Below are 143,757 nucleotides of genomic sequence, written 5' to 3' on the forward strand. Positions count from 1 at the left end.
GTAGATGCCCTGTCCTCAAAATCACTTGTTTTTTTTACCTAACATTTGAGAATAATTTTATGTAACATGGTATAAATGTGAAACGTAAAATGTTACGTAATCATGTCACATTTTATTTATTACAATAATCAGTATCATGTGACATAAATAATAAGTAAATTAATTATTAATATTAATTTAATTAAATAAAAAATTAATTAAACATAATAATAAAATAAAAATTATTTAATTTTTAAAAGTAATTTTAAAATATTAAACCTATTTCTTTATTTGTGTTTTTTTTCTTTTTTAGCTCATCTACCAATGATAATTTTTCTACGTTGCATATCTACACGTACAGCTAATCTAATGCCTATATATTGAATTCTTAAACTTGATTTAATTTAAAAATATTAAATCTAGTTCTTTATTTGCAATTTTTTTTTCTTTTTTAGTTCATCTACCAATGACAAATTCTCTACGTCGCATATCTACCCGTACAGCTAATCTAATACCTATTTATTGAATTCTTAAATTTGATTTTCTAAATTTCTAAAAGTTGGTGGAGTTAGTTATTTATTATCATTATTATTATTCTGAAATTGGGGGAAAGGGTCCGAATCCTAAAGCAAGGAGATGGTGAGAGCTAAATGCTTGAGTGCTTGAGTGCTGCTTATCTATTATTATTATTATTTTAAAATTAAAAAATAAAAAATTTTATTTTATTTAAAAAAATTATGTATTAATTAATGAGTAAAATATTTTAATGTTAATTATTATTATTATTATTTAGGAGACAATGGGCTGAAATTTAGCATATATATAATTAATGACAAAGACCCAATTTTCTACTTGGATTTGTTACATAATTTATAACATTTTCATTAAAAAAGTTATTATTATTCCATAAATGCTTAGGAAAAAGGAATTAGTATTTTTCTTCTTTGTAAAACTTGCTGGTAAGAATGCAATAGATGGTGAATGGAGTAGGGAGCTTTGGTCCACTGACTTGTGAAAGACTAATCAATTGAGGTCAAATCTAAGGACCACTCAAGCCATCACTTGCACCTTTACTTGCTATTGACTCTTAGTCTTTTACCATTTGAAAATATTCTCCTAATATTAGAAAATTCAGGGGTTTTAGGTTTAAATGTAGGATAAAATTCAGCCAAGAGGGGACATGCAGCTAGAAAGATTAAATGTGGGGTGGTTCGTGCTGATGGTATTTGGACCGGTCCTATGGTGTGGATCCGGCACTGGTAAGGAGGGAAGAAAGGGAAAGCTATGGACGCGGTGGAGACAGGGACAGAGCGAGAGAGATCGGAAGCCGATCTAGCCCTTCCCCCCGCTGGATCGACGGTGGCGGGAGCTAATCTAGCGCAAGACGCCGTCGCGAAGCTGGGAGGGCCAGATTTGGTCCCAACCCATCGTGGCCAGGCTCTTGGTCGGTCGTGAGAGTAGAAGGTGAAGAAAAGAATATAGTAAATTGTTTTTATTATAAAATTAATTTTAGATATTAAGTATAATGAATTAATTTAACGTAAATGAAAATAAAAAAAACATTGACAAAAAGGGGGGAAAGAAGAAAAATAAAAAAAAAATTAAGAAATGAAAAAATTGTAGGAAAATGGAAAAAAAATTAGAGTTTTTTCTTTGGTTTAGAGTTACTTTGTGGACTTTATTCATATTTTACTATTATAAATATTTTAATATTTTATTTTCAACAATTTATTCAATTTAATTATTATCAATTTTAATGTATAAATTTTAAAATTTAGTATTTATCTATAACACTCTCGCTATGTCGTCATTAATATTAATTTTATTTCTTAATCATATTCAATAAAAACTTCTCACATTAGCATTAATATATAATTACAGAATTATTTTATTTAAAATCATGTTGTAATATACCTTATTATAAAAATAGATAAGCCTAATCCATACTTAAATAAATCTAATAGAATAGCTTTTAAAAAATAAAATTACCCTAGAATATATATAAAAAATTAATATTTTAAAATTAAAAAAAAATTAATTTTACTTATAAAATTTGCCCCCACATCGTCAAGATCGAATTCTAAATTAGACAAAATAAAAGTTATGAAATGTAAAAAAAAAATTCGACTCCAATTTTAGAAATATTGTCCATCAAGATTCTTGAAAAAGAAAAGGAAAGGAACATTTCTTTAATAAAGACTAACGACATGAAGAATATGGTGGCTTAGATCATGTACATCCATGTTTATTCCTACCTTTTTCTATGAGCAACCAATTTACAACTGTGCAATAAATAGTAAAAAAGGGTTTTTTTATTGTAAAAAATAAGAAAAATAAATAAAGGTACATCTAATTCTTTGACCCAGTTTGCAAGAAAAGAAGTCCATGCTGCCCAACCATCTACATTCTTTTCCCATTATTTTCCCTCATTTATTAAAGAAAATAATTAATAAATAAAATATTAGTTGTCTTTTTAAAAAAGTATTTATTGTCACTTGTCTGAATTTAAACTCAATCTAGTATGATCTTAAGCTTTAAAAATAGGGTGTAAATAAACCTATAAATTACAAACATATATTTTAAATTCAAAAAGCATATATTCATATTTCTATACTTAAGATTTATCTCACTTTTTATTGATACAAGATCCATAACACTATGGCAAAGTTTAACATTCGAAAAAGAAAAATAAACAGTATGAGATATTTATTATTTGTAATTATTTTTGGACTTGGTTGGAATTGAATCATGTCAAATTCAATAAAGAATTGAGCAACGTTTTGCATTATAAAAATTAAGAATGAACAAGAGATGTACCAAAAATAAAAGGAATCTTTTTTTGTCTATCTATAAAAAGAAATACGGGAGATTTTTTAAAATGATTTTAATGTCCTTTATTTCTATTTTTCATCCATTGAAATAAAATATATATATTTTTTAATAAAAACAAATACCTAAAGTTTTGACATGATGGATGGTTGGATAAGTACCAACAGCATTTCTGTCAATATTTTTGTCTCACTTGATATAACAAAAATTTATTAGATAAATTCAAGTATAAATTTAACGATTTACGAAAATATAAATTATTTATAAATAAGTGAATTAATAAATTTTTATCATATTGGGTAAGAAAAAAAAATAGTTGTAACATGTGGAGTTACTCTTTCGTTCTCATAATAAAAGGCATACCATTTTTTTTCAGTTTTTGTTTGGTAAAATATTTTTAATGAATTTTTGTAAAAAAATTATAAATTGCAGTTTGCATTTAATCGAGGACTTGATCATCATTTTTGGAAAAGCTCAAGGGCGTATATGTAAAATCGGACACGTTTCTCACCTTCGCACGCTCTGTTTGGTTTCAGTTGAGTTTCGCACTTCGCACTTTCGCAGGCAAAGACGAAGAAGTCAAAACCACAAAACGCCAAAAGGTGCCCACGTCAGCACTACGGCACGTGCTCGACGCACATGCGAACGACCTCACTTTGGTGGAATGTCCTAGATAAACACGTGAAAATTTCTCGCACGTGCCATCGGTCGTTTTTACAATAATCCAACTTGTACACTCCAAAACAGCGCGTGAGAAAATATCTAGGGCTAACGTGGCGCATCTCAAGCGGCATCTTCCGAGCCCGTCGGCAGCAAAAATGCTGATTCCTTAAATTTTTTTATTTTAATTTTTTACCCTTATATTTTATAATTCTTTTTTAAAGTAAGGTTTAGAATGACAATAGTACCCTCTACATTTCCCAAAAATATATTATATAGTGTCAAATTAAAAATAGTTAAAATATGATTTTTAAAAAGGAAAATTGCTTCTAGAAGAGACAATAATATTAATTATAATTTTTTTTAATGAATATCACCTTTAATCAATTCTAATAGGCACAAGTAACAGGTATGATAATATATACTTTGTAATTGGGTATTTTTATTATTAGATTCGATCAAATAAAATTAAAATATTTTATAATCGAGTTTGAATAATAAAATTATTATTCATGATAGGTTTGAGTGTCTAAAAAACAATGAAGACTTTGCATATACATTTATTTTTAAAAAATTATTCCTAAAAAAAATCTTACACTTTAGAATGGTATTTATGTAATTTTAATTTTGACAAAGGGTATTTATATAAATTCAATACAACAGGAGCTGTCAGAAAAATAATGTGCGCTTCCCCAAGTTTCCAGTCTCCACTGTCCCAATAAGTCAAAGTTTATTACTTCAACTTTTTAGAAAGAGAAGTTCATTAAGGGAAGTTATGGCATTTCTATAGTGTGTAAGTGACAAGATTCAATGTTTCGTGGAACGCCACCACCATTACAATATAATGTCACTGCACCCTTTCAGCCGTTGATATTGGTGATAAGTGTAAGTCAAAGACTGTAAATGATTAAAGTCACAAAACGAGTTTTTTTTTTTTTGTTTTACATTTTTTCCTATTGAGCCACGATTTATCATTTGATTTGTACTTTTTACCAATTTTACCCGTTCTCTTTAGATTTACCCTCCCCTTTTAATTATTTTTTTGAGTTCATATTTTTAATTTTAAAAATATATTTATTAAATAAAAAAAAATTTTGTCTAAAACTCGTCTCAATCTTTTACTGATATAGAAACACAATTGTACAATATTCTTGTTGCACTGATTTGTTCGCTTATAAAAAACAATGACTCACTATAGTCCAGACCTACCTCGACCTTGATGTATCTTACACAAGAGAAAGTTAAATAAATTTTAATATCATTTTGTTACAAATTTATATTTTCAATTCAAAATATTTGTCGATTAAATTAAGAAAAACCCTCACTTATAAATCTAATATCCATCACATCTATTACTAATATAAAATTCTCATCGTAAAGATGATTTGCTGAATGAAAAAAATACAAAAGAAAAATGCAATATCAAAGTTAATATAGTAAAAAACAATCTACCTTTGTAAAATTAGTCTTTAACCTATTTCTCACCAACTCTTTACTTTAATTTGAAGTAAAATTGATATTATACTAACTCTAACAATTTGACACTTAAAACCAAACTTATCCCTTTTTTATTTCTTTAAGTTTTCATTTATGGTTTATTATTTTACATAATCAAGATAAAAATTCAAATGACATTGAGATTTAATGGATTCTCATATGTCTTAAAAATTATAATGATTTGACAAACATATTCGTTTAATTTAATATTTTAATTCAAAAACTTTAAATTCGAAATAAACAAAATAATATTTATAAAATTCGAGAATTATCTCTCATCATGTAACCCGAAAAAATACCATAAATAAACAAACAAAAACTTTCCTCAATTTATAATAATCTACGTTTGCTTTCCTTGTAATGATTGTTTCAGAGCAAGTTCAACAATAATATCAGTTCCACTGGTGTGGTGTAATTATTTTATCACCAAATGTATCATCACCGTATGGCTCATCTCCATGGATTATTTATTTAGAGTACTCAATATAGTATTTGATTCTGCAGAGCTGCAGGCCAGGGAAAGTGTGGAATGCAGCACGATAAAGGAAAAAAAAATAATTATTATTTAATTAAAAAAAGAAGAAGAAGAAAAAACCAGTTATCCAGTAGATTGTTGCCATGGAGTGTAGCAATTATATCATATATCAGCTGCAATGGCAGCTCTGGCAAGTCTCTGCTAGTATACTATGTGTGTGTTTTCAAGTACTGACCAGTACTGTTGTGGGGTTTCTGGAGTTATTAATTTTTGGATTCATGAAATTAATTAATGCACCCGAAGTTTAAAATAAAGTGAGAAATGGGGAAGAGATATGATATGACAAATGGGTACTTATTTTGCATTCAAAAAATAATTAATGAATTTTGGAGGGTAAATGGTACTTATTTACACTGCAATAAATTTTTTATTTTTAAATTTTTAAGTATACTTTTTTTTTCACAATTAATATTAATATTAAAAATGTAATTTTTGTTAGTGTATGTAATCTTTATAACTTCATTTTTTTTATAATACTGTTAAAATTTTATATAATATAAAATTAATTTATAAACAAGTCATTAAGATCAAATTAATGTTACCATTTTCCTATCATCATTCTGGAGAGATTTCAACCTTAGCTTTTAGTGGGTTGTTGGCATAAATTTAAGGAATGTGCCCAATTTCTCATATGAATTATTTTAAGATTTGAATTTACAATTTCGAGTCATGTTACTTGTCTTGATATTTGTATCTTTTAAATATTTATATATATATATATGAATGCGCACATGTAGTAATTGAATAAATTCAGATGTGTGTACGAGTGTATCAATTCATTGATAAATCAAGTAATTCATAAATGAGATATTACAATCAAATCACATCGAGTAGGGAAGAAAATGTCCAAACAAAAACGATCAGACAAATGGTATGTCTTCAATTTTTATTAAAGAATCTTCTCCCTGTTGACTACTTGACTTACCTAAAGCAAATAAGTCAGCAGTCTACCACTTTCTTCAGCTTTAGTCCTTTTGAAGTCTTTGCCCAATTTCTCATATGAATTTATTTTAAGAATTGAGCTTCAAATTTTGAGTCAAGCTATTTTTATCTTAAATATTTATAATCCCTAACATAAACACTTAATTATCGGATAAATTTAGATGTGTGAACGTATTAATTTTTTGATATATCATCTGATATATAAAAGAGATATTACAATCAAATCAATGTAATACGTTTATTTAAAAAAAAAAAGAGTTAAATTCGAATATCCGTTTTTAATGTAAAAAGAAAAATCCAAAGACTTTTTAAGGAAAAAGTCATTATGGTTTGTCTTGTATTAACATAGATAGACAAAGAATTAGAGGAGTTTTAGGCCATAAGTTGTGTTTTAATATTGTTATTGGTTCTTTCTAAGCTGGTCGGTGCTCAGTAACCAAAGAATAAAACTCATGCCTCTGTTTTCTTTTATGGGAGTCTGTATTTTCTAGATATGGACCTTGTTGCAGAGGCCCATCAGTGAATAATAAGGCCCAATAATTGTGGAGCGCCTTAGAAAGTTCAAAGGTAGAGATAGAAACATATCGAATAATAGAATATTACAAAAAGAAATCACAAAAATGTAAAACTATATAACAAGAAAACAAAATGACAAAGATAGTGCATTGGGTTATATTTAATAAAATAAAATATAAAATTAATTTATTTTTTAAAACCAATTACGAAAACAAAACCTTAATTTAAAACTCTTCAAAACAAATAAAAAATTAAATATCGAGACGAATATAATAATATATGAAATTATATATGCATTCAGTCAATATTTCTATTTCTATCTCTTCTTTATGAATTTCAAATTATTAATCTTGATTGTTAATACGATGCTAATGTCTACTTTTCAAAAAAAAAAAAAAAACGATATAGATGTCAAAATTCCTTTTTCTTTATTCTAATAGTTAGACTACAAAATTAGGGTGCCTATCTTCATCCTTGATTTAGATTCATGCAATTAAAACTTTCTTCTTTTTTTAGCAAAGACAAGAAGATAAAAGGGTTAAATTAAATTATAGCAATATTTAATTTTCACAAATCATGCCAAATATATATTTTTTATTTTCAAAGCAAAAGCTGACATGAAATATATATATATTTAAAAAAAATCTAAGCTTGGAGTATGGCATGATGGTTTTGGCCCATACCAAAGGCCATCATTTTCAATCCTTCACTTTGCAAAGTTGTCAACATGGTAGGTCCTTCTTGCTTCTTTGTTTTTATGTTTGCCAGTTGATCACTCTATGCTTCTTCTCTATATGCATAATGCCCTAGCTCTTTTTTTGTATCCTCTCTAGCCCCATGCAGACTTTATCTTTTGTCCTTTGAAGCTTTTCCTACCCCAATTTTCTTTACATTTTAAATGCATAATTGTCATAGAAAAGGTAGAATAATTAAATTAAATTAAGTTAATAGAAGTCCTTAATTTCGTTCTTTGAAAGAAAAAAAAAACAAAATTCACATGTCTTAAAACATAATATATACATCTATCTTAATCATCCAACCCATCAATTCATTCTAAAAAAACGTTTAAATACATATACTTACAATTTTATATTCAAAATAACAATTAGGTTAAATTTTTAACTTTGTTTAATAAAGTCGAAAAGATTTTTCGAAAAGGGTTTTTAGATTGTTTTTTTGTTTGAAATGAAAAAAATCTTTTACGAATGTAAAATATTTTACAGGTTAATTAAAAAAGTATAAAATATTTTTTATTCTATTGCAAACCCTCAAGACCTTTACCAGAAGCAAAAATGAAGTGTAAAAATTGTTGTATACAACCATCCAAAGGAGATTTTATTCGCCCACTGATTTTCCACTCAGCCATAAGTCTGTCTTTCTGTTTTTCCCGTGGGCCTTTTGTGTGATGGTCCAGTTTCCACATGTCTCATGGTTCGGACCCATTGGACAGGGGCGGTCTCCATATATGGTTTCTCTCCAAACCAAGGGTGTAAAAACCGACCTAAACATGATGGACCCATGTGGGAGCACGTGGGGTCCTGGCCTGCACTTTCGTCTCTACCCTAATCAGAATAGTTTGGTGTGGACTGCCTGTCACCATATTCATTCTCAAACAAAATTGTACCAAAAGGGTAAGCACTGGAAAGGAGACGGAATGTGAAGTTGTATAGGTTCAAAAGGTTATTTTTGAGCTAGTTTAATTTAAACCTAATTATTTAATAAATTATTTGAATTTTATAAATACTTGATTAGATTTTTGAATTATTATGTAAACCCGTACTCGAATATCTCAAACATTACTTATTAAATACCCGTACTTGTTAAATATTCATTTCAAATTATTTTTATGTATATTATTAATAAAAGTATAATTAATATATTAAAGTTTGTTCATAAAAGTAAATTGAAGTTCAAAATCATATTTAAAACAATTAATAAATATTAATATGTATTACATTAATTTAAAAAATTATAAATAAAAAATAATATATAAAACTAAAATTTAATATTAAAAATTATTATTTATATTCAAATTTGAATAATAGGTATCTTAAAATCATTGTCCGAATCAGTGACGGACCTAAATCCGTTTATAAGATACCTATTAACATCCCTGTACAAAAGTGAGATGAGATTACATGAAATATAGATTATACATAGATCATTGACTTGAAACTTGAACAATTTTGGAATATGTAGGTTCTAATTATTTCATCAATTATTGTTAAGAACTGTGGTCCACTGACTTTAGGAGAGAGACAGAGAGAGTCATGGATTAATTAAAAACTCTTATCCAGTAAAAAGAAAGTAAATGATTGGAGTATTTGTTAATCCTCCTCCATCATGTTCATTAGATTCAATTAAAAGCTCTCCACCTTTTTCATTTATTTTAATGGATTTTAAGTCCAAAAGATTGAATTTCCAGCACCAAACCCATGTGCACATCTTACTGTTTTTGGTGAAATAGCATAGAAACAGCACACAACAAAATAAAAGACAAAAATATCAATACAAGGCCGACAATGGATGTCTTTTAATCGAATACCTTACCTTATATTTGAGTTTAAAACGAATTCATATAGTAAATTTGTATTAATGCATTTAACTTTGATTAATTAGCATGACACAAAGGTACTTAAAAAATTAATTAAACTCAAAACTATTCATACTACATCACAACTAATCACAATCAGTGATTAAATTTAAAAATTTAATAAAGAGAAAAATATAAATTCCTCTGTTCTAAAAGTAAATTGCATGGGCCATGAGAACAACCAATGACAAGTACTAGTATTTACCAAAAGGGAAAAAGGCTCGACCTCAACTGGTCCATCACTTGCATGCTTTAGAATATTCTAAAGCTGCTCATAACTCATGAATGATAAGTCATAACCTCAGTATTAATACTAGTACTTTTTTTACTTGTAGGATTCTTGAAAACAAAGAACAGAAATCAGTAAATTTTGCTTTGCATCTTTCCCAATCCTTATAATTTGTTGCTACATTTTGATAACAGCAAATTCACCTTTTTCTTTATCCCCAATGTTCAAAAGATTGGAACTTTGCAAAAAAAAAAAAAAAAAACAACTTGGAACAAGCCCCATGTGCAGCCTTACCTGTTGGGGTGAATTGTCTGAGAGAAACAAAACCAAAACCAAAAATGAAAAAGAAAAGCAACTGCAAAGCATTCATCTGAATCTGATCAACAGACAAACAAGCACACAAAAGCAAAAAAATAAAAAAAGTACCAAAACAAAATAGAAATTTGCATGGCTTAATTGGTTTCCTGTCTATTTTTACACCTCATGACAACCAGCCACAATCATTGGAGATTGTGAATATTAATTGTTATACATGTCAACACCGCTCTCTACTTTTTAGGATTCTTTGGGAAACTCAGGAGATATTTTGGGATCTGTATATCTTGAGTTTTGTTTCTTGCTGCTGTTAGCTTGGCTTAGTTTGTTCTTAATACTCTCATGTTTTAGAATTCTGTGGATTAAGTTACTTAAGCAAACTTCAAAGTAACTGTTTTTTAGTGGTTGTTGTTGCTGCTGAGTTTTCTTTTGTTTTTTTTATCTAATTTTGTACTTTCATTTTGTCATTTGACTTGTCCGTTTCTCTTTCGCTCTCTCTTGTTTCACTTCAAATTTACATTTTTACTAAACCCCATTTTCTAGGATTTCCAAAAGGTTCCATCTTTGAAAACCCAGAGCTTGTTTTAGTTACTTCTTGATTGGTTACAGTTTACTCAACCCCATGTTCTAGGATTCACCAAAAATTCCTTCATTGAAAACCCGTAAGTGTTTTTGGATTTGTGATTCTGGGTTTTGCTTGTTTTGTGAATTCTTGATTGGTTTATTAATGGGTCAGTCAAGGTTCATTGTTTTTTCCATTTTGGTTTTCTTTTGCTGTACTCGTTTTTGTTCTTCTTTTGGAGATCAAAATTTGGATAAAATTACTGAGTTACCTGGACAGCCAAAGAATGTTGAATTTAATCAGTATTCAGGATATGTGACAGTAAATGAACAAGCTGGAAGGGCTTTATTTTACTGGTTGATTGAGTTACCAGTGAGCCGTAGTCCTGAGACAAGACCACTTGTTCTGTGGCTTAATGGAGGACCTGGTTGCTCTTCTCTTGCTTATGGTGCAGCTGAAGAGATTGGTCCTTTTCATATTAGACCTGATGGAAGGACCCTTTACTTGAATCGTTATGCTTGGAACAACTGTAAGTCTTCTATGATCTATTATTTTTGTTGTTCTTCTATTTATCTTCTGTCTGAATTTCATTTAAGATTGTTTACTTTGAATTGTCGTTAGTGGCAAATATGCTATTCCTTGAATCTCCAGCTGGTGTTGGTTTTTCATACTCAAACACGACATCAGATTTATACACTGCCGGTGACAGGAGAACTGGTAACTTATTTGTTTGTATCTGGATAATTTGTATTGATGATTTAGTTGGTTCTGCCTAATGTTTTGCTTTAGCTTCTAGAATCTACATAGTTGATTTTGATATCTTGAAATGATTTTGGGATCTGTGTGTTGTATAATTGCAGCTGAAGATGCATATGCTTTCTTAGTTAATTGGTTTGAAAGGTTTCCACAGTACAAGCATAGAGATTTCTACATTGCTGGAGAAAGTTATGCAGGTGTGACTTCAATCGCGATTTTGGCTGTTATATTTTACATGATTTGTAGTTGGAGCCTGAAGGTTAAATTACAGGACTATAATTTTGGTAAATTACTTTCAGGTCATTATGTTCCTCAATTGTCTCAAATTGTTTATGAAAGAAACAGAGGGGTTCAGAATCCTGTTATCAATTTCAAGGGATTTTTGGTGAGAATGTGTTATTGATGAGAAATTTTTTTATGATATGGTTGGAATTTCAATTATTAATCGTAATTAACTTTCATATTATGGGCAAATGCCTTCTATTTTATTCTGTCATTATATTAGGTTGGAAATGCTGTTACTGATGACTACCATGATTTTGTTGGCACATTTGAGTACTGGTGGACTCATGGTTTGATATCTGATTCAACCTATAGAAGTCTGCGAGTTGCCTGTGACTTGGGATCCTCTACACATCCATCCTTGCAATGCATGAGTGCTCTCAGAGTTGCTGAAGTGGAACAAGGAAACATTGATCCATATAGCATCTTCACACAGCCTTGCAAGGATACTGCAACTCTAAAACGGAACATGAGGGGTCATTATGTAAGTTTTCATTCCTATGAACTCAATAATGGGGCTTTTCCGGTGATCTCAATTATGAATCTTTGCATCTTTCTAGCAATGTTGTTTACCTGTAACCGGATCTATTTGAAACTTATCTTCACATTCAGTCTTGTTTCTTCTAATTTCTGTAAGGAGTTTTTGTCACTAGTTTGAATAGAGTTTGAATGACACTTTATCCTGGGAAGGATGAGTGTTGGACTGAAAGAAGCACATCTTTCCTGCCCATAAATTCAGAGTCATCCAGTAATATGATCATAATAAAATGCAGTTAAGCTGAATTATGCGCATATAAAGCAGGTTATGTATGCTGCATGTGATCTTTATACATAATATGTGATTCATTCTAGAAACAAACACATTTAAGTAGAATTTGTATCTTTCTGAAAATTATGAGAGCTTCCATACTATGACTGGTTTTCTAGTGAAACTTGGCATTGAATCTGTGGGCTCATCTTAGATACTTAATGCAGTTGTTGAATTTTAAGCCTAAAGCTGCAGAAGGGGGTGGTCCCTGAGTGACATTCGCTGTTCAATGATGTTACAACCTGGGAGCGTTGGTTCTTCTGTACTCACCTTCTACACTTAGCGTTTCTTTCCTCCTATTTTTCCCTTTCTCCTTAGCATGCTTGTGGCCCGCCTAATCAATACAAAAATTATAGAGGGTTGTCAGTATGCAACATTTAGTTGACTAAAGGTTCTATTGACAGTTGTGGACCACCTAGTTCTCTCCTGTTAAAGTTGGTGAACTCAATAAAGAGATAAAGATAAAAAAAGGCACATGTATTCACATTTACATATAATAGCCATGGGATGCAGTAAAAGGTGATTGGCAGTGGTGATAAGACAACTGCATATCTATTTATTTGGTTGTTGTACCTTCAAATATTTTAGGTACCAGTGCTGTTGTCTTCTATTAACTAGGTGCTTTTTGCTAAAACTTTTGGTACATTTCGACAAAACTTCAACCGAGCTTGACATTCCAATATAATGCGTCTACCTAATGTTTTATGTATGTAGTATCAAAGGCATTCAATTTAGGTCTAAATAATTAATGCGGATATTTGAACTCCTTGAATTTTCATTAAACTTTTTTCTTTGTTTTGTTTTCCTCTTTGCTAAATTTTTGTCTATCCCAACTATCTTCTGTATTACCTTGGTAATTGGAATTTAATGGGATACGAATCTTTCCTAAGCTGATTTTTGACATGAATGCAACGGCTGGATGAAAGTTGCTTTGAATTACTGTGTGAATATGATGTCCTCATGACATCCTTAGACAATGCTTAATCTCATCTTGTACTTACCAAACTGTTCGAGTGGAGTTCTTTGCCCCTTTTTTCCTTTCCTGCTCCCCCAATTGACCTTGTCTTCTACCTAAATGCAGCCATGGATGTCAAGAGCTTATGATCCATGCACTGAGAGGTATTCTAAAGTGTACTTTAATCTCCCGGAAGTCCAGAAAGCTCTTCATGCAAATGTAACTGGGATTTCCTATCCATGGCAAACATGCAGGTGGGTAATTGATTTGTATATTTTGGATAATTGCTTTTAGATATCTTCGAGTAGTGTTGGTTTAAAAAATCTTTGTTTTACAGTGATCTTGTTGGAAACTACTGGGCAGATGCTCCTCTCTCTATGCTTCCTATATACAAAGAACTAATTGCTGCTGGTTTTAGGATATGGGTATACAGGTAAGTTTCTCTCTTTCTTTTTCCTTTGTCTCCACAAAAAAGAATTTGTGTTTCCCGAAAAGTTGATATTTTTGTTGCAGAAGTAGTCAGTGAGACTTTTTCTGTCATTGGGAATTTATTTTAGCATAATTAAGAATTTTATGACTTGCAAATGTCAAAGAATCTACTTTTGCATCTTTTGTTTTCCTCTTATTGTTTTTTGGTCTGCCACCCTCTTTAAAATCTCATGAGGTGCTAACATAAGTACATAACTGAATTTGACAAAAGCCTTAGTGAAAACTTTACAGTTGTCAATCAAAGAGTTAATTATCCTTTATCCATGCTATGGTTAGACTCCTTTGTAAATTTGCCACATCATGCTCCTCAAGTGGACTCTATTACTCTAGGATGTAAGCCCATTGATGTTCCCACCTTTCTCTGTTTGACTAGTTGTTGGGCATGCCTTTAGAATAAACCTGCCTTCTGATATTGTGAGAGTTATGAGGCGGTAAGGCCCAAAGATGGTCATGTTTTGTCCTGGAAATTGTTCGACCTTTCACATGTGGATGTAGGGTACCTTTGCTAAGGTTCCCTGGTCACAACTCTCAATAAAGTTCATCCTTTGATTTGTTTGTTGTACTTTTTAAGGTTTAGATATCTGGTCTGGGTTCTTCTCTGTACCTTCCTTTGGTGGTTTGATTGTTTATGCTACTTTTTGACTTCATGATTGTAACTTGTATCTCAGATTTCAATTCTCTATAAGATCTGGAGGCTTAAGTTTTGATGGGTGTAACCTTTTAATATGAACTTGGAAAGTGGAAATGAAACTTACTGTCATTCTTCTGGTCTATTCTCCATGTAACAAAAGAAGGCAGTTTGCTCTTATAATGTAACTTCTTTATTAAGTTAAGAAGTGAAATTTTGTAGGTAATAAAGTTAGGAATTTTTTTTAGATAATGGTTTAATTAGAAAAATATTGTGCTCTAGCACAAAGAATTGCTTCTGCTCCACACACATTCCCTGTTAGTCGAAGATACACTTATATAAAGTTGATGTTAATGCTAAATGTATGATAAACTTTAATTTCTGATGACAAAATCAATTGTCTTGAAGTGTTACTTTCTGAATTATTGGTAAGGGTTTCAAAGGCTTTAAGTGGCCAAATTCATTTTAGTGAAATGAGTTTCTAGTGGTGATGGCTTGAACAGCTTACCATATCCATCTAGGATTAAAGGCTGGTTATTATTTTTCTACAAGGGATTTTGCAGCCATGTATTAATATTACATATTTTTTTGGCAAAATGCATGTAAATATGATGTCCGATTGAAATCTTTCTCCAGTGGAGACACTGATGCAGTGGTTCCTGTGACTGCAACTCGATACTCCATCGACGCTCTGAAGCTACCTACTGTTACCAATTGGTACCCGTGGTATGACAATGGGAAGGTTAGTACTGATAATGTGATACAGTTTTTGGAACTTGTTTCTGTTGAGATAGGTTACTTAAAATTTTGATTTTGTGGATTAGTGGATGATACTATCAGATACAGCCATTGCATATTCTTCTGCTAAAGCTCAAAAATAGGTTAAAAAAGAACTAAGATCGTTTTAATCCTCTTGCAACATGACTGTATCATCGTGCTTTCCGTTACAAGGCCTTCATAGATGCTTATCTCACCAGATTTCGCATTTCCTGATACAGGTTGGTGGGTGGAGCCAAGCATACAGAGGGCTGACATTTGTAACAGTAACTGGAGCAGGTCACGAGGTTCCACTCCATCGTCCCCGTCAAGCGTTTATCCTTTTCAGATCATTTTTGGAGAACAAGCCAATGCCTAGTTAAAACTCCTCTTAGTACTACTATTCATTTCCCTCGATGAATAGGCCGAATTTTTTTTTTTATAGAATCATTCATACACAGGGCCATGAAACAAGTCGCAAAAAGAGACGCATTCTTCTCGTGTGCCCCTCCATTCTTGCCTACTCTGTTCCTTTTCCTGGATACGTCGAAGTGAAAAGGAAAGTGCAGAGAGATTTGGAGTTTGAATTTAGAATACAAACTTTGCCAAAATTGTAGAATATTTGTATGAATTCTATTCTTTATAGGACTTAAAATAATGAAACCGAAAATGTTGATCAAAGCCAGTTGTGATTACCCTGTATGGTAGAACTGTAATTATTTTGGAATGAGATATATTCTTCCTATAATTAATAAAAATGTTCATGCTCTTTGCTTTTATCACCAGAAAGATCATCAAACTCTTCTACCCTATGAACCTTTTTGTGGGTAGTTTGGCTGTCCTGTTGTTGTTGCTGAGCAAACCAACCAAAAACCCTGTTGGGTTGATGTCCTGATGAGACATATTAAAGTATAGGTTTGGTTGGGTAGTTGATATTCATATAGGTTTTAGGTCAATCTTCCCTTTCCCACACTTTGAGAATCCAAGTTCTTGTTTTAGGTCAATCAATGCCTCCTTTTTTTTTAGTTGGATGCCTTTTGTATTTTAATTGAAAGTCAAGTAGTTTGTTATTTTAGGAAATATGTGTTTCTCAAGAACTATATTTTTTTTTCCTTTTGAAAGGTTCAAAGATCTAATTTTTAATTTGTATAATTCGTAGTTGGAGTTGAAGGGATTGGTTTAATTTTTATTTAAAATGGTTAGGACTTAAAAGTGAATCTCTCTATGAAAAAATTCATGGAATTTCCTTTGAAGATGATCAGATAAAAATTTATTTTTTTAAGCTATGAGAGGAAGTAGGTTTCGATTTATATATTTAATTTAAAAAACACTTATCAAGTAAAGAAAAAAACTTTATTTATAAGTCTTAGACTCGTCTCATTTTTTTTGATATGAGTGTCGTATTATTCTACCTCATTAACTCGTCAAAAAATTTTACTCTATTATGAAATGCTTGTTGTATTGACTCTTGATCTACAAAAGAAAAACACTCACTTCAATTTTAATTTATCTCGAATTTAATATTTTTTACGAGAATTTCACGTCAACGAAAAAATTAGATAAATTTTGATACCATTTGCACTGAAATTTTTTAAGTCAAAAATTACACTGAATATTTAATTTAATTTAATAATATATATATCATATTAAAAATTTATTTTAAAAAATTAAAAAAAAAAAACTTGATTCCGTGGGCAACAAGTTTCCGACATACGAGGCGTTCGATGGGGCGGGAGAGCGGATCCCAATCGTCTGATCCAAGAAATTGTACTTTATTGGTAAGCGAAAAAAAAAATAGAAGAAAATCACGAGGTCCAAAAATTTGTAGTAAATCCAACGGTGGATTTTCTCTGGTTTGAACGGTGGATATTAAGACCACATGGACCGAATTAGAATCGTGATCTGCTTATTTAGAAACTGCATCGGCGCCGTCAATGGAAAGTCAAAACAAACTTTTGTCAAACCAACTGGCGGCAGAGCTTGAATCTTTGATACAGCTCGATTTGATCTTCTCGTCTTTGCAATTTTTACACGCAATTAATTTCTTTTTAAAATATCGGAACATTTTAAAGTGTAGACACAGCATGGCTGGAATAAGGCCTTAAGGATTTATTTATTTATTTGCTTAAGGAGAAATTTATGCTGTTCATATTATATTTCAAAGTATTGCATCGTCATCATGTTTAATTAATTTCATAAAAAATCAAAATAATTCATTTATTTATATAACAATATCTAATGCAACCCATATCAATTATAAATTAAAATTTCAATACGTCATTTCGTTCTCCAAAATATAATTTTTTTATTTAAATCTTATATTTTTATTAAAGGAATCATCTTAATTTAATAAAAATGTAATGTAATTAATACTCAACAACATTATCTTTATATATTCTACCTTGAATTAAAAGTAAAACTCAATTTTATGATTTTAATATTTTATATTAGTAAGAAATGAGATAAATCTCGAATTTATAAATAAAGGTTTTGTTCTACTCAATATTGCTTTTCAATCGCTTTCGATCATTGTAGGAACTAACCATAACCATCCAAACGGGTAGAAATCATTGATCTTTTGGGTGTTGAAATGGTTCAACAAAATGTGAAAAGGCTATCAAGGAGAAATCGTGTGTGGTTCAACAAAAGGAAAATAATATATATATATATATATATATATATATATATATTTTGCCTAAAAGAAGTCAAGACACTAAGATTAATGGACTTTTTTGGGGTGGTGATCCAATACATTAAAATAATTCCCATATAAAAGTTCCCCATGCACGTTTTAACAACTAATTTTGACTCCCAAAACACTTAGACAAAAAGGAAAATCAAAGCTTCAACTAGTTTAATCTAAAAGTCAGTGAAAACAAGTTTAACAAACCAATCGAGACACTTAATTTAAGAGTCCCAAACTCCAAAGTCTGGACCTCACATTTCCAAAGCATTTTGTTGCTGAATGATGAGAGATCATTACATCAACAATTCTTCTTCTTCTTCTTCTTTGCTCCATGTTTTGGTCATTGGTACCCTTCTTCTTCTATCCACAGTTTCTTCGGCCTCGGCTGCAGGTGGTAATCACCGGAAAGAGCAGGAGAGAGATAGGATAGTCAAGCTACCAGGGCAGCCACCAAAGGTCAACTTCTCTCAATACTCTGGCTACATAACTGTTGACCCAAAGGCGGGCCGAGCCCTGTTCTATTGGTTGATCAAGGCCCCTTTTAAGAGTCAGCCTGCATCTAAGCCGTTGGTTTTATGGCTCAATGGTGGGCCTGGCTGTTCATCTGTGGCTTATGGGGCCTCCGAGGAAGTGGGTCCCTTTCGTGTACGATCCGATGGGAAAACTCTTCGTCTGAATCCCTACGCTTGGAATCAAGGTATACAACACAACGTAATTCAAAGTCATAACATATGTTATTGCACATCTCATGTTTATATACTCTTAAAGTCAACTTGTATTATTTTTTGCAGAGGCGAATTTGCTCTTCCTTGATTCACCGGCCGGTGTCGGATTCTCGTATTCGAATACTTCGTCCGACATATACACAGTTGGTGACAAGAGGACAGGTATAATGTAATTATACGTTAAAAAGACCAAGGCATGCAGCTAGCAAGAGTCATGCAATAACACAAAATTGTCAAAGATTTAGTTAGCCTAACCCTAACTAACTCTTTCATTGTTACAGCTGAAGATGCTTACACATTTCTCATCAAATGGTTAGAGAGGTTCCCTAATTACAAGCACAGGCCCTTCTACATTGCTGGAGAAAGCTATGCAGGTTCTTCCACCAATCCCCATTTCGAGTTAATTAATCTTGCATTAATCTGTTAATTAATACCTAATAAACTTTGGGTTACTCTTTGATCTTGTCAACTTTCAGGCCATTACATTCCTGAGCTATCCCAACTCATCGTCCGCCGCAACAAAGGAGTCAAGAATCCCGTCCTTAACTTCAAAGGTTTTCTGGTAAGTCAATATTATGGATATGGCAAGACTTACCCCATGAGCATTTTTAATTGGTTTATTAGTTATTACTATGATAATCTTTAATTTAGTAATTTTTTTTAAATTTTTAATACATTCTTGTTTATGTTTTTAATTTAATTATGAATTTGGATCAGTTGGGAAATCCGCTCCTCGATGATTATTACGACAATATGGGAACTCATGAGTATTGGTGGAACCATGGTTTGATATCTGATTCTACGTACAATGACCTGAAAAAGTCATGTCTAAATGACACATTCTTATTCCCAAGAGATGGATGTAACAATGCTCTAAATAGTGCCTATGGGGAAATTGGAGACATCAATCTTTACAACATCTACAGCCCTCCTTGCAATGGGATTGCCACTCTTAAGCATAATCTAGGTCAAATACCATTGGTAAAGCTCTTTTTCTATTCTCACTTTCATGTTCATGTCCATGTGAATTTCACATGGACCGTACTTCATTTCTCAGTTATTAGAACGTGCATGCTATGAATTAATCATCTCCAAAGGAACATGATGGCAAATAGTTGCCTTATTCTTACTAAGATGACCAAAAGGTCTCATGTATTTCAGCCATGGAGATTCAGAGGTAATGATGAATGCGTAGTAATGTATACGAAAAAATACATGAATAATCGAAGGGTGCAGAAGGCTCTTCATGCAAATCTTACTCGCCTTCCTTATCGCTGGGCTACTTGCAGGTTTATTTCATCTTCATTTATTATTTTTTTCCTCTCAATTTCTTCAACTTATCTTCCCCAGTTCACTAAGGAGGCTAAGCTAGATTTTTCTTTGGCATATATATGTATTTGCAGTTCTATCATTAGGGGAAACTGGACTGATTCTCCAAAATCCATGCTTCCTATCATCAAAGAACTTATTGCAGCTGGCATTAGAATCTGGATATTCAGGTAATGTTCCTTCTTATAATTCCTTGTGTTAATTAAGTTTACCAAAGGAAAACCAATGGCTGGAGGGTAATCACAGATATTATATATATGTTTGAACAGTGGAGATACAGATGCTGTTTTGCCTCTGACTGCAACCAGATATTCCATTAAAGCACTTAAGCTGCAGACCAACATCAGCTGGTATGCTTGGATTGATGATCAAGCAGAGGTACTTAGCCATTTTTTTTTCCCACTTGGAATAATAAAAGGAAAAAAATAGGATTCTACAATAATTAACTTTTAACAAGTTTTGCTAATGAAAATGGATTTGGGTGAAATATCATGATCAGGTTGGTGGGTGGACAGAAGTATACAATGGTCTAACCTATGTGACAGTGAGGGGTGCAGGGCATGAAGTTCCTTTGACACAGCCTAAACGTGGCTTGGTACTGTTTAGGTACTTCCTGAGGAATCTGCGCCTGCCGGCTTCTCTTTCCGATTAGCTAGGATTAATTTGTTCTTATGATCCTGCTGATCATCAGAGATTTATTTACAAATAGCTAGCATTAACAGAAAATTACTGCAAAAAAAGGAAAGAAAAAGAATTCTGGGTTTAATTAATTATAGTGATTTAATTGTTGTATTACAAATTATATTATTTATACTTGCCAATTAATTTGTTGTGTTATATAGTGATAAATTGAATAAAGGCAATTAGATGTATTTATGTTCCTTGTAATCTTTCTTTATTGTTTTAAATTCAAAGTTGAAGCTTACTTTTCCACATTGTTATGTTTATAATTCATATTATGTGCCTTGATGTATTTTTCAAATTATATATCTATCAATAGCAATGTCAAACTAAGTGTGCTCTAGATATAAATTACAAATACTTGGACACATATATATGTTGAACAATGAACACGTATGGTGTTTATTTTACTACATACTTTTTTTTAAAAAAATCACATAATACTTAATTTTTTTTAATTATTCATAAAAAATCAAATAAGTTTGTATTCTTTTGTTATATTCATTTATATTTTTATATTTTTATTTTGAGTCAAACAGGTCATCATGATTTTTTTGAAAAAAATTCACATAATAATTAAATTTTTTTAAAATTATTTATAAAAATTTAAATAAGTCTTTATTATTTTATTACATTCATTCATATATATTTTTAATTTGAGTTAGATAAGTTATTATGATTAATTGTTAATTAATTATCATTAATCAAAATATTACTTATTATTTTATGCTATTAGTGTTGATGTGACATATTGTCATGGTCACATGACATTGCTCACTGTCCATATTAATGCCACGTTAGCACCGCATGTGTATAAAATGACAAATATTATTTTGATTAATGATAATTAATTAACTATTTATCATAAAAATATACTTGATTCAAAATAAAAATAAAAATTTAATTGAATATAATAAAAAAATAACAATTTATTAAAAATTTTAAAATATTATTATAAAAAAATTATATTTCTCCTGTTGTAATGCCATGTAAGCAAAAACAAAATAAAAAATAAAGAATCATTACTGATTAAAAAGTTGTTAATTAGGTTTGCTATCATTGTTGAATAAGTAGCAAAGAATATGGAATGAAGGAAAACTAAGGTGGAATCCTGTTCTGGTATAAGAAACTATTGTCAAGTCTAGTGGAGCCGTAAAGAGAATGAGAAACAAGCCACTAAATATTCTATCTCCACCCAAAAGATGGAAAACGACGAGTCTCATGGCTTTGAAAAGAAGCAAAAATGGGGTCCATTCGTTTTCAAAAAGTAACTTCTCACTCAAACTATAACTTTTTGCAATTTGCCAAAATGCCTGTTCTTTTGTTCCATTCATGAAGGCTTTATCTCAATGGACAATCAGATTATTAGTTTCCAAAGGTTCCAGTCACCCATTTTTATATGTGGATTTTATCCAACTTTAATCTTATATTTATTTATTAGTTTAATTGGTTTCTTGTAATGGGTTTTGTGTCTGCATATTATATTTATTTTTTCTCAATGTAAATTAGTCGAGGTCCGGCTCAACTCAACACAGTTAAGTTCTTAAATATATACCAATTAATGAATTAAATATTAAAATATATTATTTATTAAATATAATAATATTCTTGAACCAATCTAAAACCAATAAATAATGTCTAGTCTCGAATAAGTCCGTCTTGGAAAAGCTTATTACTAACTTGTCAAGTGATAATTAATATTTACATAAAGAAAATCAGAACAGGAGTGAAAATAGACTCACTCTTCATCATCAATAATTTCTACTAATAAATATAATTTCATAAAAGAAAAAAAAAAAAAGGAAGAAATTGTACCTATTACTAGTATTCTACTATTTATTCCTTGCTTGCCTTGTGCATTGCATAGTCAATTGATGCTTCTGGATAGAGCAGCAGTTGTTTCTGATTTGGATTTTGGTGATGCCTTTAGAATCTTGTGGTACTCAAGAGAAGAGGATTTTTAAGAATAAACTTTTCCATATGCCTTTCTGATCGAGTCTTAATGGGTTTCAAGAGAATTTCCCTCTCGAAGTCATATATATATATATATATATATGGATTAGATTGATTCCCAAAATTTGAAGTTATGAGATAAGAATAGTCCATCTTATCAACCGCCCTTATCTTAGGATAGATATTAGCAATGAATAAGTGTTGTCTAAGTTTAAAACTATATGTGTAGGGAATATTGTTAACAATAAATCACACATAGTTTAAATATGAATAAGATGTTGTGAGTCTTTAATTTTAAATTATATGTCTCGTAATAAAATTTACATGATATCACATTTTATCGTGTTTAATTGAATTTCTTGATAAACTTGTTATGCATACATGAAATATCAATTATGAAATTTGGCATTATATAACAAAATTTTAAACAAAAATTTTACGGTGTTAAAATTTTAAAATAAAAACATATTTTATATCTAGATCAATAAAAAAAAAATCACATATAAAAAAAATATTTAACATGACGCAACACTTACTGTTTATATCTACAATCAAGAGAAATTAATTATAAATATAAAATTACAAAAAAATACAAAACACGCATAAACAAACACTAAATCCAAACATCGAAATAATCTAATTTCATACACATTAGTGTCCAAACCCATAGAACATCCTCTATCTTATGTAACCCAGTGTATTTCCTACTACTCTTCACATTCTTGTAGCCTTGTGAAATACTCACAAAGAATCCATCTCTCACATAGAGACTACATCTCCATATCAATATATTTATAGAGTCCTACTATTTGGTTCTAAAAAATTCATATCCATTAAGTATATTCATCCTTTAATAAGCTTAATCACTAAGTAATTCACAACCAATAAAGTTTCACCGATATGCAACCTCACTTTCAATTCAAAATTTGAGTTAAATATCTCATTCGTACTATTAACTTCTTCATTTGGTAGGCTAGATTATGCATGATGTATATAGTTGCAAATTATAAAAGATTAATTTAGCTTGTGGTCTGGGGCTGCATGTCCCACATATACTCCCTTTTCAGTGTATTGAGAGGGCAGCCTTTAGACGGTATAAAGTGTAGATAAAGTTCCTTAATCACTAAGAAGTATAGATTAGTGATTTTCAGCAGACATGGAAATAAAGTTTGTGATTATACCCTCCTCATACAGGGAAAAGCAAATATACACATACATAAGAGAGAGAGAGAGAGAGAGAGAGAGAGAGAGAGAGAGAGCAAAGGGGATTAACATTTTGAATTCTTGGAAGGCTTTTTAGCAGCTTAAACAAAAAAAAAAAAGGAAAAGCAAAGCTGTGCATGTCACCAATAAAAAAAGAAGAGAAAGTAGAACAAGACACCATGTAACAAGAAAAGAAGCAAAAAACCAAAAGAAAGATAAAGATGCCAATAAGTAGAGCAGAAGAGAGCAGCACGTCCAGTGGTGCAGAATAGAAGGCTAAAGAGCCTCCCCACAAAGAAAAAAATTGGGTGAAACTATCAAACAATTAGAAGATGTATAGGTTTAGCAACACAGTCATAGGTTTCTTGAACCTTTTCACACTGTTAGCATCGATACCGATCATCGGAGCAGGTTTATGGATGGCAAAGAGTAGCACGACCTGTGAAAGTTTCCTTCAAACCCCACTCCTTGTATTAGGCTTTGTCATATTGATAATATCTTTGGCAGGTTTTATTGGAGCTTGTTTCAATGTGGTGTGGGCACTCTGGGTTTATTTGCTTGTCATGTTGTTTATCATTGCAACCTTGATGGGCTTGACTATATTTGGATTTGTGGTTACTAGCCGAGGGCGTGGCCAGGAAGTTCCTGGTAGGGTTTACAGGGAGTATAGGTTGGAAGATTATTCACCCTGGTTGAGAAACAGGATTAAGGATCCCAGGTACTGGAATACCATTAGAAGTTGTTTGTTGAATTCCAGGACTTGTGCTAAAGTTGCCTTTTGGACTCCTCTTGATTATCTTAACAAAGACATGACCCCAGTCCAGGTAAGAATATCTACCATTTTTTTTTTGAATTTTCATCCTTCAAGAAAGAAAAAATCTTTTCTGGTTTGTGGTAGACTGGTATTATGGTTCTTCTGATTTCAGTTTTGGGTGTTTCTTTTCCTTGTTATAACTAAATAAGTTTGTTTTCAAATCTCAAACAGTGAAAGTGACTCCCAGAGATTTCATTGAGAATCTTGCTTTACTAATATAAAGCTGCTTACTATATCAAATTAATTAATATTTTTGGATGCAGTCTGGTTGCTGCAAGCCACCAACATCATGCGACTACAACATGGTGACAATGGTGGCCCAAAACCCAGATTGCTACAGGTGGAACAATGCTCCAACCATGCTCTGCTATGAGTGTGATTCATGCAAAGCTGGGGTGCTTGAATCTGTGAGGAGGGATTGGCACAAACTCTCAGTTCTAAACATTGTGATGGTTCTGCTGTTGATTGGGATTTACTCAATAGGGTGCTGTGCTTTCCAAAACACTAAGAGGGCTGAAACTGATTACCCTTATGGCCAAAACCGGATGTCCAAAGTTAGACCAAGATGGGACTACTACTGGTAAGTCAATCAATCATCCAAATTAATTACTGAAATATTACTAGTATTATTATTTTTTTTTGAATTTCTTTTATTTATTTTTGAAAGAAAATTAAAGAAAACAAAGGGTGAATATTATTGTTAAGTCAATTTTATGTATGATCAGTTGTGTAGCAATTAATCTGTCATATTTTTCTTTTCTTATAACAATTCTTTTATGGGGTTCACCAAATTTATTTGACAAATTGAAATTAGAAGAATATTAACTTAGGGTAGGGCCTAGTTGGGCCTGGTAGAATTAACCTGAACATGGGTCCATTTCAGTCCAAAAGGAAAGGGGCCCACTTAGAAGTAGGTCCCATAAATATTTGACCAATGGCCCACAGTTCTTAATTGTTAATTTTTTTAATTGAAAAAAGAGAAATTTAAATCTTGTTTTTTTTTTATCAAAAATCAGACATTAATTAATAAATTAAATATTTTATTAATTATTATTTTTTTTTGTAATTTTTAATTTTTTTATGACAGGTGGAGATGGTGGCGTGACAAAAGAGAGCAGCTTTATTAGCAGGTTTTTGTCTTTCTTTTTGCTTTTATCTTCCCCAAAACTTTCTTGGTGTCAATGTTCTAATGGCTCTGTAAAGATGGGACAGTTCAGTTATTTTTCTTTTGTATGGCATTGCAACTTTTCTTGACAGAGTTTCCATGGTTGCTTTTTTTTTTTTTTTTTTTCTTTCTATGTAAAAAGATGGGTTTAGTTGAACTTTTCTTTTCTCAATTTTTGAAGGAAGGGTGCAATTTAACTTTAATTTCAAAGATCATGCAAGTATCTTTCCTTCTTTCAGTTTGTATTTCCTTTTGACATTAGTGTAAGTTATAAAGTGCCTATCAATATGAAAATCATGACATCACATTAAAAAATACAAAATATTTTATTTCTCTAAAATTTTTTATTTTCTTTGTTTCTTATATTTTTGTTTTTGCGACATTTTAAATTTAAATTTTATTTTAAAATTTAAACTGCACGAGATTTGATTAAAGTTCGACATATGAAAAAAGTATGTGCCAGAATATATGTACCTTATTACCTAGTGGGTACATGCTTAGTTGTATTTTCAACCCTTTAAATCTTGGAGGTGAGATAGTTTTAAAGCTTGGCTTTGTTAGTATAAATTACTTAATAATGTTTGTGGATATTCAGGTAAAAGTCTTAAATTTGAGTTATAAATTTACTTAATAAATAAATCAGACTATTAATTAACTCCTAAAATAATAAATGCATTAAGGAATAAACCTAAAACTTTAATTAAGGATTGACTCAAGTCACCGACCTCTTATTATAAGGTTGATAATTTAATTAATTAATCAATATTATGATAGGATTGATATGACAATTAATCTCATCGTCCTTTTATTATAAGGAAATGTGATACATAAGGTACTTTTTTATTGACAAACCAAGAAGTGTATTATTCTCCTGTTCCAACTAGAACTATATAATTAAAAATTCCAATACCAAAAACTTAAGCTAATATATACATTTTTTTTACAATTTAATTTTTCTATATTTCTTTCTTTTGGAATTTTAAATTAATTCAATAAAAGGGAATGCATGCTACCACTCTCACTTTTGGGCTAATTAATTTTCTATTTAATGCCTCTTGGAGATGAGAATTTTTTCGTTGAAAAATTTTGTAAAAAATTAGTAGATTTAGTTTTTGTCAATAATTGATAGGAATTCGTTGAAATTTTTCAACAAATTTTTTTCAATGAAATTTTTTTCATTGGTAAATTTTGTCAAAAAATAATAAATTTAGTTCCCATAGGTAATTCGTTGAAATTTTTCAATGAAATTTGTTTGATGGAATTTTTTTCATTGGAATAAGTAAAGATTCTTTTGAAATTTTTTCCGTTGAAATAAGCATTACAGAGAGTAGTTAAGTGAGGCTCCCAAAAATTTTAAAATATTTTATTTATTATATATATATTTTTTAATCAAGGGTGGACGATAGTATATTTATTAGGAGCGTGACCCTTCCAAAATTTTTAATATTTTAATTATTATATATTTTTTAATTCTTTTTAAAATAATTTATATTTACTAATTAATATAAATAAAAAACAATAAAATGATGATATAAATCATAATCAATTTTATCTTAATTCTTAGATTTCTTTACATCTATTTCTCTTTCCTTTTTCTTTCTTTCTCTTCTTTTTTCTCTTTCTCCTATTTTTTCTTTTTAATTTTTTTGAAAAACATTCGATGAAATTCCATTACTTAATAGATGTGTATAAAAGCTACTTCGTTTTAGTAGTATGCAGCAAAAACATATAAGACATGTCTCTAATATGGGATAAGTTGCATATAATGAAACAGAACACATTTAAAACTTAACAGTCTACCAACAAGAACAATCAAAGTTTAGAGCCATTTCCTTCTGAAACACAGGACTAATGCACAATTTCCATACAAAGCTCTATGATTTACAAAAAATCTCAGCAAGCATTGGGTGTCATCCTTACTGGATAGATCTCAATCTAACTATACATCAATATTGAAAAGAAAATTAATCTGGTGGATTTTCTTTGACTTGAAGGTTACTCATATAGAATTAGTGCTGCCAAGATCATGATTGTCCAAATATTTGGACAACTGGGTTCTATAAGAATCCTGAAAAATCTGAGGCTGAGGGGAAATTTTGGGAAAACCAGAGAAAACGATTAAAAAAAAAATCTTCCAAAAACAAAAAATAGATCCAACGACAACAATCAAAAATAAAAAATCCCTAAGTATTCTAGCAGCAGACGACCCTAGCCACAATAAAAAAAAAATCAAACATCACAACAAACATAACAAAAAAAAAAAAAGAAAGATTTCTAGTCAGATCTGAAAAATGAGTGAGAGGTGGGTTTAAGTGTAAAGGAAAAAGTTGATTTTTTTTGGGTAGGAGGAAAATCGGAAGGGAGAACGGCGACAAGGGAGGCTTACCGGTGGAAAGTTGAAGAAGGAAGAAGGAGAGAAAGGAAGAGAGGAGATCTGCCGAGCGAGAGAGAAAGAGAAAAAAGAAAGTCGAAGGAGAGAGGAAGATAGGAGATCTGCCGGCCAAAGGCAAAGTTGAAGAGAGAAAGAACGAAAGAAGGAAAAAAGAAGAAAAAGAAAAAAAAATTAGGGAGAGGATAGAGAGAGTGACGACTAGAGAGAGAAAAATAGAGCCAAAAATAAAAGAGGAAGGAGAAAATAAAGTTTAAATCTAGGGCTTGAGGGCAAAAAACGGTGTCGTTTTGTGTTGTCTCTGGGTGGTTGAATTAGCACCAAACGGTGCGTTGTAGGAGAAAGAGCTGGTGGTTTGTGCGAATTTGCTGGTTGTGGATCAAAGCTTACCAGGCCCACTATATTTTCTTACCACCAGGCCCGTCTATTAGGCCACCTAAAGGCTTTGCTACATCTTGGGCCAAAAAAGAGCCCACACAATGTAAGGCCTCTCTTCTTTTTTTGGGTTATTTATTTTTTTGATTTGGTTTTGATTAAGTATATTGTGAAGTGGCTAGTTTAGTGTATTGGAAAATATTTTAGCTAAAATATGTGAATGGTTTAAATAAGATGAAATAAAATGTTTAGAAAAAATATTTAAATTTGGGAAGGAATATTAAAAAAAAAAAAAACATTTGAATTAGAAAAAATAAAAAAATGGTAATGGTTATAATAGTAAGATCTTTATATACATGTGTCCATTTAGTGTTAGAAAATCAAAATAAACAAAAAATAAATAAATAAATAAATAATAAAAATGATAACTGAATGAGAAGAATAAGATAAAACAAAAAGAAAGAAAGAAATATTTATATTATAAATATATTTAGATACTTGTAAATATAATATATATATATATATATATATATATATATAAATCTATGATTATTTGAGTGATTTCACCTAAAAAGGGCAAAAAGTTGCCTATTTCGGGTGGGTTATTTAGGTACGGAGTTCGATACAGATTTTCATAGAAGTGTTGGGATAAATCTAAACTCTAAACTTCGATACCCGTTAAGTCAAATAATCGTTGTTAAAATATAATAAATAAAAAAAATACATGATGTAAATATAATTGTTATAAAAAAATAATGAAATGATTATTTGAGTGAGTTCACCTAAAAAGGGTAAATAGTTGCCTCTTTCAGGTGGGTTACTTAGGTGTGGAGTTTGAGACGGATTTTCATCAAAACGTCAGGATAAATTCGAACTCTATACTTCAATACCCATTAATTTAAATAATTTTTATTAAATAATAATAATAATATACATTAAAAAAATAAATAATAAAAATAAAAATAATAAAATATGTAAATAAGGCAATAAATCACCCTAAACTATTAAACAGATTATTGCATAAATTACGAACCAATTAAATTAATAAGCGCGGTCATGTAGACGTCATCCTTTTATACTGTCATAACATGTCACATTTTATCTTGTTAATAGGGCGAGAATTTCGATGATGGGATTTCCTCGAAGAGGTTGTAGAGACAAGTTCTTCCTGAGATATCCCTAGGTGAGGAAAATTTCGAGATTTCACTAAAGTGTTGGGATGGTTTACGAATGGTTTTCCAATAACGATTGTCGACCTCATTGTTTAAAATTGAACAAATCATAACATCATTTTACAATTGCATCACGTGCATCCGTAAAACCGAATAAAAGATTCAATCAGAAAACATAATAAATGATTAATTAATAAAAAGATTTAAAGAAACATAGAAATAGAATCAAGGTAAGCTACGATAGGGTAACTTAAGATTAAATGGTACCGTTCGTAGAACGGACGTCATTGAGGTGCTAACCTTTCTTCGTGCGTAACTGCACTCTCAAACCTATTTATGAAAAACGTAGATCAGTTCTCGTTCTGTCGACAGACCTAAAATTAATTTAAGACTTTGTCGATTAGAATCAGGTTAATAGGTGGCCAAGCACACCTAAATAAAAAAGATTGGTGGCGACTCCAAGATATTTTATTTTCGTTCACGTCTAGCGGTCGGGTTTTCGGACCTGGCACGTTACGACACCAGCAACATAAGGCATAAATACGAATCTGTAGACACCTAAAATAAACAAATAAATAAATAATTTTAAATTATAATAAAAGGAAACAAAATAATAATAATAATAAAAAAAAGAGAAGAAGGTATGGCTGGGCGTACGCCCAGCCATCCCTTCCCCAACCACCACACATGATGGGGTTCTGGCCACCAACTCCCTGGTGCCAAAACCCCATTACCGGGTTGTCCAAAAAATTGGACAACCCAGCCTTTTAAGGACCACCTGCAAAACAAAAAAGGGGATCAGAAAAAAAAATCTTCCAGAAGCTACCTAGCCACAAGCAGGAAAAAGAAAAACACAAAAAAAAAAAGAGCAAAGAAAAAAAGAAGAGGAGAAGAGTGCGACGCCCCAGCAAAGAGAAAGAAGAGAAAGAGAAGGAGAAAGAAGAGAAAGAGAAGAAGGGGGGAGCGGCTAGGAGAGAAAGAAAGAAAGAAAGAGAAAGAAAGAAGAAAGAGAAAAGAAAAAGAAAGAGAGAAGAAAGGGGGAGCGACTGGGAGAGAAAGAAAGAGAAAAAGAGAAAGAAAGAAGAAATAGAAAAGAAAAAGAAAGAGAGAAGAAAGGGGGAACGGCTGGGAGAGAAAGAAAGAGAAAGAAAGAAAGAGAGAGAGAAAGAAAAAAAAAAGAAAAGAAAAAAGAAAAAAATGGAGAAAGTTTCAAACGGCATTGGGCTTTCTTTTTAAGGAAGAGATATTTTTTTTTTGGGCTTTCAACAGCTCAATTAATTGAAAAGCTTGGTGGGCTGTACACAAATTGTTTGGGTTATTGTTAGAATCCAAATCAGGTAAAAATTTAATCTTTTTTTTATGAATGCATTATGAATTATGTTACTTGGGTTTGGTCCAATTTATTTAATTGAATATGTAATTAGATGGCATAAAATTAAGCTAAATTATTTAGTATAGTGTCTTAAGATTTACTTTAGATAATATTTTAAAGTATAGTATTAATAATAAAAAAAAAAGAGAGAGGTTTAAATAGAAGGAAATATTTATAGTATAAATATATTAGATACTTGTAAGTATAATGAAATATAATTATTATAAAATTACAATGATTATTTTGAGTGACCCGATGATGAAATTTCACTTAAAAAAGGGCAAAGAGTTGCTTTTTTTGTGTGGATTTCTTAGGTGCGGAGTTCAAAAGGATTTTCACCGAAGCGTCGGGATGAATCCAACTTCAGCACTCCAATACTCATTAACTCAAATAATCATTGCTAAAATAATAATATATATTAAGAAAAATAAATCTACATAATATTACATTTAAATCTAGGTTAGTGTAGTTAGTTAATTAGCAAATAAATATCATTAAATAAAATTAAGTTAACCATTAATTTAATTAATTATTTATTCGACAAGTTATATAATCAAGTTAAATGTTAATCAACAATGTTAGTTAAAAGATACGGATCTAAATAAAAAATAGAAAAAAAACAAAAAATAAAAAAATAATAAATAATAAATAATCCAAAATTTTTTAAACACATAATTGGGTGAATTATAAATCACCTAAATCAATAAACGCGTGCATGTAGATATCATCATTTTATCCTGTCATAGCATATCATATTTACCTTGCAAATGGCGCGAGAATCCCGAGGATGGGATTTCCCCGAGGAGCTTGTAGAGACGAGTTCCTCCAGGGATATCTCTAGGTGAGAAAAATATCGAGACTTCACCAAAGCGTTGGGATGGTCTTCGAATAATTTTCTAATAAAAGATTACCGACTCCATCATTTAAAATAAACAAGTCATGACATCATTTTACGCTTGCATCATGTGCATACGTAAAGCCAAATAAAAAACTCAGTCTGTCAATTTAATAAAAGTTTAATTAATAAAGTAGGGATTAAATTAAGAAAAGGCTATATTAAGATAACTTAAGATTAAATGGTACCGTTCGTGGAACGGGCGCCACGGAGGTGCTAACCCTTCTCCGTGCGTAACCGCACTCCCGAACCCATCTCTAAAAATGTAGACCAGTTCTCGTTCTTTCGACGGGCCTAAAATTAATTTAGGACTTCGTCGATTAGAATCGGGTTAATAGGTGACCAATCACACCTTAGATAAAAAAGATTGGTGGCGACTCCTAAAGAGATTTAATTTTTGCCCGCGTCTGGTGGACGGGTTCCCGGACCCGCAGGTCACAACAGATGGCGACTCCACTGAGGATACTCGAGAGTTAAGCCGTTAATTAATCATAAGTTATCTTAAGCCTTAAGTAATTTGTTGTTTTCCCTAGCCTCGATTTTGCATATTTTTGTTTAATGCATTCAGTTATTTTGCTATTATTACTTCACTGTTTTTAATAATTGTGGGAAATTTAGGATAAGGGGAGTGTGAAATTATTGGTCCGAGGTCAGTATATCCCTTCTCACACACTACACATCTTGCATTCATGCATAAGCCTTCCACCCGGGCTTTGTCCTTAATTAGGAGGGGGTTAAGTAGCTACGCTCTCGTGAGGTGATAACCTCCGCATGGGCTAGTGAAGACTCCCACTCAAATCGAACCTAGTCCGTTTGAAGCCTGTAATGGGTGAGGACCGGGGTGCCTTACTAGTCCGTGTGGACGACAGTGAGGAGCGATTTGAGAACCTTTAGCTCCATTTTCAACCCAAACTTAGCATGTAGAATACCGAGAGTCGCCTTTGCTTAGGTAGAGCTTCACCCGTGAGAATATACCTTTTGACTAGGTACACATGAAGGAATTTTCATAATCCTCTTGTTCTAAGTTCTTCTCCGCAAAGTAATAAAGGTATCATATCATTAATTATTTTTATTCATCTTTTTTAATTAGAATAGGTTTTGGAATTCCTATTTACTGTACTAACTTGAACTTTTTGCATATGCATGTTTGCATCATAATTTTGCATATAGGAAAAGTATGTCATTTGACAACCATTGACGAAGTAGATGCAAAAGATGACTCCTGAATTGCAACAAGAAACAATAGCTTATGCACTGAATTACTTTGTTGAGGGGTGTTATGTGACAAATACTTTTAGTACATGATCATTTATATGTGCATAAATCCTCATTTCATGACAATAAGTATTTTCACCTGTAAATAAAGATAAGGGGTTCATATTTTTCATTCATACATGCATCTAATTCACGTTTATGATTACAATAAGGTTCCAAAAATAGCTCGACCACCTAAGCCAAGTGACCAACGTGTTCATAATACGCGTCGACGAGCAAGGATCATGGAAGAAGAATAAAGTGAGCGAATGGATAGAATGGAGAGAGCTCAAGAAGAAATGAGAGAACAGTTAGCAAAGATGATGGAATTGATAACAAGCTTAAGTAAAGGAAAAAGGGTTGCAGAAGAGTCAGCTCCGTCAGAAAACCCACCAGCACAAGACAGTGGAAACCAAAGGGATGATCCACCCTATCCCCAAGGGTTCACTCCACCACATGCCCAAACCTCTCAAAGGGTCCACCCTCAAGTGATGCCATCTGTTTATTACAATGCACCACCTCCGATGGGCCATCAACCGACTCATGGGCAATTTGGGTCATATCCTGGGATAAACCCTGCTGAAATTGAGAAAGGACTCGTCACAAACGGGAGAAAATGAAAAAGATCAGAAGAAGTACGATATGTTGGAAGAACGTCTTCGTGCTATTGAAGGAGTTGATAGGTTTGGTACCATGGACGCAACCGAGCTATGCTTAGTGCCAGATGTATTGATCCTTGCCAAGTTCAAGGTTTCAGAATTTGAAAAATATGACGGAACAAAGTGTCCCATGGCACATATTACCATGTATTGTCGGAAGATGGCTGCACAGTCACACGATGATAAGTTACTGATCCATTTTTTCCAAGATAGCTTGACTAGGTCAGCTGCTCGGTGGTACGTACAGCTAGATCGAAACCGTATTAAGACTTGAAAAGACTTAGCAAGGGCCTTCATAGCTCAATACAAGCATGTGACTGAATTAGCCCCTGATCGGTTGTCATTGCAGACTATGGAAAAGAAGCAAAGTGAGAACTTTAAGGAATATGCCCAAAGGTGGAGAGATACAGCAACGCAAGTTCAACCACCTCTCACTGATAAGGAGATGATTGTTTTGTTCATAAACACACTCCGAGCTCCATTCTATGAGCGCTTGATCGGCAATGCCACAAAAAACTTTGCAGATTTGGTCTTATCGGGAGAAATAATAGAAGGAGCTATCAAAAGTGGCAAAATTGAAGGGCATGAAGTTGCCAGCTCAAAGAGAGGGAATACGCCCAAGAAAAAAGAAGGGGATGTGCAAGCAGTCGTTCACGACAGCCAACAAGCCCACAACTTTAACCCGTATTACCCGTACCCCCCATACCAACCCTTCTATCCGAACATAGGCAACATCACACAAAACCCATATGTATACCAACTTGCCCAGCAACCAACATTTCAAACCAATGTTCTTCCACAAACTCCACCACCAAGACCGGTAGCTTCAACCAATAATCCTGGTCATGATCAAAGAGGACCTAGAACTATCCTAGAAAAACCAAAGTTTGATCCTATTCTAGTCCCTTACACTACATTGTTGCCACAACTCATAGAAAATCGACTCCTTGCTCGAACCCCTTTAGAACCACTCCGACCACCTTTCTCGAAATGGTATGACCCGAATGCACATTGTGATTACCATTTTGGAATTCAAGGGCACTCTATCGAGAATTGTACTGCTTTAAAACATAAGGTCCAAGCGCTCATTAAAGCAAGACTTTTAAATTTTGCCAAAAAAGACAATTCAAATGTTGATGGGAATCCCTTGCCTAACCATGGAGGTCCGACAGTGAATGCAATACATGAAGGGATGATTCGAAGGGTGAAAAAAATGTCGATGAGATTCGAACACCGATGGATAGAGTGTTTGAGGCGTTGTCCAAAATAAAAGCCATCACTCCAGAACCGATATAGATAAAAGAAGTAGGACATGATCTCACCCTTTCTTGCAAATTCCATATGAGGGTTGTTGGACATTCCATTCAAAATTGTGATGGCTTTCGTCTTAAGTTGCAAGAGTTGATGGATTTGTCAGAAATCGAGTTTTATGAAGAAAGTGAGGAGGAAGAATTTTGGAAAAAGACAATTCCCTTTTTGTATGAAACCTTTCGATTCGTGGGGTGCAAGGCATCAGACGAGGTCAATCAGGTTCCACGGATGTTTGGTGAGCTATCAATCCATATGATCAAAGATGAAGAACCTAACGAGAAGGTCCCTGTGGTGTATCCAGTACTACCAGGAGAAGAGCTAAGCAATTGGATAGCCACAGAATTGCCCATCATCTTTAAGTCTTCAGAAATGTAATGAACAATTTTATCTAAATGCCTATGCCCAAGGGTGTTAAGAGTAATTTCTTGCTTAAGTAGGGTTTTCTGTTACCTTCATCATTTAAATAAATGACAATGCATAATGTGCTTCATAATTCATCAACCTTTTTGCATGTTTCCTTTCATCCATTCTTTTAGCCAATAAATACTCGCCCATACACGCGTCCAACTTTACCTGTTTGCAGGTCTTTAAATAATGAACACGAAGACAATCTAGACAACGATTTGAATATCGATTTTGAGATGATTCCGAACGTTGATGAATTGAAAAATGAAGAGGAGGTGGATGACTATGGCTTACCCCCTGATTTGTCGAGAATGCTGGAACAGGAGGAAAAAGAGATTTTACCTCATCAGGAACTCACAGAAATGATTAACCTCCGAAATGGGGAAGAGAAGAAAGAGGTTAAGATTGGCACCTCGCTGTTATCCGATGAACGGCAGAAGCTAGAAGAATTGCTCCGTGAATATGTGGACGTGTTTGCTTGGTCATATTAGGACATGCCAAGTCTTAATACTGACATGGTTGTTCACAAATTACCTTTGGAACCAGATTGCAAGCCTATTAAACAGAAGTTGAGAAGGATGAAGCCAGAAATGTTGCTGAAGATTAAAGAGGAATTAAAAAAGCAATTTGATGCTGGATTTTTAGAGGTGGCTAAGTACCCTGAATGAGTGGCTAATATAGTTTCAGTTTCTAAGAAGGATGGAAAAGTTCGAATGTGCGTCGATTATAGGGATTTGAACAGAGCGAGTCCGAAGGATAGCTTCCCTTTGCCGCATATTGATACTCTTGTGGACAACACAGCAAAACATGCTTTGTTCTCATTTATGGATGGCTTTTCTGGTTACAATCAGATTAATATGGCACCCGAAGATATGGAAAAAACAACGTTCGTAACCATGTGGGGAACATTTTGTTACAAAGTAATGCCATTTGGATTGAAGAATGTAGGCGCCACTTACCAAAGGGCAATGGTAGCTTTGTTCCACGATATGATGCATAAAGGGATAGAGGTATATGTGGATGACATGATTGCAAAATCTCATACAGAAAGGGATCATACTGTTAATCTCAAGAAACTGTTCGAGAGATTGCGAAAGTTTCAGCTCAAGTTGAATCTTGCAAAATGCACTTTCGGTGTAACTTCTGGGAAATTGTTGGGGTTTATAGTAAGTGAAAAAGGAATTGAAGTGGACCCGAATAAAATACGAGCTATTCAAGAGCTACCACCTCCCAAAACGCAAAAAGAAGTGAGAGGATTTTTAGAGAGGTTGAATTACATTGCTCGATTTATATCCTAGCTCACCTGCAAATGCGATCTAATTTTCAAGCTGCTTCGAAAACGAGACCCAGGAGAGTGGAATGAAGAATGTCAAATAGCCTTTGATAAAATCAAAGAATATCTCACAAATCCACCGGTGTTGGTGCCACCGATGGTTGAAAAACCTTTTATTTTGTATTTGACTGTGAACAAGAATTCTATGGGATGTGTATTGGGACAACATGACGAAACTGGGAAGAAAGAACAGGCTATATATTACCTGAGCAAGAAATTCATGGAGTATGAGTCTAAATATTCTGCGCTCGAAAAGATGTGTTGTGCGCTAGCATGGACCGCCCAGAGGCTCCGACAGTATATGTTGTATCACACAACATGGTTGGTGGCGAAATTAGATCCCATCAAGTATATTTTTGAAAAACCCTGCCTATCCGGAAGAATAGCTCGATGGCAAGTGCTATTGTCTGAGTATGACATTGTCTATGTGTCCCAAAAATCAATCAAAGGGAGCGCCATCGCTGATTTCCTTGCAGATCGAGCTAATGAAGATTATGAATCTGTAAGTTTCGATTTTCCAGATGAAGATTTGATGGCCGTTTTGCATGTAGAAGAGGTTGGTCCCAATGAACTTAATCCATGGAAGGTGTATTTTGATGGAGCATCCAATGCTTTGGGGCACGGAATTAGGGCAGTGTTGATTTCTCCGAATGGAAAGTACTATCCAGCCACAGCGATATTGAATTTCAATTGTACTAACAATATGGCGGAGTATGAGGCGTTGGTAATGGGATTACAAGCAGCAATTGAGAGGAAGGCTGACGCGATAGATGTTTACGAAGATTCGACTTTAGTGATATGTCAAATGAGAGACGAATGGGAAACTAGAGATTCTAAACTAGTTCCATATAAAAAGCTGGTTACAGAATTAAGCAAACAGTTCAAAGAAATCAGCTTCAACCATTTGCCTCGAGAAGAGAATCAGATTGCTGATGCTTTGGCCACCCTCGTAGCGATGTTCAAAATAAAAGAGGCGGCTGATGTACGCCCTTTTGATTTAGAAGTCCGTGAAGTCTCCGCACACTGCTTGAATGTTGAAGAAGAGGTTGATGGTAAGCCGTGGTATCATGATATCATGCAATACATCAAGCACCAAGCATATTTTGAGAATGTCACGGATAATGACAAGCGAACTCTTAGAAGATTAGCAATTCCTTACCGGAGAAGTGCTCTACAAAAGGAGTCGAGATCAAGTACTCTTGAGATGTGTAGATGTTGCAGAAGCCAACAAAATAATGAAAGAAGTCCACGAAGGAACTTGTGGAGCTCATGCTAATGGACATATGTTGGCTAGACAAATTATGAGAGCTGGTTACTATTGGTTGACATTGGAATCAGACTGCATAAACTTTGCTCGAAAATGCCACAAGTGTCAAGTATACGCTGATAGAATCCATGCTCCACCAGCCCCATTGCACGTTTTCACGGCACCTTGGCCATTTTTAATGTGGGGAATGGATGTGATTGGACTTATTACGCCAAAAGCCTCTAATGGACATCGATTCATATTAGTGGCCATTGATTATTTCACGAAATGGGTAGAAGCAGCTTCCTATGCTAATGTGACACAAAAGGTGGTGTGCAAGTTCATCCAAAAGAAGATCATATGTCGGTATGGGCTTTCAGAAAGGATCATTACGGATAACACAAGCAATTTGAATGGTGCGATGGTGAAGGATGTTTGCGTTAAATTCAAGATCAAGCATCATAACTCGACAACTTACTGTCCGAAGATGAACGGAGCGGTAGAGGCAGCCAACAAAAACATCAAAAAGATTGTCGAAAAGATGACTGAAGTTTATAAAGACTGGCATGAGAAACTTCCTCTTGCCTTACATGCATATCGAACTTCTGTGCGTACCTCCACCGGGGTAACTCCGTACTCATTAGTATACGGTGCAGAAGCAGTTCTACCTGTTGAAGTAGAAATCTCATCATTGAGGGTGTTGATGGAAACAGAATTGGAAGATGCTGAGTGGGTCTGCTCCCGCTATGAACAGTTGAATCTGATTGAGGAGAAAATGCTTGCGGCTCTTTGTCATGGTTAGATGTACCAACGAAGGATGATGCGAGCATACGAGAAAAAAGTTCATCCCAGGTAGTTCCGAGAAAGAGAGTTGGTTCTCAAGAGAATACTCCCTAATCAAACTGATTTTCGAGAAAAGTGGATGCCGAATTGGGAAGGGCCATACGTGGTAAAGAAGGCTTTTTCAGGAGGAGCTTTGATTTTGGCTGACATGGATGTGGGAGATCTGCCTAATCCGATAAATGCGGATGCGTTGAAGAAGTACTATGCTTAAAAAAAAAAAACGGAATAGGTTAGTTCTGAAAACCCGAAAAAGGCAGCTCGTACCTAAAGGAGGAGGTTAATGCTGAAAACCCGAAAAGGGCAGCGTGAGGCCGAAAAGCGAGAAGTTAGAATGGAATTTGAGGATGACAGCCTAAAGGGAACACAAGATTGAGGTAGAAATACACTATGAATGGAGTTCCACAATTTCGCAAAGTAGGGGAAGCTAGGAAATCTGCAACCTACAGATTTGCTCAAGGCATCAATCAAGGATAATTCTTGAAGTCGAATATCAGATTGTTTTCTCTTTGTGGTCTGAGTGTTCATTACTTAAAGATCTAATTTTTGCCCTGTAAATTCTTTTTGCCTTGAATTATTTGGTTTCTCGTATATGAAATTCTCCTTCGCCTCTTTATTTTAACCATTTCGTTATTTACCATCCCATGATTCACATAGTGATTGTCATAGAAATGAATGATGATTGGTAAAAGAAATAAACTAATTAAGCAAGAAATTACACTCATTGTTCAGCAAAAGACTTAATGTTGAAAAAAGGAAATGGCAGAGCCTTGAACCTAAGGCAAAGTCAGATGTCAAAAGAGAGGGTACTTAGGGAAAATCTGGAGTTACCTAAGTTCTCCAGGAGAAAAGAAAACAGACAAAGAAGATCGAAAGTTGCAGTGAAAAATCAGATGAAGCGAGAAGGTCTTGGAACCTTAATGAATCATAAACATGAAAATCATTCTATCATGTCAATCATGCATACATGTCTAGCCATGCACTCGACAAGAATCAAAATTAATTCATGTCCCAAGCTTTGAAGGTCGAAATTCACTCGACCTAAAATGTTGAGATTGTAAAACTTTAATGGAAGGATTTGAGTCTTTTCATTTCATGTTAATCCAATTAAGTTAGTATTAAGGAAATTTTTAAGTCGAACCTGTTCTAATATAGGTCGAGCCTAGATTAAGTCTAGGAATTTTAGTTTTGTTTAAATCGAACCTGTTATGAGATAGGTCGAGCCTGAATTAAGTTTAGAAATTTTAATTTTTAAATCGAACCTGTTGTGAGATAGGTCGAGCCTATATTAAGTCTAGGAATTTTAATTTTATTTAAGTCGAACCTGTTGTGAGACAAGTCGAGCCTAGATGAAGTCTAGAAATTTTAATTTTGTTTAAATCGAACCTGTTGTGAGACAGATCGAGCCTAAATTAAGTCTAAGAATTTTAATTTTGTTTAAATCGAACCTATTGGGAGACAGGTCGAGCCTAGATTAAGTCTAGAAATTTTAATTTTGTTTAAATTGAACTTGTTGTGAGATAGGTCGAGCCTAGATTAAGTCTAGTAATGTTAATTTTGTTTAAATCGAACCTGTTGTGAGATAGGTTGAGTCTAAATTAAATCGAAAAATTTTAATTGAATTTGTTCTAATATGGGTTGAGCCTAGATTAAGTTTAGAAATTTCAATTTTGTTTAAATCAAACCTGTTGTGAGATAGGTTGAGCCAAGATTAAGTCTAAGAATTTTAATCGAATTTGTTCTAACATGGGTCAAGCCCAGATCAAGTCTAGAAATCTCATTTTTGTTTAAATTGAACTTATTTTGAGATAAGTCGAGCCTAGATCGAATTGATTAAATCAACAGGTTTCGAGATAAGCCAAATGTGGTGTCTACGTCTTTGCACTATCCTTGATTCTCAAGAATGTACAAAGAGGGGCAACTGTAGACACCTAAAATAAATAAATAAATAAATAATTTTAAATTATAATAAAAGGAAACAAAATAATAATAATAATAAAAAAAAAAAGAGAAGAAGGGATGGCTGGGCGTACGCCCAGCCATCCCTTCCCCAACCACCACACATGATGGGGTTCTGGCCACCAACTCCCTGGTGCCAGAACCCCATTACCGGGTTGTCCAAAAAATTGGACAACCCAGCCTTTTAAGGACCACCTGCAAAACAAAAAAGGGGGATCAGAAAAAAAAAAAATCTTCCAGAAGCTACCTAGCCACAAGCAGGAAAAAGAAAAACACAAAAAAAAAAGAGAGCAAAGAAAAAAAGAAGAAGAGAGAGAGAGAAGAGGAGAAGAGTGCGACGCCCCGACAAAGAGAAAGAAGAGAAAGAGAATGAGAAAGAAGAGAAAGAGAAGAAGGGGGGAGCGGCTAGGAGAGAAAGAAAGAAAGAAAGAGAAAGAAAGAAGAAAGAGAAAAAAAAAAGAAAGAGAGAAGAAAGGGGGAGCGGCTGGGAGAGAAAGAAAGAGAAAAAGAGAAAGAAAGAAGAAAGAGAAAAGAAAAAGAAAGAGAGAAGAAAGGGGGAGTGGCTAGGAGAGAAAGAAAGAGAGAGAGAAAGAAAGAAAAAAGAAAAGAAAAAAGAAAAAAATGGAGAAAGGTTCAAACGGCATTGGGCTTTCTTTTTAAGGAAGAGAGATTTTTTTTTTGGGCTTTCAACAGCTCAATTAATTGAAAAGCTTGGTGGGCTGTACACAAATTGTTTGGGTTATTGTTAGAATCCAAATCAGGTAAAAATTTAATCTTTTTTTTATGAATGCATTATGAATTATGTTACTTGGGTTTGGTCCAATTTATTTAATTGAATATGTAATTAGATGGCATAAAATTAAGCTAAATTATTTAGTATAGTGTCTTAAGATTTACTTTAGATAATATTTTAAAGTATAGTATTAATAATAAAAAAAAAGATAGAGGTTTAAATAGAAGGAAATATTTATAGTATAAATATATTAGATACTTGTAAGTATAATGAAATATAATTATTATAAAATTACAATGATTATTTTGAGTGACCCGATGATGAAATTTCACTTAAAAAAGGGCAAAGAGTTGCTTTTTTTTTTTTGTGAATTTCTTAGGTGTGGAGTTCAAAAGGATTTTCACCGGAGCGTCGGGATGAATCCAACTTCAGCACTCCAATACTCATTAACTCAAATAATCATTGCTAAAATAATAATATATATTAAGAAAAATAAATCTACATAATATTACATTTAAATCTAGGTTAGTGTAGTTAGTTAATTAGCAAATAAATATCATTAAATAAAATTAAGTTAACCATTAATTTAATTAATTATTTATTCAACAAGTTATATAATCAAGTTAAATGTTAATCAACAATGTTAGTTAAAAGATACGGATCTAAATAAAAAATAGAAAAAAATAAAAAAATAAAAAAAAATAAAAAATAATAAATAATCCAAAATTTTTTAAACACATAATTGGGTGAATTATAAATCACATAAATCAATAAACGCGTGCATGTAGATATCATCATTTTATCCTGTCATAGCATGTCATATTTACCTTGCAAATGGCGCGAGAATCCCGAGGATGGGATTTCCCGGAGGAGCTTGTAGAGACGAGTTCCTCCAGGGATATCTATAGGTGAGGAAAATTTTGAGACTTCACCAAAGCGTTGGGATGGTCTTCGAATAATTTTCTAATAAAAGATTACCGACTCCATCATTTAAAATAAACAAGTCATGACATCATTTTACGCTTGCATCATGTGCATACGTAAAGCCAAATAAAAAACTCAGTCTGTCAATTTAAAAAAAGTTTAATTAATAAAGTATGGATTAAATTAAGAAAATGCTATATTAAGATAACTTAAGATTAAATGGTACCGTTCGTGGAACGGGCGCCACGGAGGTGCTAACCCTTCTCCGTGCGTAACCGCACTCTCGAACCCATCTCTAAAAATGTAGATCAGTTCTCGTTCTTTCGACGGGCCTAAAATTAATTTAGAACTTCGTCGATTAGAATCGGGTTAATAGGTGACCAATCACACCTTAGATAAAAAAGATTGGTGGCGACTCCTAAAGAGATTTAATTTTCGCCCGCGTCTGGCCGATGGGTTCCCAGATCCGCACGTCACGACAGAATCTTGATAGGTTGCACATGTTGTGAAGCTGGAGCCAACAAGTCTTGTGTTTTTATTTTTACTTCACTCTCTTTTTTGTAACTCATCACTGAAACAAAAAGTATTTATCCAAAAATGACGTATTTATCCAAACAAAAAGTATGTGCCAGAATATATGTACCTTATTACCTAGTGGGTACATGCTTAGTTGTATTTTCAACCCTTTAAATCTTGGAGGTGAGATAGTTTTAAAGCTTGGCTTTATTAGTATAAATTACTTAATAATGTTTGTGGATATTCAGGTAAAAGTCTTAAATTTGAGTTATAAATTTACTTAATAAATAAATCAGACTATTAATTAACTCCTAAAATAATAAATGCATTAAGGAATAAACCTAAAACTTTAATTAAGGATTAACTCAAGTCACCGACCTCTTATTATAAGGTTGATAATTTAATTAATTAATCAATATTATGATAGGATTGATATGACAATTAATCTCATCTTCCTTTTATTATAAGGAAATGTGATACATAAGGTACTTTTTTATTGACAAACCAAGAAGTGTATTATTCTCCTGTTCCAACTAGAACTATATAATTAAAAATTCCAATACCAAAAACTTAAGCTAATATATACATTTTTTTTACAATTTAATTTTTCTATATTTCTTTCTTTTGGAATTTTAAATTAATTCAATAAAAGGGAATGCATGCTACCACTCTCACTTTTGGGCTAATTAATTTTCTATTTAATGCTTCTTGGAGATGAGAATTTTTTTGTTGAAAAATTTTGTAAAACAATAGTAAATTTAGTTTTTGTCAATAATTGATAGGAATTCGTTGAAATTTTTCAACAAAATTTTTTCAATGAAATTTTTTTCATTGGTAAATTTTGTCAAAAAATAATAAATTTAGTTCCCATAGGTAATTCGTTGAAATTTTTCAATGAAATTTGTTTGATGGAATTTTTTTCATTGGAATAAGTAAAGATTCTTTTGTAATTTTTTCCGTTGAAATAAGCATTACAGAGAGTAGTTAAGTAAGGCTCCCAAAAATTTTAAAATGTTTTATTTATTATATATATATTTTAATCAAGGGTGGACGATAGTATATTTATTAGGAGCGTGACCCTTCCAAAATTTTTAATATTTTAATTATTATATATATTTTTAATTCTTTTTAAAATAATTTATATTTACTAATTAATATAAATAAAAAACAATAAAATGATGATATAAATCATAATCAATTTTATCTTAATTCTTAGATTTCTTTACATCTGTTTCTCTTTCCTTTTGCTTTCTTTCTCTTCTTTTTCTCTTTCTCCTATTGTTTCTTTTTAATTTTTTTGAAAAACATTCGATGAAATTCCATTACTTAATAGATGTGTATAAAAGTATGTCTCTAAAATGGGATAAGTTGCATATAATAGAACACATTTAAAATTTAACAGTCTACCAACAAGAGCAACCAAAGTTTAGAGCCATTTCCTTTTGAAACATAGGACTAATGCACAATTTCCATACAAAGCTCTCTGATTTACAAAAAATCTCAGCAAGCATTGGGTGTCTTCCTTATTGGATAGATCTCAATCTAACTATACATCAATATTGAAAAGAAAATTAATCTGGTGGATTTTCTTTGACTTGAAGGTTGCTCATCTAGAATTAGTGCTGCCAAGATCATGATTGTCCAAATATTTGGATAACTGGGTTCTATAAGAACCCTGAAAAATTTGAGGCTGAGGGGAGAGTTTGGCAAAACCAGAGACAACGATTCAAAAAAAAATCTTCCAAAAACAAAAAACAGATCCAACAGCAACAAACAAAAATAAAAAATCCCTAAGTATTCTAGCAGCAGACGACCCTAGCCACAATAAAAAAAAAAAGAAAAATCAAACACCGCAACAAACATAACAAAAAAAAAAGAAAGAGAATTCTAGTCAGATCTGAAAAACGAGTGAGAGGTGGGTTTAAGTGTAAAGGAAAGAGTTGATTTTTTTTGGGTAGGAGGAGAATCGGAAGGGAGAACGGCGACAAGGGAGGCTTACCGGTGGAAAGTTGAAGAAGGAAGAAGGAGAGAAAGGAAGAGAGGAGATCTATCGAGTGAGAGAGAAAGAGAAAAGAGAAAGTCGAAGGAGAGAGAAAGAGAGGAGATCTGCCGGCCAAAGGGAAAGTTGAAGAGAGAAAGAACGAAAGAAGGAAAAAAGAAGAAAAAGAAAAAAAAATATTAGGGAGAGGATAGAGAGAGTGACGACTAGAGAGAGAAAAAGAGAGCCAAAAATGAAAGAGGAAGGAGAAAATAAGGTTTAAATCTAGGGCTTGAGGGCCAAAAACAGTGTCGTTTTGTGTTGTCTCTAGGTGGTTGAATTAGCACCAAACGGTGCATTGCAGGAGAAAGAGCTGGTGGTTTGTGGGAATTTGCTGGTTGTGGATCAAAGCTTACCAGGCCCACTATATTTTCTTACCACCAGGCCCGTCTATTAGGGCACCTAAAGGCTTTGCTACATCTTGGGCCAAAAAAGAGCCCACACAAGGTAAGGCCTCTCTTTTTTTTTTCGGGTTATTTATTTTTTTGATTTGGTTTTGATTAAGTATATTGTGAAGTGGCTAGTTTAGTGTATTGGAAAATATTTTAGCTAAAATATGTGAATGGTTTAAATAAGATGAAATAAAATGTTTAGAAAAAATATTTAAATTTGGGAAGGAATATTAAAAAAAAAAAACATTTGAATTAGAAAAAATAAAAAAATGGTAATGGTTATAATAGTAAGATCTTTATATACATGTGTCCATTTAGTGTTAGAAAATCAAAATAAACAATAAATAAATAAATAATAAAAATGATAAGTGAATGAGAAGAATAAGATAAAACAAAAAGAAAGAAAGAAATATTTATATTATAAATATATTTAGATACTTGTAAATATAATATATATATATATATATATATATATAAATCTATGATACAAATATAAAATTATAAGAAAAATGAAATGATTATTTGAGTGATTTCACTTAAAAAGGGCAAAGAGTTGCCTCTTTCTAGTGGGTTATTTAGGTACGGAGTTTGAGACAGATTTTCACAAAAGTGTCGGGATAAATCTGAACTCTAAACTTCGATACCCGTTAAGTCAAATAATCGTTGTTAAAATATAATAAATAAAAAAATACATGATGTAAATATAATTATTATAAAAAAATAATGAAATGATTATTTGAGTGAGTTCACCTAAAAAGGGTAAATAGTTGCCTCTTTCAGGTGGGTTACTTAGACGTGGAGTTTGAGACGGATTTTCACCGAAGCGTCAGGATAAATTCGAACTCTATACTTCAATACCCATTAATTTAAATAATTTTTATTAAATAATAATAATAATAATATACATTAAAAAAATAAATAATAATAATAAAAATAAAAATAATAAATATGTAAATAAGGTAATAAATCACCCTAAACTATTAAACATATTATTGCATAAATTACGAACCAATTAAATTAATAAGCGCGGTCATGTAGACGTCATCTTTTTATACTGTCATAACATGTCACATTTTATCTTGTTAATAGGGCGAGAATTTCGATGATGGGATTTCCTCGAAGAGCTTGTAGAGACAAGTTCTTCATGAGATATCCCTAGGTGAGGAAAATTTCGAAATTTCACCAAAATGTTGGGATGGTTTACGAATGATTTTTCAATAAACGATTGTCGACCTCATTGTTTAAAATTGAACAAATCATAATATCATTTTACGATTGCATCACGTGCATATGTAAAATCGAATAAAAAATTCAATCAGAAAACATAATAAATGATTAATTAATAAAAAGATTTAAGGAAACATAGAAATAGAGTCAAGGTAAGCTACGATAGGGTAACTTAAGATTAAATGGTACTGTTCGTAGAACGGACGTCATTGAGGTGCTAACCTTTCTTCGTGCGTAACTGCACTCTCGAACCTATTTATGAAAAACGTAGATCAATTCTCGTTCTATCGACAGACCTAAAATTAATTTAAAACTTTGTCGATTAGAATCAGGTTAATAGGTGACAAAACACACCTAAATAAAAAAGATTGGTGGCGACTCCAAGATATTTTATTTTCGTTTACGTATAGCGGTCGAGTTTTCGAACCCGGCACGTTACGACACTAGCAACATAAGGCATAAATACGAATCTTGATAGGTTGCACATGTTATGAAGCTGGAGCGAACAAGTCTTGTGTTTTTATTTTTACTTCACTCTCTTTTTTGTAACTCATTACTGAAACATAGTTCATTCTTCAAGCATCGAACACAATTTTTTTAAAAGATTATTGTAAATTTTTTTCTTGTTTCTTTTAATTTACATATTATATAAAATTATTATTTATTATGAATCTCTTGATTGTTGATTAAGTTCAATATATTAATATTAAAAATTTTCAATCCATAATCTTCTTTATCTTTGGTTCCTAATAAAAATTGATTAACTTTGTTTATGAGAATAAGACTTTTTTGTAACGAGATATTTATGATAGTTTGGATATATATATATATATGGGTTTCTTTCGATGAAAAGCAAAGAAATTAGATTTTCCTCTAATTAATTCACTTTTAATAGATAAGGACAATTGTTAGATAAATAAATTGATTGAAAATGACAAAATTTATTCGTGTTTGGACTTTTTCAACATCTCGAAGGGGAATTCAATAGTGTTAGTTTAGGTAATTTGCTTTTGGAGAAAGTAATACCTTTGAAACTTATTTTTTATGGTATTAATTAATGTTAGCTTTGTTAAACAGCTGAACAATTCATCTGGTATGTGGGACCATGCACAGTTGCCACATGTATATTTGTTGGCGAACTAATAAATGCTCTTCAAATTTAACCATAAATAAATTTAATTATTTGAAAAATCTTTTTTACAAGTCTAATGTTCAGTATCAGTCACATTCTACTCTATTCAATTATGCTAGGCTCTAGTTACATTAATTCTTCTACCTATACAGGAACCCACCTTGGTCCAGTGCTTTGACCCCACATCAATCATTCGGCTAATTCTTCCGCCTATAGAGGAACCCGCATTGGTTCGCTACTTCAACCTTACATCAATCTTTGGAGTAGATTATAAATTACATTATGAACCTACAAGATATGTTTATCAAGTAAAAGATCTATTCTTAATATTTTGATAGGTATGTAATAAAATATAATTAAAAAAAGATAACAACAATTGACCAAAATATTCCCAATTATTTTTTTAATAATTTAGAACAATTAGAAAAATCAGCAAGCCGACATGTGTTTTGTTTTCAGATGGTGTAACGAGTGGACCGAACTCATATGACGAGTGCAGGTCTTGTTCCAATTGGTCTTGTTTGGCTGCAAGGCATTTTTTGGTCGAGGGCAAAAGGGAAGAAAGGGATAGCATAAGAAAATAAGACAAAGTAAAGAACAAAACAAAACAAAAGAGTGACAAATTAATGAAATCATGTTGTTTGTTTTGCAGGAAAGAAGAGGAAAGGAAAATGAAAAACAAAAATATTTTATTGTTTCTCTTCTCCCTTTTTTTCCCCTTTCTAAGAACTCATTTTCTCATATTTGTAAAATTAAGGAAAATATTAATTAAACTCATCCTCCAATACTTTTATATAAAAGATTTACAACAAAAATATATAATTAAAAATATCATATTGATGTACATGAATCCATGTGTTTTCAGTTCTATCAATTAATTTATCCATCTTTGGAGATTAATTGACCCTTTTTGCTTCTAGTTGAAAGAAGTGAAATGGCACATGAATTTGACCCTTTTGTTAAGGCAATGGGTGGTGATCATAACCCAACGGCTTGGCTTGCTTCTTAAATTTTGTTATAAACTCACAGTTGACATTGTGGGGTTCATTTCAACTACCATGCATGACTCAATCAATAGCAAGCAAAACCCAGTTTGAAGACTTGGTGGGGGCAACAACCCTAGAAAAGTGGGCAAGAAATTAATTGGGAACATGACTCTTAAAGGCAAAATTAAATGGAAATATTGCAATCAAAGTTTGCATTTGATATGTCCACAAAGAGGTCATCTTTTAAAACGTTTAGGTTAAAATATTCTCATTCTTCTAACTTTTAGTCATAATTTCATACGGATTCATTAATTTTTAAAATGAACAATTACCCCAAAAGTATAAACATTATTAACAAAAAAAATATAAAAAAACTAAAATACTTTTTTTTCTTTCTCCCATTTTTTTTTCTCAAACAATGTGATTGACCGGCGACACTTCCATTTGCCAACTGATCACGCCACGACTGGTGCTCCCCAAAGGAAAGGAGCACCAATCAAGTGCTCCGCAAGGGAGAGGAGCACACTTGAATTTTTTTTTGCAAAAAAAGTTATATAATAATAATTTTTAAAATTAATAAATGATAAAATTATCTTTTTAATATTATCACGTTATCAAACTAATGAAAATACTAATAATTGACTAATGGTTGAGTTTGTATGTTATTTTTTTGAAACGAAGTATTCATCTCGAAAATGAATGGATTTCTTTGAAATTTCAATTAAAATATAAAAAAATCTAGATATTTTATGCAAACTCTTATTACTTTATCCATTTCTTGAAGCCATGTTGACACATCTCCCTTATTAATGCAACCAAGCCACTTGCAAAAAGGCTTCCATTAGATATTTTCTTTCTCAAAATGAACACAGATTGAGATTATTTTGTCTTTCATTTGTAATTAGATGGACCATATTATCATCTTCAACACCATCCAACTTGATCAAGTGTATGGGGGGGATCAAGTCAGCTTTGCTGTTCAAGATTGACTTGGTAGAGAAGGGTTATGTGGTTTTCGCTTTCAAGGTAAAGGGTTATCACAAATTCGAGATTATCATTTAAATCTTGTAAAAATAAATAATTTTTAGTGATAAAAATCAAATAAAAATCGATCTTATTTGAAATCAAAATTGAGTATGATGTTCTGAATTGATTTGTTGGTTTGAGAATAACTATCAAGTGAGAATGCCTTACTTTTGTGTTGACCCACAAAAGAAATTGTGGGTTTCAATCTTCTAGTTTAGTTCACTTTTAACTTTTAAATTAATTAAAACAGCCCCAAATTCAGAATGTTTCATCAATTTTATATGGTTTCAAGCATATTAAATTATATTTTAATCTTATACCACTATATGCTCTCTATTATTGGATTCATATTAACACAAAGAAAAAAAAAAGGCCAAGCCTACACATTGAAATTTATAGATGAAAAATCTGAATTGTCAAAAGAGAAAATAAGGTTTGAAATTAGTTATTACTTGTGAAGTCTAGATATATGGAAAGTTCTAAAACAAGTTCAAGTTTCTATATCCAAGAAGGACTAATCCCATCATTTTTAAGCAAAACTCCAATTGAAATGATCAAGATTGGACTGCACATTGATTTTTTGGGTGCTAAGAATAGCCACAGGAATAGTTTTTGGTTCTTAAAATTTTGAAGAGTAAAAATAAAAGTCCTTTATAATTAGTTACGAATAAATACGTCAACATCAAAGGACATTAAATACAATGACATTTTGAATTATGAGAATTATATATATATTTTAAAATGTGATCAACAATTGTCATTTTCAATTCCTCAAATTAAATATTTTTTTTTCTTTGTTTACTATTCCTTACCTGCTTCAAGAAGATTTCATAATTATTACGTATATGAACCGGTGTATCTACCGCGTAACCGCGTAACAAGAGCCAAAAGAACATCTATAGCTCTCGAAATTAATTTTTGTTTAAACAAATGATGGAATGTTTGGATTACTAAATTAAGTAGTGATTAGTCCTTTGATTAGGGGTAAGACTGTTCTATCAAAGAAACAAGAGGTTTTTGGATTTGGGTTATTTATATATAATTTTAGTGATGATTCATGAACATGTATCCTCTTGTCAGCTTGCTTGAAAGAATAGTTCAAAGTATACTCCCCTAGAGAATATATACATATATATTTATATAGAATTAAGGGGGGAAATTCAATTGGTTTATACTTGCTAAACAATTAAGGAAATTATATGGTCAAGAATAGGGAGGTGACAACCAGGCAGAAACATGACAGCGAAGGTGATACCTTCAGATTCTTTGATGTGTCCATGTAAAAATTTTAGGATATAGGCCATAATCAGGCTAGACTTCAAATAGGGGAGGCAACACAGATTCCTTGAAGACTTAATTGCATCCATTAGGGGTTTTTTTTTTTTAATGTTAGAACAATATTCTTTAAAAAGGTAAATTATTTTCATTAAATTTACTTGTGAATATATTTTTTAAAAAATATTAATCAATTAATAATGAATTACTTTAGTCAGAAATGAAAGTTTCGTAAATGAGAGAGATTACGGTATTATTTAACCCAACTTTTGATTTGAATGAATTAAATTAAAAAAAAAGGGCATTGAATGAGCCTTAGAAATAAATGAAAGGGCATAATGTATCAAATATTTATTAAATTTCTTTTAAGGTTCCATATATTTTCTGTTGTAATCGCCATAAAACAAAGTGTTATTAATGATATGTACCCAAAAAAGAGTGTAGTTAAGGAGGAGATAATTAATAATTTTATATCTACTTATGTTTGTGTATACATTGTGGTATAAATTAATTAAGGATACAGATATATTGAATTATTTTTATTTATTTCTTTATCCTCATATCGTTAGGCTCTCTATGTCATCTCAGGTTCTTGTTTGACCTTTTAAAGATTGGAGTAAGGTTGTTTAATTTTATAAACCAATAATGCTGATTTTAATCAATAAAGAAATAGATTCCCCAATAATATTAAAATCCATGCTTTTATTTGGTATAATAATATTCTAATCCCTTTGATAAGTACCAATAATGAACAATTGACTGACATAACTTTATCGGGGTTTTCTTTAAAAAAAGATTATGAAATTCTAATTCCATTGACTTCATATATAAATATATATCGTGAAATATGTTCATGTTGATAATTCTTGATCGAATATTATGTATGACCATTTTTGATGCATCTAAAATATATTTTTGATGTCTCACATTGATAAAAACTCATTAATTAATTACATGATATCCCTCAAAATTATTGGAATGATTAAATTTTAATATAGATAAACAAATATTATGGGCAAAAAAGAATTAGGTAGTGCCGGTCAAGCCAGAAAGGAGACGTAGTGGAATAGGCATCGTAAGCAACAAAAAACCCACAAGGAAAAACAATAGACAAGGTTTTGTTTTATAGGGGTTTACGTGTAGGACTAGGGTAAAGTCTAGACTCCAAGACCCCTTGTAATAATGACTTGTACATGCGTTAAGCTACCCTTTTAGTATTTACTCCTTCAATCTTGGAGATGGGTTTTTTCTTTGTTTTTTTTAAATTAATTTTGACAAAATTTATATGTTAATTGATATGAAGTAATTGTTTTCTATAATTTTTTTTTAAAAATAAGCTATGTTAATATTCAGAAAAGATGATATGAACGAAATCAATTCAATATTAAACTAAATATTCGGATACAAAATAAAAATTCCATTCTAATTTTTTTATGTTGAAACAATAATTTATCCTAAAATATTTGAAGAAAAATATGTAAATTATAACCTTAATTCTTCTGTTTTTCCTGTTATGAGTTTCTGGTCAATCCGGCGGGGCCATGGCAAAACCGCGCCGGGGGGGGGGGGAGATCTTCAGTCCACGGGCACTCACTCTTTGAAATAGTCAAAGTCTTCTTTTATTTGTAATGGTTCTATGACTTCCTCTACAATGAGATACACGCTTTTTCATTCAAAGAAAATCAACTATAAATAAGCATTTCATTAATAAACTTCTCATCAACTGTCAAACAAAATATAATAAAACTTCTTATCAGCTTGGTCCTATACCTTTGTCCTGATCTCATAATCATCATCATCTTTTCTTGCTGGCTTTCCTTTGTTAGTTATAACACTTGGGTTTGGAGCAAAGTTCTGTGAACGTTTTTCCTTTTTGTTGTTGTTGAATAGAATTTTAAGTAAGTTCGTATAGTTGCAGAAGCTTGCAGCAATACATCAATGGCTGAAACTTCTAATAAAGCACGTTCGTTGGAGTATACACCGACATGGGCAGTTGCTGTGGTGTGTTTTGTGTTGGTTGTTATTTCGATCATCATTGAACATGCCATTCACATGGTAGGGAAGGTTAGTGTTTTGAAGTGTTTAGCTCTATTCTAAATTTGGACTTTTGTCTGCTCAGAATATGAAAGAAAAAAATGATTTACTGTTTCTTATAGTTCAAGGCTTTGTTTGAATCCAGTTGAGTCCAAGGAAGGTTGAGTTCCTGCAATCAGAGTTGCACTTGCCACCATAGTTTTCTGTGCAAAACTTGGTGTTTCAGACCTTGAATCAAAGGCATAGCCTAGTTAATTCTCACACGTGTTCTGAAAGAAGAGGTCTTCAAGTAAAAAAAAAGAAAAGAGCACCCTTTGTTGGATTGAGTTTACTTTAAGAAAGATAATTAAGAGTTATTGCAATAATATGGAGATATGAAGAAAACTAAATTGGAGCTCTGTTCATGAGGAACTTATCCTTTCTCTTGGAATAGTACTAAATGGTTCATTTTGAATGATGATTTTCATAGTTTTTGTTGGTTGTACATGACATTCGTGCACCCTTTTCCACAGTGGTTGAAGAAGAAGCACAAGCCAGCTCTTTATGAAGCACTTGAGAAGGTTAAAGCAGGTAACGGACTGATACTGGTATAGTCTTGTTAGTTTTGAATTGAAAGAAGCTGTCATCAGACACTAACAAAATTTCATTTCCTTTTTGAAGAGCTTATGCTCATGGGATTTATATCCTTGCTCCTGACAGTAGCGCAAGGTACCATATCCGGTTTTTGTATACCAGAAAGCATAGCAAACACTTGGCATCCCTGTGGTAAGAAGGCTGAGACTAAAAAAGATTCTGAAAAAGATTCTGAAAGCACTGGCAGAAAACTTCTTGAATTCTCAGACGTCAGTACTGTTGCTCGGCGCAGTCTTGCATCAAAAGAAGACACTTGTCCTGAGGCAAGATTACCACTTCTTTCCTGTCATCACTTTTATTCCATACATAGTTGACAGTTTACTTTGGTAATAGAAGGAAGGCAGATGGATGTAAATTGTTCATCGAGGAAACAAGTTTCCTCATTTAGTTGAATTAATTAAGGAGACTGGAATCTAATTGACTGAGAAACTAAACTTTTATTGCAGGGAAAAGTTGCATTTGTATCGACCTATGGTATTCACCAGCTCCATATATTCATCTTTGTGTTAGCAATTTCCCATATCCTCTACTGCATAATAACCTATGCTTTGGGAAGAACCAAGGTATTTACAAAAAGAAATGCAATCTCTCTGCCATTTTCCAGTCTTTCTTCTGCCTGTTTTTCCCTTCTTAACTGATTGCTTGGACTGCAGATGAGGAAATGGAAGGCCTGGGAGAAAGAGACAAGGACAGTTGAATATCAATACTACAATGGTATGTTATCCAAATTGAAATCAATAAGAGCGGTCTAATAATTAGATTGATATTACTGGTAAATTTCCTGGAAGAGCTACCTCTCCCTCTCCAGGGTCCCATACTCGATAATGATTTAGTTAATCTGCCATTACAAGAAAGATTGCATAAGACAAACTTTTGTTGGTCAAAAGTCAAATAAATCTATGATCATCTACAACTGTTTGAGTCAATCAAATCATTTCTTTGTGGAGATTTACATAAAAGTAGACCTGGACCCTGTATATTAGCCACAGTATTTTAGTATCTGTAAGGGAAGTTTCTTTCACACTATATAATCATCAAAACAAGCCAGTTTTTCTTTTTGTTTATTATGATACAAGAGTGGAGAAGCATGTCTCCAAACTAGATCTCTAGCCAGAGCCCCATTTATCTAATGACTTCAGCTAAGCCTAGGTGGTCCTATTAATCATAGCTATTTGTTTATTTATTTAATTTTATAAATGCTCTATAACTGAGTTGACTTTTCTAATGCAGATCCAGAGAGGTTCAGGTTTGCAAGGGACACCTCATTTGGGCGCAGACATATGAACTTTTGGAGCCGCTCAACCTTATCCCTTTGGATTGTAAGTAGCCAGATGAAAATTATTAACATTAAAACCACCATTGAGGCACCTGGGTATCTGGTTCAATGGTTAATGCATGATCTTCATGCTCAAAGACATGATATCCGAATCAAAACTACCATTGAGAAAGCAAAATATCTTATCAGGAATAAGTATATAGTATTATCTATGGTATTCTTGAGATATTAAGTTTGGATATGACTCTCCTAAGTGAAACTTTTTAACTGTCACTCTTCTCTTGTGATCATTAGTCACTTTAAGCAAATTTTAATGGTTCTCTGTTTTTTCACTTTTCCTATCAGGTGTGCTTCTTTAGACAATTCTTTGGGTCGGTTACAAAGGTCGATTACCTGACACTGAGGCATGGGTTTATCACGGTAAGCTTAAGGCATGGAATTTTACATATGCCAATATTTGTGCCATCTACTCACAGACAGGTTTCTTAGTTCCTGTTGCTAATTGGAAGTTCAATGTACTGTATGCTTTCAGGCACATCTGGCACCTGGAAATGAAACAAAATTTGATTTTCAGAAATACATCAAGAGATCATTAGAAGAAGATTTCAAAGTGGTAGTTGGGATCAGGTTAGTGCTCTCAAGCATGTAAATCAACATTTCTTCAGTTTATTAGTTACATTAGCTTACTAACTTAATGTTGCATTGGTTTGCAGTCCAATCATATGGTTCATTGCTGTCTTGTTCCTGCTTGCCTATACACATGGTAAGGACTTAATGATTAAATTTAAAGTTCAGAACAAGACAAAACCAATTCTAACAAGAATTTTCCTTTTCCATGTTAACTTGGATGGGAGACAAGGGCTACATAACTTCCACAATTGTTGGACCTTAACTCCCTATCTGCTGATACTTTGCCGCAATAGGAATCTGTTAATACTAATATATGAACATAGTTATGGATCCTTTTAGTGTTTGCCGACTAATGAATATGTAGCTCTTTATGGACAGGATGGTACTCTTATTTGTGGCTACCCTTTCTCCCCTTAGTTGTAAGTACAATTCCATATTTGATATGGTACATCTTTTATAGAGGATGTAGCTAGAAATAGGATCTCATACCCTCAATTGGGACTTTGCAGATAATTCTAATGGTTGGAACCAAGCTACAGGTGATCATAACTAAACTGGGACTGAGGATTCAAGATAGAGGTGATGTGGTCAAGGGTGCACCTGTGGTTCAACCAGGCGATGACCTCTTCTGGTTTGGACGCCCACGCTTCCTTCTTTTCCTCATCCACTTAGTCCTCTTTACGGTAATTTTCCTTCATATTTTTCTATTCATGGATTCCTTTAGTCTACCAACATCTAAGCATCATCATCATTGTGCTAATGCTCATGTATGTTGATTCCCCATTTCCTCTGCAGAATGCATTTCAACTAGCCTTCTTTGTGTGGAGCACGGTAAGCAAATTCTACAAGTTCAATCCTTCCTGTGACTGTTTGATCAGCTTATCTAATAAGTACTTTTCCATCTTTTTCAGTATGAATTTACCATAAAGTCTTGCTACCATGAGCACCTTGAAGATATCATCATTAGAGTATCAATGGGGTGAGTTCATAAACATTCAAGCATTGGCAGAATCTTTTTGACAAACATTATAACTAAAGATTACAGATTTGACAAAGTGAAAAGCTTGCTGATAAAATGCAAAATTTGCAACTTTTCCAGGGTCATTATACAGTTTCTTTGCAGTTACGTGACTCTCCCACTCTATGCTTTGGTGACTCAGGTGAGATATCAATCTCTTATTCTGATCTATATGCCATTAACTAGATGGATATTAAGCTGAAAATTAAGCAAATAAATCAAAGACGCTATATGTAATTTGTCTGGTTTGTTTGTTTACAGATGGGAACTAACATGAGACCAACAATCTTTAACGATAGAGTAGCAGCTGCACTCAAAAGCTGGCACCACACAGCAAAGAAACACACTAAACATAGCAGGCATTCTGAGAACACAACACCATTTTCAAGCAGGCCAGCAACCCCAACTCATGGGATGTCTCCTGTTCATCTTCTGCATAATCATCCCCGAAGTGTCGAAAGCTACCACACATCTCCTAGGAATTCCAACCTTGAGAATGATCAGTGGGATCTCGACTCCCCTCGCCGCCGTGCAATCAATGATTCTGTGCATGATAGACAGCTAGAAATGAGGGAAGTAGACAGGACAGTTCAAGAGTACCCTAGCTCCTCTTCACATATGCCTCAGCCACCCCAGACACTTCGAACACAACATGAAATTGACATCAGTTCATCAGATTTCTCATTTGCTAAAAGATGATCGAACTCATTCCAGATTCAGGTCGGACTAAAAGGGACAATGCTGCTAACATTTGTCGTGTACATTTCTTGGCACATGCCATACACTGATTTCAGTCTGCATGGAAACCAAAGGGCAATGGAGATTGGACACATGGAAATTAACCAAAGGCACAGAGAGAGAGAGAGAGATTGGACTACTTTTTCCTTGTTGATACTTGCTAAGTTTTTTTTATTCTTTATAGCATCTTCTACTTGCTGTACTTTACAGTTTTGAATAACACTTTATCCAGCTTTACAATTTTTTATTTTCCTTTTTTTTTTTGTTCTTGAAATAAGCAAGTAACTTTATCAAGCCATAATACTTCAAAAATTTCTTAAACTATTCAATTATTCTTTTATTGTATTTCATTGCTATGACTATTTAATTTTAAGACTGGATTCAGTAATTTTTTTAAGTGATATCATAATTAAAGTAATAATAATAATTAAAAAAATAAATAAATTCATTAACATAATTAATTATATAAAACTCTTATTGTATGAGAAAAAGATATACAATTAATTAAATAAAAACAATTTAACATGATTAATATATAACATTCTCCTATCTATGTTAATTGTTTATTAATAAAAAGTTTTAAAATTTAAATTTTTATTATGTTTAAATATTTTAATTAATTAAAATATATAAAAGAAAAAGTTGCCCGTCACTTTTATTGTAAGTATGATTATTTATATATATATATATATATATATATATATATATATATATATGTATGTATATATAAAAGGAGGATTAGGATGGAAGCAAAGTGTAAAAAAAAAAAATTGAAAATTTGGTTGAGTTGCCATTAATCATTGAACAGTCAATGCTGGCCACAATCCATTATTCTTTGTTTAACAAAAAAAAAATAATGATTGATTGATTGATTGGATGCTTATCCTTTTTGTAAATATGTGTGGTTTTTATATGAGATTCCCTTTCTTTCTTTATCTTTTTCAAAAATCAAACTATTTATCATAAAAAAAGAAGAAAAATAATCATGCTATTATTTGTGGAAAATTGCTTTTAATTTATGCTGTACCCACTTGTAATGTAGGGTCCTTGTTTACCAATATGTTTTATTTTGAGGTGGAAATAAATTGGTTTAATTAAAAGAAATATTAGTATATACTAAAACAAATTTTGATCTTTATTTATTTATTTTTGATAGGAAAATTTTACTTTATTTTAAAGAATTTATCTGATGGGTTATCTGCATGATAATTTAAAAAACATCGAATTTAAATCCAAAAATATTTTCCAAAAAAGCCCAAAATAAACAAAAATTTTAATATCTACTAAAAAATATTATAAATGGGAGTTTTCAATTAAGCAATATGTAGTTAATCACTATCAGGCAAAGAAATGATGAAAATGTCCTTTTTTCAAAAGTTTAATTTTTATTAGACCAAATTATTCAAAAATGTACTTTTTTTTTAATTTTATTCTATTCAATTTTGTATTATATTTTACACATAACCTTTTTATTTTTTAATTTGATGTAAATAATATCTTTTGCTTATTATATTATTATTATTATTATTATTATTATTATTATTATTATTTAATTTCAAGCATCTTCATCACCCTTTCTCTTTCATAACAAAATATTATTGTAATAATAATGAAAAAAAATAAATAATTAAAATAACAGTAAAAAATCTTAAATTAAAAGACTATTTGTATTTTAATATTATCAATATTAAATAAACAACCGTCGTGGCTGCATTATACTCGTTCAGATAATAATAACAAAAAAAAAAACAAAATAAAAAAAATATTTAAAGAAATCTTTAAAACGGCTCTCGATTCATCGATTAATCATTTCATTTAAAAATAATAAAAACTGATTGATTAATTTTCATTTGAAATTCCAGCGTTCAACTCTGACCGTTGATATCGTCGATTCTCTTTTTCAATCTTTCTTTTGATCGTCGCGATGGAAGACCGGCCCAATCGAACGGTGGACAATTCGTCGACCTCGCCGCAGCAGCATCAGAGCCATGCAGCAGCCGCTTCATCTAAGCAACCCGTTACCGCTCCCGACGCCGTCGACACCACTTCCGTTACTCAGAGGTAAAAGGAGAGAATTGCCTTTTCTGTTGGTTCCCGCGAAAATTTGAGATAAAAGATAAGAAAGGAAAGAGATTTTTTTTTTCCTTGGAAGTTTCTTGGCGTTTCTTTTTGATTCTGTTGAAAATCTTGGAAATGAAAGAAAATCTTTTCCTGTTTGGTTCTCGGAAAAAAAGTTTTTCCTTGAATTTTCTGTCTTCGTTTCCCGGGAAAATTAGTTTTTGTTTTCTTTTTCTTTTTTCCTTTTCTATTTGGGTCAAGTTTGATATTTAACTTAGTAAAAAGTTGCTTATGTTTGGTCCGTTGGTTTACTTTAACTTAACATAGTTTAGTTGAAAGGTGTGTGTGTTTTGTTCAAGTATAATATCAGGCTTTGAAACAATAAAATTTTGAAAATTCTCATATATTTCATTATTTTGGAATTTGTTTGGTTGCTCAGAAAATTATGGAAATGATAAGGAAATGAATAAGAATTTTATGCTACATACTTTTATGAATAATTTTTTAAAATTGAAATTTGAATTGAATTCAAGGATTATTTTGACATGGCATTTGTTGGAATAAATTTTTTGCAGGCTGCAAAAGGAGCTGATGGCTCTCATGGTATGTGAATCCTTTTTACTGTTCTAATTTTGGAAACCTCATTTCTTTATTTGATGTTTTGTTTGGTTTTATCTTTGTTTTATTGGATGAAGTATCATTGTGAAAACAAGGCTTGCTAGAGTTTTATCAATAGTGATTCTTTATGTGTCAGCATTGTTATCAAACCTTGATTAAGTGATTTTAATGATAATATCCATTTTGAAGGGTCTGAGGTATGTTTAAATGGTCTATAGAAGGAATTAGGCACCTAGTTTTAAGGAATGGCAGCTTACCTGCTGATTGTTGTTATGTTTTCATAGTATTGGATCTTCTTTTTCCCTTTTCCCTCATTGGCAATTAGGGGAACGGATGCGACTTCGTCTATGGAGGAGATGTTTGGTTACCAATTAGGCTATGCCTTGGCCACAGTATAATTTCTCATCTTAAATTTAAGTCTAAAGTGGAGCTGGTGGTATAATATGTCATGTAAACACTGAGAGTTTCATGTATGCTTCATCAAGTGTATATGGCATAGATCTCCTGAAAATAAATCTAACTTGAAATGGAGATTTTAGACTAAAGCACGAATTAGCTCTTGAACTATCTCAAATTTTTCAGAAAAGCGTTTATTCTTTTATTGTACCCAAGTAAGGCCTTATTCTATGATTTTTACCAAAATAAGCTCTTTTGTTCACAAACAGATGTCACGTTATATATGTGATCTTGACGGTTGTTAAGCTCATGGCCAGTTGACATCCTTCACACTCATGTAATAGTTTATGTGGCTTTTCTAATATGGCGAAATTGGCTGACTAGAATGACTGTCTTAGGAGGGAAGTTTTTCCCATTTAGCCAATTTCTTCATGTAAGGAAAGTCAAGTCAGCATCCATGTGTGCAGAAGATGTCAGGTAGCCATGGGCCTAATAGCTGTTGAGGTCATTTGATAAATTTAAACATATTTTCGTCAACATAAGGGTTCATTTAGGACAAATCATAATATAAGGGCTTATTTAGGTACAATAAGAAAAGGGGGCTTATTTAGGTAAACTAAGAAAGTTCAAGAGCTTATTTAGTATTTTAGCCAAGATTTTAATGTGACATCAGATATGGTTTTGACTTTTTAGGTTACAGAAGGTTGATGGACTTGAGTGCATGCAGACGTGCACACACATCCACATTTGTTTGAGCACATTTATATTCACAAGCCTGCAAAAACATTTACTTTAATAAGAGAAAAGAAAAGATATGGAGTCAAACGACTCAAGGGAGAAACTGATCAAACTTCAAGGTAGTAGCATGCAGATTCCTGCATGTGGGAAAAACCTTTTAGAGCACTGCTTCATGGAATATCTGATATTGTTTTCTGCTGCAGATGACTGAAGGAGATCTTGGAGTGTCGGCTTTTCCTGAAGGTGAAAGCATTTTTGCATGGATTGGCACAATTGAGGGTGGAAAGGGAACTATGTATGAGGGTTTATCGTACAAAATTTCTATGCGCTTCCCATTGGACTATCCTTTCAAACCACCACAAGTAAAGTTCGAGACAATGTGTTTCCATCCCAATGTCGACCAGTTTGGCAATATTTGCCTTGACATTCTTCAGGTATCAATTTACTTGGTATATAGCTTCCAAGAAAACTCCTGTGCTGCTGAAGATCTTAATGATAAGATAAAAAGAAAAAAGGATTCTTTGATCCATTTTCTTTGAAGTGTGGACGTACCTAGTGAAATTGGTTGGATGTTTTAAGTTAATTATATCTAACCTTGAAGGACCTAGGATAGTTGATGTTAGAGTTTGCTTTGTAGCACTTTCTGGTTCCAATATCTGGATAGTTGAGAAGAGGGTTGCTCTTAAGACTGATCTGAAAATTCTTCATGTTTACAATTGCTGGAATTGCTAGAAATTTCTATATTCCCTCGCTTTGCCTGCTACCTCTTCTAGTTGCATTCTTATATACTTGCATAGTGGAATTGCAGTTCCAGTCTCTGTTTACCAAATTTTTCACGATACTCATAAATCCTTCCTTCATATTATTACAGGATAAGTGGTCTTCTGCTTATGATTGTAGGACCATTCTTTTGTCTGTTCAAAGTCTACTAGGAGGTCTGCTTGCTCTTCTCTACATGTTTGATCTATGAAACAGATAATTTCTTTGTCATTCTGATTGCTTAAGAAATTTCATCCATGCAGAGCCAAACCCTGAGAGTCCTCTCAACACCTATGCTGCAGCATTATTGAACAATGAGGAAGGTATGAACAAAAATTAGCTTTTCGAACTAACACTTCCGTTTTGATGTTCTTTCCGGTTTAAATGCATCCAGATCACTGCACCTTTTCTTTAGGTTGATGAGTTATGTGGCTTAAGCATTACTAAGCTCAGAAATATATAATACCCTTTTTTACTGCTCTGCATGTTCCATCGATGACTGAACTAGCATATCTCCATCTAAACATTTGTCGAGATATTCTAGGTAATCAAAAGAGCATTGCCTTCTCGATTTTTGTTGGAATCTTTTGCCACGGTTTTGCAGTACTAGAGTTTGCAAATTATGGTGTTTCAAATTTAAATTTCAGTGCAGCCAACAACTTTTGATATGGAATAGAACTTAATTGTATCAGATTCACCATGATATTTTCTTTTCTTTCTTCAGATTACAGGAAAATGGTCCAAGAACAGTACTTTGGTGAAAAAACATCAGAGAGCTGATATGCAGAGAGTCCATCTTTGATTCCATATCAGCATGTCTGTTTTTTCTGACAGAATTTCTCGACAAAGCTTCAAAGGAAGAGCAATATGATTCAGAATTTAATAGCAGTGGCATCAATCAATGTACATTCAATCAGTAACCCAACTTGGAATTTATATCATGTTACACAAGAAACACACGGAATTTGCATGAATCTGTCTTTCCATAAATATGTTTGTGACATCACTCTTGTAATTGCAAGCAAAATAAAGTCTATAGAGGAGGTAAATTTCTTGAGTCAGACTAAAAAGGGGTGTTCATATTCTTCTTGGTAACATATTGTATCAGTCTACCTCAATAAATCATTGTGGACTTTAACCAAATGAAGAATTAAGAGTTGAGGGTTTTTATTCTTTTTTGTTTTTGTCTTTCCCTTCTTTGGGCACCTTCCTCTAACTATGATAGATGCATGGGATACATATTTCTCAAATTACATGAGTATGAAAGTCACCTTCCAAATGTATAGAAATGTTGCTGGTAATATGACACTTCTGTTTGTAGACATGGGGCTTTTTCTGTTCATGTATGAGCACATTATATCACAGGAAAGAGAGGAAAGACTGAAAAGAAGAAATGGCATTCGAAGCCAAGTTTGTTCAGAAATAAGTCATAAATCTCCATGAATATGTACAAAAAATGGGGTTTAAAGAGAAAAATAAACCATAAATGTACCAAAGGTAACTTGAATCATTCTTCCTTTGAACCATCAGCAAGAGCAGGTGCCTTGCATATGGGGCAGGCATTTTTCACTGCCAACCATCTTTTGATGCAGAGAAGGTGGTAATCATGTCCGCAGCGCATCATCCCAATTCCATCACCGTTCTTGTACTCCTCCTGCAGGTTTAACAAGAAAAGAGCACAAGCTAAAATTCCCCAGTTGGAAAAAGTTTCAAATGAGATGGAATATATCAAAAGGGACAAACAGGACTTCCAAACCTCAAATCCTAAGAAATTACTAACAACTAGACGGGATATCCAAGGTCATGTATTTTCACCTTTTCTCTTCATCACGAAAATCTTGAGAACCTCTCAGATATTGGCAGGATTTAAATCCCCATAAAGAAATCTTTCGTCTTCTGGGGCTATAACATTTTGAAGACTGGGAAAAACCATTCCAATCAGATGTTCCAAAATAACTAACCATTAAAAAAGGGTTTCATTTTGACCTCATAAAATTCTTGTTTTCCGAGCTTGTTCCTTAGTTGGACGAAGCTCAAGCCTAAACCATAAGACAAGGCCTGTTTCCTTCGCAAAGCCAAGTCTAGGTGATCTATAAGCTTGTGAACATTGAGTTCACTTGATTTATAGTATTAGGATAATAAATGTATATAGGGCTTGCTTAACGCTCGGATACAAATATTCCATTGGAAAAAGAATGCTTGGATAAAAATTAATCAGGCAGAGCAAACTGCTTCTTACGAGGCAGATGGCACAGGTTGCTTCATGCTGGTTCTTATATGAAGAGTATATAGTCTCTTTCAAGCAGTTTGACATTACATCTTCAGACAATCCTGTGTTGACATTCCCTATTCTTTCTCCGAGGGCAAGCAGTTCCTATAAACAGAAAATAACTGGAAGTTTATACGAGCTCGTACAGATATATGAGAAGAAGGGGGTAAATAGAAATAAACAGCAACCTCATAACTCATGTTGTCAACATCTAGTCTCATATCCCTGTACTGATCAAAGGAATTTCTGGAGCCATATAAAAATGAGCGATCCTCTTGAGCCTGCAAAAAATGCAACAGCAATACATGATCAATGAGAAGTAAGATGATAAAAGCTATAAATTCTATTCATATCGTAATAACAACCAAAGCACAGAATAGGACAGGACTAGAGTGCTACAAGCTTATATAACAGGTCCAGAAATCAGATATAGCTCAAGAGATTAAATGATGTGGTGCAGGAATCATATCCTTAAAGTAATCTGTCTTTTCACCTGTTTTCTATTTACATGAAGTGAATCCATACAATATATGCTTATCAGCATATCTTAATAATTTGGCATGTATAATATTATGTGCTTTATCAGTACGGCTAACTCCATAACAGAGACCAAAGGCTCACACTTCCACATCATTAATGGTAATAATTTACAAAAGTAATGATGCCAAAAGAGGAAATGCACCAGAATGAAATGCAAGAAATGTACAGGCAGAAAAGTAAAATACCCTACTTGCAAAATATAAAAAGCTTGAAGCACCAGCAGCAGTATAAACAGGGATATTCTATGAGCTTATCAGGACCAAGATAAACCAAAAATGACAATTACACACCTCAGATCCCATTCTATCATGTGCATTCTCTGCATTTTGGAAAGATTGGAATCTCTCAGCTGCTATCCTTGACCTTGTGTCTCTACGGTTACGCCAACTTCTGGCAGAAAATGTCCTAGAATATCTGGAAGGATAAGTTTCTGTGAGAGACGGAAGACTATTTTCTGTGGGAGCTGTTTCTTGAGGCCACCAAGAAGACCTTAGACCCACACCTTGAGGCCACTGAGAAGACCTTAGATCCACACCATATGAAGGAACTGCACTTTGTGAATAATTACTATGGATCCCCATAGCAGCCTGGTCATGCAGAATAGGAAAATATTGGGCTGATGAAACAGGATCTCTGCCTGAAACAGAGTCATGGCTGTGTCCACCAATTCCTGCAGTACTTTCTCCAACAAAGTTTTGATTTGTCTCGTATCTTAAGCCAGTGTTTCCTACAATTGTATCAAACAATTTTATTAGAAATAGTTCAATGAATAAGAAAAAGAAGTAATGTATCTTCAACTAACCTGATATTGCAAACCCTCCCTGTGTTGGATAAGAAATGCCAATATTATTTTGATTGTAATTAGTTGCACCAGCACATAAGGAAGTAAGATTCACTCTACCAGAATCACTTGACTGATGAGCAGTTGGCCAATAATGGTGTGAAGAATAGCTTGATGGATGTATTTGTCGTTGGTTGTGCTCCAAATCATTTCTAGGTCGGCTTCTCACATTCCTCGGAGGATTTTCATTGCCATTTGAGAGGTTGCCTCCCCTATAATGTGATAAACCAACAGTACCAGAAGGGTAATTTGGATAGTCTGTAGCTTGTTTATCTGGATGAAATTCAGATGAGTTAGATGAACTTCCTGCACTATAGTATCTGCTTGTGCCACCTCTCTCACAGCTTAAAGAAATTCGGCTTTTTCTTTTAAATAGTCCTCTTCCGATATTCATTCCACAATCAAGTAAACCATCCCCAACTTCACAAACAGCAAAACTGTCATGGTGAATTGAATAGCTATGGCTGGTATCATTCACTGGGGTTGAATATAAGCTTCCAACTCCAGGGAAGTGCGGGAAGGAGTCATAAGATGGGCAGGAATGAGGAGCATGAACTTGTGAATCTCCCAGTCGGAGATTTGATGAATAATGCTCAAGTGGCCTACTTGCTATGTACTGTGGAATGGCAGAGTATGGTGTACTTCTAGGAACATTTTCCATGGGATAAACAAATGAACCATTTTCAGGAGCAATAGCCCTTCCTGCCCACAATATTCAGAAGAAACAGACACTATTATGCCCAAGTAACACACACTATATTGTCCATCGAAGGTAGCATTGTTGGTGAAACCTTGGTTGCATTTTTAGAACCAATTAACAGTTTTGGCTGGTAGAAATCAATTTTACATTGCCAAGAAGATTAACAAGAGAAAAAGTGAACTGGCCTATTGAGTTTATTTAAAATCTACAATTTAATATATAGTGTCTCCAATATGAGAATTTATTTACAAAACAAATTTTAGCATAAAATTCATTTCCAAATGAAGCTGAAATAAATTCCATCCTCATTCGTTTCCCAACATAGCCTAAAAGAAGAAATGTTGAAGCTTCAACAAAGGATTGTATTGAACTAAATCTCACATCAAACTTCACATTATCCCAATAATTGAGAGAAGCTAACACCCTACACAGCAAATTTCCAGTTGTTTCTAGATTTTCCGATCTGTATAATCAATGTGCATCACTCAATAAAATAAAATACTAGGAAAAGAGCATCTGATGAGTGGGATGGCAATGTAAAATCATCCAGAATACCTCTATGCATATAGGGCTGTTCAGCTGTTATACTATTTTGATTATGATTCTGGTCTATCTTGAACAATGGCACTGCACTTGTTAACTGTCTATGTTCCATACCCTCTGCACATCAGATGATCCAGAGTCTAGAATCAGAAGTGTAAAAGGACACCAACCTGCATTTACATGGGACAGGAGGTAGCTGAAAAGTTCAAATGCTTATCAACCATGAAATAGACCATAAATTGGTGAACAGATGTATACATAAACCCAAAGACACACAGAGGCATTATATATGAGTATTCATATACATGAGTATTATACTTGACAAAACAAATTCTAATTTTAAGTATTAAGGAAGCCATATTAATATGTTCACGCTAGTTAGTACAAATACATGGAAACAGAAAGAAAAAGGATGAGACCTCACAGGATCAGAGCTTAAAGTTCAAGCATTGATGAAGACATATTACATCTCAGATGTACATACATAGGAAAAAAAAAAAAAAACAAAATGATGTGATCTCATGACAAAGAGTAAAAAATAAATAACACACCTTGGAATGAGCTTCTTGAAAGATCTCAAAATCAGCCAAAAGAACTCGAAAAACAATAGGTAAAACATGGTGCATATGCATGGAGATGCAAGCAACAGAAGTTGTAAATATGGATTACCGATGAGAAGCAGAAATGGAAGAAATTGGATAGCAAATGAAGTTCAAAATATCTAATACAAGCACGCTCAAAAAAATAAAAGATCATTGGTAATCTTTGCAAGCATCTTGAACATATTATTTTGATTCAGATGCATATATGGTAACAAGTACTGCAGAATAAGCTGTAATCTCAAAAGAGAGAACAGTAGTGGCAGTATCAGGTCAAGATTGACTTAAGATAAAGGAGGTAGCAATTTGAGACAAAGAGATCGAGCTACAGAAAATGTCATATTGCACTAAACAAGTGGCAAGAAAAAACAAGACATTCATAAGGTTATGAGAAAATGAGATGGTAATTTTGATTAAGGAAGTGCAAAGATGGACATGCTAAAAAAATAATGTTTGTGATAACAGATTGAGTTCTAAAATTATATAGAGCTTCAGATGGAAACCACCAACAGCTTCCTACACCCATAACCAACATTATCAACCAAAATTTCTAAGTTCTATACATGATTTCTCTTGAATAAGAGAGATTTAACAATAAGAAATGCAAACAACAAAGCAGAAATTCCTTGTCAAGGGCAAAATACTCTATGAAATCAATATTGTGGCAAAAAGGAAGACAAAGTTCTATTTTCAATTAGAAAATTACAAAAGCCAAGCTCCCATCAAAAGGAAGAGAATTAGAAAAGCAGATTATGCCAAATGAGACTTTGATTTTTTTTTCTTTTTGTAGGAAATGAGACTTCGATTCTGTCTCTTATAAATGCAGATTATAAGTACTGCTAGCAAGGACCAAATTTCCTCTTTTTATGGCAGCATATTAACCTGTTCCGTGAGTTCAGAACCTTTATGCTTCAAGAAGTAGGCTTCATCTGAAACGATAAGTCTAATTGACTTCCATGAACAACTTAGTATGTCCGAACTCCATGTATCATTAAATTTATCAAAGCCTATCTACACTCTACATCATACAACATATATCTCAAATTTTTTTAAAGACAGAAACATATTATACTATAAAATGTTTCAATAAAATGTTTCTACCCATTTAAAGTAACCTCTAAGTTATGCTGCAGCAACGAAAAATGTCTTCCTAAGGAAGAAAGATAACAGCCCAACCTGAAAAGTTACATTAATAAGGAAAGCTGAGGATGAGAGCCTTAAGTGACGGATTCAAATCAAGACAAACATTGAGAGAAGAAAAAGTAAACATTGGTTATCACTGTCTGCATATACAAGAGAAAACATCAAGCCCATTTAAATTTGAAAAATCCATAAACCTAAAATGATAAAACAAAAGTTGCCATTGTCAATTCAGCAATCTATTACCCCACAATAAGTCACTACAAGCAACTACATCTATACTTTGAAAACTTTGATCTCAATACAGAATATAAACCACCAAATATACTTATATACTATTCTACACCAGTAACATCACCCTAGTTACAAGGTTGTCCCAAACATTTAAAACAAAAATTCAGATACGCCATAGGGGAATGACTCCTTTCTAAAATTATATCTGATTTTACACCTGTTGAAGCCATCACATGTTAAAGGGGGTCATGAAAGGAAAATACTGCAGCTTGTAAAACATAATGTCTATGTAACTGCTTGAGATTGGGCACTTCAGGCAAAATTGAGCCTAAAAAAATTCCAGATCAATTCTCAAAGCAACTCTAGACAGCACATGAATGGACTTCATAACCATCACAATGATACTTTCAGGGGTAATGAGCCATAACCAATGGACACCAAAAAAATTTGTCATGCAGTCACAGAGAGTGAGACTGGCATCATATGTCTAAACCATCCACAACCCAATGATTTACCACCGCACACAACTTTTGGTGAACGCTTAAAAAGAATGCAGGTAACTCGATGTTGCTCTTTCCATGTACTTATGTGATGCAAAAGAAAATTTAAAAATATTGGTAATTATCAACTCTATTACATTCTCATCATCCTCCTTACAACAATCATCATCACAATCACAGCAAAACACTCAGCAGTTATCTACATAGTACAGTTCCTCTAGTTGGCACTTCGCAACTGCTTGAAAAAAGTTTCAACAAATTGTTAGATTGCAATATGTGCTTCTTTCATTACTACTGCCCAGACACATGATGGTAGACAATAAGGAAGTTGATCATCTTAGAAGAAGTAGATAGTTTTAATAAAATGGGAGGTGTGAGAATATTGGAAAATATCAGATGACAAGAGGTATAAAGGAGCTAGCAGAAGCAAATCCAATAATTCATGCAACTGACTAAGATTCTGTCCATCTATTTATTTGACTGCACCCAACAATGGAATTCCTAATTCTCTGCAGCAGCACTTCCTGGTACTCCAACTCTAAAGAACTCAACTGCAAAAGAAAATGATCAACACAAGATATCCCACCATCAGAATACCTCTTGAGGGAAGACAGTCCACCTATGCCACTAAGGGCCCAAAATAAAATACTACAATATATGACATACCACACCAGTAATGGATATTCCAAAATAAAAAGAATATTATGCCAAAGCTTTCTTGCTTTTTCAAGACTTCATTCTAGAGTGCTTACAATATCCTATAGTTCTAAGTTCCAATGCCACATCATCCTTGAAATGATCAGCACAATTACATAATACATGGCTGTGAAGATCCCCAAGCTTAGATTAAATAACATATGTTGACATTTCCAGTATGAAAAACTGCACAACAAAGGTTTCAAACTTCTAGGAGCACAACCACTTCCTTCCCCAGTATAAAACTGATTTCTAACAAAATATACCAGCTGTATGGGCACAAAGAATCTTGATATGAAGATAGAAAGCTCAAAAAGGAAAATTCTTTCTTCTGTTGCTCAATGTGACCAAAAAGTGCCTGCAATGCAACATGTACACTTTAGATAAATGCTAATAACATAGAAAATTACCAAGCTTTCAACCAAATCTTGGTGATCCTTTTGATGGCTAGCAACAAACTACTAACCAGAAGCATTAAAAAAATAGGAACACGTACCTTTAACGAGTTTTTTTTTTTTCTTTTTTTTTTTTTGTTAAAAGAGAACATTTATTAGAGGCCTTCTTGCAACAGAATGAATGAAGAATCTGATAGAAAGTCAATGGAGTAGGCACAGAAAGTTGTTGGAAACGAGAAGTGCTAACCAAACATTTATCTGATCTGAGGAATGTTTGACAAAATACATGTTTCAAAGAAAGATGGGGAGAGAGTTATTTAATAACTAGTGGATTTGCTTGCATGAAAACAAATACTTTCAACTGGAACATTTCTTGTAAATGTCCAAATATTGCTGCCAGCAATTATCCCTTAAATACCCTCTGACACCCAAAAATAGCCCAAGGTTTCCAGAAGTTCTATTTGTCCACAAATGAAAATGAAGAAGACTGAAACACAGATAACTAAAAGGAGTAAAAACTTACTGGTAAATAAATTGCTAACATGGACAGAACTTAAAGAGAAGAACCCATCTCACTCTTCAAGAGAAGAAAGAGGCACAGAGAAAGTGAGAGACAATCAAATTAAGCTTCAAACTAACACTCTTAACTGTCATTTCCTCAGCAGAACATGTGAATAACAACCTTCACCAAGAGAATAACATTAGATTAACATGAGAATATCATCCTTCATCATCTTAGCAGAAAATGAGAAAAACAAACTTCAGCATGTCATGTCCTATCTCCTTTGAGAAAATGTTGATGCACTACCCAATTAGATTCTTACAAAAGGAGGTCACCATCACCAATGACATTTCTAAGCCTCTTGATGTTCAATGGCAAAGCCTTTGAAAAGGCAAGGTTCAATAAGTGTCTACTAGTCCAATATTTTCAAAAGCTTGGGGGTTTTTTTTTTTTTTTCTTTCTACGGTCATTGAAATACATCTAATGGCTTCAATGTCATGGTTGCATCTTCTCATGGTACAGTTTTTCTCCATCAATCAAGTCTTTTGCATCTAAGCACATCTGAAACTAGTTTAGATTGTTTTCTTTGTAGCACTACCTTCTTCTTTAGCAATCTGGATGTGAAACTTGTTAAACTTACAGCATATATATATGAGATCCTACAAATCTCTCCAATTCTATCTCACTGAAATCTTTAAGTGTTCATTCATAACCATGCAATAGTCCTCCATCAAATATAACTTTAGTTGCTTTCTTGATACAAGTACTTTCTTTTCTTTGTACACTAGTTAATCAACCTAAGATCTTAGTACTTTATTCTGTTTGTCATTCTGTGAAGTTGTAATCAAAATGAACTTGACAGCTTCAAGAGTAGATTTATATATATATATATATATATATTTGCAAAAGAATTACAATATATAACTAGATTGAAAAGATTTTAAAGCTTATTTGGAGTTCTGTTGTGGCTTCACTTTAAGCCTGAATTAATTATTTCCACCTACAGTACACCAACCCAAAAATAAATAATAATAAAAGAAAAATTTTCTACCCTAACACTAATATATAGTTGGTACATATATATATATATATATATTTGCTAATTAAAGCTTATTTGGAGTTCTGTTGTGGCTTCACTTTAAGCCTGAATTAATTATTTCTACCTACAGTACACCAACCCAAAAATAAATAATAATAAAAGAAAAATTTTCTACCCTAACACTAATATATAGTTGGTACACACTAATTTTCTGCAATTAACAGCATATACTCTAATACTTAATTGTTGCAGCAACTCAATGTTTGCGCATTTAAATTGCTAGGTTTAATCTAACAAAAATACAGATTATGGAAAAGAGAGGCTTTTATTAGGCAAATAATACAAGTACAAAATGAGATAAGGGGAATTCTTCTAAAAGGAAATACATAGCATCATGTACAACACAAGAAGAGGTGCCAAAACGGCAAATACAAACGTGCTAATCAAGCTGATAGAGCATGTAAGTTTTCAATGAAATTATCAAGAACTAATCATTTAAGAGGAGGGGGGCTAGGGGAGGAGAAATCAGTTGTGAATTGGGTTTTCTTATTATATTATTAAAGTTGCAGCTCAAGGCTCTCCAAGATCCGACCCATCAACATGTAGTTTATCTCCGAAGCCCTTAGGACCAGATATTAAAAACAGCAACTCCCTTTCTACCCTAAATCCCATAGCCTCTACCCTTGCATCTCAAAGCCCCAATATAAAGCTAGAGTTCCACTTCTGAAGAATTATCAAAACCTGCACACCTAAAGAAAGCAAAGCAAATGGAAACTGTTTCCTCTCTCCAAACAAACAGCCAATTTCAACAAGACCTGGTTAGCCAGAAAAAAAAAACCCGACAAACAACCATAGTAAGATATTAGCGAGCTACCATACTGCATATTGCCATATATACCATACCATTACCTTCATTGCAACAGTTTAACACATTGCTTCCGAAGGTACGCCCCGACAATTAAAATTTAAGACTCGAACTTGGAGTTATCAAGTTTATATTGAGCGTACCTCTCCCATTACATAGTTCAAAGACCCCATGAGTCTCCATATGTTAAAGAACAATTTAACACATCCCTTTCACATTAATGCCATAAAATTGTCCAAAATTGTTTTTAATACCCTCCAGTAACCAGTTATCTTTTGATTCATTCGACCACAAACGATAAACAAATTTTCACCTTAAAAACCAGTCCAGTCCCATTGCTTTTCCTCACTATAATTATTGTTTGTATAAAAGCGCATTTCTGTCACAAATACAAAGAATCATAAACTAATACTACAATATTTCATTTCCAAGAAATATCTCGCCAAATAAAAATTTAAAAAAAATCCCACAATTAAAAATAATTTCCTAGAAATTTTTCGCCAAATGACATAATCTAGTACATAATACAACTGTAGTTACAGATACATATCACCCGAGTTAACAAATTAAATAGAACAATATGACAATTATTCAAAATTAAGATAATTATTTCCAAGAGAATTCAAACAGAAAAGAGACATTTTCATCGCCGAAATCAAGCATCAAAAAGATACTAACAAAAAACATTTATCGATTACGATTAAATTGATCGGATGATGATTGATCAAGGAAACGGAAAAGTTTTCACCCGATAGATTACCTTGACCGTTCGATTCAACGTTGACTGGGAGAATGTTCAACCGATCATCAGGTGGCCAAAGAACGCGGAAACCAAAAAATAAAAGTTTCTGACAAAAATGAAATTACAAGCGGCTTTTCAGGGACTCTTCTCTTTTCTTTTATATACTAAAAGAAAATTCAAAAAAATTAAAAACTTTATGAAAAAGAGGAGTAATCGAGTGCGACTCGAGTTCTGAGACCAGTTGGTAGGATCAAAAAATCAGCGAAGAAGGGTACATCTGGAAAGTCAATAGAAGCCACGTCTCCTTTCTATTGACGTGGCGATTACGAAGAAGAGTAAAATTTGGTGCGCGTGAAACTGCTAGTAGATAATCTTTAACTTTTTTTTTCTAGCCCTTTTTGGTGTTGGGCTACTTTCACCTTTAAACATCGCTTGCGAGACACGTCTCCTTTTTTTTTTAAATAAATTTTATTTATAAAAATTTAATTTTTATAAAATATTAAAATTTTGACTTAATATTAAAAATTCTTAAATTATTTAAAAAAATTTTAACAAACTTTTTTACTTTTATTACATTCAATCAATTTTTATATTTTTATTTTAAATTAAATAAACTCTTATATTTTTATTTTAAATCAAATAAATTCTTATAATTAATAATTATCTTAATTAAAATATCATTTATCATTATACATCATTATATTCAATCAAACTTTTATACTTTTATTTTAATTCAAATAAATTTTTATATTTTTATTTTAAATTAAATAAATTTTTACAAATTAATTATTATTTTAATAAAAATATTATTTATCATTTTATATCATATGACATAATATATTAACATATTCAAATTGATAATGATATGATACACTAACATATCATAATTGATAATAATAAAATATATTAATTTAATATTATAATATAATTATATAATATTTTTTACTTTTCACGCCATTTCATATCAATATCATATGTATATAAAATAATAAATAATATTTTAATTAATAATAATTAATCAATCATTAATAATAAAAATTTATCTAAAACTTAATTAAATATAATAAAAATTTAAAAATTTATTTAAATTTTTTTAAAAATTTAAAACTTATTCGACCATTATGTCTAAAATTTTTTATTTTTCAAAAGAAAATTTATGAATCACAACATGAGAAAATATGTTTTTTGTAAAGTATTTTATTAATCTTTTAAGTCTTACTTTAATTGGTATTAAATTAAATTGCTCATAAATTTATTAATCTTATTTTTGATAAGGTAATAAAAATTATCAACGTTGGATCACCACATATAACAATGAACCATGTCAAGTAAAGATTACAAAAGAGAGAGAACTGTACATAAGGTGGCCCTTTAGGCTGTCCAACCTGTTGGTGAGGAGAGTAAAGGACAATAGCAAAAATTAGAGCTTTGTACAAACAAAGAAAGGGTCCCCAATGTGGGGAAAGTGCATTGACAATGGTAATAAAACTATATTACACAAAGCAAGCATGCTAAAGAGCCTAAATAAGAACAAAAAAATAAAATAAAATTAAGATGAATTTTGCCTCTATTTTTAATGTAAGGGTAACAATATAATCTAGGATTTCTTCCCATTTCTACTCTATATATATGGTGCAAGAGCACAGATGGACCATTTCATTGTGCAGAAAACAAAACCAAAAAAGAAAAATTAAAGGAAAAATGAAGAGAAATTTGTGTACTATGAGAATCATAATCCACAGAAGAATATATAACAAAACTGTCAACCAGAGTCCACAAAGAGATACTTCTCCAGAGATGGCATAACCTCCATAGTTGTCAATGATGCTGGAGTTTCTGAGCAATCAAACATTATCAGCGCCTTCTTTTTGTGAGTCTTCTGAATTCCGTGCAACACCCAACGTCTCAGCTGCCAATCTCTCCTCTAGTGCTCTAGCCCCTCTTTCTCTGCAAGGTTTACAGAGAGGTCAGAAACCAAAATTTTCTTTTCTCAAAGGAATTGCCCTTGTTTTGTTACAATAAAACAAAATCATTACTATCTTAACCATAGCGATCTCATGCAAAAGCTACCTTCTCCTAGTTGCCTCAATGGGGTCAGAACCAGGTAATGGTGCACCTCCCAAGGTATAACCTTGAGCATCTGTGGAAGCTTCAGACTTTCCACAAAGCATCCGGTGAAATATTGATGCAATGGGATCGATGATTGGTCTGTACCACATTAGAGGGAAATACTTGAGAGAAAGAGAGAGCTTAGAATGAACTTGTCATTTCATGAGCTAAAAGGAAAACAAACAATACCTGAGAAAATCAGGAAAGAACGTAGAGAATGAAAAATCTTCACTTGGATCACCCCTAAGCTTGGCTTCTGGTTTTCTCTGCAGGAATCTGAGGTAAATCCAGCCCATATATGTTCCAAATATCAAAGTTGGAAGATATGTTGCTGACTCTGGGGTGAAGAAACTTATGACAATGGATAGCAACAGCATAAGTGATGGCAGCCACTGCATAGCACAGGAAGCATCATCAAAGAGTGAGAAGGGGCAGATTCCAAACTAAAAAAAGTTTTATCACATGGTGCTCACGATATCAATGTTTACCTTTACTTTTATTTTCAATAAAGACAGCTCTTGGTCAGGTACAATTTGCTTCATGCCAACCAAAAAGCCTGCCAGCACCCCATGGAAGCCAGAAAGAGGCATGTAACTAGCACAAAGACCAAAAGAGAATCAGCATATCAAGGTTGAGAGTCATAAAAATTGTACACATGATGGGAAAAATAATTAGGTTAACTTTAGCACAATATATTTTCATCAACTTTGAGATAATTACATCATTTTCCTACCAATCAGTCAGTGAAAAAGGGGGGGGGGGGGAGAGGAAGAGGGCTACAATTTCATAAATTTGTTCTCTTTTACTTCTCCAATATCTGATTGAGAAGAATGGTAGAAAAAAGAACAAACAGAAGAGGGAAGGGCATAAGGAGAAGAAGCAATAAAAAATAAATGCTTCTTAAACACATAAGGAGATAATAGTACTCACAGGTAATTTTCCTGCCTTGTTATGTAGTACAAGGCAATAGCAGTGATGAAAACACAAACAGAGGTTAGAAAGTTAATTACAAAGATGAACTTCAAGAACTCCTTAGAACCCCATACAGGCTCAAGCAACTTCCCCATGAAAAGAAGACCAAGAGTGCTGACAACCACCTGCAGAAATCAGTAGCCATCAGTACAACTATGTGATCAAAACAATAAAAATTAGGCAAAAGAAAGAGTAAACTAAAATATGTTCCTACCCCATGTACTGATTGCTCAATGTAACCAGCAGTTATGAGATTCCAACCAAAAGGAATTGTCCTGCAAATAAGTTTCATGTGGGACAAAAAAGAATCAAGTCATTGACATAATGCTTGCAAACCAAAGCACTTCTCTCTCGCATCTTAAGGAAAAAAGGTATTCCAACATATCTGAATCTAATGCCAGCAACAGATAAAGATATAGAAATTACAGGTGCACGCTTTATCATGTGTGCTAAAAACCATACCATAACAGGCCTGCAAATAAGTTTCATGTGGGACCAAAAAGAATCAAGTCACCGAAATAACGCTTGCAAACCAAAGCACTTCTCTCTCGCAACTTAATGAAAAAAGGTATTTCAACATATCTGAATCTAATATCAGCAACAGATAAAGATATAGAAATTACAGGTGCACGCTTTATCATGTGTGCTAAAAACCATACCATAACAGACAACTTGTATACTATCTCATAGTCATAGTATGTGTTCCAGCAGGCAATTTATGTAACATTTTGCTTCCTGTTTCAATATTTATACATTAACATCAAACAGAATGGATTACAACCAGATCACTGATCTCAAAAAACACCCATTCTTTTGACAGGATCTGATTATATTGATTTTCGCAACTCATCCAAAAACACAGTTAGAGCTTTAATCCCTGAACCAATAACAGGTAAGACACAGGTTTGTAAGCTGATATCCATCTTCAAGTTTCAAAATGTAGATCTAAAATCTAAATAAACCTCAAAACCATTCCCCTGGTCCAGTGTAAAACATAAAAAATTCAACCAACCAAACAGTAAGCAGCCATGTGCAGGAAGGTGGTAAACATAATGATTTCTAAAAGCTTGTTTGAAGCACTGGAATGCAGATCTAGGTATCTTAATATTGAAATCGTAAGTCATTCTCCAGCAACATGTATAAGCAACAAATATTATACTCAACTCGAAACAACTCGCCAAAATAAGCAAGCAAATTCAAGAAATCTAAACATAATAGTTTAATTTAAGTTCCTAAACCCAGATCTAAGCATTCAAATAAACAAAATCTAAGTCACTCCCTTTGAATATGTTGAACAGCAATATATATTCCAATTAACTAGAAAAAAAGCCATCAAATGATCAAAAGATAACCAGCCAAGTTCAAGAAAATCCTAACACTATTCCAGAATCCAGATCTAAACATCCAAATAATAAATCTCAAGTCACTCAACCGAGCATGTAAAGACATCAACTGTTTAATTAAACTAGAACCAACCCATCAGTAAATAAACACCCAATCCCCCCCCCACCTGTCAAAAAAAAAAAAAGAAGAAAATTCTAATGCTATGATTTAGAATTTGTTCAATTAAGAATGAAAATTGGACCAAAATCCAACATGGGTCTTTCACTGAAAGGGCAACCAAAAATTTCTAGCATTGAAATTGAAAAATATTAACATGAAATTGAAGAAAACAAATGAAAAAGGGAAAAATGGGAAAACGAACCTGGCGGGAATAAGAGCAAGGTAAGCAACAGAAGAAGGAAGAAGCTGAACCAGAATGTGGCCACCGATTAGAATCACTGCTAGTCCCTTACATAGCTTTGTGAACCCACTGAATATTCCTCCCTATAAATTTTAAATTCAAAAAGAATTATAAAAAAAAAGCAAATAAATAAGAATTTTGAATATATTTCTTTTATGGAATGGAAATTTGGTGAAGATAAGATTACCGGAGAGCTCATGGTGGAGAGAGTGAACTGTGGCGGTTGATTTTATTCCGATGAACGGCGGAATGATCTAAACAAAATATGGAAGTGTAAGTACGAATGAGAAATTTTATCTTCTGGGTTTTTTTTATGGTGAGAAATTCTGGGGGTTTTTCTTTCCTTTTTTTAATGTTTTGGATCGGAGTGACGGAGGAAGTAAGGAAATGAAAAGCGCGTGATTGGGAATAGCGGAGAGGAGACTGGAGAGGTATGTTATTATACTGACACTCGCAAAAAATGTAGAGTACGACAGTATTTAATCTTTTATTTCCCATACATTTATGTTTTATTTTTCTGAAAAGAAAAAATAATGATTAAAATATTTTATTTCTAAATTCCAACTTTAACACTCATATCATTTATTTATTATTTATGTTCTTTGATGGGATATTTTCTCATTCTTTAACTTAGTTGAGAAAGAAACTTTAATTCGAAATTATATCAATTTTGTATCTCTAAAAGAGGTTTAATGTAAGTAAATTTTAATATCATTTGTCACAAATTTATATTTTGAATTCAAAAAAATATATTTATTTGATTATAAAAAATTTTATTTATAAATTCAAAAATTGAAATGAAATCCGTAACACAAACATTTTTAAAACTTAAAATAATTAAAAAATATTAAAAAGATGAAATTTTAACTCAGGATTTTCTTAATAAAAATAAAATACAACCGATAAGTTAACGTCGGAACTACTTATTTAAAATGATTAGTAAGTTAAAAATAATTAAAAAACAATTAATGTTGGTTCATATTTGGAAAGTATGATCAATGTTTATGCTCAATCAATATCAAAAAATGAAACCATAAGCCCTCAACTTATAAATGATGATTGCAAATTTTGCAATTGTCCCATGCAACAAACACATATTTGATACTAATTTTTCAATCACAATTCACACCCCACTTGCCCCACATACCAAAATCAAACCCAAAAATTTTGACAACGATGCTATGGAAGCATGTTTTTTACTATCCTTGTAAGTTCAAATCAGAAGGGGAATCATGCTATAGCGGAGATGCATTAAGGAAAACACAAATTCAATTGTGTAGTTTTTCGGGTTCTTTCATTCTGAGGACAAAACCTAGTTGAGAAATGAAAGCTTCTTGCCTGCCAATTTCAATGAGATAAGCTTGAATTTTTTAATGCACAAAACAAAGGGATATGTAGGTTAACCCCTGAATTTAATGTGTATATATATTATAAGAAACTAAATCTTGTAATTCGAAACTATGTATATAATTGCAAAGATAAATGAAGTATACAATATATATAAAATTAATCTTATTTAGAGTTTAACTTTAATTAGTTAATAATATTATATTAAATCTTTTAAGATGAACATTCAATTTAAAATTACTTGATAATACATAAAATAATTATTATTATATTTATGTATCCAAGACCCGCCAAGACACCTGACATGTAAAAACCATGCACCTAACACGTAACAACTCATCACAAAGAGACATCAACGAGAGGCAATGCAAGGTAAGAAATCTTGTATTCCAAAACTGTGTGTCAGGCAGTCTAACTCTAATTAGTTAATAGTATTGTAATCTAATTAACTAGCCTACTAATAGAATTATATTACAAGTGTATCTCTGAATTTATACAATGAACTTAACAATATGTATATATAAAAAATATATATTCTATTGAATGATGATGTTAAATTCTTTGGCTACTCACTGTAGAAAAAATATTCTAGTAATTCTTAGGGTTTTGGTACATTAGTTTATATAATACATAAAAATATATGTAAAGACCTTTATATCCTAAACATATACACATACTACAAATATATTCTAACAATTCCATGTAGAATCTAATTCTTTTGCCAAAATCGTTACTGGTAAGCTTGAAAATGTACAGTTACCTCTGAATATGGTAAACATGGCTGCAAGAATGCTGGCGACAGAGTGTTGAAATCTCTCCTTCGTATGTCTTTCAAGGCTTGAAACAGTGAATTTATCTGCATGTTGCATATTTGGCAAATTGGCAATGTCAATACAAGGTGGCTTTATTTCCATAGATATACCGAGGAAGATTACTCATTCGAGAAATGCCATATAATCCAACTCCGAAGAATAGTCATGACCATGTTAGCTTCACTCTCCCAAAGATCAGCTCCAGTTGTTGCTTTGAAGAATATTTTTGTGGAAAAAGTATAGGCTCTCTGCAGGATTCAACTAAAGGTTCATGTGCTCATTGCAAATCGTTTGGGAGCAAATGGCAATGTGCCCAGGTGGGCTTCAGACAAAGAGATTAAAAGCCGATGAAAAGCCAGGGCTGACGCAGCAATGAACATTACAAATGAAGTCCAGTAAAACCTTAGCATCAACGCAGGTTCCTTTCTTGCAGAGTTTAGGATCTTGAAGAAGATCACCTTCAGTCGTCTATCCTTCAAAAGGGACTGGTAGTCGTAGGTGGGTGTAAATAGTCTGGAAGATGGACCTAGCTCTCTATTCTCAGGCCCACCGGCCAGCCTTAAGTGGTAACTATACTGGCTAGCTGGCACAATTTGCCCAAGAGATTCAAACATCCATTGGCATAGGATATCGGCAATGATTCTGCAAAGTTGGAAACGGAAAACCTTTGCTTCTTTAGAAACCACAGCTCGGACTAATGAAGCTCCATCCTGCTCATCAGAAGGCAAACTGAGTTTCAAATACAAAATACAACATTTGAAAAAAGGATTGATATTGCTAAGTGAAAGTCATTGCATCTTGGACTAGGTCGCCATGCAAGAGATCTAGTCCAAATTCATCAGTCCCCAACTTCCCCAACAAAAATGTACTGGAAAATCCCAGCTAACATAAGGCACGACATATTGACTAAAAGCTGATGGCACCCTGAATTCAAAAAAATTCAAATAATGTGCATTTCAGGGGCAACTAAGTTGCCATCAACCATCCCATGAACGGGAGGTAATCTGGAAAGAAGAAAGGAATCAAGTTGAACAGCACTCACTGCAGTCATTATAAGTCTTCTAAGCACCACACCATCTTTGGAAGGCAAAAGCCTCAGCAACAGATATGCAACGTCAAATACTCCATTAGTTCCATTTGGTAAATTATCTATGGAAGTTTCACCACTTGATGCTACCACCCACTGTAAAGTCTTTCTGCAGAAAATGTTGGAATTAGAGCCTAAATTTAAACACCAAATGACACTACACTAAAAGCTATCCGGAAAAATAAAAAACCATTTCATTTGAATGCCTGTCCTGAAAGCACAAAAAAAAAAGCTACAAATAAAGCTATCAGAAAAAAAGAAAAGGTTTAATTAGAATGCCTGTCCTGAGAGCACACAGTAAAGAGCAGGCATGGCTTGTCCAAATGCATTTTCATAAACCTTTAAAGGATAAGAAAACTACCATCTTTTCCTCTATTTCTCGAAACTAGACTGTATGCTTTTCATATTCATTAAATAAATGGTAAGTCCATTTCACTGTCATTGTGTGTCCTCTTTATTCATATGGACCTAGATTTCTCAATCTACAAGTCTTCCATTCTTTTCTTTTACCCGTATAGGTTTAAGAATCTGCAATGGAAAAGATCTCTGAACATGCATGACTTCAAAGTAAAAGTATTTAAATTCTTAATGAAGACTCTTCCTTCCCCCTTCTGATTTCTTTTCAAATTGTTTTTGTACAGCACACTCCTCTAAACACACGTGAATTTCAAATTAAAAAGCTTAAAACTTATATAAGATGAAATAATCACTTTCAAAAGCTTAAGAGAACAACTTATACGGTAATGGAAAATGATGGAGGTCCCAGTCACGGACAGAATCTTCCAAAATATTGGGTCATGGCATCATTAATGATATGAATATAAGATGGTAAACCATAACAGTTCAACATACCTTGTTGCACCTACTCTCAGGAAAAGTGCCATCCTCTCCCAACGAAATTCCTTCTTTTTGTTCAAAACCACCTGAATTGGAAAAATTCAAATCGATAAAACAACAAAAAAATTACAAAATCAACTTAGGAATCTCCCTATGTCACCTGGAGCTACCAACAAAAAATATAGTTCAGTACCCTATATATAGAAGTGACCACTACTACAAAGTCCCAAGAACTACATGGTGCATTTCACACTGTTGGTAATAAATAACCAACTAGTGTTTAACCTTCTGGAAATTTAAATTATGAGATGCTAACAGTGGTCAAGCAGAAGTACCTCAGAGTATAATTCAAACATATAACAGCCACAAATTGGGAAGGCTTTAAGTTCCTTTTCTGTAACATCCGCATCTTACTAACTTGAAAACTAACATCCCTAAGCCTAAATTACATTTTCATTTGCAGCAGCAAAACTACTTAGGAATAAAACTGTCACTAATTGTTGAGGTCTATTGACAGAGACTTCATTAATGACGCACGATAAACTGGTATAGGTGTATGGCTCATTAAATAAACTATAGTCTTAAATTGTTACCGAATGTAAAATTTTCCTTGTTGCAGCTGAATTTTCAGTTAGAAGTTTGCGGACAACGTAAGGATAAGCAGCCTCAAATGTCTTAAAACCTGGATCCGCAGCTACTGCCAAACCTGAAAGAATATCATGGAGAATACTTAGAGATTACAGCCAGTTGGGATCATTAAATAAGCTGTCTATAAAAGAACCAGGATGAACCCTACAAAAATTTAAAACAAAGCTGCATCTATGGAAAACAATTAAATAAACATATGCAATGCAAGAAACGTGCATTGTCAGAAGTATTTCCCATTCCATTTTTGTCAAAAATATTGACACTTAACCTGTATAGATTAGTCCCTTTCCTTTTTCATTTTAGAAAATGGAACAAGAAAGCAGATGCACAATCACAGCACCTCCCTGACAGAAAAGCTACAACTAATGATACGCAAAAATTCCACATTACAACAGAAAAGTTGTTGACGATCACTCCTATTAGATTGGTATTTTAATGTTTCTCCTGACTTCTTATAATTTGACCTTACATTTCACTAATGATATTAATCAAGAGAACACGAAAAACTTGAACCAATTGAACTCAACTCAAGTTCTTTTCATTGCTGATCACAAATCAACTCTATTGAGCTATGTGAATCATTCAAATCACTTAGACTTGGTTCCTCTGCCTGAGGTTCCATTAGTATGATAAAGTAGTAAACAATATTCTTTTTGTCATGTAAAATTTCAAGTTAAAATAGTATCAAAATTATGCATGACATACTTCTGAATCCTTTTTAACACGTTGCTTTTTCTCAAACTTTCCATTCTGAATTCTTTATACCACCTTCGAAGGTCTTCATGCAACATTTGGTGTTGAGACTTGAGATTAAAACCCAGATGAATGGAAAGTATAACCAACATCAAAGTTTCTACCAAAATAAATAGAAAAAAAAATCAAAATTAAGAAATAAGGAATGCTATAACTTACCTTCCAACGAAGCAAGAGAACGTAGGACAAGTGTGTAGTATGGCGGCATGCGGAAATGATATTTGAGAGCTACAGTCCATATTTTACCCAGAACCTTAAACAAGGTTAACAAGACAATCAGCCACTTAAAGATATAAGGCAGTAAGAAAATAATAATAATAATAATAATTTAGCTAGATTCAGTGAGAGGAATTATGTATAATGACACTAGATGGAGTCATAGAGAGAAAAAGAAAGGATGATAATAAGCATTTCCAAAGGACTCAGTGTTATGAAATGATAGGGGTTTGTAATCTCATGTCAAGCTATGAAGAATGGAACACTAGATATGTGATTATGAGTTCATATTTTACCCAGAACCATCAACAAGGTTAATATGACAATCAGCACTTAAAGATACGAGGCAGTAAGAAAAAACAAAAAAAAAATTAGCTGGATTCAGTGAGAGGAATTATGTATAATAACACTATATGGAGTCATTGAGAGAAAAAGAAAGTATGATAATAAGCATTTCCAAAGGAATCTGTGTTATGAAATTATAGGGGTTTGTCATCTCATGTCAAACTATGAAGAATGGGACACTAGGTATGTGATTATGAGTTCAATGGCCTAAAATATTTTTGGCATCTAAGTTGAAATTAAGGAACTCAAAGGCAGAATCGTTCAGAAAAAATACGGCTTGCAAAGATCAATTAGTTAATTGTTTAAAGACTGAGCAGCTGAGCTTTTAGAATGATGAACCCAATAGGGTAATCAGAACCCGTATTTTTAATTCTAAACATGATAACAATCTTCTAACCATGACTTCATGTAAAACAAATATAAAAATATAATATCAATAGCAGGTAACAATTTACATGGAAATTAGCTGATCATCCATGAGGTTAAATCGAATCTATGTCCCCAGATATCCATCAACCCACATACTTTTCTGAATAAAAAGAGAAAGGTCTTTTGCCAATCAAATCCAGTTGGAATTCACAATTCTACTAATTTGATTCAGACATAGAAAGCTATCCCTTATGGTTGCGTAATTAGCATAAGCACGCAAACTAAAGTTCAAAATGTGATTCTCACCCTACTGAACTTGACATCAGGAATTCCGTCTTTAAATTCGACCTCTCCCAGGGCATCTTCCAGATCCTGAACCATTTTCAAAAAAAAAAAAAAGCCATCAGTATCATTGGCAGGAATCAAGCAAAAAAAACAAAAAGGTATCATTAGCAGGAATCTTAACAGTTGTCGCATGACAACAATCAACAAGATGAACTTGGCTTTATAGCAACAACAATAAGCAGAATACTGTAGTCCCCTGTAGAAACTCTAAGCTCAAATAAAAATTTGTAGTTTATACATAGAGCCATTAAACAAGTAAATCATACCATGGTAATGCGCCGGGTATTAGTTCCGGGCCTTACAACATCCATTTCAGTCAGAGCTTCAATAAGGGATGACCAATCACCATTTACTATGTGTACTATGGATGCTAGCATCGCAAATTGATGCTTCTTTTCCATTCGGCAAAGCAAACCAAAGTCCAAAAACCTGAGGCAGAAGTCACCAAAAGAAAAACCCTTACATTAGCAAAGCAAAAACAAGATCTTCCTACAATTGAAAGAAGGAAGGACAAGTGTACCCTATCTGTCCTGATGCCATGTATCGCAAGTTTCCAGGATGTGGATCAGCATGCAACAAGCCTGTTTCAAGGAGTTGAGTAAGTGATGCCTCCACTCCTTTGTTCACCTATAATAGTTAAAACACAAAAGATATCAATCGATTGAAAATAACTTTTAGCTAGGTAACAATAACAAACCATTGTTTATGCCAGGTATATAGAAAATTAGTTTTTAAGAGCCATTAACTAGGGGAAGAAACTGCAATCCCAATCTAAGTGCCATAATATGGCCCCTAGGTGGACTGACTTGATACCAAAATGTGGATACTTCATTCATAACAGCAGATCAAATTTTGCAATTTGCAGACTAAAGGATTTCAAAATTTTAAACATGGTTCAACCCCTTGACCTCTACCTCCTACTCACATTTGCAACTGCCAATCAAATTTTTTTCTTGTTACGCACTTGCTGTTTGATCTTCTTATCTCTACAACTTCTTGGTAGACAAATTAATGATGATATTCTAAGTTGCACCATATACATAGCAAGCTTCTTTGGACCAGTTCATAAATAATCCCAGACCATGTTTATCACATTAATATATATATATATATATATTTAGGAAATATGATATGTCGCTACCACTCCCAGTTATTCTCAGCCAAATCACTCACCTAGGTCTAAAATTAATGTGATTATGCACATACCATACTCAAATACAAACCGATTGTTCAGGAGCAGAAGTCTATATACAAGGTATCAAATACTAAGCAGTAAGCAAAGAGTTTGATAAAAGTCATGAAGATATGGAAAATATATGCTAATCGCTACTCACTAAATCAAGAAGACGCCTTTTTGCATCAACTCTCTGCCTCTCTAAATATTTAGAGCCATGATTGATGGGGTTACTTGTACTTCCAGAGAGTAAATCAGTTGGACTCTCACCAACCATCCACTCCATGGTCAAAATTCTCTTCCGGGTTAACTCTTTAAATACTTTTGGAACTTGCATAAACGAAAAACGTGAATGAGCATCCTGTAGAAAACACATCTAGTTAGTAGAAGAAAGAGCACTCTCTCCAAGACATGAATTGAACAACAAGAAAAAAAAAAGGTGAGTGGGGAAAAGGGATGAAAATCCAAATCCTTGACCTGCCACAACAAAGTAAATCCATAGACAATAATTCCTTCTCACCCTACCTCAATTTTTAAGGCAAAGCCTCAGCAGGCTGGGCATATTACACAGGCAACAATTTTGGCCAACTTCAATAACTAAGCTCCCATTGTGGTTAGTGCATTATCTCCCTCTCAAAAAGAGTAGGGTTCAAATCCCCTTTCCCCCAAATATATACATATATAAAGCTCCCATTGTGGTGACTAAATATGTAACCTTTCCAGGACTTTTCTATTTTATTTATTTATTTCCCAAAAGAGCTACAAATTTAAACAGATAACGCTATGAATACCAGAAATTCAGAAGCATTGGCAGCCTCCAAAGTGTAATCCAGTTCCCCAACTAAACCTTTCCCGAGCTCATCAGCATATAGACGAGGGTCATTCTTTCTCTTTGCTATCTTTTGCAACAACCCCAGCTGGAAAAAGAAAACCGATCACTCAGTTTAAATAATTAAAAAATTGAATGCTCAACCACATAGGGAACACTGCTAGAGATGTCAATACATACCCCAAGGCGCAAAATATAAATATCTCGCACTACCACATGGCGCAAATTAGGACGTTGAACTTTCACAGCAACATCAAAACCATCCAGAGTACACCCACGGTAGACCTAAAATGGTGATTGAAAGACAATAAAAAAATTTACAAATACACTGGTAGGGCCAATACAGAAAATTTGTTTAGGGGGCTGAAATAAAATTGTGTTTTATATATAATCAAAGTGATTTACCCAAAAAAAGTAATTAAATTAAAAGTAAAAATAGTATAAAAGAGACTAAATTTTAACACAATTATAGTATAATTGCATAACAATGTATAAATTTCTTTTTATGAATAAAAGAATTTTAACTTCTAATGTTATAATACATATTTCATATAGAAAGGATTGAATAAAATGTTAAGGTCTCGATGTAAAAAATGAAAAACAAATTACAAAGTCTAACTACCAATGAAAAAAGGCAAAGGATTATGCCTTTTAAAACCTTAAAAGAATTATGGTAACTTAAAAGGAAAAAAAAAAAGAAAAGGTAAATACACAATTAATTTTGCATAAAAATTTAATGATTTAACTTTCTTTAATTGGTTTTTCTATTATTAACATAAAAAGAAACCAATTGAGAAAATAATTAAAATACATTAGTGTGCTTATTTGGATGATTAAAAAAATCTTAATTTAAGGAAATAAAAAATCACGTAAGAATTAAAGATCGCATATGTTCATGCTTACATAAAAAATTATACAGAATTAAGTCAATATCATATTTAAAACAAAAATAGTTAACAAGTTTGTTATATTAATCCACAAGTTCTAAAAATGGGGCCCAAAAACATTTTTGAGAACAAGGCCCCTGCCAGCACCCCCACCACCCCAGCAGCTTATAGTGATATGACATGATAATGGTATTTAATGGCCCACCTGACCAAATGATGCTGCAGCTACTGGCTCCTTAGAGATATAGGTAAAGAATGATCCAACAGGAGAACCTAAATCTTCCTCAATAATTTTCATAGCCATAGGCCTGGGGAATGGAGGAATTTGATCGTGTAGCTCAGATAATGCCTACCATCATAACTCAAAACCAGATTATTGAACCATTAAGCACAATAAAAAATGTAGAAAATCCAGAAGAAGATGAGAAACATCATATCAATCATGTACCCCAAAAACGGATCAGCACACATTCAAGGATAAACTAACAACAGAAATATCAAGTCCGAAGTCTAAAACATAACTATTAATAAATGAATAGAAGGATCACAGAGCATTTGAATCACATGATGAACAATTTAAGCACCCAAAACAAGAGAAAATTATCCAATTAATTTATTAGGTTCAAAATGTTGAAATTAAAGACATACATAAATGCATTGAATGAATGGCTAATCTTGCTGCATAAATTATCTAACAGTTATTAATAACTACATCAACCAACATTATAGTCACTTAAAGTTTCCCACATAAAATACAGCAAATATAAAGTAAGAAATTCTCTTTATACTAACCTTGGAAATTTCAGGACCAATAATATCTGGTCTTGTGGAAAGGGACTGACCAACTGCATCAGCAAGGAAATGCATGTAACTAGCATATTCATAAGCTTGTGACTGCAGGAGAAAAATAAAATGCCCAGCATATAACTCAAAGAGAAACAACAACTACCCAGTGGTTGCAAACAACAAAACAAGTGCTCACACTTCAACCAGACCATAATTCTGACCTTTGATAAATGTGGGACCAAGGCTTAACATTGTTTCTTTTAACACCATTCCAAAGTTGTACTGTGCAAAGTTCTCGTCAATACCCTTTGCTGAACCTGGTCTTAAGGACTTTTTGATCCCTGACATTCGAATTCTAATTGCAGCAGAGGCAAAGGACGAGAACACCTTCCAGAACACAATATCGTAAGCAAAACAGAATTGCTTCATATAACTAATTGTTTATAGAGATAAGAACAAAGAGGCTGGGAATAGTGAACAGAAAATCTAATAGAAGAAGTAGCTCATCTCAGACAGGCATATTTAGAAAGTAGATTGAATTTCGAAACAGAATTTAGGAATTATATAGTTATGTATTCTGTCATGTTATCTCATTCCTATGCAAAAGCAATAAATTTGGTGATTATGCCTTGTCTGCCCCATGAGCACATTGATTAAAAAGAACCCACTGATTATACAATTTAAACTTCATGAGGTTGTTGTTTCTGTTACATGATTTTTTATTTTTCAATTCTCAAAAGTTAAAAAAATAAAAGTAAAGAGCAGAATGAAAATTCATATTTGATAATACACTTTATTATTCACTAAAAGTACTGTCCTTTTTAACTATTCAAAAAATTTTATATGCCTGTATATCCAAAAGCTCTACTTGTTGCTTTTGGAAGCAAAAAAGTAATACATATGTTTTGATACAAAAACAGACACTTAATATTTTTAAATAAATAAAAAAATTTTGTAACTCTTAAATCAACATACATTTTATAATTTGTTCTTTTTATCATCTAAAACCTCAAAGACAACCATTTTAGTCATTTGTTCATTTTTAATCAATAATGATTTTTCCTTTACCATTTGCTTTTACTCTTAGCAACCTTTTTAGAGGCAAAAAGCAAATGGCAAAAAGAACAAACAGAAAATGTAAAAACCAAACAGAAGTTCAAACATGGTTGATCGATCACTTTAACTACCTCAAGAAGTCGAAAGGCCACTACATGAGGCCGGCGACTGAAATAATCAACTACTTCTTCTGCATTGTAAGCTTCTGGAAGTGGCTTTGACCATTTTTTTGACTGGTAGTAGTAATAACTAACATAAGCTTCCAATGCCTTTAGATCAGCCATCATCAAATCCAAACCAGAGAGTTCTATAAAAACATCAATATTCCACCATCAGTAACTAAAATAAAACAAATTAAAACTTAAAATTAACTAATTAATTTTTATCTCCCTATGCTTTCTAATTGACCCAAAATAAAATAAAAAATTAAAAGAAAAGAAAATTTTATATTCTTTTCATTCGCTCCTCTTGTGATTTTCTAAACCAAACAAGAGAACATATAACTAAATTTTCACTTCATTTTCCTTCTCTTTCTCTCCATTTCTCTCAATCCAAACACCACTGAAGTGTAAATAACGCTTTCAACCATTTATTGTTTACTAATTTCACTAAAAATAGAAACCAAATACAAATAAAAATAAAAAAGAACTTTTTCTTGTCTTCTCTTCCTTCTTCATTTTTCATTCTCTTTTTCTTCACTTCTCTGAATCCAAATACCACGGAAGTTTTTAGCTAACATTTTTCAACAATTTAATTTATTACTAATTCACCAAAACAAAAGAAATTCAAATTTCAACCTGGATAATATGGTTGAGGCCACGGCGGCGGTTGCGCAGGCGGAGAGAAGTGAGGATCCTCGAGATTCCGAAGCCAAACGACGTCGTCCAAAGCTTTCTTCACCTGAGGAACCCGAAAAGTTTCGCTCGCCCATTCCGCTCCTCTTTTAACTCCTTTTTTCAAAAACTCCACGTCTCTCCGCACAGCATCGCCGAAATGACTAAAATTACCAAAAACCGCCTGCACTTGTCGTTGTTGTTCTTGCTGCTTCCCTCGTTGCCTCTGTTTCATCCTATACGTAGTCGTCTTTACTACTCCTCTATTATCACGAAACGCCGTCAACGGAACCGCCGCCGTTAGCGACGTCGTTAAAGCCATCCTTCTGGTTATTCTTCTTCTCCCTTTTTTGGTTTTTATTTTTTGGAGGGATTTATTATTATTTATTTATTGGAAAGTGCAGGGAGTTTGTGGCTCTGACGCTGAGAGACTAGAGAGGAAAAAACGCGGTGGAAGAGAGGAGGTTCCACTGCAGCCGATCTCAAGAAAATTTAACGCCGTGAAGATGATGATTTGTTAAAGAAAATGATCAGATATCTATTTATCCATTATAAACTGACGCGTGTCGAGTCTACGTACATTTACATGAGGCCAGAAGGTTGGTGCCCGGTTTTCACCACAGTTAAAAATTGGCAGTTGGCTACGTAAGCTAGTAGACCGTTAAGTAAATATTATTATTTTATTATTTATTTATATTTTTTTAAGATAAAAGATTTTATTTTAAATTTTGATCAAAATTATGTAAAATTTTATTAATTTTGAAAATGAACGTTTTATTTTAAAGAATAATTTTTATTAAACGTGTTAGTCCAACTGATAATCAATTGTTAGTATTTTTATCAATTTACTAACGTGATAAAAATAAAAAATAATTTTATCTTCAATTAATTTCTAAAATTATTATTATAAAATTTTATTTTTTTATATTTTTATTAATTAAAAAAAAACTTCCATGGGGTGCGTCGGAGCTCCCTTTGGGAGCATCGATGCTCCTCTCCGTTTGGAGCACCGATTTGGTGCTCCCCTCCCATGGGGAGCACCGATTGGTGCTCTTTTCTTTTTTATTTTTATTTTTTAAAAATATAATAATAATTTTTTAAATTAATAAAAAAAGAACTTTTTAGTTTTTTCTAATATTTGCTAATAGTATTGACATTTTTGAGGTGAAATATTTATTTTGAAAATTAATAAACTTGCTTAAAATTTTGATTAAAATTTAGGATAATTGGGGTATTTTACCTTATTTTTTATAGTATTTGAGAATTATATTTTTACTAAAAGAATATAAAACAACGAGATCAATTAGTTAAATATATTTTTATAATTTTTAGTGTCATTAACTGTAATTACAATTCATGTCATTTTATACAACATGAGTTAATTTGTTATGGTAGGTAGTGACGGTATCATAACATGATTAAATAATATTTTCATCCTTCATCTTAATATAATATTAATGTCACTTGAATATAAAATAAGGAATAATATTTTAATTAATAACAGTTAAACAACTATTAATTAAAAAATCTATTTAATTGAAAATAAAAAAACTTTGATTGAATGAAATAAAAACTAAAATTTTATTTAAATTTTCTTAAACAATTTAAGAAATTTTTAATATATTATGTCATTTTTTAAAAATAAATAAAAATTAGAGTAAAATACACTAACATCTCAATTTTTAACCATAATTAAACGTAAGTTTATTAGTTTTCAAAATGAATATTTCACTCTAAAAGAATATTTTCGTTGAACACATAAGTTTTGCCATTACTCAACCGTTAATATTTTCATTAATTCGATGACGTAATAATATTTTGAAAACAATTTTATCTTTCATTAATTTTAAAAATTATTACTATATAATTTTTTTTTATTTTTTTTAAAACTCTCGACTGATCACCCTGCGACCTTCTCTAGAAAGCGCATCAAGGGAGCATTAGATCTAGTGCTCTAATCTATGCTCCCTTAGGGACCACTGTAAGCTCCCCTAAGGAACATTGATCTAGTGCTCCCTTTAGTAGCATGATTATGATGGTGCTCTCCAGGGAAACTTGAGATCTATAGTGTAAGGTTAGATCTCGCACTCCCTTAAGGAGATCCGATCGAATTTGATATTCCATGACTAGATCCATTTGCGAGGTGACCAACTAGTGTAAAAGAGCATCACCGACTGACCTTAAAGAAATAAAAGAGTGAAAAAAAAAACATTTTAAACATTTTATGTTTAGGCATTAACATTATTTAAATATTTATTTTAAAAATTAATGTACCTGCATATAATTATAATCAAAAGTTGAGAAATCAGTACATGTTACCCGAAAAATTATTTTTACACTTCCAACATGGTCAATTGTTGAATTATATTTATTTTTATTTGGAGTAGTATGCTTTATGTTTGCGTGTAGAAATTATTTTTTGGTATAAAAATGTGGGCTATGTATTAAATTATTAATTTATACTTTATAGCTACCTAAAATTTGCCCCTACTTTGATTAATTATGGAGAAAATTTTGAAGATAAAGAATAAATTATTATTATTATTATTATTCTACTTTGGTTGCTGACTTGCTTGTTACAGTTTGCAGATGGTGGACAAGTTTTCGCCTTTTTGGCCGGTTGACCACGTTTTATGCATGAAACATGTGATTGAATGAGGGAAAATAACATTTACGAAAGGTCGGCATAGCATTTTTTCTTTGGGCATGTGAGTGAGAGAGAGAGATTAAATTTCATAGGCGATCATTAAATTTATATTATTTCCTCATCTTACCCACCAAATTTCAATTAGTCTCAATTTTATCATTATTTTTTTAAAATTATACTCGATACGATTATTCTAATTGATTTGATTGAAATTAATAATGAAATAACGATATAGTAATCATTCAAATAATCACATTATTTAAAAATCTATGAAAACTTTTTTTAATCATTCTCAATTTCATTTTTATTATTATTTTCATAGATTTTCTCAAAGAAACAAAAATGGTGAGAAAAAATGGATTAAAAAGGTTAATATAAATTATTTTTTAAACGATATGATTACTTAAGTGATTATTATATTATTATTTTATTATTTATTTTGATGAAATCATTTATTACGCACTTTAAAAATTTTAGTGACTAGATTCGGAAAGAGAAACGAAAAAAAAGATATAAATTCAATGATCGTCGCTAAAATTTACTCGAGAAAAAGAAAATAAAGTTTTCCCAAAGTTTTGTACTCATAAATTTATTTCCTAATTACTATATCAAGGCAAAGTCTTTTTTAAAAAAAAAATTGTACGAAAGAAATAACCAAAAAAAAGAAAGGTAGTTAAAAGTTTCTCTATCTCACATGCTTTTGCTCCTTTTCTTTTCTCCATCTCCAAAAAGTGTCCATCACATGGACAGATAGTTTCACTTATCTTATTTTCTTCATTTTTTCAAGAGTTAGACGATTTTGATTAAATCCTCTTGCCATTTATTTTGATAATTATATGGGTTTGAATTTTTTTTTAGATTTCTTATTTTGGGAATTTGAGATATTATTTAATTTGGGTTTGGATGGTTTTGATGATTCTCTGTTACCCATGGTGTTGCAATTTTGATTTATATATTCCCTTTGGTAATTAGAAAATGACTTGCTGAAGAAATTTTTTTTTGTATAAAATGTTTTATAGGATAATTTAATGTTTTCTATTGTTTGGATGAACTGTCAAAAATATTTTTTATTATTTGTATCATTTTATGAAAATTTTTTTTTATCATGGTGGAGTTATTTATGTGTGTTAAAATAATAAATAAGAGTTGATTATAAAACAATATTGATATTTGATTTTCACTTATTTTGAATCAAAATTAAGAATGGAAATGAAAATGGATAAAATCAATAATGATATTTCCCAAAGCATTTAACCACATATCTGTAATGAAAATAGACTTTAATTTTCAAAAAATTTTCCACCGTATTAATTTTTTATCATAACTATAAAAATATAAATATTCATCAATTGTGTAAGATATTCAAAATCTATACTTATAAACATGTATTCATTAAATGACGATAATTGAAATATTTTTTATTATAATTATTAGTAAAATTTAAAACTATTATAAATGTGTATTCATCAAATGATGATCATTGAAATATTTTTTATTATAATTATTACTAGGATTTATTCCATTAATAAATAAAAAATTTACTTGTGTTGAATGGTTTCATTAAAAAAATATGTTTTTTAATTTTAATAGTGTTGTATAATTTAAATATTAATATTTTAAATTAATTTTTTAAGTTAAATATTAATATTTTATCAAACTTATACTCACAAACTTAGTATAAAAGTGTTTTTGTTGTTATCTGGAAAATGTCTTACGCCCTTCAAGGGCGTAAGATATTTTCTGTGGTTAACCCTGTTGACTTGTAAAATATTTTACATTTAAAATTAATTTTTTGTTTTCAAAACAAGCACAAATCCTGAAAACGTTTTTCGAAAAATATTTTACTGCAAAACAAACAGACCCTAATTCTCAATTATTTCTCATATTCTCAATCAACTAATAATAATATGTATTTAATGATCTCCCACAACTATTTTTTTCCTATATATAAAATCAATTTTTTTCAATTTATAATATCCACTCATGAATTTTTTTTTCCTTAATTTCAATTAAAAAAAGTTTCATTTGAATATTTAACTTTAGATTGTTGAGATTGCACTCGAGCATTTGTCTCATTGGTTGGTGCATGATCCCCCTACCTATAGAACAGGATTCGAATCTCCCATCCCCCAATTATAAAAAAAAAAAACTTTAGATTGTTGAGATTATTGAGTCGTTTTGATTTTTTTATTATATCAATCAAGTCCTTATACTTTTATTTCGAATCAAATAAGTTTGACATAATATCTAAGGTTTGGATAGAGATGGATGCTTTGGTAGTTATTAATATGCTGCAAGAGGATAAAGAACAGTCACACAAATTACAGTATTTACTGAAATCTATAAAAAAAATGCTTGCAGAATATTTCTTATAAAATTTTACACATCTATAAGAAAGGTAATCAGCCGGCAGACTTTTTATCAAATTAGGGCCATACTCACCAAAATATTCAGATTTTCATTCAAGTTCAAGGCTAATTAGGTGGTATTTTAAAATTAAATAGATTTAATTTACCATATGTTTGTTTTAAATAAATGTAAAAGAGTAGTACTCCTAATTTATTTTTATTGTTATTTCCTTTTACTTTTAGGCTCTTGTAAAACAAAGGATTTTATCTTTACTGTAGCATCCAAAATTATGCACATAACAATGAAACCTCTTTTGGCCTTATTTAATTTTAGTTTATGCTCATGTAAAATCAAAGGTAAGGTTGATGAACCCCTTCCTATGTATGTTTTTATTTTATTTTATTAATAAAATTTTAATAGGGTTGTTGGGTTCTGCAAGAATTTTCAGCAAAAAAAAAAAAAAATCAACCCTTTGTACTTTTATTTTAAGCAAAATAAACCTTTATAATTTTATTTTGAGTTAAATAAGCCATTATAACTAATGATTGACTTAGTCAAAATATTATTTATCATTTTATGATGCATGGCTCTAATGTGGCATATTAACATATTATAATTGATGATAATATGACATGTTGACATATCATAATTGATGAAAACGTGGCATGTTAATTTGGAATGATAACGTAATTATGTGACGTTTTTCACCCTCCACATCAACACTATGTCAATGTCATGTTGATATAAAATGACAAGTCATATTTTAACTGATAACAATTAATCAATCATTAATTATAAGAGCTTATTTGATTTTAAAACAAATTATAGGGGTTTGAATGAATGCAAAAAAAAAAAAATTTATTTGAATTTTCTTAAATAGTTTATGACTTATTTGAGTATTATGTCAATAAGTTTTTAACTTTTTATAGTTAACAGTTAATTAACTATTATTAATTAAAATGTTATATTTACGTGTCACTGACGTGAGATTGAGATAAAAAATGAAAATATCAAGTGATCATATTATTATGTTGTATCAATATGTTGTGTCGTTATGTATTATGAAATGTTAACCTCACATGATATAAAAGGACATATGACGTTTTGACTAATGATAATTAATTAACTATTAATTATAATAATTTATTTAATTTAAAATATAAATATAAAACTTAATTGAGTATAACAAAATATTATTTAAATTTATGATATTATCTTTTATTTTCGCTGTCGGGATATGAACCCAGATTCCAAACTCTAGGAATTGCGAAGTGCTATTTGATGTGTGAAGCAAACAATTTTATTTAAATGATTTGTCGCCCAATTCTCCGATTCCAATTATGCCTTAAGCATCTGTGTTTATATTACAAACCCAAGTACATAAAAAATTATTACGGAAACTTAGCGTGACATCACCTTAATTATAAATTTAGCCATACTAAATGATTATTTATTTAAATTAAATTTAGAGATATCAATGAATAAGGTATATGTTATTTTTAAAATATCTTAATTCAAACTCTATTATTTGATGCAGTGTATTTGAATTCTATAAATACTCAATTAAAATTTTGAATTATTATAAGAATTTGTATCTGAATATTCTAAACACTATGTAATAAATATCCATATCCGTTAAATATCCGATTAAAATTAATTTTTAAGTATGTTATTAATGAACATTAAATTAATAAACTACAATAGTTCATAAAAATAAATTAAAATTAAAATTATATTTAAAATAATTAACAAAATTTAATAAGTATTACATTAATTTCTTAATTACGTTAGTGTGTAACAGAGATAAAGTTGTATGGGAGTGAAACTCTCTTCAAATTGAGCGATGGTGGAACGCTTTGCTACTAACTATCTATGTCGTTATTATATAGCGAGTTGTTGAAAAAATTGAGATTCTAGCAAGTTGAGACGTAACTAATTGTCCCAAATTGGACAACATGATTAGTTAGTTAGAATTTATTGTGCATAAGTGAATGTATCTAAATATCTCAAGTCTAGATTCTTTAGATACTATTGCGGTATTTTCTCTCTCATGTTCTTTATATACTTAATAAGCCACCAACCTATGTCTTAGTTTATGTCTATGAGTAGCAATCAATGATTATTTTTTAAAAAAAATATTACAATATTTATAAAAAAATTATAAACAAAAAGTAATATAAATAAATTAAATTTTAACATTTAAAATTATTATTTATAATCAATTTAAATAATATGTATCCTAATATCACTACGTTACTTAAATTTGTTTTGAAATCTTATTTAATCAGATTGAATAATGCAAAATATATGATTTTAAGGTATTTGTTAAAATCCTAAAAAAAAAAAAAACCAACCTTCAACCCAATAATATCCTCATATAATTGACAAAAAAAAAATTGATAGGCACCCTTGAAGTACCATAGAACCTTGAGAGCTACAAGGAGTTTGAGTTGATTCCTTGAAGATGGGCCAATGCTTGCTCTTATAAGCATTTTTTCAACTCTTAACATTCATGGAAAAGAATGATTATTGGAATATAATAGTTATTATATAAGTATAGAATAAAATAATTAATTTTTGTAAAAGTAAGAGTCTGTTTGTTTTAACATAAAATATTTTCATTTTTAAGATTTATATTTGTTTAGAAGATAAAAAATTTATTATAGATATAAAACATTTTATGAGTTAAAAGGAAAAAAACTCATTGATCTCGTAAAATATTTTATGCTTTTGAAAGGCATAAAACTCTTTTCAAAAAATAGAAAAAATGTTCTTATATCACTACAACATTTTGAGACTTTAATTGCAATTAAATTTATGTATTTAAATATAAAAAAATAAAAAATTTAGTGTATTTAAATATTGTTAAATAATACTTAAATAATTTCATTTAAATAAAGTGTATTAAGCAAATAACGCATGATTTTTTTTTTGTTGGTGGCAGCTTAAGGGTTTAACAAAAAAATTATTTTCTATTCATTTAAATATTTTTGTTGATTCTTGCCCAAACACCTCTCTATACTCTTTCCCCCAATTTTAAATCCTTGTCATCAAAAAAAAAAAAGAGAGTTGAATTTCTGATTTCTCTGATTCATAACAATTAAATCATCTCTTTCCCCCTCTTCACAATTTCTTAAAACCTTTTGGAAATTTCATTTGCCTCTAGGTTTTTCCCAATCATCTTCTCTCCTCTTCTCTCTTTCTCACTCTAAGGTTTTTGAATTTGAGAGAAATTTCGTTGTGATTGATCGCAAAGATTGAGGTTCCATGGAATCGGTACAAGGTGGCACTAGATGCGGAGGGAGGATGACATGGTGAAAATCTCCCATTTCATTTAGGCCATTGGAAGACGGTTAATTGCTATAAATCTTGTCGGTATGAAGTTTTTTTTTTCTTTTTTTGGATTTAATTTGGTTTTGCTGAATATGTTCGATAATTTGTTAATATTTGGTATTAGTTTGCTGAATAAGTTCCATGTAAATCTTGTCCCCCTATATGAGTATGCTCAAACCAATTTGCTAATTTCTTGTTTCCTAATTTGAGCTCAATATACTGTATGAATAATATTATTGTTCATTTTGTTGTATCATGGGTATTATAAATATTAACTTATGAATTGGTTACACAGTCATATAGTTTTCTACTAAAAGTTCTAAATTTATATCAATTTTCATTATGTTATGTTCATAATATAAATTTAGAAAAGTGAATTTGAATTTAATCTAGTATATAAAATGATGACGATGAAGGCAAGGTGTCGTAACATGCGGGTCCGAGAACCCGACCGCCAGACGTCGACGAAAATAAGGTTGTTTAGGAGTCGCCACCAATCTTTTTTATCTAAGTGTGATTGGTTACCTATTAACCCGATTCTAATTGACGAAGTCCTAAATTAATTTTAGGTCCGTAAAAAGAACGAGAACTGATCCACGTTTTTTTTAGAGATGGGTTCGAGAGTGCGGTTACGCACGGAGAAGAGTTAGCACCTCCGTGGCGCCCGTTCCACGAACGGTACCATTTAATCTTAAGTTATCCTATTATAGCCTACTTTTGATTTAATCCCTACTTATTAACTAATTTTTTATTAAATTGGCTCGACTTATCTCACAATAGGTTCGATTTAAAAATTAAAATTCCTAGACTTTATCTAGGCTCGACCTATCTCAAAACAAGTTCGATTTAAAAATTAAAATTCTTAGACTTAATCTAGGCTCGACCTATCTCAAAATAGGTTCGATTTAAAAATTGAAATTTCTAGACTTAATCTAGGACTCAACCTATCTTAAAACAGGTTCGATTTAAAAATTAAAATTTCTAGACTTAATCTAGGCTCGACCTATCTCAAAATAGGTTCAATTTTAAAATTAAAATTCCTAGACTTAATCTAGGCTCGACCTATCTCACAACAGGTTTGAGTTAAAAATTAAAACTCCTGCTTTCGAAGCTTAAAACATGAATTAATTTTGATTCTTGTTTTAAGAATGATTATGTACATGGCTAAGCATGTATGCATGATTGAAATGATGGAACGCTTTCATGTTTATGATTCATTAAGGTTCCAAGACCTTTCTCTTGCTTCATCCAATTTTTCACTGCAGCTTTCAATGACCTTCGTCTTGTACCTTTCTTCATTGGCTGACATTCCTGATTTTCTTTAGGCGTGTCCTATTCTTTTTGACATTTAACTTTTTTTTTTTGTTGCTCAAGTTTAAAGCTCTGCCATTCCTTTTTCTCATCATCAAGTCTTTTGTTGAACAATGAACGCAATTTCTTGCTTAATTAGTTCATTTCCTTACCAGTCATCATTTATATTCATGACAATCATCATGTTGGATTATATATTAGTGGAAAGAAAGGCTTGAAATATAGAAGTGAAGGAGGATTTCATATATATAAATGTAAAAAAGATCAAATGGAGGGAAATTTACAAAGCAATGATTAGATCATTCAAACAATGAACACTTAGACCATTTAGAGAAACCAATCTGATTTTTGACTTCAAGAATTGTCCTTAATTGATGCCTTGAGCAAATTTGTAGGTTGCAGACTTTATAACTCCTCATGTTTTGCGAAATTGTGGAGCTCCGTTCATAGTGCATTTTCACCTCAATCTGGTACTCTTCTTGGACTGACAATTTCATTCCAAATTCTTGCATTTTGGCCTTAAGTTGCCCTTTTCGGGTTTTAAGCATGAGCCTCTTCCTTTGGGTATGAGTTGCCCTTTTTCGGGTTTTCAACACAAACCCCATTCCTTTTTATTTATATTTTTTGTTTTGTTTTGTTTTTTGTTTTTTGTTTTTTTTAAGCATAGTACTTTTTGACCGCATCCGCGTTTATCAGATTAGGCAGATATTCCCTCTCCATGTCAGCCGAAATTAAAGCTCCTCCTGAAAAAGCTTTTTTTACCACATATGGCCCTTCCCAATTCGGCATCCACTTTCCCTGAAAATCAGTTTGATTAGAGAGTATTCTCTTAAGAACCAACTCTCCTTCTCGGAACTGCCTGGGACGAACTTTTTTCTTGTATGCTCGCATCATCCTTCGTTGGTACAACTGGCCATGACAAAGAGCCGTACGCCTTTTTTCCTCAATCAGGTTCAATTGTTCATAGTGAGAGCGAATCCACTCAGCATCTTTCAGTTCTGTTTCTATCAACACCTTCAATTATGAGATTTCTACTTCAACAGGTAGAACTGCTTCTATAACATATACTAATGAGTACGGAGTTGCCCCCGTTGAGGTACGCACAAAAGTTTGATATGCGTGCAAGGCAAAAGGAAGTTTTTTGTGCCAGTCTTTGTAGACTTCAGTCATCTTTTCAATAATCTTTTTAATGTTTTTGTTGGTTGCCTTTATCGCTCCATTCATCTTCGGACGGTAAGTTGTTGAGTTATGGTGTTTGATTTTGAATTTAGTGCAAACCTCATTTACCATCGCACCATTCAAATTGCTTGCATTATCAGTAATAATCCTTTTCGGCAGCCCATATCTACATATTATCTCCCTTTGGATGAACTTGCACACCACCTTTTATGTCACATTGGCATAGGAAGCCGCTTCTACCCATTTCGTGAAATAATCAATGGCCACAAATATGAATCGATGTCCATTGGAGGCTTTTGGCGTAATAAGCTTAATTACATCTATTCCCCACATTAAAAATGGCCAAGGCGCCGTGAAAACGTGCAATGGGGTTGGTGGAGCATGGATCCTATTTGCATAAATCTGACATTTGTGGCACCTTTGAATGAAGTTTATGCAGTCTGATTTCAATATCAACCAATAATATACAGCTCTCATAATCTGTCTGGCCAACATATGTCCATTAGCATGAATTCCAAAAGTTCCTTCGTGGACTTCTTCCATTATTTTGTTGGCCTCAATAGCATCCACACATCTCAAAAGTTCTTGATCCCGACTTCTTTTGTATAGCACTTCTCCGCTCAAGAAGAAACTCGTTGCTAATCTTCTAAAGGTCCGCTTGTCATTATCCGTGGCATTCTCCAGATATCTCTGGTGCCTAATATATTGTACGATATCATGATACCATGGCTTACCATCAACCTCTTCTTCAACGTTCAAGTAGTGTGCGAAGGCTTCACGAACTTCTAAATCAAAAGGGTGTATATCAGTCGCCTCTTTTATTTTGAACATCACTGCAAGAGTGGCCAAAGCATCAGCAATCTGATTCTCTTCTCGAGGCAAATGGTTGAAGTTGATTTTCTTGAATTGTTTGCTTAATTTTGTAACTAGCTTTTGATATGGAACTAGTTTAGAATCTCTAGCTTCTCATTCGCCTCTCATTTGACATATCACCAAAGCCGAGTTTTCGTAAACCTCTATCATGTCGACCCTCATCTTGATTGCTGCTTGTAATCCCATTACCAACGCCTCATACTCCGCCATACTATTAGTACAATTGAAATTTAATCTTGTCGTGGCTGGATAGTACTTTCCATTTGGAGAAATCAACACTGCCTCAATTTCATGCCCCAAAGCATTGGATGTCCCATCCAAATACATTTTTCAGGGATTAAGTTCATTGAGACCGTCCTTTTCTATGTGCAAGATGGCCATCAAATCTTCGTCTGGAAAATCAAAACTTATAGATTCATAATCCTCAGTAGCTCGATTTGAGAGAAAATCAGCGATGACGCTCCCTTTGATTGATTTTTGGGACACATACACAATACCATATTCAGACAGTAGAACTTGCCATTCGTGCTATTCTTCAAAACAGGATAGGCTTTTCAAAAATATACTTGATGGGATCCAACTTCGCCACCAACCACGTTGTATGATACAACATATATTGTCGGAGCTTTTGGGCGGTCCACGCTAGAGCACGACACATCTTTTCGAGCGCAGAGTATTTGGACTCATACTCTGTGAATTTCTTGATCAAGTAATATATGGCTTGTTCTTTCTTCCCAGTTTCATCATGTTGCCCCAATACGCATCCCATGGAATTCTTATTCACAGTCAAATACAAAAATAGAGATTTTCCTGTCGTTGGTGGTACCAACACTGGTGGATTTATGAGATACTCTTTGATTTTATCAAAGGCTATTTGACATTCTTCATTCCACTTTCCTGGGTCTCGTTTTCGAAGTAGCTTGAAGATTGGATCACATTTGCAGGTGAGTTGGGATATGAATCAAGCAATGTAATTTAATCTCCCTAAAAATCCTCTCACTTCTTTCTGTGTTTTAGGAGGTAGCAACTCTTGAATAGCTCGTATTTTATTTGGGTCCGCTTCAATTCCCTTTTCACTCACTATGAACCCCAATAATTTTCCAGAAGTAACACCAAAAGTGCATTTTGCAAGATTCAGCTTGAGCTGAAACTTCCGTAATCTCTCAAACAGCTTCTTGAGATTGACAGTATGATCCCTTTCTGTACAAGATTTTGCAATCATGTCATCCACGTATACCTCTATCTCATTATGCATCATATCATGGAACAAAGTCACCATTGCCCTTTGGTAGGTGGCACCTGCATTCTTTAATCCAAATGGCATTACTTTGTAACAAAACGTTCCCTACATAGTTACGAACGTTATTTTTTTCATATCTTCGGGTGTCATCTTAATTTGATTGTACCCCGAAAAATCATCCATAAACAAGAATAAAACATGTTTTGCTGTGTTATCCACAAGAGTATCGATGTGTGGCAAAGGGAAGCTATCCTTCGGACTCGCTCTGTTCAAATCCCTATAATCAATGCACATTCGAACTTTTCCATCCTTCTTAGGAATCGGGACTATATTAGCTACCTATTCAGGAAACTTGGCCACTTTCAAGAACCCAGCATCAAATTATTTTTTTACTTCTTCTTTAATTTTCAACAACATTTCTGGCTTCATCCTTCTCAATTTCTGTTTAATGGGCTTGCAGTTTGATCTCAAAGGCAACTTATGGACGACAATGTCAATATTGAGACCTGACATGTCCTGATATGACTAAGCAAACACATCCACATATTCACGGAGTAGTTCTTCTAGCTTCTGCCATTCATCAGATGATAACGAAGTGCCAATCTTAACCTTTTTCTTTTCTTCCCCATTTCCAAGGTTAATCATTTATGTGAGTTCCTGATGAGGTAAGATCTCTCTTTCCTCATGTTCCAACAATCTTGACAAATCATGGGGTAAGTCATAGTCATCCACTTCATCTTCATTTTTCAATTCATCAATGTTCGAAACTTATTCGAAATCAAAATTCACATTGTTGTCCAAATTGTCTTCGTGTTCATTATTTAAAGACCTGCAAATAGGTAAAATTGGACATATGTATGGGCAAGTATTTATTGGCTAAAAGAACAGACAAAAAGGAAATATGCAAAAAGGTTGATGAATTATGAAACATATTATGCATTGTCATTTATTTAAATGATGAAGGTAACAGAAAGCCCTACTTAAACAAGAAATTACTCTTAACACCCCTGGGCATAGGCATTTAGATTTGTTCATTACATTTTTAAAGACTTAAAGATGACAATTAACTCTGTGGCTGTCCAATTGATGAGCTCATCTCTTGGTAGTACTTGATACACCACAGGGCTCTTCTCGTTAGATTCTTCGTCTTTGATCATATGGATTGACAACTCATCATACATCTGTAGAACCTTATTGACCTTTGTTGGTGCTTTGGGATGAATGAAACCTGCAGAGCGAAAAGTCCCATATAAGTACGAAATTGTCCGTTCCCAAATTCTTCTTCCTTTCCCTCAAGTTGAGCCATCCCTTTAATCTTCTTTTGAGCTGCCAATTTCCTTCTCTCTTCTTTGGTAGGCTTTTACGCTAAACCAAACCTTTCTTCATTCTTTATTGGAGTCAAAGGATGATTAATTCCTTGTAAATTCTTTCCTAACCCCAAACCTGCACGGCATCCTTTTCCCACTGTCTGCTTTACCCCCATTTCAGTTGCTACTGACAAACAAAAAGTTGGTATCATTTCTCCCTCCCCCACATAAGTAGCATTAACAAATTCAAAAGATCTGAAGGAGCACTCTAGGACTTCTTCTGTCACCTCTACATAAGGGGCAGATGAGGGTTGAATGGAAGAGGGCTCAACTATCAGATGAGCACTCATTTCTTCCTCCGCAGATACACTTATCAGTTAGCCCTCAACTATGAATTTAACCTTTTGATGAAGGGAAGAGGGTATGTGTAAAACCCAGTATTGTACCTAACAGTACACTTGAATTGATTTAACCTCGAGCTAGTTCAAATAGGAATCGTAGAATGAAATTTAATATTTTATAGTCAAGAAATGACTAAAAATGATTGTTCAGAGTTCAAGGGTTCATTAGGGGTAAAATTAAAAATTTTGATGTTCAGGGGTAAAATCGTCATTTTGCCACCTAAGATAATAATTTGATCATGGAGTGAAATTTTTGATCAAGATTAACTATTTGGAGTATAATTTAATGATAGGAAGTGAAAAAGTTTAATTCTGGTGATTTTTGGAGTGTAGGGGTAAAAATCGTAATTTTACCACTCGCGGACAAAATTTGAGATTTTGAGAGAATTTAGATCAAATTTGACAAATTGGAGAATGGTATGAGTATAAGGGATGAAAAACATGTTTATGGGTAATTTTTCAATTTTTTGGGCAAAAATGTAATTTTTCACTTTTACGGGGGCAAAAGTGTAAATTTCAAAAATTACTCCACCGAGACTTTGGATAAGTCTGAGAATTTTATCTAAGCTATGGATATGTGGGACAAGTGTATGGTGATAATTTGGAAACAAATGGATGAAATTTTAAAAATAGACCAATAGAAAAGTGACACGTGGCATTTTAAAAAATGATATAATATTATTTTAATGAAAAGTCAGCCCATTTAAACCCCATTTTAAGTGATGGCCGGCCATAAGGAAGAACAAGAGAGGAAATAGAGAGGAAAGGAAGAAAAGAAAGAAAACAAAGGAAAACTAGAAAAATTCAAAGGGGAATTCACGTTTTTCGCCCGTTTACGCGTCTAACGGTAAGATTTTTTGACTTTAGCTTGATTTCCACCTTTCCTATGCCTTTGTTTCCATTTAGCATGCTTGAGGAGAGAGATCAAAAAGTGATATAAAGGGCTGGACGAAATTCTAGGGGAGAGAAATTGAAATTTTTAGGTTTTGATTTTTAGTTAAATTGATAGTTTTAGTTAGTTAAATGTGTTTAGAAATTAAATTAGGCAAGAAAGCATTAAATTTTCACAATACCCACCCTTGGCTGAATATGCATTGATGTACAATGATGATGATCTGATTTTTATTCTAGGAGAAATGAAGAGAAAATGATTAAAAAATGGTTAAATGTGATAGAAAAACAAAGTAGAAAATTTACAGAGTTAATGTCCCATTTTTGGCCGAATTTTTCAAAGAAGAGAGTGAGCTGATTTTGGTTATATTAGAGGACTATTGGCTGATAATTAATAGTTAGAAATGTTGGAGAGAGAATGGGACAATTTAGAGCTAAAAGGGAGCGTGTTAGCAATTTATCGGGTAAAGTGTCAAAAATAGGTTAATACTACGTTTAAGCCATTTTTGGCTATTGCATTTCATACCATGCATTAGTATAGGATTTAGGTCAAATATATAGTGATTTAGCATTAATGTGATGAATTGAGTAAATTTTTGCAATGTGTCTAGGAGAAGAGCCTTCCGGTAAATGCAAGGAAATCGTACCTGACGAGTAATTATCGGGGCGCCTAAAAAGCAATTAGTTTATACAAACGGTGAGTAAACCTATTATTATTGTGAATTATCTAGAGTTATTTTAAAAATGCTCTTTATGTATTTTATGAAATGAAAACGAAATTAAAACGGGATTTTTGATGTTTTAGAAATAAAATGTGACAAAAAAATAAATTGTGTTGATTATGAAATTGAGTAATTGGAGGCTGTTAACTGTCTTGAAAATTATATATTTTTCTATGAATGGCTTATGAGATATGAGTATATGTGGCTATATTTTATAAGTGTATTGAGAAATTTATGTAAGCTGTTTTTACTATGCAGACTGGATAAATAAATAAAAGCCACGTTATACTGTCGAAATTTTATTAAAATTGGTGGGTTAGTCACTGTAGTGACGGGTTTCCATGGACTACCTATTAGAGGGACACGGTAAACCCGGTTATATAGTTACTTCGATTGTAGAGGCGAGGAGGGTAACTCTTGGGGTAGTATTAGAGCTCATTTCACGTCGAACCCCCACGTGAATGTGTAACTTGGCCAACGTCAAGGAACGACTTGTTTTAAAAATAAAAATGTGTTTCACATGTAAATGTTATAATAACCTTGGTGGACTCGGTTAGATACCTCGACCAAGGTATCCCCGAGGATTAGTTTTGGCTTGAGCCTTGTTTTCTTTTATAAAAGACATAAGCCTTAACAACTGTTTTGGTAAATTACAAATATTTTATGGTTTAAGAAATAAATTGAAAACATTATGAAATGGTTTGTGATTTGTTGTTTAAACTTGCCTCCCTGTTACTCGCCTTTAGATATTTATGATAATGTCTGTTTACTCATTGGGATTGCAAAATCTCACCCACCTATTTTCCAAACATTTCAGGTCTGTGGTAGCTTGTAGTACCTTATTTTGTCGAGGATTCCAGTTGACATCTCTACCACACAGACAGTAGGTTTCTAGCACCAACACTGGGTGTATTTTGGGCCACTTGTCATTGTAACCATTATTGTACATTATAACTTTGTAAATTTTTGTATGCGTGAATTTATTTTACTTACACATTAGAAAAGATTTCTTACACGTGTTTCTATAAATATTGTTTTATATAAAAAAATGATGCTATATTTTAATCAATATTTTGAATAGTGATATTTATCTATAAATCCTTTTAAAATATTTTTGTCTTTTGATTTACTTGAGCAGGAAACTACTAAAAATTGTTTAAAATGGAATGTTTAAAAACGATTGCTTACCAAAAAGGCAAGAAACTGATATGTAAGCCTTGCGGGGTTCTGATTGGCATTTCGAGTAATGAGTGTCAATTGGGACGTCGCGACGGTTGCCATGGGCCCGAGGGAGGTTTCGAGTCGTGACAGTATGGCTCCCGCCATATGAATCCATGGACGCCCTAATAAGCAATTGTAGGACTGGACGATGTCCATGACTTGAAATTGGACCTCAAAAATGCTAGGGCCAATTTTTATCGGTAGTTCGATATCTCTTACCACTTCCCTTATGGTTTCGTCAAAAGCCCTTACAACCATGTGGCTGGTTCTCATATAGGACAGGTCTACAAGCAACTTGATTAAGGTAGAGCGAGGCATGACATTTAAAGCTGAGCCATTGTCGATCAAGACCCTAGGGGCATGCTTGGTTAGGGAGAATGGAATAGCCATTCCTCCCCTATTTTCATTCTTGAGATAAAGCTGCATTTGGTTCAATGGAATGGCTATTCTTCAGAATAACCATTCCAAGAGAAGCCTGAATAGCCATTACTAAGGCCCCCCTTGGTAATAGCTATTCCAAATTGTTGGGAATAAGAAAAAAAGTTGATTAGACAAATATACCCTTTTACAATTTAAAAAATTACCTTATAAAAAATACTAAACCTATTTTTTTCTCTCTCTTCCTCATTCCTCTCTCTAAAGCACAAAAGACACAAAATTTTTTACTTCATTTTCAAAAAAAGGGAAATGAAAATATTTAAATATTATTTAATATATTAATATTATTTCACTATAATAAATATTATAAAGCATATTACTTAATATTATTATTTGAATATAATAAATGTAACAAAGAATATTATTTAGTATTATTTAAATTTAATGAAGAATATATTTTATCTTTTAATATTAAATATTATTTAATTATAATAAAAGGTTTAATTATCTTCTAATACAAAATATTATTAAATTATAATAAAAATATGCTTGTATTTTGGTGAAAATATTATGTAATTATAGTAAAAGTTATTTTGATTTTATTGCTCAGAATATTTTTATCTTTTAACAAAATAAATTTTTTAATTTTAATAAAGAGTATTTATTTCTCATCATAGTTTTTTTTTGTTTTTTAATTAAAAAATTTTTAATTTTAATAAAGGGTATTTTTATCATTTACCCATTATTCCTTAACCATTCTTAAAATTATTCCTGCCAACCAAATAATGGAATAAGTAATAATAGCAATTTCTATCCTATTCCATTCCTATGAACCAATCTACATAATAGTTATTCTTCCTCTATTCTATTCCCTTAGAATGATTATTCTATTCCTATTCTATTCTTTCCAGTGAACCAAGCATGCCATAGGTACGGCGTGGTCCTTGCATTGGATGGTAATGTGCAGAGCTTTATTACTTCCTTGACCACCCGATGGAATTTCTTCATCATTAAAGGCAATGAAGTTCCCCACTATAATGTTTCCCACGATATGATCCAACTTTTCCACCGATATATCATGAGCCACGTAAGCTTGATTCAGGACCTTAAGTAGCTCATTCCTGTGTGCTTCTAAATTCAGAAGCAAAGATAACAGCAAGATACAAGCAAGCATTTTCGTTAATTGCTCCACCACACTATACTCACTGTGTTTGATAAATTTGAGAAATTCACCTGCTTCTTTTTTCGTAACAAGCCATTTAATCTCGTTATTCGGAGCAATTAGAGGTTCGGTGGTTTAGTCCTTGAGAAAGGTATTTGCTTCTTTCAGATCTTCTCCTTGTTTGGATTTTTCTTTTTCAACCCTTTCTACTATCTCAGGAGAATAACATCGTCCATTTCGCGTTATTCCTCCCACACCAGTCAGATCTGTAAAAGATACTTGCGAAGTAAGGGGGGCCATACCTAAGATATTACATTCGTAATTCCAAGGAACAGCCTTCTCACTCTTGTATTGGAACGGGCTAGAAATTTCAATAGTGATGCCACTTCCGACAACAGTAAGGGATGTATCATTCGTCGGACTCCTGTTTTCTTCATAAAAGATGATTAGAAGTTTGGGTTTATTCACCCCAGATGAACTTGATGCTACTTCAACTAGGGTATCTTCAGTTATGGTTCCGACTAAATCCTCTTCGCCTTTTTCATAAAATTCAATTACCTACGAATCCATCAATTCTTGCAACTTACAATGAAAGCTATCACAATTTTGAATGGAATGCCCAATTACCCCCATATGAAATTTGCAAGAATGAGTGAGATCATGCCCCAATTCCTTTGTGTCTATGGGTTTTGGAGTGATGGCATTTATTTTGAACAATGCCTCAAACACTTTATCCATCGGCATTTGAATTTCATCGAAATTCCTTTTCACTCGTCGAATCGTCTCTTCATGTATGGCGTTCACTGTCGAACTTCCATGGTTAAGCAAGGGATTCCTATCAACATTTGAATTATCTTTTTTAGTAAAATTTAAAAGTCCTGCCTTGATGAGCGCTTGGACTGTATGTTTTAATGCAGTACAATTCTCCGTAGAGTGTCCTTAAATTCCAAAATGGTAATCACAATGCGCATTCGAGTCATACCATTTCGGAAAAGGAGGTCAAAGTGGTTCTAAAGGGGTTCGAGCAAGGAGTCAATTTTTTATGAGTTGTGGCAACAATGTAGTGTAAGGAATTGGGATAGGATCAAACTTAGGTTTTTCTGGGATAGTTTTAGGTCCTCTTTTACCATTGTCAGAATTATTGGTTGAAGCTACCGGTCTTGGTGGTGGAGCTTGTGGGAGAACATTGGTTGTGGGGTAAGTTGGTACACATATGGGTTTTGTGCGATGTTGCCTATGTTCGGATAGAAGGGTTAGTATGGGGCGTACAGGTAATATGGGTTAAAGTTGTGGGTCTGTTGTCTGTCATGGGCAACTGCTTGTATATCTCCTTTTTTTCTCTTGGGCATACTCCCTTTCTTTAAGCTAGCAACCTCATGCCTTTCAATTTTTCCACTTTTGATAACTCCTTCTATTATTTCTCCAGATAAGACCAAATCTGTAAAGTTTTTCGTGGCGTTGCTGATCAAGCGCTCGTAAAGTGCAGCTCGGAGTGTGTTTATGAACAACACAGTCATTTCCTTATTAGTGAGAGATGGCTGAACTTGCACTGCTGTATCTCTCCACCTTTGGGCATATCCTTGAAGCTCTCACTTCGCTTCTTTTTCATAGTCTGCAATGACAACTGATTAGGGGCTAATTCAGTCACATGCTTGTATTGGGTTATGAAGGCTCTTGCTAGATCTTTCCAAGTCTTAATACGATTTCGATCTAGTTGTACGTACCATAGAGCAGCTGACCCAGTCAAGCTGTCTTGGAAAAAATGGATCAGTAGCTTGTCATCATGAGATTATGCAGCCATCTTTCGATAATACATAGTAATATGTGCCATGGGACATTTTGTTCCGTCATATTTTTTAAATTTCGAAACTTTGAACTTGGCCAAGATCAGTACATCAGGCACTAAGCATAGTTCGGTTGCATCCATGGTACCGAACCTATCAACTCTTTCGATAGCACGAAGACGCTTTTCCAACAAATTGTACTTTTTTTTATCTTTTTTATTTTCTCCTGTTTATGATGAGTCCTTTCTTAGTTTCTCTTGCTCTTTTAGATCGTCTAAATTCGGGACTTGTATTGGTTCAGCAGGATTTATCCCAAAATACGGCCCAAATTTCCCATGAGTCGGTTGATGGCCCATCGGGGGTGGTGCATTGTAATAAACGAATGGCATCACTTGAGGGTGGACCCTTTGAGAGGTTTAGGCATGTGGTGGAGTGAACTCTGGGAGATAAGGTGGATAATCCCTTTGGTTTCTAGTGTCTTGAGCTGATGGGTTTTCTGACGGAGCTAACTCTTCTGCAACTCTTTTTCCTTTACTTAAGCTTGTCATCAATTCCATCATCTTTGCTAACTGTTCTCTTATTTCTTCTTGAGCTCTTTCCATTCTATCCATTCGCTCTCTTTGTTCTTCTTCCATGATCCTTGCTCACCGACACATATTATGAACACGTTGGTCACTTGGCTTAGGTAGTTGAGCTATTTTTGGAACCTTATTGTAATCATAAACATGAATTAGATGCATATTTGATGCATGAATGAAATGAAGAAATGAACCCATTATCTTTATTTACAAGTGAAAATACTTATTGTCATGAAATGATGATTTATGCATGTATGAATGATTATGTACTAAAAGTATTCGTCACATGACACCAAACAACAAAGTCATCCATTGCATAAGATATTGTCTTTGATTACAATTCAGGAGTCATCTAGAAATATTCACTAATTTTATTGTAATGGCTATACACCTCATCTAAATACTTAATCAACTGTTGCTCTTGTTTTCCAACTGGAAATACCTGGCTCCTTAATATATCCATCTTCCAAGCCATGCTTCTCGCCTTGTAAGCCACCTCCCTCATTTGCCAAACCAAGTAATCCATCTGGTCGTGTTTCTCTATATAAGCTTGTTTGTAGGATTCACCCCACTCTTGAATTCTGGTGCTCTGTTGCTTGAGGTGTTCATATTCCTGTTGATAAGTCGTCATCACCCCTTCGAGCTCTTCATACTCTTGTCTTAATAATTGGATGGACTCTTGTTGGAATCGCACTTAATTTCTTAGTCCATCATTGTATGCTTGAAGTTCATTGTCTTGATTTTCTCTCACTTGTATTTCCCTTTGAAGTTCACTGGTTGTGACAGAAAACTTATTATTCAGGCTCTCATACTTCCTTTCCCAATTACTATCTATTTTTCAGATCTTCTTTTTTTGTTCAATTACTTCTTTCTTCATCTTCTCACACTCATTTTAGAGGTCTTCATATCGTTGCTTCCAACTGGCATTTTCAGCTGCAGACTTCTTTGGGCTAACTCACTTTCGAGCAAAGCATCTCGTGGTTCCGGATCAACTAGGCCACGCAGTGCATCTTCCTTCGGATATACCACATTCTTAACTCGTTGGACGTGCCATATCTGATATCCGGTAGTTACTTCATCAGTGTACCTTCTTTGGTCGACTGAGTTGGTTTTCTTCCAAGCTCGCGTAATCTCCTCAATCCTTTTCAGAAAGCCCGACTCTCTATAAGCAAACTCCAAAGTATTAAGTCGGTGTGTCATCGACACAAACTGTTCTGACCCAAATTGTCTTCTCACCATGATTGGGGCGTAGCTGATTGCTCCCCATGGCCCCATTAACGGCACCCAAGGTTCATCTCCACATTTGTACAAGACCAGGTGATGAGGCATCCACGGAGCTCTCCACGTTACTTCCACATTTATGAGTTTTCGAAGCCTAGAGATCCATTGCTCTTTAGTCCTATTTTCTAGCCATTCACTATCACAAAATTCTCTGATAGGGGCACTTTGCGGATGAAATGGCTTTCTAAACTTATTGACCTTGCATTCAAAGTGACTTACTATCCAGATGGAAAGAAGCTGTGCACATCCCACAAATCGTCCTTCCCTTTTTCTTCGACAATAATTTAGTGATCTGAGAGTTTTTGCTAGAATAGAGGGTGAAGGGTTGGTCTTGTTGATGACTTGCTCGAACAAATCTATAATTTTGACCTCTATATGTCCCAAGACTTTGGGAAATATCACTAGCCCATAAATTCCCAAGGCCATCACAAGTTGTCCTTGCTCGGTGTCCCGATGCTTCATGATATAGCTACGTAGAAAACTCCATGGGATACATTCATTATCCCCTTTTTTCCTTAGGTTTTGGTCAACTTTCGTCGGGGTAATACCCATCATCTTGGCTAACTTTCACCTGTGTTCGGTCTTTTATCCTCTCCAATATATCTTGTCTGGATTATCATGATCAATTTGTAGGAGAGTTGAGTACTCTTCGATTATGGGGACCATATCCACCTCATTAAACACGAAGCATCTATACGACGGATCCCAAAATTGCACAATGGCCTTCAACAACTGTTCATTAATATGGACCTTAAGGAGCCGGGCTATGTGGCCATATTTCTTATCGAAACTTGCTCGAGTGGTGGCCCTTCATCTATCCCATATGTCAAGCAAATCAATGAAGTCATTCGGTTTAAAATCAATGTGGGCCCTATCAGGTAGTGATGAGAAGTGATCTTTCGACAAGCAATTTCCCTCACTTTGTTGGGCACTCGCCATGTGCTGAGTCACTTCGTAGATTCTATTGTAACTTGAGGATGGCCATGATGACTCCATGTATGCAATTGGATCTACTCTGTCAACGGTTGTCAGGTGACAAATACTTTTCCTATATGCAAAATTATGATGCAAATATGCATATGCAAATGACAAAAAGTTCAAGTCAGTACTGTAAACAAGAATTCCAAAAGATGAATGAAAATAATTAATAACATGATACCTTTATTACTTTGCGGAGAAGAATTTAAAACAAGGGGATTATGAAAATTCCTTCATGTGTACCTAGTCAAAAGGTATATTCTCACGGGTGAAGCTCTACCTAAACAAAGGTGACTCTCGGTATTTTACATGCTGAGTTTGGGTTGAGAATGGAGCTAAAGGTTCTCAAATCGCTCCTCACTGTTGTCCACACGGACTAGTAAGGCACCGCGATCCTTACCCATTACAGGCTTCAAACGAACTAGGTTCGATCTGAGTGAGAGTTTTCACTAGCTTATGCGGAGGTTATCACCTCACGAGAGCGTAGCTACTTAACTCCCTCCTAATTAAAGACAAAGCCTGGGTGGAAGGCTTATGCATGAATGCAAGATGTGTACTGTGTGAGAAGGAATATACTGGCCTTGGACCAATAATTTCACACTCCCCTTATCCTAAATTTCCTACAATTATTAAAAACAGTGAAGTAATAATAGCAAAATAAATGAATGCATTAAACAAAAATATGCAAAATTGATGCTAGGGAAAACAAATTATTTAAGGCTTAAGATAACTTATGATTAATTAATGGCTTCACTCTCGATATTCCCCAGTGGAGTCGCCATCTGTCGTAACGTGTGAGTCCGGGAACCCGACCGCCAAACGTTGACGAAAATAAGGTTGTTTAGGAGTCACCACCAATCTTTTTTATCTAGGTGTGATTGGTCACCTATTAACCTGATTCTAATCGACGAAGTCCTAAATTAATTTTAGGTTCGTCGAAAGAACGAGAACTGATTCATATTTTTTTATAGATGGGTTCGGGAGTGCGATTACGCACCGAAAAGGGTTAGCACCTTCGTGGCGCCCGTTCCACGAACGATACCATTTAATCTTAAGTTATCCTATTATAGCCTACTTTTGATTTAATCCCTGCTTATTAACTAATTTTTTATTAAATTGGACGACTGATTTTTTTTATTTGGTTTTACGTATGCACATGATGCAAGTGTAAAATGATGTCATGACTTGTTTATTTTAAATAATGGGGTCGGCAATCTTTTATTGGAAAATCATTCGAAGATCATCCCAACGCTTTGGTAAAGTCTCGAAATTTTTATCACCTAGAGATATCCCAAGAAGAACTCATCTCTACAAGCTCATCGAGGAAATCCCATCATCGGAATTCCCGCCCTCTCAATAAAATAAATATGGCATGCTATGACAGTATAAAATGATGATATCTATATGACCATGTTTATTAATTAGTGGTTGGTAATAATAATATGTTTAATAATTTAAGATGATTTATTGTCTTATTTATATATTTATTATTATTTTTTTATGTATATTATTTTAAACAACAATTATTCGGACTAATGGGTATCGGAATATAGAATTCGGATTTATCCCGACACTTCGATGAAAATCCGTCTTGAACTCCGCACCTAAGAAATCCACTGGAAAGAGGCAACTCTTTGCCCTTTTTAGGTGAAGTTCTATCATCGGATCAACTCAAATTAATCGCTTGATTTTTTTAATATTTGTAATTTAATATTGTATTGTACATTCTATATATTTATAAATAGCTAGATGAATTTTGTAATATAAACATTTTATTTTCTCTTGCCTTTACAACTAATTATACTTTGTTCTCATTTTTTATTTCTTTTCATTTTTTAGACCCATTTCTATTATTTATTAATTATTTTATACATATTTCAAAAAAACTATGTACTTTCTAATCTTCCATTTAATTAATTATTTTTTTTACCTTGTTCATTCACCTATTTTTTTGTTATATGTTTATATATATATATATATTTATACATGCATGTCTATTAATTTACTACATCTACTATCTATTGTATTAAAGATTTTCATTTTTAGCTTTCATATGTTTTATTTTTCATATGCATAAATTTCAAACAACACCAAAAATAATAAAACTATTATAACACTTAAACAAGAAATTAAATAGCCACTTTCAGTAGCTCAAGCCCAAACCATTATTTAATGAATAAGTCCAATACCTATTGGGTTGTAACTAACCCACTGCTCCAAATGGGTTCAAGCTCCACTGGGTTCAAGCTCCACTGGGCTTCAAAGGCCCCCTCCAATTCGGTCTGGGCCCAAAGGGTCTGCTGCACTTGTTTTTTTCTGATTTGGGCTTGAATAGTCCAAGAATGCCTTAGCCCAAGGAGGAAATCAAGTTTGCTGCAACAGCCCACTTAATCCTCTTCAATGTGTACCGTTTTTTGCTTCCAAAAATGCTTCAAAACGACGTCGTTTTGATATCTTAGACCTGGGTATAAAAGCTTTTTTTCTTTTCTCTCTCTTCACTTTCCTCTCTCACTTTCTCTCTCTTGCCGCCACTCTCTTTATCTTCTCCTTAAGCTTTTCTTTTTTCTTTTCTGCTTATCTCTTTTTTTTTTCTTTCTTTCTTGGCTCCCAGATCTCCCTTCTCTCTCTTTCTCCCAGCTTCTTCCCTTCTCTTTTACCGCCGGCGTCCCTTCTCCTCCACTGACTAGATCTGGGTCTCCAAGACCCCTTTTTTTTTCTTTTTGCTTTCTCCCTTTTTACTTTTTGTGTCTTTTTGTTGTGATTTTGGTTTTTTTAGTGATTGTGGTTAGGTGTTTTGGCTGGTAGATCTTAGGATTTTTTTTGTTTCTGAAGATCTGTGTTGTTTTTTTTTTGTGTTCTTGATTATTGGATTTTTTTGAAGAAAATGGGTTTTTTTTTTAATATGATTTTTTTTTTCAAAATCCTCTCCCCCTTTGCTTTCAAAATCTTTTTGGTTCTTATAGAGTGTGGTTGTCCAAACTTTTGGACAACTAGAGGAAGCAATCATGCTCGGTTCAGCTTGAATCCTGGGTGGCCTTCAAGTCAAAACAAAATTTGTCGGACTGATCTCCAAATCTCGACCGTCGAAGGAGCATTTAATGCTCCTTTTTTTTTTACTGTGGAGGCCAGGTCTCCAGATTCTTCTTTTTTTTTTTTAATTCTTATTAGATTTATTTGTTTTTGTTTTTTTCTTATTTTTATTTTTATTAAATGGGTGTCTACATAAGGGTTGTTCAAAAATGATGAGGAGCAATCTTTTTTCTTCTTTTGGCCACATAGCTTATCAAGTTTATATTGGTAGATTTTGTGGTCATTCGCTTCTTATTTATGTAATTAGTTTGTTTATTACCTGTGTTCATTGTTTGGTTTTTTTGGCTATCTTGAATTCTAAATCATTGTAATATCAATTTGCCAAAAACCTATTCTAGTTGAAATGTTGTGTTGGCTTGACTTAGTTACCATTTTTTGGTAATCTGGTGACATTTGAACTTTTTTGGTTGATGTTAAAGTGAAACAAATGTAAAAAGCATGAGAAGAGTAATTTTAACTTTTCCATAAGCAAAGATATATCCAGGAGCTGACCCTTTTCTCAAGTTTGGGCCTCGACCTTAAACAACAATTTACAGTTCTCTCAAATTCCTTCCCCCCTCTTCCTAGTTATGATAAAGTCTAATATCCTTTTAACTTCACTTATCTATTTATTTAGCATCCTTCTACATGACTAGCTTGGGGTTATGGATTTTCTCCTTATATTTACTAGTTTATTATTAACTGAATCTTTTTATTCCTTTATTGTATTTCTCTGCTTATATTAACTTTAAGCAATGCTTTAGCCCCTTTCTGTAGTAGTGGCTAGTTGCAATGATGCGATATGGATGCTTGGTTGTTTTGGAAGTAATGCTAATTAGTTATGCAACCACTTTTATGTTAGGCAAACCTATGGTTGTAACCTGCCCTTCTGTGTCAACTCTAAAGATCAAATCCTATCAATACTTCAAGAGAGGTTCTTGGTAATTATTACATTCCACTTTTTTTTTTTTGGACTTCCTTCTAATTTCTTTTATGTGGTAACTTCATCTTATTGAGTTTTAATGACTTTGCTTTCTAATAGATACTTCCATATATTGTCTTTCAGCAATAAGCATTACAACTTTATGCCAAAGTAAGTTATATGATCTGACATTTTTTGTTGAAAACCTTTTCCCATCTTCAATTGATCTACTATCAATAGCTATTGATAGCTTGAAATTTAACAGAAAGTCGCAGCTACCTTTGGAGGTATGCAGAAGGCTCTTTACGTTTGTAGGTTAGTGTTTCATTGTTGCTGCTGCGAACTTTACTATGGTCTCATGTATTCAATTGTTCTGTCTTTGACAAATTAGGCCTTATAAGTGACATTATAACATGATATTAGTTAAAATTGATAACAGATGCAACAATTTAATGTTGTCTCAAAAAGGATTGTTCTGCATGTTTGATTGTGATAATTCAACATTGTAGATAGTTTGTTTCCTAATGAATAAGATCTTCTTGGCTTTGACTAGAGTAGTCACTTTAAATTATTGGCTAACATTCTTCAATTTGTTCCAAAAATGTAATGGAAATTCTAGAAGCAGAATTAAGAAAATGTGCAAGCAACCTAAGTTTGCCATTAGTGGAGGGGGAGTTCATTAGTTAGTAGATACCTCCGGCTCTTGAAATCTTCCGATCATAAGAAAATAATACTGTAAGTGGCCATTAATAGGTTAATGTTAACCTCGTCCAAACTTGAGCTTGTTATGTTAGTTTTACACATCTTACTTATGTATTATAGCATTTACAGTCGATTACACATTGTTTTAATGATATATTTCAAGTTAGGCTTGATCATATGGCTTTTGCATTATCAAAGACATTCAGATCCCTTATAGTTGACATTATGCAGTCTTTTCCTCAACATTAAAAAGTTTGATCCTTAATATTAATTTCACTGTTATAGTAATATCCTATTAATAATAAAACAGACTGATAATTAATCTCAAAGTCAAGTCTCTGCTTCTACATCTTCTCCCATGCTATTATGTTTGACTGTAAATTATACTTTGCTCTGCAGTAAAATTTTTATGGTGGAAAGAAGGATACAATTGTTGGGGAGGTGTGTTTTTCCTCAATGCTTGCATTAATTAAAACGTTTGACATAATTATTAGTTGCATAATTGATATGTATAAGGTGTTACATTGGTGCAACTAAATAAATCTTATATTGACATCTGTAAATTAACATTGATACCACTAGTTGAAATTTTGGAATTCTCAAGCATGTGCAAAGCGCTAAATGACCAAGTAAGTAAAGTATATCTATTCTTAAGATTGAAATTAGTTCTCATAACCTAGCTTTAGGTGATGGCATTAATTATTTGACTTGACCAAATATAAAAATGGATATTGACCTAATTCAATGTACAGGGTCTCTTCAACCTAGGCCAATCTCGCATTGATAAATCAAAGAGAGTAACACTACAGGTTGATGAAGTCGGCATCTCTTTTACACTGTAGGTACAAATTCATCATTTGAGAAAGGTAGACAACATTTTATCTTCTTGAGTTTTAATTTGTTTCTTGTTGTTATCTATTTACTTGGAAAAGGGAATTTGAAAAAGTTTTGTGCGTGCTTACAATGAGATTTAGGTTGTTGGACATCTATCTTATTTGTTGCCAAATAATGAAAGTTGATGTTAAAATCTATACCCAGAGTATCTAATTGCTTTAATATGTTGCTTTAAATTAGAGTATCTTATAATCTAATGTTCTTCTACTTTTCTTATTTTAGAATTAGCAAACTTGTTAGAACATCTTTTTTGCTAGAGCAAAAATTTGGATAAAGGAGCTTTCTTTATGTAAATTTTGAGATTGAATGTTGTAAAATTTATTACTATATACTTCTGTAAAATTTATTGTAAAATCAAAGTTTGATGATCAATATATACTGAAGTTTGTTGTAAAATTTGCATGGTTTGTACTTTATAAGTTGCTATTGTTGCATATTAAAATATTGTATGTATTGTTATGTATACTCTTTAATTGCATTTTTTAAATGATGCCATAGGTTTTAGGATTGCAGCCATATGTCATATGGTTGGATATTAATTCTGTTGCAAAATCATATAAAGAAGTGTAGCTAAACTTTTTCATACATTGGTTAAGGTTACACTTTTTTTAAGTGCAACCTTAACATAAGGTAGCAGATTTTTCACTTATGGCTATAATTTTTTTGCAGCCACAAATAAAAAATGTTATAGTGTATTAAGCTTAGCAATATAAGTTTGATGAATATTAATATTTAATTTTATTTTTTTAAAAAAATATTAATATTTAAATTATTTAATACTATTAAAATTAAAAAATATTTTTAATGAAATCATTCAATGTGATTAATATTTTTATTTATAAATTAAATAAATCTTTCTAATAATTATAACAAAAAATATTTTAATGATTGTCATTTGATAAATACATATTTATAAATATAAGTTTTGGATGTTTTACACAATGGATTAATATTGATATCTTTATAGTGTTATAATAAAAAAAAATAATGAGTAGAATTTTTTTTTTTGAAAATTAGAACTTACTATGATTGAATGTTTTGGAAAATATCATGATCGAATGTTTCAATTTTCATTTCTATTTTTAATTTTAGTGTGAGAATAGATAGCATTATTGTTTTATAATTAATTCTTATTTATTATTTTAATACTCAAATAACTTCAATAGTGATGATGGAAAATATTTTCTACATAAACATCTAAACGATTTTCGATAATTTATCTAAATAATAAAAAATATTAAACTTTTTTTATAATTTTCGGTTATTAATATAGTCATATATAGATGCTAGTAACATTTCATAAAGAAAAAGTTGACCCCACTTGATTTTTTTCTATCTGGCAACTCAAACCTCCACCATACAAACACAAACGCCAAGAGCACAATATCCAGAGTCTTCCCAATGTATCCACCCAGGTAAGATTGACAAATTCCACGTGGCCCAATGACACAACAATGGCTACCATTCCTTAGCCAATGACAATCCACTTTTAGATTCCCTCCAAATCCTACTACTGCCTTTATCCGCTCTTTCTCTAAACCTTCATATTCTGAACTTTCTCTTCTTCTAGTTAGCTCCCCCAAACAAAAGTTTCTCCCCCAAAAAGACCATGGCTGCCAACACACTCATGAGCTGTGGCATAGCCACCGCATTCCCTTCAGTCCTCTCCTCCTCCAAGTCCAAGTTCGCCGCCGCCGTGCAGTTGCCTGGTGTTGGTGCCAATGGTAGCCACCGTGTTAGCATGTCAGCTGACTGGATGCCTGGTCAGCCTAGGCCACCTTACCTTGATGGCTCAGCACCAGGGTAAGGTTTCAAAGTAGCTAAAATAGAATAATGGGTTTGTTTTGTACCTTTTAGATAAATGTTGAAAAAAGCTTTGTTTTGTGTTTTTCAGTGACTTTGGATTTGACCCACTAAGGCTCGGTGAGGTCCCAGAGAACCTTGAGAGGTACAAGGAGTCTGAGTTGATTCACTGCAGATGGGCTATGCTTGCTGTTGTAAGTTGATTTTTCACTCTTAAATCTGTAATTTTCCTGTTTGACACTTTCAGTTTTTAATGTACAACTGTTGAAATGTGAATTTTCTATGGTATAGAATTACACTATGATATGCGATTTTGTTAATTTTTTGAGCAAGCATTCATGAAAAATAGGTAACCTAGCTCTATGATAATAAAAGAGAGGCATGCTCATCTTGGCTTAGTTGAAGCTTTAGCTCAATTCTGATGAGTGTAAACTTTGCAGCCTGGTATCTTGGTACCAGAGGCTTTGGGGTATGGAAACTGGGTAAAGGCTCAAGAATGGGCGGCAATTCCTGGTGGACAAGCCACTTACCTGGGCAACCCTGTTCCATGGGGTACCCTCCCTATCATCTTGGTCATCGAATTCTTCGCCATCGCCTTCGTTGAGCACCAACGCAGCATGGAGAAGGACACCGAGAGGAAGAAATACCCTGGTGGTGCTTTTGATCCCTTGGGATACTCCAAGGACCCCAAAAAGTTCGAGGAATACAAGGTCAAAGAGATCAAGAATGGTAAAGAAAAACCCCTCACACTCTATGCCCTTAGGCATTTCCATTCTTCTTGTGTCACAAGTCATTTGAAAGTTTTCTAATTTGATAAATTTATGATTGATTTGTTGTCTAGGTCGCCTTGCATTGTTGGCATTCGTGGGATTCTGTGTTCAACAATCAGCTAGACCTGGCACTGGACCACTGGAGAACTTGGCAACTCACTTAGCTGATCCATGGCACAACAACATTGGAGAAATCATCATCCCCAGATCAATCTCACCTTGATGAGGGAATACCCATTTTGTAAAACTCCATGTAATCATCTGTAATATTGAATCAGAATTCCACGACTTTTGGTCTGCGTAATTAGGCTTTTTACAGGTTTCATTTCATGTGACCTTTAGCTAGAACACCTCAAATATTGTGAACATTATCAATATATATTACTTAAATTATCAACTCAAAATTTAGTCTAAACAGTCTTGATGGTGAAAGGGTATAAGAAAGGATTCTATACCAATAAATGAAAGGAAGAAAATAAACAAGAGAGGAAGAAACAAAGTAAACAAGGAGTAGGAAAGCTTTTATTATTTTTATTATTTTTTCTGTAAATATGTCAGTAAGTTGTCATTTGTCAGTTTCAAGGTAATGTCGATGCTGATGCAGCTGGTGGGGTGTGGTAGCAAACACAAATGGTTCCCCCAAAAATTGTAGGGTCCTTCTCACATGCAGATCTGATTAGCCTGCTCCCATAGGCAGCACTGCACTTGTTCTGACAATCAGGCTGGGAACACTCTATCACGATCTTAACAGCTTCTGCTGGGATTGGTGCTGCAGCCATGAATGTCATGATTACCAAAGCTAAAACGATAGCCATTGGCACCATTTTTTTACCCCTGATCAGCTCCATCTATATCTTTCTCCTCAAATTTGCTCTTTCCTCTGAATTTTCTAGTGATAATTAAGAAAATGTAATGATTTTGAGTGACCCCAGATATGGTATTTATAGAGTTAATTTGGAGGTTGTGGGCCCTCCGGCTTCATCAAGTTTTGGTTAGTAAATCCGGTGATTAAATACTTTCCTTTTCCAAAAAGTTGTTCCTATGTTTAGCTTTGATCCATTAATAGAGGGTAGGATTTTGGAGTTATTGCCTTTCCTTATAAAGAATCCGAACGTTAAATTAAATATATATATATATATATATATAATTGGGAAAATATTTATTAGAGTTTTGTACATTATTAATATTATGATAAAATGTATTAATTAGCGGTAATTAATTACAAACAAAGTGTCACGGATCCCAAATCAATAAAAGATAGATGAATCTTGGATATAAAAACATGAAACTTTCACCCTCTATCAAGCATGTTTTTTGAGTTGAAAATGTAAGTCCGTGATTTATAAGTTTACTTAAACTTTATTTTCCCACATCTTTAAGAGTATAAATATGTATCTTTTATCACTTATCAAGCATGTCTTTTAGGTTGAAAATATTGGCTCGTGATTTATAGACTTACTTAAATTCGATTTTCAAAGTTTAAGGTTGCACGAGATTGAGTTTAAATTCCAACGCATGACACAAAAGATCAACTCTCAATTTTATATACTAATTAATAGAAAAATTGATAAATTTCAACATTAGTCTACTCCAACAATTATGTGATTCGGTTCTTTAATCAAGATACTTGATATCATATGATAATTAATTTAAATAGATAAATTTATATTTAAAATTATGATATTCGAGTTTCGGGTTTAAAGTTTAAGGTTTAAGCCACGCACCATATGGGGTTAAATCTAGTTATAGATAATAAACATGCATGGAGTCAAATACAAAATCAATTGGGCATGTTGGAAAATATATTTGTGTTACAACCCAAATTGCTTGTCTAAACTTCTATTCTGTCTCTCAATACAGTAAATGTAAAGGCCTGCTCTATATGGGTGTACAGACCACTAACAAAAGCATTGTCAGGACTGAAAAGAGTGTGATGACTAGAGAATTCTGACCACATGAAGATGATTGAGAGGCCACATCTGTTATAAAGACATAAACATCAAAAGCTAATTAATCAAGCATCAATTCATGTATAAAAGAGATAAAGCTATCTCATAAATTTGGATTTCTGTTTTTTGAAAGAACAATGTCTACCTGAGACTGGATTTTCAGTAGATGGAGCAGCTTGGTTGTTTGGGGTATATAGTCGCAGTATGCTTTGTGAAATTGTTGCTGACATCCCAAGGTAAGACCTTGTCAGCTTCTTGACCACAGCTATCTCTTGTGTACTGCAAAAGGAGCTTAAATTTCTTCAGATTGCAGTGGAAAGTTTCTGTAACACAAACAGGATGAAATTGTGGAGGAAATCTAGAATCCTGCTTAGGGTACTAAGTATATGTTACCTTGGACTTATCAGGGGACTGGCACCATATTTTGCTGTTTGGAGAGCTTCCACTGAGGTAGCATTGGTCAATGTTTGCAATATGAACAGTCTCTCTTTATTTGGGAGAGAATTGCTTGCCATTATCACATTTGCAGGAACAGCTCCAAATCTGATCAACACAAACATTTACCAATTTGGAATCATTATTCTTGCTGAGAATGAAAGTGCAGAAAATGGAGAAGGTAAACAAAGTTGATGTTGAAAGACTTACGAGCAAGAACCAGGGTAATCATTGATTTCTCTGCAACCACCATCAGGACAAAGATACCTGAATTGCAGAAAGAAAGAAGAAACATCTTCAAGTTAAGTAATTAACAGGAAAGAGAACATGAAACATTGTTAAAATCCAAGCAGCATATACCTACATGAAGTCCCTAACCGATTTGCCTGACCAGGACTGATTATGAGGCCCCTCCATAGAATATAGCAAAACAGTATCTGCTTTCAGGAATGCTATATCACCAAGTTCCTCCACCAAACACCTGAAGGCTCCAGGGTCTCTGGAGTACGGGCTATTCAAATGGCAGGAGCCATTTTCATTTCCACATCCACTGCAAATACCAGTTCCTTCAAACTCAGAAGGAGCACAAATCTTTGAGAAAAAACCCGTTGCGATTTCGCGGTCATTCATCCTTTGAGAATCAAGTGATTCTTTTATATGGTTGATGGGATAGTTCCAACCAGCAGCTGTGGAGTAACCTCCATGGCAAGATTTGTGCCCCTCAAAGTCCATTAAACTGATTCCTTTGTTTCCCTGGCAAGCTTTTCTATTGACAACAGCAACAGCTTGATAGCTTCTAGCATGGTCACAGTAAACTTCATTTGCAATGGCTTTCATTGAGTAGTTTATGAATGCAGTATAAGCCACCCCTGCTTCCAAGTTTATCAAATCTGCTTCCCCTCTTTTGATTGACTCCAAACACTCTTGAGCTGTCTCCTTTTGAATACTATGAAGAAAGCAGATAAAAGAGCATTCAGAAAATAAAAAATAAACACAAATTCACTCTTTCCAACAAGATTAATCTAATCTTAGTACTTTGAAATGTTCAACAAGATCCTTAGATCAAACTGCATGAATGCATTAACCTTCAAATTTTGCTAAACTTATTATGATATGATTAGGCACCTTAATACCAATTAGATAACTATCTTTGGATTAAACTAATTCATTAATTATCAGCTTATTTACCATTTTCATTATTTTCTATTATGTCAAGTGCAGGCTTTTGTAAGTTAATTAAGAAATGACCTTAATCCTCAATCGACCTTTTAGTTTCTATCATTAACATGTAAATGCACAAAGTTGCTAATAGAAAACAAAAATTACCACTTCCACGTGTATCCATTCGATTGGTCCAATCCTCTGACCAGCAGCTGACAGTCCTCATACTCTTCTCTCACAGTGCACCACCTCACCATCTGCTCTCCCGCCTCTTCCACCTCCTGACTACTAGGATCAATCCCTTTAAAACTCTCACTTCCCTCCATCTCTGGCGCCGGAGCCACATCCGCTTCTCGACCCTTCTCAGCCGTCATAGGCGCAGGCGCCAGAGAAGGAGGTAATGACAGTGCTGGTGACGGCGGAGAAAGATCACTAGCTGTCGCCAGAGTCCCACCAGAATCTGGAGCCAAAGTATGGGAAGAAGCTGACCCTGGTGCCAAAGAGGAAGAAAAACTTGGCGCCGGAGATGGCTCAAAACCTGAAAAAAAAAAAAAAAAAGAAAGCAAAATAACAATAATAACAGTTCAGGGTCGACTTAACAACTTTCTCTCCTACTAAAAATTCCCTCAAACGCAACATACCATGGATAGGGGAGAGCAACAAGAGGAAGAGAAGCAGGGAGATGGAAAGGAAGGTTGAGATCTCCATTTGGTGAAGAGAATGGAGACTGCATCATGGGTTGTAGGGAAGGTTCATTACTTTTCTTATGTGTTTGGAGGACTTTAGGTAACGTTAAGACGAAGGAGTTGAAAACGAAAGATGGGTTGCTCCATTGTTATTTCTTATTCTTTACTAAATTCTTCTTCTTTGTTTGTTAGGGGGCTTGCTTTGGATCTCGACTTTGGAGGGTGACGAGTAATGCAAGCAAAGGGTTCCATGTTTTTCAGCATCTCATTTTGATAGTGATTGCTTATTTGCTTAATATTAAGTAAAACTCGTAAAGGTAAGGTTTAGCTTTATATATATGTGTGTGTACTTTTGATTTGAATTACTTTTTATTTTTTTAATTAAAAAAGGCAAATTTCAACTTTTTTTTAATGAGAGAATATAAGCGTTAATTATTAAATTAAACGTTCGAATATGTTGTTTTTTTATTTTTTATATATTTTTTTGTGTATTTGGATTAGAATACATACACAAAAATTTTAGAGAAAATGTAAAAAAATTAATAATAATATAAGAATTGAGTGTTTCATGTTGAATCTATGTTAAAGATCTCTAATATTTGAATGTAAAGTTTGAGCCAAATAATTTAAGAATAATATCTAATTTTATTTAAGAATTAGGATAAATTCCAAATTTAACAAATCCAAGTAAAGTATCGGAATTGCATAACAATTATAATAACAATAATAATGGAAAGACATAACACTTGAGAAAATTTCTAAACTATTTAAAAAAATTAAAATAAGTTTTTATTCTTCTATTGCTTTCAATTAAGCACAATCACTTTTATTTTGAAATAAATAAACTCTTATAATTAACGGTTACATATCAACATGTTATATCAACGTTATGTGACATGTAATAAGTGGCAGAGTTAAAGATTTTAAGTTTGAGAGGGTGAAAATAAAATATTTAATATTTGAAGAGACGAAATTATAAAATTTTTAAAAAAATAAAAGTAAAATTTAAAAATAAAACAATGAAAAAAATATAATTTTTGAAATTTTAAGGGGCGGGGCCCCTACAAACCCCCCTTCACCTCTGCATATAATAATATATGACAAAAATTGTATTTGGTTCAAAATAAAAATATAAAAGTTTGATTGAACAAAATTAAAAATAAAGATTTATTTAAATTTTTTTTAAATAATTTATAAAGTTTTTAAGAAATATATGATTTTTCATTTAACTTTGGAGAGAGAATAAGCTCAAGATCCCATAGCTTTATTGCAATAGAAATGAAAAGATAGCTTAACTTCAACATTCTTCCCTTCAAATCACTTAGACATAATATTTCAATCTCCTACTAATTAATCAACCCTACAATTTAATTATCACTAATTTCCAAGCAATGACAACTGTATGAAACTCAAACAAATTAAAAAAAAAAAGAAAAAAAATCCCTATACCTCAATCTCATGTGACTATGGGGCCAAGGATGCACATGCAAGGACCATAGGATTATTAATTCAATAAAAAATAAACAAAAGAACAATATTTATAAGCTTTCTTTATTAATAATCACCAAATGATGTGCCTTATGTCTCCATTGACTAAATCTATGATTAATTTGATGCACTCTTACAATTAACGAGACATAATCACTTTGATGCATTTACAAATCTGTCAGTTGAACTTGTTGTACAAAATTTTTCCAACCAGGTACGGATCAAAGTACTATCACCCTGATTTGTAAGGAAGAACATTTTGTTTTTCTATTCAATTTACAACTAATTCTTCAGGTATCCATTAAAGCAGGTTAAGTTGCTTTATTTTGTTCTTGTCATGAATTTACACAGGTAAATACCATTATGGGTTCAAAATTGCCATTTTCTATGTGGAATGGAGACATAATGGAGCAAAATTTTGATGAATTCAATAGCAGGGCATTGTAAAGAGAGAAACCTGATCCCTTTGAACTATCAAATCTTTGGAAGATCTGAAGTTATCTTCAGACAAAGTCATTAAAGTTATAATTTTAATGTAAAATCTTGGATTATATGCTAGCATTTCCTTGGGATTGGCATGTAAAGGAACAGGAAGTTAGGAAGCAGCTTTACAACACCCCATGTTCCGAATTCATTTTCTGTATACTAGTTTCTCCTTATTGACCAAATTATGAAACTCTTTCTAATGTCTTAATTCCTCTTGCTGTTTGGTTAGGAGCAAATTGCTTCTGATAACATTTCTTAAATGATTGATTCTTGTCTGGGTGTAGATGGAGCACAAAATCTACCAAGACAAGATACCGAGATGATATAATTGTGTTTCAATTTATTTAGTCTGCAAAACCAGAATCAAGTGGGCCTACATTAGCCGGTGTTATCTCCCATGCATACAACCTGTTCTGTTCAAGCTTTCTGTCATGCTCTTCCCATATGCTTAACTTCCATCAATCTAGAGTTTTCCTGGATTACCTCATGGAAAGCAAAAAATAGCTAAAGTAAATCCTTCTATGCACTTCTTACCAGGTTGCCATTTTTAACAGTAACAGGAACAAAATTAAGCTTTTGGGTCATTCTAGGTTCATGTTTCTGGAAAGGGTCCATGCCAAATTCTTACTTTATTTTTACCAAATGTCCCCAGGAGGAGCATTGTGGATTGAACTTTTGACAGACTTGTACTGTAAGAATTTGCAGTTGAGTGCATCTATGGTTTCTTCTACTCCCTTTTGATTTCCAATCAAACTTACATCATGGTGTCACTTTGTTTTTCATGTGCAGGATATCTGTTTTGTGTTTTTCAAGATACACAAGAAGTAAGTCAAACAAAAAGTCATTAGAGTGCACAATCTGCAATTCAATTATTAGGAGAGTAGCTTTTTGCAGTAATGATTTTAGGTTGAGATTCTTGAGGATGTAATTTCAGAATCTGGTTTAGAGAAACTTCATTACATCAACCTGAAAGATGAAATTTGATGAATCATTTAGCAAATTATACAGTTCAAGCAAATGATGCAAGCTTCTGTAAACTTGGATGAACTTACATATCATGATTCTGATGCTTAGATATCATTAAAAAATCCGAGAAACCATACACTAGAAAAGAAAATGTTAAACCAGTTACCAGTGGGACAGCTGGCCCAATGAATTTTAAATTTCAGTTAAACATTGAATTAACAACTTCCCATAAGTCAAACTGTTCCAAGTTTTGACTTATAACTAACTGTCTGAAATCTGAATCTCACTCACTTTCCCAAAAAACCAGTAAATAAAGATGGCCTCAAACCATTCCCATTCCTCACAATTTCAACTCCACCATCAAACTCCTCACTTCACCACAAAACTTCATATCCAAAAGAACCCAAAAACCGAAACACATGCCACCCCAAAAATGCTACTTTCTAACACCCATCTCTTCCCTCATTTTTCTTTTTCCCTTGCTGTTTATAACAGCTTCTGGCTATGGATCACTAGGCCCCATTGCCGCGGCTTTCGGAGAAAATGGCTTTTTTTGTGCCATTGATGCTGGTGGGAAACAAGAGATCATTTGTTGGGACAAATCCAACAAAACTTCTTCAGTTCCCACATTCAGTTTTGTTCCCCCCATGGCTTCTCTCTCTGGTGGTGAAGGCTTTCTCTGCGGCATTTCCTCCAATAATTCACAAGCATTTTGTTGGGATTCCTTGAATTTTGGTATAAATCTTGTTCCTCAAGCGTATAGATATAACTCTTACTTACAAATAGCTGCAGGGAAAACTCATGTTTGTGCTATTAAAGGTTCTTATTTTTCAAGTACTAATGATTTTGGTTATGTTGATTGTTGGGAATTTCATCAAACACTTGATAAAAACAATGTTACCATGGGTTTTGTTAGTGATCATTATGTTAGCAATATTGTTGTTAAGAATATTGTTTCTGGGGATGGTTTTAGTTGTGGGGTTGTTAAGGACAGTGGGGTGGTCTTTTGTTGGGGTCCCAAATCTGGCAACTTGGGAACTTTTAATGTGTCTGGTGAGTTTGAGGTTTTAGCTTCTGGGAAAAGTTCAGTTTGTGGGATTTCGAAGATGTCTGGTGAAGTTGAATGTTGGGGAGATTCTAGTGAGTTTGGGCTCCCACCACGTGGGATCCGGTTTGTTAGTTTATCAGCCGGTGCACAACATTTTTGCGGCATTCAAGAAGATGATCATGGAGTGGAATGCTGGGGAAAAAACATTAATGTTTCTTCGGTTCCCAAGGGTTCTGGTTTTACGGCTATTGCTTCATCTGATTTTACAACTTGTGGGGTTCGAGAAGTTGATTTGGTTCTTGATTGTTGGGGAGTGCAAGAGCAGTCTTGGCCAGATTATAGTCCACCTTTGCAGTTATGTAGCCCTGGTGTATGCTCTCCAGGGTCATGTGCTAGTGGAAAGTTTGCTTTCAATGCAAGTGTCCTTAATGAGGCAGAGCTGACAAGTTTGTGTGCTCAAAATGAGTTGAAGATGTGCTTGCCTTGCGGGACAAATTGTTCACACGGCTACTTCCCTTCAAGTATGTGCAGTGCCAATGCAGATAGAATATGCACTCCTTGCTCACTTTGCCAGAACAGCTCTTGTTGGGATGTATGTGGAGTTCCTTCTTCAACTAAGACTCAGCAACAGGAGCAGCTAGAGATAAAAAAGTTGGTTATCATCATTGGATCTTCTATATCTGGTTGCTTATTGATTTTGGTTGCTTCTTGTGTTTTTCCACGAATCATCATTACCAAAGGCGAAGGAAAAGGTATAATTCAGTGCAGTTTTTGCATAGGCAAACCAGTTGTGGAGGCTGATCCTGATCCAAATCCGCTACCGCCTCTATCTGTAACTACATATATTGGAGAGACCCAAGTGTATCGGCTTTCAGAACTGAAAGATGCTACTCATGGATTTAAAGAATTCAGTGAGCTTGGCCGAGGGAGCTTTGGTTTTGTGTACAAAGCTGTTCTTCCTGACGGTAGGCAAGTAGCAGTCAAGCGAGCTAATGCTGCTACAATAATTCATACAAACAGCCGGGATTTTGAAGCAGAGTTAGAAATACTATGCAAGGTAAAGCATAGCAATATCGTGAACTTATTAGGTTATTGTGCTGAAATGGGGGAAAGATTACTGGTTTATGAATATATGCCTCATGGCACACTTCATGACCATCTTCATGGGGACCTGTCGCCTTTAGATTGGGACCTGAGGTTGAAGATTGCATTGCAGGCTGCAAGAGGACTTGAGTACCTTCATAATGAAGTCACTCCACCCATCGTTCATCGAGATGTGAAGACTTCGAATATTCTTTTGGACTCTGAATGGGGGGCAAGGATAGCAGATTTTGGTATCTTAAGTGCTACAGACAAGGATTTAAGTGGAGATATGGCCAATGATGTTTATAATTTTGGCATTGTTCTGCTAGAGATATTGAGTGGGAGGAAAGCTTATGATAGAGACTTAACACCTCCAGGAACTTTTGAGTGGGCATTGCCTCTGATAAGGCAAGGCAAGGCAGCTGCTACTATCGATCGCAGTGTGCCTCTACCAAGAAATGTAGAACCCTTGCTTAAACTTGCCGATTTGGCTGAGCTTTCTTTAAGGGAAAATCCCAGTGAGCGACCTAGCATGACTAATCTGGCAAGTTCATTAGATCAGATTGTCAAGTGTGGATTAATCTTGTCATGAATCTTCATCTAGGATTCAAAAAATATTGTTTGCATTCTTCTGTAATTTATCCTTTTTCAAATACTTTTTTTTTTTTTTTGTTTTTGCTTATTCTCCAAGTCACAAAGTGAAGGAGATTGTAACTACCGCATATTCCCTTCTTCTCTTTTTCATCTGGTGAGAGTTAAAGAAGCTAAGCTTCCATATGATATTTGTCAGTGCATATGAAAACAAGAGTCTCTTTTAGGAAGTTCTAATTTTTGATAAATGCAGAGCTTAAGTTATTGTTCACCACACAATTAATGATTCAATCACTGAAATCATGTGTAATCTGAATCTTGGTGCAGTTTCTACTTTCTACTTGAAAAGCATATAGGCCTTCATTAATAAGCAGATTTACAAAAATTACTCAGTAAAAACTATAGTGTAACAAGATTGCAAAGGAAGAGATATAATACCCCTCTCTTTGCTCAACGAGAACCAACACCATTCCAATTGCAATGCGATCAAACAATATCTGAAAACATTAAGTCCACAGTATTTCCTAACTGTTTTATTGCTTTTAATCATCATTCAAATATATTAGATTTAATCATAAATTATGAAAATTATATTTATAAATAATAATTAAAAAAGTAAAGAATAGAAAAATATTGAAAGTGAGGCAGACCCACTTTTTCTTAACTTCTCCCTTACTAATATTATACCACGTTTAGTCGGACATGGACTAGTAAATTTAGGGTTTTGCAATGACTGGCATCCAGCAATGGCATGGAAGGCTTGAGCCCTAAATAAAACACCACAATTTTGTGGAGACTGATGGGTTAATACAAAACGGAATCAGCCTGGTGCTAGCCCATATTACTTATATCCACTCGAGTTCTTGATGGACTGCCATGCTACTAGGTGCAGTTTCAGTATATATATACATACATACATATATATATATATATATATATATATATATATATATATCAAATATGAACTCAAAAATTCAACCATCAAAAGCAAATAATTACCATTTTGTTAAAGAGAAAAAAATTATTGTCAAGAGTTTTCACATGATTTCGGGGAATGAAAATTGTAATGTTGATGTGAGATTTTGTTTCAAATAGAGAAGATCAATGGTGATCAGCATAATGTAGCACTGACATATCACTAGATGTTGACGTGGTGCTACCACATTGTATTTTAGATCCAAGATGTCATCTGGCACACTAAGAGGCTACCACGTGGCACTTTTTTTTTTTTTATCAAAATAAGATGTATTCTTGTTAAAGTTCAAACCAAGGCTTCTAGTAAATATGTCAAAACCTTTACCACCACACTTAAAACTTTACTAATAATTATAACTTAATTACTTGTGTTTTATTTCTTCTCTCTTTTTCTTTCTTATTTGTTTTTCTTTCTTTCCTCAAAACTATATCGTTTTGAAGTATTTTTACACTCTTAAAAACCCTAGCTATAAAAATCCTTTGAACCCTTCTTCTCCAAAAAAGAAAGTTCTAAAACGACGTAGTTTTGCGAAAAGAAAGAAAAAAATAAAAATAAAAAAAAAAGAGAGGAAAAAAAGAAATAAAGCATGAGCAAGTTATAACCATCAGTAAGGGCTTGAGTGCGGTTGTTAAGGTTTTGGCATACTTGCTAGAGGTCTTGATTAGCATTGACATCAGTATCGTAATAATTAATTTAAATGAAAAATGTTAAAGGAATTAAATTGAAATAATTCTCAAATCAAAAGATTAAAATATTACGATTTTAAATAAATGAACTAAATTAAAAAAGCTATCCTAATACAGAAATTTTCCAGATATTTTTACCAAAATTTTGAATTTATCACTAATCTAAAATACGATTATAGACTTGGATTGATATTTATATAATCTTTCCTTTGATCAATATACAAATATGTTTTCTTAAAAAAATAATAATAAAAACTCTTTTCTCCTCCCTTTTGATATTAATGGACTGTCATATTCCTTCCTATTCCCTAAACTAATCCCTCCCTCTCATTGAATATTGTGCTCAAGTTCATCCTAATGACTAATGAGTCATGACTTTGATTGCAAAAAAGGACCATGTAAATATCTATAAACAAAATATTAAAAAGGGCAACAAGAAAAGAAAGAAAGACGGGGACATGAAAGAATGTTGAATGACCACATGTAATTTCAAGGACACTATTACCTATCAGTTTCAACTTGAAAGGCTTTAAACATTAAATAGCTAAAAAGGCACAAAGACAGACAAAGCTTTGCTAAGGTACTTTCGATGTCTGCCTAATGACAACAATTTTGAGCTCGTAATCATGATGCCTCCCTTTGTTCCAGTCACAGCTGGGTCTCACGTTTTTTAAGATTTGTTTTCCATTCCCTCTTTTACAAAAGAAATTGAAAATAATGACAAAAAAAAGACAATACCCTTATATAATTATGGATAAATTACAAAAAAATTAAATGAATTTGTTTGTATTTTTTTTATTAGAAATTTCTTGACACAAGTAATCTGAATAAAATAATTTAAATATTTTTATTTCATTAAATTAATATTAATGATAAAATAAAAAAACTTGAATTTTTTAAAAAAATATATAATTAATGATAATAAATAAAAAAAGTTACGAAAATGAATTAAAGATAGATAATGTCCAATTTTATATCTCATCATTTGTTCAATTTTTATATATGAATGTATGTACATATATGTATGTGTATATATATAATAATTTTCTTTGAAAAAATCTGGCTTCTTTTACAAATTCAAGATTATGTAGTTGGTAAATCCTACAATAGAGAATTTTATTTATATAATTGCAAAAAAAATTAAATAATCAGTCGTAATTTAAATACTTATTTTGATAGACAAATGAAAGAGAAGTAACTTTGAAAATATAAGCTTTGGATAGAATCATATATATACTAATCTTAGATTATCATCTCTCAATTCTTAATGCACCCCATAATAAAGACAATAAATTGCTTACAACCTGTTGGAGTTATGTAAAGATGTATAAATTTTGATTTTGGACTCTTGGCTGTTTCTGTTCATATTCATGGGAGGGGTTTTATGATGATAAAAAGGTAGAGGAACAATGGAGGGATTCTATGGACTTTATAGGGAAAGAGTATGGACCAACTCATCTGAAGAGGGGGGTTTTCTTTTGATGTTCTTCTTATGATAGAAATATTACAGTTCTTATCTTTTTATGAATGCTAACTAATGATTTTCAAAAGAAAAAATAATAACAATGAATTGCTACATTCTTCATTCATGAACTTGACTTGTACATATATGTACATGGACCGGTCAAAACATCAATATAAATCATATCATTGTCATATGATAAAGTACTTAAACCATAATACATAAAAATGAATGTATTCATAGGTGTATAAATACACATATAATATACATGAACATGGAGAGAGAGAGAGAGAGAGGTAAGTAAGTAGTCAAAGTAGGGTTTCATATATAGAGAAAAAACAAGAAAAGAACTGACAGCATAAGAGAAGCGGCGGGCAAATATAATATAGTTATAAATATATATATATATATATATATATATACTTTGTTTGAAAAGAGGAGCAAACGTATACATGTTGGGAGGGTACAAAGAGCAATAACATGCGTGTTGGATTGGGTTAAATTCGAGGAGGAGGAGAAGGAGAAGAAGAATGAGTAAAACACTAGACAGATGAGTAAGAAGAAAGAATTTTCATATGTTAAATAATAAATAAAAAAGAAACAATTCAAAAAAAGAAAGGAAAGAAAGAGAAAAAGCAGAGCACATGACTGTCTGCCAGAATGGCTCTTCATCATCATAATTCTCACAAACAGATTAGTGTGTTTTGGTTGTTTTGAGTTTGTGCAGTTCGAGGCAGAGAGGGAGAAGAAAAAGAAAAAAGAAAGGGTTTCAAAGCTAGAAAAGAAAAGAATATGTATACAAGAAGAGAGTGAGAGAGAGAGAGAATTTGGAGTAGAATCTAACCGTGAGACATGCACTTGGGAAACAAACAGGGCATAGGGAGGGGAAAGGAAGAAACAAACAAAGGCAAACCTCTCCAAAAAGAAGGTGAAGCCCCATTGTTCTGACACCAGGATTCCCACACTTGTTGCTTCCAACACTCTACACGATAAAATTATCATTGAAAACTTTTTCTATTTTTAATATGGGGTTGCTCCCCCTTTTTCTTTTTCATCGTTTACCATTTTCTACATACAAGGAAAGCAAATTCCCTTTGCTTGCAGCCTTTTCCAGACATGGAAGCTCTCTCTCTTCCCCAGGGCTTAGTCTTCCCCTTCCCCTTCTCTTTGTTTTTTTCCTCTTGCATTCCATTCCATGATCTCTTCCCCATTTCTCATTTCTCTTGATTAAGGTTTAGTTTTATATATATATATATATATATATTCTTTTGTTTAATGTCCCCAATGCTAGGTCGTGTCCATGGAGTTTTAACTTTTCTGATGGTTTTATATACAGAAGAAGCATGTAGAAAGATTGTTGCTATTCCATTTCTTTCATCTGGCTTTCTATGTAAGTAAATGACAAGAGTCCCCTAGGGGTTGGGGGTTTGGTTTTTGAAGTTGAATATTAATAGAATATTTTGGGTGACTTTCCAACCACCTTTCAAACTACCATTACCAATTTTGCTAGGGTTTAATAGCCAATCGTAACCCTTTTAACTGCATTAGGCTTTTTTTAAAAAAAAAAAAATTGTTTCAACTATCAATTAATTCATTGATAGTTAAGGAATCAACTACTCCTTTTTGAGTAATTAATTAATGGTTTTAAAAAGATGCTTATGGTGCTATTTCCTCTTTGAACTTTCATGAATGTTCATGCCATCTCCTGTATATTAAACTAATAGATATTCCAATGTGGAAAGACTACAAAATAAAAGAAAGATTCATTATCTACATATTGCCTACCTAGTCCCCTCGAGATATAGGTTCTATAACACAAAGATCACTTAAATTATTCATATATACTTGAGGAGTTTAGGCCTGATATGATCTTTTTCTATATATTTACAAGCTTATAGTCTCATGCTTTTGTACATATGTTTTCATTCAATAATATGCTATTAGAATTTGGATAGAATTGTGTTACATGGAATTTTTGGTGGACGTATACGTGACAAATTTCTATACGTTTTAACAATAACAGATTGGATAAAATTTAAAACAAATTCAAAAAATTATAAATGAAGAAGATAAATTTTTTAAATTATAAATGAAAATAAAATATGGTAAAACAATCACAAATTAATGATGCAATTTATAACTTGAGTACTACTTACCATGCATACGGTGAAGTACTTGAACACATAATTTGAAGTTATTTATGGGAAAATTGCCAAATATTGGTGACTCCTTCTACAATTTTGCAAAGGTCCACTTTGAAAGGGCTGATTATCAAACATAGTTTTGATTTACTGTATACTTTTTGCAATCAATGACGGATTAAAAATTTTGTACAACGAGTGGTTAAAAGATAATTATATATATTATATATCACAAATTTAATACGTATAATAATAAAAAAATTAAAAACCGAACCACCACTGTTTATGACATTGAAATATCTATGGCTAACTTCTGGTTTTTTTTTTTTCAAAACAAAAGGAAACAAAGCAAAAAGCAATTGAGCTTATACAGTATGCCAATTTGGAAGTATGGAAAAGGTAAGTATGTGTAGGTATATATGGACAGAGAGCAAAGGCTATGATTGAGAATCCTGTTGAGTTTTGGATATGCAGTGAGCTTGACCTTTCAATATAATAGTAGCACTTTGCCAGGAGATAAGAAATATATATGTTTTCAATTTTCGAGAATAAAACCAAAACTTACCCAAAACTATTTGCATGACATCTTTCAGATCAATTATTTGGATATTAAAGAAACAAAGATTGGTGATCTTTTTTTTCTTCTCATCATCATCATCATCATCATCATGTGCATATGTTTTACTTGCCCCAGTATCTTTTGATTTTATTAAACTTGCCAGATATATGTTTGTTTTCTATTTTTTCCAAGGTCTGAATATCAACCTCATTTTATCTAAATGCATTTTATCACCCTTTTTATAACCATTTAACTCATGTTTAATTAGGGCATATTTGTTGATTATTTATAATATCTTTACAATTTGTCGATATTCCTAAATATATAAGTAAGCTAAACGAAAGAAGAATTTGTATTTTTTGCTTAGTATTATATATATCTGTCCCAAGATTAATGAGATTTATATAGTCTTTTTTTTTTTGGTGAAAAGCATAAGTATTGATTCTATTGCTTAAATTTTATAACAGAAATCTACCATAAGGAGATAGTGAAGCATAGCAGCACATAGAGGGACATAACAACCCTCTCTATAGGATATCTACGTATATGAATTATGAATATGATAATAGCTTATACCAGTTGTGTCTAGGATCAACCTAACTGATATATCCACTATACACTGCTCCCCATCACAAACGAGAAAATCCCAAAGAGATTTATATAGTTTAATAGGATCACAATTGCGTAAATAAGGAAAATAATATATACAACAACTATATTTTATGTATATTAATTAATAACATTATTTTTCAAGAAAAAAAATTTGAACCAAAATTTTTGAATAAAAATTATATGCACTTATTATTGAGTTAAATTAATGTTTAGATGCAATAAATGATGTTCTTTAATCCATATAATTAAATGACTTTCATATCAAATTGCAGTCTAATAACTTAATTTCTAATTAAAATAAAATTATTGTAACAAGTAAAAGTAATAAATTTCACCTACAAAAAGGTAAGAATAAGATCATAATAACATTTCTTTTTTTTTTTTTTTTTGGTTTTGAAGTATAGAATGCATGGAAAAATATTCTCTGCGTGATTGGGGAGAGTGAAAGCAAGAAATTTAGGTGAAAAGCCAAAGAAATTCTAAGGAAAGGTCTCTCTCCACTTTATATTGACCAAGAAGAAATCAAACCTGAAATAATGCATGCATGTGTAAACTGTATATTGCTGCTTCTCACTTTTCACACTCAACAATTCTGTTCGGGGAGTTATGAAAGGACAAGGAAAATTCATTGGAACAGACAAATAATTGGTCCAGTATGAGGAAAGAATAGAGCGAAAAAAGGAATATATCCTTTGCCCCATTTGAGATGGCCTGTGTCAGTTTTTTAAATCATCTCATGGAAATTAGAAACATATGAATTACCATAATGTTTACCCTCATCTCACTAAAATAATAATTTTCGTGATAAGACTATGTACAATCGTTACTATTTTGTTTATTAAAGATTAAGATACAATACCCAACTCTTGTTTTATCTTTTAACTAGTAGGGTGTACTCTGGGTTTGGTAACTATGAGTGTTTGAGAGTTTATTGTTCATGTTGAAATGTAATTATAATGTTATACCGAATATGCGGTTGGATAATTCATGATAACAGATTTGAATTGATATTTATGTAATTAATTTTAATTGATCAATCAATTAAAAAATAATTGATAGATGGATTGAGATATACGTAAACATAAATATTATATCTTCATTTTGAAGGATGTAGACTTTTAAGAAAAGTTTTTAAAAAAAAGGAGTATAGGAAAAAATCATAAAATTTTAATATTCTTTCCTCAAACATTCTATTTGAAGGAATTAATATTTTCTTTTTTTTAGAAAAGGGGTTGGTTTCCACCAATAGAATCCATTGGTAAAACTTGAAGTCATGTGTAAACCAAAGAACTTCTGAGTAAAGCCTCAGTTACAAGACCTTTTATCATTATAATCATCAATTACCGGGACAAAGAGACTTGACTAAAATAAAGCAGCAAACAAAGAAAAAGTATTAGAAGAAATTTAAAAAGAAAAAAAAAAGTAGTTAATTACTATTCTCTTTCTGTTTTGATTATCATTAATTCTGACACGCTACAGCCTTAGCTATAGTTTTTAGGTCAAAATTACAAACCTAAAACAGTGTAACTATATGTTAAATTGTACTACTATTTATGACATCGGAATTGCATTTATGCCTTGACTAAATTTTCTAATTTTGTCTTGGATACTTTGATCGATGCATGAACTGTAGGGACCCCTTTGCTCCCATCTTTCTTTTTCATTCTTTGGTAGAGAGAAAAAGCCCTTTCCCCATTATTCATGATCAATCAACATATAGTAGTACATGTAACAAAAGTTAATAGACATATATATATATATATATATATATGTGTGTGTGTGTGTGTGTTTGTGTGTGATAGGAGAAGTTATGTCATATCCACTCTGTTTAACTAAATGATTAATATTTGACCGACATTCGTCTTGAAAATTTCTGTTTGGATTAATATAAACCAAATGCTTTTCATATATAAGGAGGGGTTTTCTATCAAAGGTTCAAAGTAATGGTGGAAACAAAGAATTGATATATATTATATATTCAATGTGATTGATTGAATATGGAGTATTCAAAAGTACATCTGTCATGTTACTTTAAATATGCGTTCTGAAATGTAATAAAGTTTGAGACAAGTATCAAAGGAGAAAGAAAGGGTAATAAAAGCAAAAGAAAGAAAGATATGTTACCAAAAGAATAAGCAAAAAAGCAATGAAAATACGGGTTTATTAATTAGACTCAAAAAAGTCAAAAGCAACTCAAATTCAATGATTAATGTTTCTTCCTATCTAAGCTGAGTCTTGCCTTTTGGGATTATGTAGTTGGGGGATCAGATTGTATATCTAAATTTTCAAAGGCGGTGTCTTCTGTTTTTAGTGTTTATCATTACAACGAGATCGTTCATAGTAACAGATTTAAATTGATATTTTCAAAATTTTTTAATTTCTTTTTATTTTCAAAACAATATTTTAATGATTAAAACTTGATTAGACTTTAATTTAAATCTTGATATGGTAGAAGTAGTGTTATAAGATGAGGAAATTATTGGGTATATCATGTTATAGTTCAAAATATATGTAAATTTTTTTTCTTTCATATTTGAATTTCTTCAAGAATCCCATAAGATATGAAAAGGGATTTTTTTTTTCCTAAAAAATTAGCTAAAAATTCTAATCAAAATCCACAATTTTGATCATGAAAACTCAAATGTGAAATCATCCCTTGCAAGCAACAAAGCACTAAATCAAAAGAGAGAGAGAGAGAGAGAAAAGAAAAGAATGTAAAGATGTTGTGTATAAATTGAGTAAGGACATATTCCCAATTTCCACTCCAACAAGAGGCCAACATCTCCAAAGGACTGGTCCCCTTGCATGATTGTGTAAATTCTATGTACAGTAGGGTACATCATTTGGATCACTGAACAATGCTCATTAAATTTCTTTAATCATCTTATATGTTGACAGTCAAAGGAACAATCTTGTTCTTTAAGCATAATAACCATTAAGCAAAGAAGCAATGATGGAAGAGCACAAAAGGGAAAAACAGCAGACAAATACAAAAGGCATTCCCATCAACTTCATCATAGTAATGCTGTTAAAGATTAATAAATACTTGAAACTTTTTTGGATCCTCACCTAACGACTTAAAACTTTATGTCAATCCATTTCATCCTAACCCCCTCCCCGGCCCCCTCCTTTTTTTTTATTTCTGAATTCAAGTGAAACTTCTAGCATGTGAAAAAGATTTACTTAATATGAAATTTTAAATGAAATCTTTAATACTAATATTGATTAACAAATGTCATGAATCACCTCTTCAAAGAAATCTCAATTCAAAGTTGTTTTATTAGTAAGATAGCAGCATGTGATTCTTTTTTTTTTACTCAACAAAATCTGGTTATTTTATTAAGTATTATAGAAGTTGATACAAAATTTGGGCTAAAATCAAATATATAGTCAAAACAAATTATACAGACGAGAACCCATCAAGGTTCTATCGACATAAGCATGTCTAAAAACCAAATTTACATTATAGACCATGTAATCACATAATAAACACCTCCACTAATGAATCAACAACAAGGCACAACATTATATATTAATAATCTATTAAATATAAATTTATATATTTCACTTGAAGTGAGATCTATCAAATATAGTAATTAATCTTGTTGCTATTTTGGCATTGATTAGCATTATTACATGTTCACATGATTTTCTAACTATACACACTCTAAATAAAAGATATTTTTCCAGGCAATAATGACCTTCAACTGTGACCTAAACATAAAAACAAGATCTAATAAGAATGTGGTAAGGAAAAATATATACAAATTCAAGCCTGACAAAAGAAAAAAAAAGCCTGTGATTTTATTGTCAACCCTAAAATTCTATTGGTGGCCTTACTATGACAAAAAAAGATTCTCATGAAGATATTGACCATTCGTAGAAGGATCACATAAGGATAGAAGTATTATTGGAAAACTTTGGTTAGTCAGTCATGTACAAATGGGGATATATTCACAGTGCTGGTAAATAAGTTAAAAGTTCATATGGGGTTGAAAGTAACCATAGAGGAACAACCGAATCCAACAAAGAATCAGAGAAAGAGAGGGATCATATCAACTAGGTTGGAGAAAAACTAAGGTAAATATGTGGGGAGAGAGATGTTAAGTGAACCACAAAGTTATCCAACATGAATATAAACAAATTGCTTATTTTCTATGTAAAAAACAAACAGAGACAAAAACGACTTGACCACAGATGGTCAAGTACCACCTATAGACATCATGATTTCGAATCAGCATGGGGCTAAATTTGTCTATCCAAATATTAAATTCCATTCTTTTATTTTTTCTTTTGTATATGTCATGATAATAAGGAGTACTTTAACCCCTTGGAAGGGGAATTAAAATATGATATATATCCCAATTCTTGTAGAAATTCTCTTCCTCTATTTTAGTATTTCAAAAGAGATGCATGATCATTGAATCAAATATTTTTTACTTGAGGAAAAAAGCCCATGAATCGGAAGAAACAAATATGTAGTTTTTGTTTATATAGCTTACATCACAGCTATTGTAGGGATATTTAACTAAGCATATGGGGCTGGTTGGTGAATGGACATAAAGAACAGGAGAAATTAGGTAGCAGAGTAACATGGATTGTTCCAAAAATCTAAAAGGAAAATGGTCAAGTGAG

General features: G+C 32.7%; 12 protein-coding genes across 20 annotated transcripts; 8 read left to right on the plus strand and 4 right to left on the minus strand.

Annotated features, from left to right (window-relative positions):
- Positions 1-10,312: 10,312 nt before the first annotated feature.
- On the plus strand, positions 10,313-16,087 carry LOC18586365 (serine carboxypeptidase-like 27). Of its 2 annotated transcripts, none has more exons than XM_088802482.1 (9): positions 10,313-11,186; positions 11,279-11,374; positions 11,518-11,610; positions 11,713-11,798; positions 11,970-12,179; positions 13,585-13,712; positions 13,796-13,891; positions 15,212-15,317; positions 15,574-16,087. In XM_088802482.1, exons 1-9 carry the CDS (start codon positions 10,823-10,825, stop codon positions 15,712-15,714), a joined length of 1,320 nt encoding a protein of 439 aa, XP_088658608.1. In that variant the 5' UTR covers positions 10,313-10,822; the 3' UTR covers positions 15,715-16,087. The 2 variants fall into 2 exon arrangements, with proteins under 2 accessions (XP_088658608.1, XP_017984910.2); XM_018129421.2 differs by having other exon boundaries at positions 10,317-11,186; positions 11,919-12,179.
- A 2,133-nt stretch (positions 16,088-18,220) lies between these two features.
- Positions 18,221-20,959, plus strand: LOC18586367 (serine carboxypeptidase-like 28). Its single transcript, XM_018128697.2, has 9 exons — positions 18,221-18,714; positions 18,809-18,904; positions 19,024-19,116; positions 19,219-19,304; positions 19,460-19,723; positions 19,904-20,031; positions 20,146-20,241; positions 20,341-20,449; positions 20,571-20,959. Exons 1-9 carry the CDS (start codon positions 18,297-18,299, stop codon positions 20,721-20,723), a joined length of 1,443 nt encoding a protein of 480 aa, XP_017984186.2. The 5' UTR covers positions 18,221-18,296; the 3' UTR covers positions 20,724-20,959.
- A 3,142-nt stretch (positions 20,960-24,101) lies between these two features.
- On the plus strand, positions 24,102-26,090 carry LOC18586368 (tetraspanin-6). The gene is made up of 3 exons (XM_007009729.3): positions 24,102-24,732; positions 24,986-25,302; positions 25,810-26,090. The coding sequence occupies exons 1-3, from the start codon at positions 24,241-24,243 to the stop codon at positions 25,847-25,849; spliced, it is 849 nt and encodes a 282-aa protein (XP_007009791.1). The 5' UTR covers positions 24,102-24,240; the 3' UTR covers positions 25,850-26,090.
- A 26,967-nt stretch (positions 26,091-53,057) lies between these two features.
- LOC18586369 (MLO-like protein 6) lies at positions 53,058-57,915 on the plus strand. Of its 2 annotated transcripts, none has more exons than XM_007009730.3 (15): positions 53,058-53,410; positions 53,893-53,950; positions 54,041-54,276; positions 54,460-54,576; positions 54,667-54,727; positions 55,244-55,332; positions 55,635-55,709; positions 55,822-55,916; positions 56,003-56,052; positions 56,298-56,338; positions 56,429-56,602; positions 56,715-56,750; positions 56,831-56,898; positions 57,019-57,079; positions 57,199-57,915. In XM_007009730.3, exons 1-15 carry the CDS (start codon positions 53,285-53,287, stop codon positions 57,634-57,636), a joined length of 1,725 nt encoding a protein of 574 aa, XP_007009792.3. In that variant the 5' UTR covers positions 53,058-53,284; the 3' UTR covers positions 57,637-57,915. The 2 variants fall into 2 exon arrangements, with proteins under 2 accessions (XP_007009792.3, XP_017985033.2); XM_018129544.2 differs by having other exon boundaries at positions 53,058-53,401.
- A 1,556-nt stretch (positions 57,916-59,471) lies between these two features.
- LOC18586370 (uncharacterized) lies at positions 59,472-63,414 on the plus strand. Its single transcript, XM_018129197.2, has 6 exons — positions 59,472-59,736; positions 60,309-60,336; positions 61,689-61,919; positions 62,357-62,420; positions 62,508-62,567; positions 62,969-63,414. The coding sequence occupies exons 1-6, from the start codon at positions 59,600-59,602 to the stop codon at positions 63,022-63,024; spliced, it is 576 nt and encodes a 191-aa protein (XP_017984686.1). The 5' UTR covers positions 59,472-59,599; the 3' UTR covers positions 63,025-63,414.
- Positions 63,415-63,631: 217 nt separating this feature from the next.
- LOC18586371 (uncharacterized) lies at positions 63,632-73,969 on the minus strand. The gene is made up of 7 exons (XM_088810578.1): positions 73,856-73,969; positions 67,150-67,254; positions 65,856-66,596; positions 65,344-65,780; positions 64,702-64,794; positions 64,484-64,618; positions 63,632-63,898 (listed from the first exon to the last, which is right to left on the minus strand). The coding sequence occupies exons 2-7, from the start codon at positions 67,247-67,249 to the stop codon at positions 63,752-63,754; spliced, it is 1,653 nt and encodes a 550-aa protein (XP_088666704.1). The 5' UTR covers positions 67,250-67,254; positions 73,856-73,969; the 3' UTR covers positions 63,632-63,751.
- Positions 73,970-75,388: 1,419 nt separating this feature from the next.
- LOC18586372 (rhomboid protein-like protein) lies at positions 75,389-80,922 on the minus strand. 2 transcript variants are annotated; one of them, XM_018129272.2, is made up of 9 exons: positions 80,782-80,922; positions 78,862-78,928; positions 78,636-78,757; positions 77,145-77,205; positions 76,889-77,055; positions 76,447-76,552; positions 76,148-76,350; positions 75,920-76,057; positions 75,389-75,796 (listed from the first exon to the last, which is right to left on the minus strand). In XM_018129272.2, the coding sequence occupies exons 2-9, from the start codon at positions 78,871-78,873 to the stop codon at positions 75,694-75,696; spliced, it is 912 nt and encodes a 303-aa protein (XP_017984761.2). In that variant the 5' UTR covers positions 78,874-78,928; positions 80,782-80,922; the 3' UTR covers positions 75,389-75,693. The 2 variants fall into 2 exon arrangements, with proteins under 2 accessions (XP_017984761.2, XP_007009800.3); XM_007009738.3 differs by lacking the exon at positions 80,782-80,922 and having other exon boundaries at positions 78,862-79,122.
- On the minus strand, positions 80,541-91,512 carry ATATH8 (Protein kinase superfamily protein). The gene is made up of 16 exons (XM_007009740.3): positions 90,963-91,512; positions 90,297-90,472; positions 89,331-89,496; positions 89,116-89,168; positions 88,529-88,672; positions 87,617-87,721; positions 87,399-87,524; positions 86,768-86,968; positions 85,954-86,060; positions 85,700-85,862; positions 85,395-85,460; positions 84,318-84,411; positions 83,351-83,463; positions 82,773-82,843; positions 81,876-82,029; positions 80,541-81,543 (listed from the first exon to the last, which is right to left on the minus strand). Exons 1-16 carry the CDS (start codon positions 91,318-91,320, stop codon positions 81,103-81,105), a joined length of 2,538 nt encoding a protein of 845 aa, XP_007009802.3. The 5' UTR covers positions 91,321-91,512; the 3' UTR covers positions 80,541-81,102.
- Positions 91,513-117,025: 25,513 nt separating this feature from the next.
- On the plus strand, positions 117,026-120,616 carry LOC18586374 (uncharacterized). 6 transcript variants are annotated; one of them, XM_088810656.1, is made up of 7 exons: positions 117,026-117,762; positions 118,565-118,643; positions 118,769-118,795; positions 118,890-118,939; positions 119,726-119,767; positions 119,909-119,955; positions 120,079-120,616. In XM_088810656.1, the coding sequence occupies exons 1-7, from the start codon at positions 117,732-117,734 to the stop codon at positions 120,166-120,168; spliced, it is 366 nt and encodes a 121-aa protein (XP_088666782.1). In that variant the 5' UTR covers positions 117,026-117,731; the 3' UTR covers positions 120,169-120,616. The 6 variants fall into 6 exon arrangements, 2 of the variants coding, with proteins under 2 accessions (XP_088666782.1, XP_088666783.1); XR_016028847.1 differs by lacking the exon at positions 117,026-117,762 and having other exon boundaries at positions 117,787-118,643; positions 118,745-118,795; positions 119,909-120,616; XR_001929684.2 differs by lacking the exons at positions 117,026-117,762; positions 119,909-119,955 and having other exon boundaries at positions 117,787-118,643; positions 118,745-118,795.
- A 1,145-nt stretch (positions 120,617-121,761) lies between these two features.
- LHCA1 (chlorophyll a-b binding protein 6) lies at positions 121,762-123,097 on the plus strand. The gene is made up of 4 exons (XM_007009744.3): positions 121,762-122,023; positions 122,115-122,217; positions 122,464-122,752; positions 122,865-123,097. The coding sequence occupies exons 1-4, from the start codon at positions 121,830-121,832 to the stop codon at positions 123,014-123,016; spliced, it is 738 nt and encodes a 245-aa protein (XP_007009806.1). The 5' UTR covers positions 121,762-121,829; the 3' UTR covers positions 123,017-123,097.
- A 1,469-nt stretch (positions 123,098-124,566) lies between these two features.
- On the minus strand, positions 124,567-127,171 carry LOC18586377 (uncharacterized). Its single transcript, XM_007009747.3, has 7 exons — positions 126,980-127,171; positions 126,504-126,876; positions 125,542-126,123; positions 125,388-125,444; positions 125,136-125,285; positions 124,888-125,021; positions 124,567-124,772 (listed from the first exon to the last, which is right to left on the minus strand). The coding sequence occupies exons 1-7, from the start codon at positions 127,044-127,046 to the stop codon at positions 124,672-124,674; spliced, it is 1,464 nt and encodes a 487-aa protein (XP_007009809.2). The 5' UTR covers positions 127,047-127,171; the 3' UTR covers positions 124,567-124,671.
- Positions 127,172-130,318: 3,147 nt separating this feature from the next.
- CCR2 (CRINKLY4 related 2) lies at positions 130,319-132,877 on the plus strand. Its single transcript, XM_018128586.2, has one exon. It carries the CDS (start codon positions 130,384-130,386, stop codon positions 132,685-132,687), a length of 2,304 nt encoding a protein of 767 aa, XP_017984075.2. The 5' UTR covers positions 130,319-130,383; the 3' UTR covers positions 132,688-132,877.
- The last annotated feature ends 10,880 nt before the right edge of the window (positions 132,878-143,757 follow it).

Source organism: Theobroma cacao, chromosome 10, assembly GCF_053813885.1.
Source record: "Theobroma cacao isolate CCN51 chromosome 10, ASM5381388v1, whole genome shotgun sequence".
Classification (NCBI taxonomy): Eukaryota; Viridiplantae; Streptophyta; class Magnoliopsida; order Malvales; family Malvaceae; genus Theobroma; species Theobroma cacao.

Excerpts from the sequence above, each read along its gene's own strand:
- LOC18586365 (XM_018129421.2), top strand. The coding sequence starts at position 10,823 with ATGGGTCAGTCAAGGTTCATTGTTTTTTCCATTTTGGTTTTCTTTTGC. Across the intron at positions 11,375-11,517 it reads TGCCGGTGACAGGAGAACTG|CTGAAGATGCATATGCTTTC; the intron begins GTAACTTATTTG and ends GTATAATTGCAG. Across the intron at positions 13,892-15,211 it reads TTTAGGATATGGGTATACAG|TGGAGACACTGATGCAGTGG; the intron begins GTAAGTTTCTCT and ends ATCTTTCTCCAG.
- LOC18586367 (XM_018128697.2), top strand. The coding sequence starts at position 18,297 with ATGATGAGAGATCATTACATCAACAATTCTTCTTCTTCTTCTTCTTTG. Across the intron at positions 18,905-19,023 it reads AGTTGGTGACAAGAGGACAG|CTGAAGATGCTTACACATTT; the intron begins GTATAATGTAAT and ends TCATTGTTACAG. Across the intron at positions 19,117-19,218 it reads TGCTGGAGAAAGCTATGCAG|GCCATTACATTCCTGAGCTA; the intron begins GTTCTTCCACCA and ends GTCAACTTTCAG.
- LOC18586368 (XM_007009729.3), top strand. The coding sequence starts at position 24,241 with ATGTATAGGTTTAGCAACACAGTCATAGGTTTCTTGAACCTTTTCACA. Across the intron at positions 24,733-24,985 it reads AAGACATGACCCCAGTCCAG|TCTGGTTGCTGCAAGCCACC; the intron begins GTAAGAATATCT and ends TTTTGGATGCAG. Across the intron at positions 25,303-25,809 it reads CCAAGATGGGACTACTACTG|GTGGAGATGGTGGCGTGACA; the intron begins GTAAGTCAATCA and ends TTTTTATGACAG.
- LOC18586369 (XM_007009730.3), top strand. The coding sequence starts at position 53,285 with ATGGCTGAAACTTCTAATAAAGCACGTTCGTTGGAGTATACACCGACA. Across the intron at positions 53,951-54,040 it reads ACTTGAGAAGGTTAAAGCAG|AGCTTATGCTCATGGGATTT; the intron begins GTAACGGACTGA and ends TCCTTTTTGAAG. Across the intron at positions 55,333-55,634 it reads CAACCTTATCCCTTTGGATT|GTGTGCTTCTTTAGACAATT; the intron begins GTAAGTAGCCAG and ends TTTTCCTATCAG.
- LOC18586370 (XM_018129197.2), top strand. The coding sequence starts at position 59,600 with ATGGAAGACCGGCCCAATCGAACGGTGGACAATTCGTCGACCTCGCCG. Across the intron at positions 59,737-60,308 it reads ACCACTTCCGTTACTCAGAG|GCTGCAAAAGGAGCTGATGG; the intron begins GTAAAAGGAGAG and ends AATTTTTTGCAG. Across the intron at positions 62,421-62,507 it reads TGTTCAAAGTCTACTAGGAG|AGCCAAACCCTGAGAGTCCT; the intron begins GTCTGCTTGCTC and ends TCATCCATGCAG.
- LOC18586371 (XM_088810578.1), bottom strand. The coding sequence starts at position 67,249 with ATGGAACATAGACAGTTAACAAGTGCAGTGCCATTGTTCAAGATAGAC. Across the intron at positions 65,781-65,855 it reads GGGAGGGTTTGCAATATCAG|GAAACACTGGCTTAAGATAC; the intron begins GTTAGTTGAAGA and ends ATACAATTGTAG. Across the intron at positions 64,795-65,343 it reads ATGATAGAATGGGATCTGAG|GCTCAAGAGGATCGCTCATT; the intron begins GTGTGTAATTGT and ends CATTTTTTGCAG.
- LOC18586372 (XM_018129272.2), bottom strand. Across the intron at positions 76,351-76,446 it reads TATTGAAAATAAAAGTAAAG|TGGCTGCCATCACTTATGCT; the intron begins GTAAACATTGAT and ends TGTGCTATGCAG. Across the intron at positions 75,797-75,919 it reads ATTGAGGCAACTAGGAGAAG|AGAAAGAGGGGCTAGAGCAC; the intron begins GTAGCTTTTGCA and ends TAAACCTTGCAG.
- ATATH8 (XM_007009740.3), bottom strand. The coding sequence starts at position 91,320 with ATGGCTTTAACGACGTCGCTAACGGCGGCGGTTCCGTTGACGGCGTTT. Across the intron at positions 85,863-85,953 it reads ATGGCATCAGGACAGATAGG|GTTTTTGGACTTTGGTTTGC; the intron begins GTACACTTGTCC and ends CTTCTGCCTCAG. Across the intron at positions 83,464-84,317 it reads TTCTCTTGCTTCGTTGGAAG|GTTTGGCAGTAGCTGCGGAT; the intron begins GTAAGTTATAGC and ends ATATTCTTTCAG.
- LOC18586374 (XM_088810656.1), top strand. The coding sequence starts at position 117,732 with ATGCTCCTTTTTTTTTTACTGTGGAGGCCAG. Across the intron at positions 118,644-118,768 it reads TACTTCAAGAGAGGTTCTTG|CAATAAGCATTACAACTTTA; the intron begins GTAATTATTACA and ends ATTGTCTTTCAG. Across the intron at positions 119,768-119,908 it reads AGGATACAATTGTTGGGGAG|TTGAAATTTTGGAATTCTCA; the intron begins GTGTGTTTTTCC and ends TGATACCACTAG.
- LHCA1 (XM_007009744.3), top strand. The coding sequence starts at position 121,830 with ATGGCTGCCAACACACTCATGAGCTGTGGCATAGCCACCGCATTCCCT. Across the intron at positions 122,024-122,114 it reads CTTGATGGCTCAGCACCAGG|TGACTTTGGATTTGACCCAC; the intron begins GTAAGGTTTCAA and ends TGTGTTTTTCAG. Across the intron at positions 122,753-122,864 it reads GGTCAAAGAGATCAAGAATG|GTCGCCTTGCATTGTTGGCA; the intron begins GTAAAGAAAAAC and ends TTTGTTGTCTAG.
- LOC18586377 (XM_007009747.3), bottom strand. The coding sequence starts at position 127,046 with ATGGAGATCTCAACCTTCCTTTCCATCTCCCTGCTTCTCTTCCTCTTG. Across the intron at positions 125,445-125,541 it reads AAATCGGTTAGGGACTTCAT|GTATCTTTGTCCTGATGGTG; the intron begins GTAGGTATATGC and ends TCTGCAATTCAG. Across the intron at positions 124,773-124,887 it reads TACTGAAAATCCAGTCTCAG|ATGTGGCCTCTCAATCATCT; the intron begins GTAGACATTGTT and ends TCTTTATAACAG.
- CCR2 (XM_018128586.2), top strand. The coding sequence starts at position 130,384 with ATGCCACCCCAAAAATGCTACTTTCTAACACCCATCTCTTCCCTCATT.